At 33.7% G+C, this 144,179-nt stretch overlaps 14 protein-coding genes across 14 annotated transcripts; 10 read left to right on the forward strand and 4 right to left on the reverse strand.

Moving 5' to 3' along the window:
* The first annotated feature begins 14,329 nt into the window (after positions 1–14,329).
* LOC103498345 (beta-galactosidase 15-like) lies at positions 14,330–16,804 on the forward strand. Its single transcript, XM_008460919.1, has one exon. The coding sequence runs from the start codon at positions 14,330–14,332 to the stop codon at positions 16,802–16,804; it is 2,475 nt and encodes an 824-aa protein (XP_008459141.1).
* A 2,899-nt stretch (positions 16,805–19,703) lies between these two features.
* On the forward strand, positions 19,704–22,178 carry LOC127144164 (beta-galactosidase 15-like). Its single transcript, XM_051079733.1, has one exon. The coding sequence runs from the start codon at positions 19,704–19,706 to the stop codon at positions 22,176–22,178; it is 2,475 nt and encodes an 824-aa protein (XP_050935690.1).
* Positions 22,179–25,076: 2,898 nt separating this feature from the next.
* On the forward strand, positions 25,077–27,551 carry LOC127144165 (beta-galactosidase 15-like). The gene has a single exon (XM_051079734.1). The coding sequence runs from the start codon at positions 25,077–25,079 to the stop codon at positions 27,549–27,551; it is 2,475 nt and encodes an 824-aa protein (XP_050935691.1).
* Positions 27,552–30,451: 2,900 nt separating this feature from the next.
* LOC127144166 (beta-galactosidase 15-like) lies at positions 30,452–32,926 on the forward strand. The gene has a single exon (XM_051079735.1). It carries the CDS (start codon positions 30,452–30,454, stop codon positions 32,924–32,926), a length of 2,475 nt encoding a protein of 824 aa, XP_050935692.1.
* A 2,897-nt stretch (positions 32,927–35,823) lies between these two features.
* Positions 35,824–38,298, forward strand: LOC127144167 (beta-galactosidase 15-like). The gene has a single exon (XM_051079736.1). The coding sequence runs from the start codon at positions 35,824–35,826 to the stop codon at positions 38,296–38,298; it is 2,475 nt and encodes an 824-aa protein (XP_050935693.1).
* Positions 38,299–41,196: 2,898 nt separating this feature from the next.
* LOC127144168 (beta-galactosidase 15-like) lies at positions 41,197–43,671 on the forward strand. Its single transcript, XM_051079737.1, has one exon. The coding sequence runs from the start codon at positions 41,197–41,199 to the stop codon at positions 43,669–43,671; it is 2,475 nt and encodes an 824-aa protein (XP_050935694.1).
* A 2,899-nt stretch (positions 43,672–46,570) lies between these two features.
* LOC127144169 (beta-galactosidase 15-like) lies at positions 46,571–49,045 on the forward strand. Its single transcript, XM_051079738.1, is given in 1 exon segment — positions 46,571–49,045. A coding segment is annotated over 1 exon segment (2,475 nt).
* Positions 49,046–51,944: 2,899 nt separating this feature from the next.
* LOC127144170 (beta-galactosidase 15-like) lies at positions 51,945–54,419 on the forward strand. Its single transcript, XM_051079739.1, has one exon. It carries the CDS (start codon positions 51,945–51,947, stop codon positions 54,417–54,419), a length of 2,475 nt encoding a protein of 824 aa, XP_050935696.1.
* Positions 54,420–57,318: 2,899 nt separating this feature from the next.
* On the forward strand, positions 57,319–59,793 carry LOC127144171 (beta-galactosidase 15-like). The gene is given in 1 exon segment (XM_051079740.1): positions 57,319–59,793. A coding segment is annotated over 1 exon segment (2,475 nt).
* A 3,257-nt stretch (positions 59,794–63,050) lies between these two features.
* LOC103498323 (pentatricopeptide repeat-containing protein At1g30610, chloroplastic) lies at positions 63,051–73,649 on the reverse strand. The gene is made up of 9 exons (XM_008460900.3): positions 72,010–73,649; positions 71,016–71,207; positions 69,028–69,109; positions 68,710–68,901; positions 67,710–67,823; positions 65,294–65,384; positions 65,065–65,222; positions 64,054–64,485; positions 63,051–63,489 (listed from the first exon to the last, which is right to left on the reverse strand). Exons 1-9 carry the CDS (start codon positions 73,110–73,112, stop codon positions 63,112–63,114), a joined length of 2,742 nt encoding a protein of 913 aa, XP_008459122.1. The 5' UTR covers positions 73,113–73,649; the 3' UTR covers positions 63,051–63,111.
* A 7,122-nt stretch (positions 73,650–80,771) lies between these two features.
* LOC127144172 (uncharacterized) lies at positions 80,772–83,437 on the forward strand. The gene is made up of 3 exons (XM_051079741.1): positions 80,772–81,708; positions 81,936–82,717; positions 82,886–83,437. Exons 1-3 carry the CDS (start codon positions 80,772–80,774, stop codon positions 83,309–83,311), a joined length of 2,145 nt encoding a protein of 714 aa, XP_050935698.1. The 3' UTR covers positions 83,312–83,437.
* A 2,137-nt stretch (positions 83,438–85,574) lies between these two features.
* On the reverse strand, positions 85,575–86,845 carry LOC103498324 (protein LIGHT-DEPENDENT SHORT HYPOCOTYLS 4-like). The gene has a single exon (XM_008460901.3). It carries the CDS (start codon positions 86,461–86,463, stop codon positions 85,942–85,944), a length of 522 nt encoding a protein of 173 aa, XP_008459123.1. The 5' UTR covers positions 86,464–86,845; the 3' UTR covers positions 85,575–85,941.
* Positions 86,846–100,843: 13,998 nt separating this feature from the next.
* LOC103498325 (pentatricopeptide repeat-containing protein At4g21300) lies at positions 100,844–103,668 on the reverse strand. Its single transcript, XM_008460902.3, has one exon. The coding sequence runs from the start codon at positions 103,572–103,574 to the stop codon at positions 101,034–101,036; it is 2,541 nt and encodes an 846-aa protein (XP_008459124.1). The 5' UTR covers positions 103,575–103,668; the 3' UTR covers positions 100,844–101,033.
* A 36,316-nt stretch (positions 103,669–139,984) lies between these two features.
* LOC103503297 (probable WRKY transcription factor 14) lies at positions 139,985–143,599 on the reverse strand. The gene is made up of 3 exons (XM_008467435.3): positions 142,897–143,599; positions 141,801–141,944; positions 139,985–140,660 (listed from the first exon to the last, which is right to left on the reverse strand). The coding sequence occupies exons 1-3, from the start codon at positions 143,418–143,420 to the stop codon at positions 140,087–140,089; spliced, it is 1,242 nt and encodes a 413-aa protein (XP_008465657.1). The 5' UTR covers positions 143,421–143,599; the 3' UTR covers positions 139,985–140,086.
* Between the last annotated feature and the right edge of the window lie 580 nt (positions 143,600–144,179).

Raw genomic sequence — 144,179 nt, forward strand, 5'->3', positions numbered from 1 at the left:
ACGTCAATTGTTAATGAAAAATCGGGACAACGAGACTCACATGACTTTTACATATGAACAACTAGAACAACATATTGATATCGTGTGTTTGTCATAGATAATTAAATGCTTGAGTTAGTTTTGAGCATGATGGTTAAAAAAAAACAATTTAGGGAAGAAGATGAACTTTCATTTTAGTATAGTTAGGGAGGGATAAGGATATCTAAACCATGGATTCACTTGGTTCTTAGTATATACGAATGCTAGTTGAACTAAGCTCTTGTTGGTATAAGATGAAATTACATGACAACGAAATCTGATGTTTTATATATAGTAAGGCTAAAATAGGGTTTCCTTCATCCTTCAAGAGAAAAATTCAAAGTTTCTTAATCTTCCTCAAGGATTGGATCAAACCACACATAGGAGCACCAAGCGGGAGCCTACGGAGAATAAAGTCTAAAGAACGGGACAAGTTGGCCTCGACCTTGATCGAGGCGACCCAATTGCTTTGCCTTCTCTCCTTTGGAATTGTCCAAAGAAAAAGAGCAAGTTGGTATCGACTTCTCATGTCGGGTAGGCTAATTGCACTATAAGGAATTAGAGTTTTCCCGACACTGTCATAAGTCGGCATAGATCCATAAAAGGCGTCGGCCAAAGCTCTTTCGACGCACATCCACATCGTCGCGAATTCCTTTCTCCCAACGCTTATATGTCGACGAACGAGAGAAGTTGGTACAACCTTACACCTCGATGTCCCATGTAGACGTCGGGAGAAACCTTCTCCCGACGTTGCATCGAGAAAACATTTTTCTGACGTGTTGAACATCACGTTCGGGAAAGACATTATTTTCGACTCGTTTTGTACATTGAAAGATATTTTAAAATATATATTTCTTTTAGTTTATTGAATTTTTCTTTTTTCAATCGTGCAATATTCTTTTTGGTTCTAGTTTGATTTAAATTGACTAAAATTGTAAAAGAATAAGCAACAAATTATTAAATAATTATATGAAATACCAATCAAAATTAAATATATTATAAATTAAATGTTACATTGTTTAATAAGTTCGAATATTCTAAAGAAACTACCTATAAAAGAAAAAAGCACATTGATCTCCTAATGGCCACGGACACCATATTCCCACAAGTCTACACCTATAATGACACAAAAGTAAATTTAGATATATATGTACTGCAAGTGCTCACGGTCTTCTCTATGCCTGACTCATTTCTTCAATCATCTTCTTCAATCATCTTCTTCATTTGTTCCATCTGTTGAGCATTTTCTTCCATTTGTTGTGCATGCAGCTTCGACGTCCTTCTCTTCTCTTCAATCCTACGTTTAGCTTTTTGATGCTCGATTCTTTGTTGCTCAATCAGGACTTTAGCTTCTTCGACCTTCCTAGATTGTGAACATGAGGTCAAAGAACTGCTAGCACTACTCTTGCGGGACTTGGGCTTGGGTCCCCAACCAAGACCTTTTGAGTAACTCGATCGTCTACCCAAAATGGTCTTGTATATCTCATCCCCAGATAGTAGTTGAGAACCCTTTGGGGTGGGCTGAGACTGGAGTTCTAGTATTTGATTATGCAACAAAATTTGGAATTAAGTTATGAAGTCATAATAAAAGTATAAAATAAAACAAACATAACACATATACCTACATGCACATTTACGGTCGCCTGCGAAACGGATTGGCCACTCTGAGCGTGTGTTTTTCTAAATAATTTCACATGGCTGCTGGCTGGGGCCTTGTCTTCAACGAGCTCGTGTTATCGTTATAGAAATGACCTGGATTTGGTACTATGGTTGTAAGGCTACTTTTGTCTAGCAGTCTTGTTCATCCTTGATTGCTCCTACATGGAAACATTTTTTAAAGTTATATATGCATAAAAAAAAAATTAAATGTGAAGTAATGTAACATCAATATGTAAATCTCACCTGAAATGCGCAACTCAAATAGTGATCACACAAGAAGTGCCAATCTTCCAGATGTCTTGCCAATCTATATGGTGGGTTGGTATGTGTCTGTTTAGGGTCACTGTACTTTTTGAAATGTCTATGACAGTCTCCCCTGAACTTCTAGAAAGATGTGAGCATTTGATGCTCAACAAATCTAGTAAGTGCTTGATCATTGAAATCAAACACAAAATAGCGCTACGAAACAACCCACACCTTAGCTTGGTATATACTTTTGTACGTTTAAAATAAAAACGGATTAATTATATTGAAGTTACGTGTAGAGTGCCCTTGACCACCTCAATGTATTCTGGTGGAACATCTGCCCACGCGTAAGGCAATAGACTGGAAATGTATCTCTCATATACATACCAATGGTGTTACTGAACCAGACAACATGTGGAGATATTGACTTCTCCACTCTTGGGGTTATAGTAATCGAAATCTTACCATGGTTATGAACATACCTCTACATCTACAAGTTTTGGGACTGTTGACGTTTCCTATGAGTCAGAGAGGGTTGAGACCCATCTGTTGAAGAAAATAAAATACTATCAGAAACATAACTACTCTATGTCTATGAATTATCATTAAAGTACCAAGACTAACTTGAAGTGTCGTCGACTGAGGACGATCCTTCTGCATTATTGAACTCGTCACCAAACTCAAAAAACATAGCATCTATCTCCTCAAAACCGCTCGAGAATGATGACATAGTACTTGTGGAAATAAAAACCAAAATTAATTAAACAAATATGAGTACCTCAAACTCAATATATAGAATAATGAAATATGTGGATACTTGATTCGTTTTCGTTTAATCCATTGTGATCTGATAATTGTTCATCATCATCGTCTATAAAGTCGTCAACGACATGTGCAAAACATGTCTTTCAACCACATCAGGATCAACGTCAGGTTTGTACAGAGTGTCATCCTCAATGTGTTTATCCACACGATGTCCGACAATGATTTCCAGTACATTCAGTTGTTCATTCTCAACATCCTCCACTTCGGGCACGTCCCATGTACGTTTATTTTGAACCCCTTGAACAACTTTCCAATTGGTACCATTTTTTGGATCCTTTAGGTAAAATACTTGATGTGCTTGCGTTGCGAGAATGATTGGTTCCTTGACAAACCAAAACTCAATTGTGTTGATTGATTTGTATACCCTAATTTCACGTCCATCCTATGACTTTTATTGCAATCGGTGTCAAACCACCTACACTTAAAATAGCCAAACACATCACCCCATCGGATATTAAATGTCCAACACTTCATCTAAAATACCACAAAAGTTGTTGTCGCCACTTTTGCTGATTACCATGACTCTACAGTTTTGTGTTGTGCGTCATCACACTCTACCGTGTGAAATCTCAACCCACCAACAATACATCTACTGTATAATTAAACGTCAAGTGAATGTCCCATCGCAAGTGAGAAGAAATCATGAGATAGATTTTCTCTTTCACGCATTTTTATAACTTAAAATCCATGTGTAAATGATTATATACAAAATTTTTGAAATAAGTTAATGATTGATCGTTATCAAATTCATATACGCTATATACCTGATTTCTGAACCATTTAGGAAATGCTCGCTGATGTCTTTTGTACAATTCAAAAGCATTTTAAACTTGCCAACATATCAACCTCAAGGGTCTCTTTAAATTGATAATTATGAATTTGTGTAAAAACAATATATAACAAATACTTAAAATAGCCAGTGAAGTCGAAGGTTAGAAATGCGTACTTGTGATACTTCAATATTTCATTTATATTGTTGATGATGTAATAATGAAAGAGGTGTTTCTCTTTCTGTGATAGGGTTCATACGCTTGATGCCCCTAATGATCGTACTTTTTATAGGAAGACTTCAAACTCACCAATCACCTCGTCATCTAGAACGCTATCATCATTTCGTTCATTTCTAGTGAATCGAGTCACAATCCAACTTAGGTACCTTGAACAAAAAGTTCCTGATTCATTCATTAAATATGCTTCTGCAATAGACTCATCAGGATGTGGTTTACTTCAAACAAATTGTTTTAATGTGCGTAAACTTCTTTCAATGGGATACATCCAACTGTAAGAATCCGAACCTACAACCTTGGTTTCATATGGTAAGTGAATGACAAGGTGAACCATTACATCGAAGAAGGCAAGTGGAGATATTCTTTCCAATTTACAAAGTATGATTATGATATCTGCTTGCAATCTGTCCAAATCACTTACTCTTATCATTCTTGCGAACAAGTCACAGAAAAAACTACACAATTTAGTAACAGCAGTGTATACATTTTCGGTAAGTATGCTCAAACATCAATAGAAAGAGGTCGATGTAGCAAAACATGACAGTCATGTATTTTGAGACCTGATATTTTCCCGTCTCTGTCATTCATACATTGTGAAATATTAGGAATGAATCCATCGGGAAACTTAACTGATTTCAGGTACTTGCAAAATGCAACTCACTCGCTGCTAGTCACGTGTAACTCACATACGGCTTTACCAATCTATTACCATCTTCTATCAGGTGTAAGTCCTTTCTTATTTTCAATTCTTGTAGGTCTAACCGAGCATTGTGGTATTCTTGTTTTTTTCTTCAATATTCAACAACGTACCAACCAAGTTATCAAAAACATTCTTTTCAATATGCATTACATCAAGTTTGTGACGTAGTAGTAATCTCAACCAGTAAGGAAGTTCGAAGAAAATACTTCTCTTAGTCCAATTAAGAGCTCTCTTTATTTTCTTATCTTTTAATGAAGAATGTTTACTCATCATTGGAAACTTCAACAAATCTAGTTGTTCTAAGATTTCATGTCCATTCATTACCATTGGATGAGCCCTACGCTCTACCTTTCCATCGTGTAACTTACTTCTACGCCAAACGTGATTCTCTGAAAGATAACATCAATGTCCCATAATAGATATTTTTCCTCTTATCCCGAATGACGATCTATCTCCCATGCATATGGGACATGCCTGATACCCTTTCGTACTCCACCTAGATGAGTCATCATACACTAGAAAGTCATTAATTGTCCACAATAAGACTGCATACAACTGCAAGAATTGACCGATAAGAGAACCATACATACACACATCAAAATTTCATAACTCTTTCAATTCCTCATACAATAGTTGGACGTAAACATCAATTTCCTACCAGGAGATCTTGGACCACATATGGGCAATGACATGAAGAAGTTTGGTTTTTTCATGCATTTCTAAGGTGGTAAATTGTAATTAACACCATAAACCATATACTGTATGAGGTACTCATATGGCCAAACAAATTAAACTCATCTGAAGCTAACCCCAAACGAACATTCGGTGAATTTGAAGTGAAATCAGAAAATTCCCAATCAAAATGCTTTCATCCCTCTAGATCAGCTGGATGTCTTAACAAATCCTCTGCTTCAACTCGTTTATTCTGATACACTCATTTTATATAGGAGAGGGATATTCCAATTGTTAATAGATGTCGCTCCACACCCTCTAATGAATCCCAATTTGAGTTCATACATCTCTTGTATGAACACCTTATTCGTCTGTAATCATTGATGTAAAACTTGACAACCTCTAAAAATTGGGCCACTCCCTCTCTATACTCACAATCAAGAACTTATTCCTAAGTTTCATCCAACCCTTGTCCATCGTTAAGACCCAAAACATAAATAGGTTTGATTAGTCATATATTCATTCTCTCAAATCCTAAACTTACTCCTATAAATAAGCTATGCCCAATCTGTCAAAATTTTCACTAAAACTAAGTTTAAACTACAGAAGCTACCATAACTGTAGGATAGCCAAAACAAACTAACCACAAATAACTTCAATCTTTTCAACCTACCTACCCCTTCCAACATACTTTATAAGCTACCTAATACTTTGAACCCCTAAAACTACTAACAAATTCAAAACTAAGTTTGGATTTAAAGAGGCTACAATAATTGTAGGATAGCTAAGAAATCAACCACACATTACTTCAATCTATACAAGCTACCTAATAGTTCCAACAAACAAAACTACTAAGAAATAAACAATAACTAAGTTTGAACTAAAGGCTAATATAACGGTAGGATAGCTAAAACAAATATAACCACAAATTACAAAAATTTTAAAACAATTACAGCCCCCACCCCTCAAATATTGAAATCACTACACCTACTTCCTCAAATTCAATTCAACCTCTCCTCCTTCCCCAGTTAATTTTCAATACAACCCCCTTCTCAAATATTTTTAATAGAACCCCTGGAAATTTAATTAATATAACAAATTCAAATTCAATAACAATCTCAATTTCAATCTAAAATTAATTCTTAAATCCTAAAAACAATCAAAATTCAAATTCAATATTAAAACCTAAAACTAATACAAAAACTAAGGCTGAAAACTAATTTAAAATTAAATCCAAAAACTAATTCTATTTCTAAATCTAAATCTAAATCCTAAAACTAAAACTAAAACTAACTAACTCAAAACTAAAACTAACCAAAACTTACCAGAATTAGGAGCGGCAACGACAAACAACAAACAGTGGAGAGCGACGGTGAACACAGTGGACTTCTATTCTCTTCTTCTCGATCTTTCTTAATCTCTATTTTCTTTTTTCTCTTTTGATTCTGTGATTTGCAAGTTGAAAGGGCATTTTTATAGGGGAACTCCCGATGCATCACAAAAATGTCAGGAACACCCCTTATGTCCAACACCATTAGTAATCTATTGGGAGTAAATCTATCTTATTCCCAACGAATTACTATGACGTTAGAATTACTTGTTCATGTTTCCGATGCCATTCAACAAGTGTCGAAGAAAACAAGATATATTATTTAATTGTTTTCTTTCTCTCAACGCTGTGGGTGATCATGTCAGGACTAATTTCCCTTTCGTCGATGTTCTCGTGCTGGGCATCGGGAACATTGAAGTAATATAATAATAATTTTATTTTTCTCGATGCCATATAGATCAACAACGACATTATTGAAGCTAGTCTTAACGTTTTTTTTATAGTGTGTTGGAAAAAATGTAACTATTATTTAAATGTTCCACCTTCCTTGACATGTAAGTGTTAGGTGTCGGAGATGGTTGAGCATTTTCTGACATCATTAACAATACGTTGGAAATGATTTATGTTCTCAACGTATCCCTATCGGCGTCGGGTGAGGCCTTTTCTCCTAATGTTTTTTTCTCCGACGATTTTTTATACGTCAGGAGAGCAATTATTTTTTGTAATGTTGGGCAAAGTGGCACGTATCTATTCATCCAATTTTCTTTAACATTTATCAAAATGAAAAGTGAGTTGGTTTGACAATCATGGCATGCCAATTGGGCATGTTTCCTACCTATCTTGAGTCTTTTTAGGATGATTCTAATTTTACCCTCGTATATGATTATACATATATAACTACCCATAGCTATATGTAAATATTTGTCCTAGGTTTAAATTATTAGTCGTACCAATAACTATATAAAATTATTCATACACATATATGACAATTTTTGAAGTGTAGAAATAAAGGGTTAGTTTGATAATATTCCTGTTTCTTGTTTTCTGTTTTTGTTTCTCAATTTTTAAGAAATAGACGTGCTTGATAACGTTTCCATTTCTCGTTCTTAAATTTTAAGGAATGTTTCTCAAAATTGGACAAAAATTGAGAAACTATGGAAAATAGTTTCTCCTAGTTTTGTTTTCATTATATTTGATTCCATTCCTATTATTTCTAAAATTTTAAGTTGGCTCATTGGTTTATCTAGTCATATGGTTTTTGGATGTAAATTTGTGTATTTATTGCCATAAAGTATATCACTTTCTATCAAAAAACTTTGTTCTTAGGCTTGATCATGAGCAAGTTAAACTTGGTTTTAATTTTCTTAATTTTGAAGTAGAAAAGTAGGACACTCTTGTTCACACAAACAATTTAGTACAGTTGGGGTTGAGGATATTTAAACCATGGACCCTCTTGGTTCTTAGTATATAAAAATGCTAGTTGAACTAAGTTCTTGTTGGTAAAAGATGAAATTACATGATAAGAAAATATGATGTTTTATATATAGTAAGACTAAAATATGGTTTCTTTCATCATTCTAGAGAAAAATTCAAATTTTCTTAATCTTTCAAAAATATCTCTCAAGGATTGGATGAAGTCATATAGGACCACAAAGTGGGAGCCTATCGAGAATAAACTACAAAGAACGGGACAAGTTGGCCTCGACTATGATGCCCCACCCCTCACACACTCTTAATCTCACTATGCGGTACAAGACGTGTCTTGAGCAGCCCTGACACTTCAAGTGAAACGCCATAGGAAGCTCATTTATGTCCTTAGTACAAGAGTTGAACAAGCTCTCATAGTACAAGGCTTTTATATACAAACTAATTTCTTATCTACATGGATTACAAAGTAGAAGAACTTAGGTAACTTACTCCGCTTCTACATGTAACAACCTGTCTCATCCATCCTTACTTGGCCTTAACGCCTGATCACCTGGGAAGGGAAAACATAAAACGTAAGTCAAAGACTTAGTGAGTGATGTTCTAAGAAAACCTTTTTGGACAAACAAGTATATGAAGTAATTTTCATAAAAATGGCCTTCGTTGCCTTATTTCGTAAAACAGAAATACTCATTAGCCTTACATATTCATTTCTTCCAAGAGATGAACCGATTCTACGTATGGACTACTGTGATGTCCTTTTAATCAATAGCATCCCTTGGAGAACTTGGTTCATTTTACGCATTTTCTAGCTTCACTCCACCATGTAGTCCTTTTTTACGTTGCTGCCTTTACTCCTCATTTGCATATAATAGTTAGCTTCATTGATGGGAATAGGACTAATGATTTACAAACAAGCGTCGCATACATTCAACACATAGAAAACTTTATTTTAAACATAACACGAAAGCTTTCTTTAGAAAATCTTTTCATTCTTTCAATAACATAATCATATAGAAACAATATTAAAAAACCAACATGAAACTTAGAAGAAAGTTTTGAAAGTCTTTAAACAATTTGGAAAGTCATTCACGAATCCTAAGTTTTCTTTAGCTCTGAATGCCTAGTCTTAAAGCTTCTTCTCGCCTAACTTCTTCTTTTTCCAACAGAGTGTCACTATTGATTTTTGCATAATCCCCCTTCTATTGTCCTTTCTCCTTTATTTATACCAATATCCAATAGATTAGTCATCCTTAAGTCCTTATTAACTTGCTAACTTCTACTTAGAACTTTACACGTGTAAGTTCTATGTTCATCTTAACCATGCTTTAGCTTGAACTCCTACACGTGGCCATTAAGCATACTTAGGAAATTTTCTAGAAAATTCCTAATTCTTCATCACAAAGTTTCAAATCGCCTAAAATAGATTGGCTCACCATCTCTTCACCTCGTGTTGTCGAAATCTCAAACCAAGCATTCAAAAACATATCCTCCTTCTTCAAATTGTCTAGCTTTACACGATTTAACAAAACACTTAGTTTTTCAAGCACTTTCTTTCCAATGTTGTCTTAAAAAATTATTACTAACATACTTATTTTCCAAAATCGACCATTTTATTTAGGCACGAGTCTTACATCTAAGTCTTTCATGTCAAAATTTGCACACATAATTGATTTTACATCATATTTATGATGTGCACATTTGATCCAAAGATTAATATGTCATCTACATATAAGCATATGATAGTGTATAAGTCAATCTCAAACTTATAGTAGATGCATTTATCACTTCCATTTGCTTTGAATCCCTTATACATGATTAGATTATCAAACTTTTCATGCCATTACATAGGAGTTTGTTTTAGGCCGTAGAGTGATTTGTCTACCTTACAAACTTTAGACTCTTGACCATGAACTATGAAACCTTCAGGTTGTTCCATATAGATTTCTTCTTCTATGTCACCATTTAGGAAAGTAGTCTTAACGTCCATCTGATTTACTAAGAGATTGCTTAGGACAGTTATAGAAATCAACACTCTAATTGAGGTGATTCTATATACTGGGGAGAATGTGTAAAAAAAGTATACATTTTCCCCTGTTTAAAGTCTTTTGCTACCAGTCTAGCTTTATACTTGTCTACTGATCCATCAGGTTTGAGTTTCTTCCTGAGAACCCATTTATAGTCTATTGCTTTGCAGTGAGGGGGTAAGTCAATTAGGTGCCAAGTCCTATTTGTTTCAAGAGAATTCATTGAATCATTAATAGCTTCTTTCCATAAATTGGCATCTACCTAGGATAAGGCTTCTTCTAGATCTTTAGGATCTTCTTCTATATTGTACATTTCAAAGTCTTCTCCTAAGTTTTTAGTGGTTTTCATTCTCTTACTTCTTCTAGGTTTAGGATCTACTTTCTTTTCTTGGTTTTGGATCCTAATTGATGGTAAACTACTAGAACTTGAGTCCTCACTAGCCTTACTATTAAAGCCCTTACTATTTTTATATTTTAAAGAAAATCTATTTTCAAAAAAATTAGCATCGTTTGATTATATGATTATCTTATTTTTTAAGTCAAAGAACCTATAGGCTTTACTATTTTTAGCATATCCTATAATGACACACTCATATATATGCTCGATTGACTAGTTTTCTTCTCTTAAGACCAGGAATTGATCTAACATAGGCTAGACAACCCCAAGTTCTGAGATAAGACAAGTTTGATGTTTTATTCATAAGGACTTTGTAAGGTGAAGTTGTATTATTTGTTTTAAGAATCCTATTAAGGACATAAATGACTGTCTTAATTATTTTCCCACCAAGATGGCGTTGCTCCTAAATTTAGTAAAATAACAACTACTAACTCAGTTAGATTTTTTTTTCAACTTTTCCATTAATTTCAGGAGAGTAAGGTGCAATTTTTCATGTATTATTTCTTTGGAGTTATAAAACTCAGTAAAGGCAACACAAGCATATTTTGTTCCTCTATCACTATGAAATATCTTAATCCTCTTTTTAAACTGATTTTCTACTTCAACTACAAACACTTTAAACATGTCGAATGCATTACTTTTAATCTTAAGAAGGTAAATAAAGGTGAAGTTAGAATAATCATCTATAAAGGTTATAAAATACCTCTTATTATTCATAGTTATCATGCCATCAAATTCATATAAATCATAATGGATAAATTCTAGAGGCTTAGTTGCCCTCGTTACAGGTTATGGGAAGTCTTAGTTATCTTAGCTTTACTACAACATGCACATTTATCAAATTCATGTACGATAATTTAGGAATCATGTTTAACCCACTCATGTTGCTAATTGACCTTTTATTTACATGACAAAGTCTAGTATGCCAAATATTAAAAGAAGAAAACATGTAAGCAGAAGATAAATTCTTATTTATTTCTAAATTCAGTTTAAACATGTCATTGGTTGCATAACACTTCCCCACAAGTACATTATTTTTATTTAAGGTAAAGAGATCTAATCCTATGGTTTAAGTAAGACCCGATTTGTTGAGGAGAAAGCCCGAGACTTGTTTTTTTTTTTTTTTTTTTAATTTCAGGAGTGTGCAAGACTTCCTTCAAGATGAGTATCTTGCTAGAGGTGAATTTTAACTCCACTTCCCCAATGCTAACTACTTTGGTTGTGTGATGATCCCCTAAAATAACATTCTTATCCTTAGTTTCATCATATTTTCTAAAAGCACCAAGGTCATGACAAACATGACGTGAAGCATCAGTGTCTAGCCACTAACCTTCAGACCCCCGATCGTATTTATCTTTATGATCATAGCTACTAAATCTTCTTCTATCAGGTTTTCTTGTGTAAGCAAGACGATTCATGATTCTACAATTTCTAGTTAAATTTCTAGGTTTATTTTAATTAAAACACAAAAATTGTATCGTACTTCTAAACTGGGGTTTCTAAGAATTCTTCTGGTTGTTGGGACCACGATTCTAAGCCTTCATTTTCTTTCCTTTCGATTTCAGGTTTGGTTTTAGAACAACAGTGGAATTCTTTCTGGAGACAACGTTTAGCTCATCCTTTTGGTCATGCTTATGGGTTTCCTCCTCAATTTTCAGCTGGGTGATCAGATTCTTCAGGGAGAACTCCTTCGTCTTATGCCTTAGGGTATTCTTAAAATCATTCCACAATAAAGGTAACTTATCAATAATAACAACTTGAAATTGACCATTAATTGTAATACCTTAACTGATTATTTCACGAGCAATCTTCAGCAACTCGTGCAATTGTGCCTTTACTGATATATTGTCTATCATTTGGTACCATAAATTGTAAGCTCTTTTTCTCTACTTATTCTAATATCTCTTAAATTGTGTAAATCAAACTTGAAGCACATTTTACACTCTTTAGAGATTTAATTACTTTAATAAGAAAGTTTGGAACAAATTTAGTTTGGTATAAGACTTGAAATTTTTTGAAGTGTTGAAAAGAAGGAAACTAAGGGAAAAAAATAAGCTTAATTTGAACTGAGGGACAATATGATCATTTTCTATATATTATTAGTATTATTTCTTTTATTAAATTAGAAAAAAGGGAAATGTAGAGTCTTCCTCTTCTCCTCTTTCCCAATGCATTCCCCTCTTCACGAAATCTCCTAAACATTATACATCTCTTCCCCAAACAACCACCGACTGTCTATTAAAGCTTCAATTACACGAATCCTCTTTATTTCACGTTCCACCAACCTACATTAATTAACTTGTCAATGTCAACAAAATGTGCACCGTACCATTAAACCCATGTCGTTCAGTTGCAACAAATCTATGACCATCAAGCCAAGAAGTATTGTGTGATAAGAAAAGAGACTACGCAAGAAGCCCTTGTTGCGATACAAGATTACTTAACTGAGAAGTAATGATGTCATTGCTCACATAAGGAAGTCAACGATTAATTTTAACTTCGCGTCCAAATCGAATTCGAGATAAAGATGTGGAAGAGACTTGTGTCGTTCTAATATTGGACAAATTCCAATATAACGATTGGCTATATTCTGTGTACAAATGGAAATTAGTCCATGGATGATGACAAAATTTAATATAATATCTAACAGAAGTCTATAAAAACGGAGCTTAATTTGTAAAATTAGAAAGATGTATAATAATAATAATATAGCGACGTGGTTTTGACACTCGTCGTGATCATTCTTGGAATAATGTTGTTGTGGTCATGAAGATGACTCATTTTTAATTTCCTCTAGGTCTTTGTAGGTAGCCTGGGTGGAGCATCCAGTTTGCAGGGTTTGAGTATATTTGAGCTATTAATACATGTAAGTCTTCATCTTGGAGCAGGCGGCCTATCCTAAGCGTTCGAGATAGATCGAGGCCTTTGGTTCGATACTCTAATAGTGTTGGGCGGTGTTGTTTCGTTTGATTCGGTAGTTGACTTGGAAGAGACTATATCCTCCAACAATTGAGTACTGTATAATTTTGGATGTAGGTAATTCTCTAAAGACTAAGGTGGATGCTTTTCTATGTTGTGATAGGACTTGTGATTGGTCTTTCCTCGCATGTGCATTTGATTGCGGTTAACATTAGCTAGAAGGATAGTGTAACCCGACTGCCTTGTTGAGTCGCTGTGTGTTTTTGAAGTCACCATTGGGAGTTCTTAACGTCTAAGGTATCATGTGGTGCCTTGAAGTACTCTCCTTTTGTTTGGAGATAAAATTCCCAAACATTTGTTTATCACACAGCTTGTTACAAATCGTTTACGTCAAGATATTGTATTTGTAGATGGTGCTCTAACATATCGAGTGACTACATTCTGTGTCCAGGTGGAATTTAATCTATGGATGATGACAAATTTAATATAATATCTAAGTACATATTCTACATTTCTCAAACAATTGATTATCACACGGCTTGTTCCAAATCGTTTACGTCACGATATCGTACTTGTAGGTGGTGCTCTAATATATCGACTGGCGATGTTCTGTGTACAAGTGGAAATTAGTCCATGGATGATGACAAAATTTAAGATAATATCTAACAGACTCTACATTTCTCAAACATCTTAATGCGAACGACCATACATACATACATACATACATATATATATACAATAAAAGAAACTAAGATGATGATTGGTTTATAAATTCAATTTGAAAATGACGAATGGATAAGCAAAAGTACCCTAGGAAAAAGAAAAGTTTGTTAATGACGTAGATAAATCCCATTGGCCAAAAAACTTATTGTTACTATAATTTCAATGAATATATATATATATATCAAACTTGGCAAAGAAACTCATCATGAAGTTGTGCCAGTGAAAATTCATTAGCATATTATCCATTTTTATAATAAAAAAAACAAACAATTGTACAAATATAGACTAGAAAGAACATCAACTTTATACGTATGCATTCCTATATAAACACATCGATTGAAACAAATGATTAAACCAAACATATAGTTGGTAGATTCAAAGATGTTTAATCTTCATTGGTCTGTTCTTCTTCTTATTGCTGCTTTAGCTTGCTCGTCCTTTTGTACAGGAGAGAATGTTACCTATGACTCAAATGCTATAATTATCAATGGCGAACGACGCATTATCTTATCAGGTTCAATCCACTATCCACGCAGCACTGAAAATATGTGGCCCGATCTTATTCAAAAGGCCAAAGATGGGGGATTGGATGCAATTGAGACATACATTTTTTGGGATCGCCACGAGCCACAACAACGAAAATATGATTTCTCTGGAAATCTTGATTTTATCAAATTCTTTCGACTTATCCAAAATGCAGGACTTTATGTTGTCATGAGAATTGGTCCTTACGTTTGCGCCGAGTGGAACTACGGAGGCTTTCCACTATGGTTGCACAATATGCCAGGAGTTCAACTACGAACCGACAACCAAGTGTATAAGAATGAAATGCAAACCTTTACGACAAAAATAGTTAATATGTGTAAACAAGCCAACCTCTTTGCCTCACAAGGAGGGCCAATAATCTTAGCTCAAATCGAGAACGAGTATGGAAATGTGATGACGCCTTACGGAAATGCAGGAAAAACGTATATCAATTGGTGCGCTCAAATGGCTGAATCCCTTAATGTTGGTGTTCCGTGGATCATGTGCCAACAGAAAGATGCCCCACAACCGATCATTGATACATGCAATGGATACTATTGCGATAACTTTACTCCTAACAATCCTAATAGCCCAAAAATGTTTACTGAAAATTGGGTAGGATGGTTCAAGAAATGGGGCGATAAAGACCCTCACAGAACCGCAGAAGATGTGGCATTTTCTGTGGCTAGATTTTTTCAATCTGGTGGCGTATTTAACAATTATTACATGTACCACGGAGGCACCAACTTTGGAAGAACATCGGGCGGTCCATTCATCACTACGTCTTATGATTACGACGCACCACTTGATGAATATGGAAGCTTGAATCAACCTAAGTGGGGGCATCTCAAACAACTCCATGCATCAATAAAATTGGGAGAGAAGATTCTCACAAATGGCACCCGCTCAAACCAAGACTATGGTGGCTCCGTCACTTTAACGAAATTCTCTAACCCATCAACAGGAGAGAGGTTTTGCTTCTTAAGTAACACAAATGGTAGCAATGATGCAACCATAGATTTGCAGACAGATGGGAAATACTTTGTGCCAGCTTGGTCGGTAACCATTCTTGATGGCTGCAACAAGGAGGTTTACAATACTGCGAAGGTCAATTCTCAAACATCTAAGTTTGTGAAGGAACAAAATGAAAAGAACAATGCAAAACTCTTATGGACGTGGACTCCGGAGCCCATGAAAGACACACTACAAGGAAAGGGTAAGTTTAAGGCGAATCGTCTTTTAGAACAAAAAGGAACTACTGTTGATGCTAGTGACTACTTGTGGTACATGACTCACATTGAAACCAATGCAACATTTTCTCTTCGAAATGTATCTCTTCAAGTAAGTACGAAAGGTCACGTGCTTCATGCTTTTGTTAATAAGAGGTATATCGGGTCACAGTGGAAGAGCGATGGGCAAAGTTTTGTGTTTGAGAAACCTATTCTACTAAAACCGAGAAAGAACATAATAACCCTTTTGAGTGCCACAGTTGGGTTGAATAATTATGGTGCATTTTATGACACGGTTCCGACGGGAATTGATGGAGGTCCTATTTATTTAATTGGAGGTGGAAATGTCACAGTTGATTTATCATCAAATTTATGGTCTTATAAGGTTGGATTAAATGGAGAAATGAAGAAACTATACGACCCGACATTCTCACAGAAGAAAAAATGGAGGGCATTAAATAAAAAGTCTATTGGAAGGCGAATGACATGGTACAAAACTAACTTTAAGACTCCTTCAGGAACTAACCCAGTAGCATTGGACATGCAAGGAATGGGAAAAGGCCAAGCTTGGGTAAATGGGGTAAGCATAGGTCGATTTTGGCCTTCTTTTATTTCTGGCAATGATAGCTGCAGTGCAAACTGTGACTATAGAGGTGGATATAATCCTAAAAAATGTGCTGATAATTGTGGGAATCCTTCTCAAAGATGGTATCACGTTCCAAGATCGTTTCTTTCAAATGACACGAACACATTGATTTTATTTGAAGAAATCGGAGGAAATCCTCAACAAGTGTCAATTCAAACTATTGCTCTAGGAACTATTTGTGGAAATGCTTACGAAGGAAGCACCTTGGAGTTGTCATGTCAAGAGGGACGTATCATCTCTGAAATTCAATTTGCTAGCTACGGGAATCCAGATGGAAAATGCGGTTCCTTTAAGAAAGGCTCATGGGATGTGACAAATAGCACAGTTTTGGTGGAAAAGACTTGCGTTGGTGTGGAAAATTGTACAATTGATGTATCCGCAAGGTTTTTTGGAGTAGAAAATGCTACTAACTTATCCGCAAGACTAGCAGTCCAAGCACTTTGCTCAAATAATTGAGTCATGTAAATAAATATGTCAGAATCTCAAGCTAAAAAAAACCATTATTTCTTTAATTAATGAAGTGTATATATAAAGATATTTGTCATCACTTTAACTGTTAGCTATAGTATCAGTTGTGGATTTGCCTGTTTGATTTTTTGTTTTTTTTCATTAATTTATTTACTCATGAAGTTGCATAATTTCTATTGATCGTTAAAGTCTTTTTGATAAGGTAATGAACTATTTTCAAATATAGCACAATGAACCAAAATACTTACAAATATAGTAAAATGTTGTTGCCTACTAGTCATAAATAGCGATAGAGATGTCCATCTGTGTATGTCACTGTCTACTGCTAATAGACATTAACTTTTTGTCATATTTGTAGGTATTTTCAGTAGTTTTAGAATAGACAACAATTACCCAAAGATAATTATTTTCGGTAGTTTTTCCTTTGATGTTAGATAAGAAAAAGGGCGCAAATGTACAATGTCGCACGTGCTCGTAAAAAATGTATCTTTAGTGTTGGTTTTCGACCGATATATGCCTACCTTTTCTTTATCTGACATCAAAGGTCTAATTTTTCGTAGTGGGAGTATTATTGTGAGAGTCTAATTGCGAACTACCTTTACGCGATGAGGCTCTATGTGGCAGAAGCCTATGCGATAAGAAGTACTGTGCGATAAGAAAAGAGACTACGCAATAAGCCCTTGTTGCGATACAAGCCTACTTCACCGAGAAGTAATGATGTCATTGCTCACGTAAGGAAGTCGACGATTAATTTGACCTTGCCGCCCAAACCGAATCCGAGATAAGGATATGGAAGAGACTTGTGGCGATCTAACATTGGACCAATTCTCACCGCCTGCAGAAGTAATCATTCCAGCATGGGAGACTTCACCGGAAAAGTCTATAAATAGATGAATTATATTCCTTATGAAGCTGCTTTTACCCTGACCATGCTTCAGAGAAATTAGGGAAAACTTCCAAGGACTCTCAGAGATTCTAATCAGGCCTGAACTCGGCAAGAAAGTGCAAAGGAGCTCGTGGGTAGCAACTCCCTATTGTGACTGTGGGTGGTTCTTCTTATAAAATGTTTTCCAAAATAAAAAGAATTTCTAAAATGTGTTTAAATCCTTACTATGTTTCTACTAAAACTATGAACGACATGATTTCTATTATGATTTCCAAGTCTTGAAATGCGTATGATCTATTGATGAATTGGACTTACATATGAACTAGAATGATACAATAAGATGATGTATAGTTAGAGAAATGCATAAGATTTGATATAAACTTGTAATGATGAATTGAGATGATCTTTTGTACCCTATGCGATGAGAATGCCCTATTCATGTTATGTGATCTTGATTAGGATGCCTCATACTTGTTGTGTGATCTAGTATGGGATGTCTTATCCTTGCTGTGTGATATGGGATAAGATGCCCTATTCATGAGTTTTCAGAGAGGAGTTGTTGTCATGAGAGAGGAAAAATGAGGTCTCAAAAGAAGTAGAAATTAGATTCAAATTTGGCCATTGGAGAAAGTTTAACAAAATAAAAGCGGAGCTTAATTTGTAAAATTAGAAAGATGTATAATAATAATAATATAGCGACGTGGTTTTGACACTCGTCGTGATCATTCTTGGAATAATGTTGTTGTGGTCATGAAGATGACTCATTTTTAATTTCCTCTAGGTCTTTGTAGGTAGCCTGGGTGGAGCATCCAGTTTGCAGGGTTTGAGTATATTTGAGCTATTAATACATGTAAGTCTTCATCTTGGAGCAGGCGGCCTATCCTAAGCGTTCGAGATAGATCGAGGCCTTTGGTTCGATACTCTAATAGTGTTGGGCGGTGTTGTTTCGTTTGATTCGGTAGTTGACTTGGAAGAGACTATATCCTCCAACAATTGAGTACTGTATAATTTTGGATGTAGGTAATTCTCTAAAGACTAAGGTGGATGCTTTTCTATGTTGTGATAGGACTTGTGATTGGTCTTTCCTCGCATGTGCATTTGATTGCGGTTAACATTAGCTAGAAGGATAGTGTAACCCGACTGCCTTGTTGAGTCGCTGTGTGTTTTTGAAGTCACCATTGGGAGTTCTTAACGTCTAAGGTATCATGTGGTGCCTTGAACTAGTCTCCTTTTGTTTGGAGATAAAATTCCCAAACATTTGTTTATCACACAGCTTGTTACAAATCGTTTACGTCAAGATATTGTATTTGTAGATGGTGCTCTAACATATCGAGTGACTACATTCTGTGTCCAGGTGGAATTTAATCTATGGATGATGACAAATTTAATATAATATCTAAGTACATATTCTACATTTCTCAAACAATTGATTATCACACGGCTTGTTCCAAATCGTTTACGTCACGATATCGTACTTGTAGGTGGTGCTCTAATATATCGACTGGCGATGTTCTGTGTACAAGTGGAAATTAGTCCATGGATGATGACAAAATTTAAGATAATATCTAACAGACTCTACATTTCTCAAACATCTTAATGCGAACGACCATACATACATACATACATATATATATACAATAAAAGAAACTAAGATGATGATTGGTTTATAAATTCAATTTGAAAATGACGAATGGATAAGCAAAAGTACCCTAGGAAAAAGAAAAGTTTGTTAATGACGTAGATAAATCCCATTGGCCAAAAAACTTATTGTTACTATAATTTCAATGAATATATATATATCAAACTTGGCAAAGAAACTCATCATGAAGTTGTGCTAGTGAAAATTCATTAGCATATTATCCATTTTTATAATAAAAAAAAAACAAACAATTGTACAAATATAGACTAGAAAGAACATCAACTTTATACGTATGCATTCCTATATAAACACATCGATTGAAACAAATGATTAAACCAAACATATAGTTGATAGATTCAAAGATGTTTAATCTTCATTGGTCTGTTCTTCTTCTTATTGCTGCTTTAGCTTGCTCGTCCTTTTGTACAGGAGAGAATGTTACCTATGACTCAAATGCTATAATTATCAATGGCGAACGACGCATTATCTTATCAGGTTCAATCCACTATCCACGCAGCACTGAAAATATGTGGCCCGATCTTATTCAAAAGGCCAAAGATGGGGGATTGGATGCAATTGAGACATACATTTTTTGGGATCGCCACGAGCCACAACAACGAAAATATGATTTCTCTGGAAATCTTGATTTTATCAAATTCTTTCGACTTATCCAAAATGCAGGACTTTATGTTGTCATGAGAATTGGTCCTTACGTTTGCGCCGAGTGGAACTACGGAGGCTTTCCACTATGGTTGCACAATATGCCAGGAGTTCAACTACGAACCGACAACCAAGTGTATAAGAATGAAATGCAAACCTTTACGACAAAAATAGTTAATATGTGTAAACAAGCCAACCTCTTTGCCTCACAAGGAGGGCCAATAATCTTAGCTCAAATCGAGAACGAGTATGGAAATGTGATGACGCCTTACGGAAATGCAGGAAAAACGTATATCAATTGGTGCGCTCAAATGGCTGAATCCCTTAATGTTGGTGTTCCGTGGATCATGTGCCAACAGAAAGATGCCCCACAACCGATCATTGATACATGCAATGGATACTATTGCGATAACTTTACTCCTAACAATCCTAATAGCCCAAAAATGTTTACTGAAAATTGGGTAGGATGGTTCAAGAAATGGGGCGATAAAGACCCTCACAGAACCGCAGAAGATGTGGCATTTTCTGTGGCTAGATTTTTTCAATCTGGTGGCGTATTTAACAATTATTACATGTACCACGGAGGCACCAACTTTGGAAGAACATCGGGCGGTCCATTCATCACTACGTCTTATGATTACGACGCACCACTTGATGAATATGGAAGCTTGAATCAACCTAAGTGGGGGCATCTCAAACAACTCCATGCATCAATAAAATTGGGAGAGAAGATTCTCACAAATGGCACCCGCTCAAACCAAGACTATGGTGGCTCCGTCACTTTAACGAAATTCTCTAACCCATCAACAGGAGAGAGGTTTTGCTTCTTAAGTAACACAAATGGTAGCAATGATGCAACCATAGATTTGCAGACAGATGGGAAATACTTTGTGCCAGCTTGGTCGGTAACCATTCTTGATGGCTGCAACAAGGAGGTTTACAATACTGCGAAGGTCAATTCTCAAACATCTAAGTTTGTGAAGGAACAAAATGAAAAGAACAATGCAAAACTCTTATGGACGTGGACTCCGGAGCCCATGAAAGACACACTACAAGGAAAGGGTAAGTTTAAGGCGAATCGTCTTTTAGAACAAAAAGGAACTACTGTTGATGCTAGTGACTACTTGTGGTACATGACTCACATTGAAACCAATGCAACATTTTCTCTTCGAAATGTATCTCTTCAAGTAAGTACGAAAGGTCACGTGCTTCATGCTTTTGTTAATAAGAGGTATATCGGGTCACAGTGGAAGAGCGATGGGCAAAGTTTTGTGTTTGAGAAACCTATTCTACTAAAACCGAGAAAGAACATAATAACCCTTTTGAGTGCCACAGTTGGGTTGAATAATTATGGTGCATTTTATGACACGGTTCCGACGGGAATTGATGGAGGTCCTATTTATTTAATTGGAGGTGGAAATGTCACAGTTGATTTATCATCAAATTTATGGTCTTATAAGGTTGGATTAAATGGAGAAATGAAGAAACTATACGACCCGACATTCTCACAGAAGAAAAAATGGAGGGCATTAAATAAAAAGTCTATTGGAAGGCGAATGACATGGTACAAAACTAACTTTAAGACTCCTTCAGGAACTAACCCAGTAGCATTGGACATGCAAGGAATGGGAAAAGGCCAAGCTTGGGTAAATGGGGTAAGCATAGGTCGATTTTGGCCTTCTTTTATTTCTGGCAATGATAGCTGCAGTGCAAACTGTGACTATAGAGGTGGATATAATCCTAAAAAATGTGCTGATAATTGTGGGAATCCTTCTCAAAGATGGTATCACGTTCCAAGATCGTTTCATTCAAATGACACGAACACATTGATTTTATTTGAAGAAATCGGAGGAAATCCTCAACAAGTGTCAATTCAAACTATTGCTCTAGGAACTATTTGTGGAAATGCTTACGAAGGAAGCACCTTGGAGTTGTCATGTCAAGAGGGACGTATCATCTCTGAAATTCAATTTGCTAGCTACGGGAATCCAGATGGAAAATGCGGTTCCTTTAAGAAAGGCTCATGGGATGTGACAAATAGCACAGTTTTGGTGGAAAAGACTTGCGATGGTGTGGAAAATTGTACAATTGATGTATCCGCAAGGTTTTTTGGAGTAGAAAATGCTACTAACTTATCCGCAAGACTAGCAGTCCAAGCACTTTGCTCAAATAATTGAGTCATGTAAATAAATATGTCAGAATCTCAAGCTAAAAAAAACCATTATTTCTTTAATTAATGAAGTGTATATATAAAGATATTTGTCATCACTTTAACTGTTAGCTATAGTATCAGTTGTGGATTTGCCTGTTTGATTTTTTGTTTTTTTTCATTAATTTATTTACTCATGAAGTTGCATAATTTCTATTGATCGTTAAAATCTTTTTGATAAGGTAATGAACTATTTTCAAATATAGCACAATGAACCAAAATACTTACAAATATAGTAAAATGTTGTTGCCTACTAGTCATAAATAGCGATAGAGATGTCCATCTGTGTATGTCACTGTCTACTGCTAATAGACATTAACTTTTTGTCATATTTGTAGGTATTTTCAGTAGTTTTAGAATAGACAACAATTACCCAAAGATAATTATTTTCGGTAGTTTTTCCTTTGATGTTAGATAAGAAAAAGGGCGCAAATGTACAATGTCGCACGTGCTCGTAAAAAATGTATCTTTAGTGTTGGTTTTCGACCGATATATGCCTACCTTTTCTTTATCTGACATCAAAGGTCTAATTTTTCGTAGTGGGAGTATTATTGTGAGAGTCTAATCGCGAACTACCTTTACGCGATGAGGCTCTATGTGGCAGAAGCCTATGCGATAAGAAGTACTGTGCGATAAGAAAAGAGACTACGCAATAAGCCCTTGTTGCGATACAAGCCTACTTCACCGAGAAGTAATGATGTCATTGCTCACGTAAGGAAGTCGACGATTAATTTGACCTTGCCGCCCAAACCGAATCCGAGATAAGGATATGGAAGAGACTTGTGGCGATCTAACATTGGACCAATTCTCACCGCCTGCAGAAGTAATCATTCCAGCATGGGAGACTTCACCGGAAAAGTCTATAAATAGATGAATTATATTCCTTATGAAGCTGCTTTTACCCTGACCATGCTTCAGAGAAATTAGGGAAAACTTCCAAGGACTCTCAGAGATTCTAATCAGGCCTGAACTCGGCAAGAAAGTGCAAAGGAGCTCGTGGGTAGCAACTCCCTATTGTGACTGTGGGTGGTTCTTCTTATAAAATGTTTTCCAAAATAAAAAGAATTTCTAAAATGTGTTTAAATCCTTACTATGTTTCTACTAAAACTATGAACGACATGATTTCTATTATGATTTCCAAGTCTTGAAATGCGTATGATCTATTGATGAATTGGACTTACATATGAACTAGAATGATACAATAAGATGATGTATAGTTAGAGAAATGCATAAGATTTGATATAAACTTGTAATGATGAATTGAGATGATCTTTTGTACCCTATGCGATGAGAATGCCCTATTCATGTTATGTGATCTTGATTAGGATGCCTCATACTTGTTGTGTGATCTAGTATGGGATGTCTTATCCTTGCTGTGTGATATGGGATAAGATGCCCTATTCATGAGTTTTCAGAGAGGAGTTGTTGTCATGAGAGAGGAAAAATGAGGTCTCAAAAGAAGTAGAAATTAGATTCAAATTTGGCCATTGGAGAAAGTTTAACAAAATAAAAGCGGAGCTTAATTTGTAAAATTAGAAAGATGTATAATAATAATAATATAGCGACGTGGTTTTGACACTCGTCGTGATCATTCTTGGAATAATGTTGTTGTGGTCATGAAGATGACTCATTTTTAATTTCCTCTAGGTCTTTGTAGGTAGCCTGGGTGGAGCATCCAGTTTGCAGGGTTTGAGTATATTTGAGCTATTAATACATGTAAGTCTTCATCTTGGAGCAGGCGGCCTATCCTAAGCGTTCGAGATAGATCGAGGCCTTTGGTTCGATACTCTAATAGTGTTGGGCGGTGTTGTTTCGTTTGATTCGGTAGTTGACTTGGAAGAGACTATATCCTCCAACAATTGAGTACTGTATAATTTTGGATGTAGGTAATTCTCTAAAGACTAAGGTGGATGCTTTTCTATGTTGTGATAGGACTTGTGATTGGTCTTTCCTCGCATGTGCATTTGATTGCGGTTAACATTAGCTAGAAGGATAGTGTAACCCGACTGCCTTGTTGAGTCGCTGTGTGTTTTTGAAGTCACCATTGGGAGTTCTTAACGTCTAAGGTATCATGTGGTGCCTTGAACTAGTCTCCTTTTGTTTGGAGATAAAATTCCCAAACATTTGTTTATCACACAGCTTGTTACAAATCGTTTACGTCAAGATATTGTATTTGTAGATGGTGCTCTAACATATCGAGTGACTACATTCTGTGTCCAGGTGGAATTTAATCTATGGATGATGACAAATTTAATATAATATCTAAGTACATATTCTACATTTCTCAAACAATTGATTATCACACGGCTTGTTCCAAATCGTTTACGTCACGATATCGTACTTGTAGGTGGTGCTCTAATATATCGACTGGCGATGTTCTGTGTACAAGTGGAAATTAGTCCATGGATGATGACAAAATTTAAGATAATATCTAACAGACTCTACATTTCTCAAACATCTTAATGCGAACGACCATACATACATACATACATATATATATACAATAAAAGAAACTAAGATGATGATTGGTTTATAAATTCAATTTGAAAATGACGAATGGATAAGCAAAAGTACCCTAGGAAAAAGAAAAGTTTGTTAATGACGTAGATAAATCCCATTGGCCAAAAAACTTATTGTTACTATAATTTCAATGAATATATATATATCAAACTTGGCAAAGAAACTCATCATGAAGTTGTGCCAGTGAAAATTCATTAGCATATTATCCATTTTTATAATAAAAAAAAACAAACAATTGTACAAATATAGACTAGAAAGAACATCAACTTTATACGTATGCATTCCTATATAAACACATCGATTGAAACAAATGATTAGACCAAACATATAGTTGGTAGATTCAAAGATGTTTAATCTTCATTGGTCTGTTCTTCTTCTTATTGCTGCTTTAGCTTGCTCGTCCTTTTGTACAGGAGAGAATGTTACCTATGACTCAAATGCTATAATTATCAATGGCGAACGACGCATTATCTTATCAGGTTCAATCCACTATCCACGCAGCACTGAATATATGTGGCCCGATCTTATTCAAAAGGCCAAAGATGGGGGATTGGATGCAATTGAGACATACATTTTTTGGGATCGCCACGAGCCACAACAACGAAAATATGATTTCTCTGGAAATCTTGATTTTATCAAATTCTTTCGACTTATCCAAAATGCAGGACTTTATGTTGTCATGAGAATTGGTCCTTACGTTTGCGCCGAGTGGAACTACGGAGGCTTTCCACTATGGTTGCACAATATGCCAGGAGTTCAACTACGAACCGACAACCAAGTGTATAAGAATGAAATGCAAACCTTTACGACAAAAATAGTTAATATGTGTAAACAAGCCAACCTCTTTGCCTCACAAGGAGGGCCAATAATCTTAGCTCAAATCGAGAACGAGTATGGAAATGTGATGACGCCTTACGGAAATGCAGGAAAAACGTATATCAATTGGTGCGCTCAAATGGCTGAATCCCTTAATGTTGGTGTTCCGTGGATCATGTGCCAACAGAAAGATGCCCCACAACCGATCATTGATACATGCAATGGATACTATTGCGATAACTTTACTCCTAACAATCCTAATAGCCCAAAAATGTTTACTGAAAATTGGGTAGGATGGTTCAAGAAATGGGGCGATAAAGACCCTCACAGAACCGCAGAAGATGTGGCATTTTCTGTGGCTAGATTTTTTCAATCTGGTGGCGTATTTAACAATTATTACATGTACCACGGAGGCACCAACTTTGGAAGAACATCGGGCGGTCCATTCATCACTACGTCTTATGATTACGACGCACCACTTGATGAATATGGAAGCTTGAATCAACCTAAGTGGGGGCATCTCAAACAACTCCATGCATCAATAAAATTGGGAGAGAAGATTCTCACAAATGGCACCCGCTCAAACCAAGACTATGGTGGCTCCGTCACTTTAACGAAATTCTCTAACCCATCAACAGGAGAGAGGTTTTGCTTCTTAAGTAACACAAATGGTAGCAATGATGCAACCATAGATTTGCAGACAGATGGGAAATACTTTGTGCCAGCTTGGTCGGTAACCATTCTTGATGGCTGCAACAAGGAGGTTTACAATACTGCGAAGGTCAATTCTCAAACATCTAAGTTTGTGAAGGAACAAAATGAAAAGAACAATGCAAAACTCTTATGGACGTGGACTCCGGAGCCCATGAAAGACACACTACAAGGAAAGGGTAAGTTTAAGGCGAATCGTCTTTTAGAACAAAAAGGAACTACTGTTGATGCTAGTGACTACTTGTGGTACATGACTCACATTGAAACCAATGCAACATTTTCTCTTCGAAATGTATCTCTTCAAGTAAGTACGAAAGGTCACGTGCTTCATGCTTTTGTTAATAAGAGGTATATCGGGTCACAGTGGAAGAGCGATGGGCAAAGTTTTGTGTTTGAGAAACCTATTCTACTAAAACCGAGAAAGAACATAATAACCCTTTTGAGTGCCACAGTTGGGTTGAATAATTATGGTGCATTTTATGACACGGTTCCGACGGGAATTGATGGAGGTCCTATTTATTTAATTGGAGGTGGAAATGTCACAGTTGATTTATCATCAAATTTATGGTCTTATAAGGTTGGATTAAATGGAGAAATGAAGAAACTATACGACCCGACATTCTCACAGAAGAAAAAATGGAGGGCATTAAATAAAAAGTCTATTGGAAGGCGAATGACATGGTACAAAACTAACTTTAAGACTCCTTCAGGAACTAACCCAGTAGCATTGGACATGCAAGGAATGGGAAAAGGCCAAGCTTGGGTAAATGGGGTAAGCATAGGTCGATTTTGGCCTTCTTTTATTTCTGGCAATGATAGCTGCAGTGCAAACTGTGACTATAGAGGTGGATATAATCCTAAAAAATGTGCTGATAATTGTGGGAATCCTTCTCAAAGATGGTATCACGTTCCAAGATCGTTTCTTTCAAATGACACGAACACATTGATTTTATTTGAAGAAATCGGAGGAAATCCTCAACAAGTGTCAATTCAAACTATTGCTCTAGGAACTATTTGTGGAAATGCTTACGAAGGAAGCACCTTGGAGTTGTCATGTCAAGAGGGACGTATCATCTCTGAAATTCAATTTGCTAGCTACGGGAATCCAGATGGAAAATGCGGTTCCTTTAAGAAAGGCTCATGGGATGTGACAAATAGCACAGTTTTGGTGGAAAAGACTTGCGTTGGTGTGGAAAATTGTACAATTGATGTATCCGCAAGGTTTTTTGGAGTAGAAAATGCTACTAACTTATCCGCAAGACTAGCAGTCCAAGCACTTTGCTCAAATAATTGAGTCATGTAAATAAATATGTCAGAATCTCAAGCTAAAAAAAACCATTATTTCTTTAATTAATGAAGTGTATATATAAAGATATTTGTCATCACTTTAACTGTTAGCTATAGTATCAGTTGTGGATTTGCCTGTTTGATTTTTTGTTTTTTTTCATTAATTTATTTACTCATGAAGTTGCATAATTTCTATTGATCGTTAAAATCTTTTTGATAAGGTAATGAACTATTTTCAAATATAGCACAATGAACCAAAATACTTACAAATATAGTAAAATGTTGTTGCCTACTAGTCATAAATAGCGATAGAGATGTCCATCTGTGTATGTCACTGTCTACTGCTAATAGACATTAACTTTTTGTCATATTTGTAGGTATTTTCAGTAGTTTTAGAATAGACAAAAATTACCCAAAGATAATTATTTTCGGTAGTTTTTCCTTTGATGTTAGATAAGAAAAAGGGCGCAAATGTACAATGTCGCACGTGCTCGTAAAAAATGTATCTTTAGTGTTGGTTTTCGACCGATATATGCCTACCTTTTCTTTATCTGACATCAAAGGTCTAATTTTTCGTAGTGGGAGTATTATTGTGAGAGTCTAATCGCGAACTACCTTTACGCGATGAGGCTCTATGTGGCAGAAGCCTATGCGATAAGAAGTACTGTGCGATAAGAAAAGAGACTACGCAATAAGCCCTTGTTGCGATACAAGCCTACTTCACCGAGAAGTAATGATGTCATTGCTCACGTAAGGAAGTCGACGATTAATTTGACCTTGCCGCCCAAACCGAATCCGAGATAAGGATATGGAAGAGACTTGTGGCGATCTAACATTGGACCAATTCTCACCGCCTGCAGAAGTAATCATTCCAGCATGGGAGACTTCACCGGAAAAGTCTATAAATAGATGAATTATATTCCTTATGAAGCTGCTTTTACCCTGACCATGCTTCAGAGAAATTAGGGAAAACTTCCAAGGACTCTCAGAGATTCTAATCAGGCCTGAACTCGGCAAGAAAGTGCAAAGGAGCTCGTGGGTAGCAACTCCCTATTGTGACTGTGGGTGGTTCTTCTTATAAAATGTTTTCCAAAATAAAAAGAATTTCTAAAATGTGTTTAAATCCTTACTATGTTTCTACTAAAACTATGAACGACATGATTTCTATTATGATTTCCAAGTCTTGAAATGCGTATGATCTATTGATGAATTGGACTTACATATGAACTAGAATGATACAATAAGATGATGTATAGTTAGAGAAATGCATAAGATTTGATATAAACTTGTAATGATGAATTGAGATGATCTTTTGTACCCTATGCGATGAGAATGCCCTATTCATGTTATGTGATCTTGATTAGGATGCCTCATACTTGTTGTGTGATCTAGTATGGGATGTCTTATCCTTGCTGTGTGATATGGGATAAGATGCCCTATTCATGAGTTTTCAGAGAGGAGTTGTTGTCATGAGAGAGGAAAAATGAGGTCTCAAAAGAAGTAGAAATTAGATTCAAATTTGGCCATTGGAGAAAGTTTAACAAAATAAAAGCGGAGCTTAATTTGTAAAATTAGAAAGATGTATAATAATAATAATATAGCGACGTGGTTTTGACACTCGTCGTGATCATTCTTGGAATAATGTTGTTGTGGTCATGAAGATGACTCATTTTTAATTTCCTCTAGGTCTTTGTAGGTAGCCTGGGTGGAGCATCCAGTTTGCAGGGTTTGAGTATATTTGAGCTATTAATACATGTAAGTCTTCATCTTGGAGCAGGCGGCCTATCCTAAGCGTTCGAGATAGATCGAGGCCTTTGGTTCGATACTCTAATAGTGTTGGGCGGTGTTGTTTCGTTTGATTCGGTAGTTGACTTGGAAGAGACTATATCCTCCAACAATTGAGTACTGTATAATTTTGGATGTAGGTAATTCTCTAAAGACTAAGGTGGATGCTTTTCTATGTTGTGATAGGACTTGTGATTGGTCTTTCCTCGCATGTGCATTTGATTGCGGTTAACATTAGCTAGAAGGATAGTGTAACCCGACTGCCTTGTTGAGTCGCTGTGTGTTTTTGAAGTCACCATTGGGAGTTCTTAACGTCTAAGGTATCATGTGGTGCCTTGAACTACTCTCCTTTTGTTTGGAGATAAAATTCCCAAACATTTGTTTATCACACAGCTTGTTACAAATCGTTTACGTCAAGATATTGTATTTGTAGATGGTGCTCTAACATATCGAGTGACTACATTCTGTGTCCAGGTGGAATTTAATCTATGGATGATGACAAATTTAATATAATATCTAAGTACATATTCTACATTTCTCAAACAATTGATTATCACACGGCTTGTTCCAAATCGTTTACGTCACGATATCGTACTTGTAGGTGGTGCTCTAATATATCGACTGGCGATGTTCTGTGTACAAGTGGAAATTAGTCCATGGATGATGACAAAATTTAAGATAATATCTAACAGACTATACATTTCTCAAACATCTTAATGCGAACGACCATACATACATACATACATATATATATACAATAAAAGAAACTAAGATGATGATTGGTTTATAAATTCAATTTGAAAATGACGAATGGATAAGCAAAAGTACCCTAGGAAAAAGAAAAGTTTGTTAATGACGTAGATAAATCCCATTGGCCAAAAAACTTATTGTTACTATAATTTCAATGAATATATATATATATCAAACTTGGCAAAGAAACTCATCATGAAGTTGTGCCAGTGAAAATTCATTAGCATATTATCCATTTTTATAATAAAAAAAAACAAACAATTGTACAAATATAGACTAGAAAGAACATCAACTTTATACGTATGCATTCCTATATAAACACATCGATTGAAACAAATGATTAAACCAAACATATAGTTGGTAGATTCAAAGATGTTTAATCTTCATTGGTCTGTTCTTCTTCTTATTGCTGCTTTAGCTTGCTCGTCCTTTTGTACAGGAGAGAATGTTACCTATGACTCAAATGCTATAATTATCAATGGCGAACGACGCATTATCTTATCAGGTTCAATCCACTATCCACGCAGCACTGAAAATATGTGGCCCGATCTTATTCAAAAGGCCAAAGATGGGGGATTGGATGCAATTGAGACATACATTTTTTGGGATCGCCACGAGCCACAACAACGAAAATATGATTTCTCTGGAAATCTTGATTTTATCAAATTCTTTCGACTTATCCAAAATGCAGGACTTTATGTTGTCATGAGAATTGGTCCTTACGTTTGCGCCGAGTGGAACTACGGAGGCTTTCCACTATGGTTGCACAATATGCCAGGAGTTCAACTACGAACCGACAACCAAGTGTATAAGAATGAAATGCAAACCTTTACGACAAAAATAGTTAATATGTGTAAACAAGCCAACCTCTTTGCCTCACAAGGAGGGCCAATAATCTTAGCTCAAATCGAGAACGAGTATGGAAATGTGATGACGCCTTACGGAAATGCAGGAAAAACGTATATCAATTGGTGCGCTCAAATGGCTGAATCCCTTAATGTTGGTGTTCCGTGGATCATGTGCCAACAGAAAGATGCCCCACAACCGATCATTGATACATGCAATGGATACTATTGCGATAACTTTACTCCTAACAATCCTAATAGCCCAAAAATGTTTACTGAAAATTGGGTAGGATGGTTCAAGAAATGGGGCGATAAAGACCCTCACAGAACCGCAGAAGATGTGGCATTTTCTGTGGCTAGATTTTTTCAATCTGGTGGCGTATTTAACAATTATTACATGTACCACGGAGGCACTAACTTTGGAAGAACATCGGGCGGTCCATTCATCACTACGTCTTATGATTACGACGCACCACTTGATGAATATGGAAGCTTGAATCAACCTAAGTGGGGGCATCTCAAACAACTCCATGCATCAATAAAATTGGGAGAGAAGATTCTCACAAATGGCACCCGCTCAAACCAAGACTATGGTGGCTCCGTCACTTTAACGAAATTCTCTAACCCATCAACAGGTGAGAGGTTTTGCTTCTTAAGTAACACAAATGGTAGCAATGATGCAACCATAGATTTGCAGACAGATGGGAAATACTTTGTGCCAGCTTGGTCGGTAACCATTCTTGATGGCTGCAACAAGGAGGTTTACAATACTGCGAAGGTCAATTCTCAAACATCTAAGTTTGTGAAGGAACAAAATGAAAAGAACAATGCAAAACTCTTATGGACGTGGACTCCGGAGCCCATGAAAGACACACTACAAGGAAAGGGTAAGTTTAAGGCGAATCGTCTTTTAGAACAAAAAGGAACTACTGTTGATGCTAGTGACTACTTGTGGTACATGACTCACATTGAAACCAATGCAACATTTTCTCTTCGAAATGTATCTCTTCAAGTAAGTACGAAAGGTCACGTGCTTCATGCTTTTGTTAATAAGAGGTATATCGGGTCACAGTGGAAGAGCGATGGGCAAAGTTTTGTGTTTGAGAAACCTATTCTACTAAAACCGAGAAAGAACATAATAACCCTTTTGAGTGCCACAGTTGGGTTGAATAATTATGGTGCATTTTATGACACGGTTCCGACGGGAATTGATGGAGGTCCTATTTATTTAATTGGAGGTGGAAATGTCACAGTTGATTTATCATCAAATTTATGGTCTTATAAGGTTGGATTAAATGGAGAAATGAAGAAACTATACGACCCGACATTCTCACAGAAGAAAAAATGGAGGGCATTAAATAAAAAGTCTATTGGAAGGCGAATGACATGGTACAAAACTAACTTTAAGACTCCTTCAGGAACTAACCCAGTAGCATTGGACATGCAAGGAATGGGAAAAGGCCAAGCTTGGGTAAATGGGGTAAGCATAGGTCGATTTTGGCCTTCTTTTATTTCTGGCAATGATAGCTGCAGTGCAAACTGTGACTATAGAGGTGGATATAATCCTAAAAAATGTGCTGATAATTGTGGGAATCCTTCTCAAAGATGGTATCACGTTCCAAGATCGTTTCTTTCAAATGACACGAACACATTGATTTTATTTGAAGAAATCGGAGGAAATCCTCAACAAGTGTCAATTCAAACTATTGCTCTAGGAACTATTTGTGGAAATGCTTACGAAGGAAGCACCTTGGAGTTGTCATGTCAAGAGGGACGTATCATCTCTGAAATTCAATTTGCTAGCTACGGGAATCCAGATGGAAAATGCGGTTCCTTTAAGAAAGGCTCATGGGATGTGACAAATAGCACAGTTTTGGTGGAAAAGACTTGCGTTGGTGTGGAAAATTGTACAATTGATGTATCCGCAAGGTTTTTTGGAGTAGAAAATGCTACTAACTTATCCGCAAGACTAGCAGTCCAAGCACTTTGCTCAAATAATTGAGTCATGTAAATAAATATGTCAGAATCTCAAGCTAAAAAAAACCATTATTTCTTTAATTAATGAAGTGTATATATAAAGATATTTGTCATCACTTTAACTGTTAGCTATAGTATCAGTTGTGGATTTGCCTGTTTGATTTTTTGTTTTTTTTCATTAATTTATTTACTCATGAAGTTGCATAATTTCTATTGATCGTTAAAATCTTTTTGATAAGGTAATGAACTATTTTCAAATATAGCACAATGAACCAAAATACTTACAAATATAGTAAAATGTTGTTGCCTACTAGTCATAAATAGCGATAGAGATGTCCATCTGTGTATGTCACTGTCTACTGCTAATAGACATTAACTTTTTGTCATATTTGTAGGTATTTTCAGTAGTTTTAGAATAGACAACAATTACCCAAAGATAATTATTTTCGGTAGTTTTTCCTTTGATGTTAGATAAGAAAAAGGGCGCAAATGTACAATGTCGCACGTGCTCGTAAAAAATGTATCTTTAGTGTTGGTTTTCGACCGATATATGCCTACCTTTTCTTTATCTGACATCAAAGGTCTAATTTTTCGTAGTGGGAGTATTATTGTGAGAGTCTAATCGCGAACTACCTTTACGCGATGAGGCTCTATGTGGCAGAAGCCTATGCGATAAGAAGTACTGTGCGATAAGAAAAGAGACTACGCAATAAGCCCTTGTTGCGATACAAGCCTACTTCACCGAGAAGTAATGATGTCATTGCCCACGTAAGGAAGTCGACGATTAATTTGACCTTGCCGCCCAAACCGAATCCGAGATAAGGATATGGAAGAGACTTGTGGCGATCTAACATTGGACCAATTCTCACCGCCTGCAGAAGTAATCATTCCAGCATGGGAGACTTCACCGGAAAAGTCTATAAATAGATGAATTATATTCCTTATGAAGCTGCTTTTACCCTGACCATGCTTCAGAGAAATTAGGTTAAACTTCCAAGGACTCTCAGAGATTCTAATCAGGCCTGAACTCGGCAAGAAAGTGCAAAGGAGCTCGTGGGTAGCAACTCCCTATTGTGACTGTGGGTGGTTCTTCTTATAAAATGTTTTCCAAAATAAAAAGAATTTCTAAAATGTGTTTAAATCCTTACTATGTTTCTACTAAAACTATGAACGACATGATTTCTATTATGATTTCCAAGTCTTGAAATGCGTATGATCTATTGATGAATTGGACTTACATATGAACTAGAATGATACAATAAGATGATGTATAGTTAGAGAAATGCATAAGATTTGATATAAACTTGTAATGATGAATTGAGATGATCTTTTGTACCCTATGCGATGAGAATGCCCTATTCATGTTATGTGATCTTGATTAGGATGCCTCATACTTGTTGTGTGATCTAGTATGGGATGTCTTATCCTTGCTGTGTGATATGGGATAAGATGCCCTATTCATGAGTTTTCAGAGAGGAGTTGTTGTCATGAGAGAGGAAAAATGAGGTCTCAAAAGAAGTAGAAATTAGATTCAAATTTGGCCATTGGAGAAAGTTTAACAAAATAAAAGCGGAGCTTAATTTGTAAAATTAGAAAGATGTATAATAATAATAATATAGCGACGTGGTTTTGACACTCGTCGTGATCATTCTTGGAATAATGTTGTTGTGGTCATGAAGATGACTCATTTTAATTTCCTCTAGGTCTTTGTAGGTAGCCTGGGTGGAGCATCCAGTTTGCAGGGTTTGAGTATATTTGAGCTATTAATACATGTAAGTCTTCATCTTGGAGCAGGCGGCCTATCCTAAGCGTTCGAGATAGATCGAGGCCTTTGGTTCGATACTCTAATAGTGTTGGGCGGTGTTGTTTCGTTTGATTCGGTAGTTGACTTGGAAGAGACTATATCCTCCAACAATTGAGTACTGTATAATTTTGGATGTAGGTAATTCTCTAAAGACTAAGGTGGATGCTTTTCTATGTTGTGATAGGACTTGTGATTGGTCTTTCCTCGCATGTGCATTTGATTGCGGTTAACATTAGCTAGAAGGATAGTGTAACCCGACTGCCTTGTTGAGTCGCTGTGTGTTTTTGAAGTCACCATTGGGAGTTCTTAACGTCTAAGGTATCATGTGGTGCCTTGAACTACTCTCCTTTTGTTTGGAGATAAAATTCCCAAACATTTGTTTATCACACAGCTTGTTACAAATCGTTTACGTCAAGATATTGTATTTGTAGATGGTGCTCTAACATATCGAGTGACTACATTCTGTGTCCAGGTGGAATTTAATCTATGGATGATGACAAATTTAATATAATATCTAAGTACATATTCTACATTTCTCAAACAATTGATTATCACACGGCTTGTTCCAAATCGTTTACGTCACGATATCGTACTTGTAGGTGGTGCTCTAATATATCGACTGGCGATGTTCTGTGTACAAGTGGAAATTAGTCCATGGATGATGACAAAATTTAAGATAATATCTAACAGACTCTACATTTCTCAAACATCTTAATGCGAACGACCATACATACATACATACATATATATATACAATAAAAGAAACTAAGATGATGATTGGTTTATAAATTCAATTTGAAAATGACGAATGGATAAGCAAAAGTACCCTAGGAAAAAGAAAAGTTTGTTAATGACGTAGATAAATCCCATTGGCCAAAAAACTTATTGTTACTATAATTTCAATGAATATATATATATCAAACTTGGCAAAGAAACTCATCATGAAGTTGTGCCAGTGAAAATTCATTAGCATATTATCCATTTTTATAATAAAAAAAAACAAACAATTGTACAAATATAGACTAGAAAGAACATCAACTTTATACGTATGCATTCCTATATAAACACATCGATTGAAACAAATGATTAAACCAAACATATAGTTGGTAGATTCAAAGATGTTTAATCTTCATTGGTCTGTTCTTCTTCTTATTGCTGCTTTAGCTTGCTCGTCCTTTTGTACAGGAGAGAATGTTACCTATGACTCAAATGCTATAATTATCAATGGCGAACGACGCATTATCTTATCAGGTTCAATCCACTATCCACGCAGCACTGAAAATATGTGGCCCGATCTTATTCAAAAGGCCAAAGATGGGGGATTGGATGCAATTGAGACATACATTTTTTGGGATCGCCACGAGCCACAACAACGAAAATATGATTTCTCTGGAAATCTTGATTTTATCAAATTCTTTCGACTTATCCAAAATGCAGGACTTTATGTTGTCATGAGAATTGGTCCTTACGTTTGCGCCGAGTGGAACTACGGAGGCTTTCCACTATGGTTGCACAATATGCCAGGAGTTCAACTACGAACCGACAACCAAGTGTATAAGAATGAAATGCAAACCTTTACGACAAAAATAGTTAATATGTGTAAACAAGCCAACCTCTTTGCCTCACAAGGAGGGCCAATAATCTTAGCTCAAATCGAGAACGAGTATGGAAATGTGATGACGCCTTACGGAAATGCAGGAAAAACGTATATCAATTGGTGCGCTCAAATGGCTGAATCCCTTAATGTTGGTGTTCCGTGGATCATGTGCCAACAGAAAGATGCCCCACAACCGATCATTGATACATGCAATGGATACTATTGCGATAACTTTACTCCTAACAATCCTAATAGCCCAAAAATGTTTACTGAAAATTGGGTAGGATGGTTCAAGAAATGGGGCGATAAAGACCCTCACAGAACCGCAGAAGATGTGGCATTTTCTGTGGCTAGATTTTTTCAATCTGGTGGCGTATTTAACAATTATTACATGTACCACGGAGGCACCAACTTTGGAAGAACATCGGGCGGTCCATTCATCACTACGTCTTATGATTACGACGCACCACTTGATGAATATGGAAGCTTGAATCAACCTAAGTGGGGGCATCTCAAACAACTCCATGCATCAATAAAATTGGGAGAGAAGATTCTCACAAATGGCACCCGCTCAAACCAAGACTATGGTGGCTCCGTCACTTTAACGAAATTCTCTAACCCATCAACAGGAGAGAGGTTTTGCTTCTTAAGTAACACAAATGGTAGCAATGATGCAACCATAGATTTGCAGACAGATGGGAAATACTTTGTGCCAGCTTGGTCGGTAACCATTCTTGATGGCTGCAACAAGGAGGTTTACAATACTGCGAAGGTCAATTCTCAAACATCTAAGTTTGTGAAGGAACAAAATGAAAAGAACAATGCAAAACTCTTATGGACGTGGACTCCGGAGCCCATGAAAGACACACTACAAGGAAAGGGTAAGTTTAAGGCGAATCGTCTTTTAGAACAAAAAGGAACTACTGTTGATGCTAGTGACTACTTGTGGTACATGACTCACATTGAAACCAATGCAACATTTTCTCTTCGAAATGTATCTCTTCAAGTAAGTACGAAAGGTCACGTGCTTCATGCTTTTGTTAATAAGAGGTATATCGGGTCACAGTGGAAGAGCGATGGGCAAAGTTTTGTGTTTGAGAAACCTATTCTACTAAAACCGAGAAAGAACATAATAACCCTTTTGAGTGCCACAGTTGGGTTGAATAATTATGGTGCATTTTATGACACGGTTCCGACGGGAATTGATGGAGGTCCTATTTATTTAATTGGAGGTGGAAATGTCACAGTTGATTTATCATCAAATTTATGGTCTTATAAGGTTGGATTAAATGGAGAAATGAAGAAACTATACGACCCGACATTCTCACAGAAGAAAAAATGGAGGGCATTAAATAAAAAGTCTATTGGAAGGCGAATGACATGGTACAAAACTAACTTTAAGACTCCTTCAGGAACTAACCCAGTAGCATTGGACATGCAAGGAATGGGAAAAGGCCAAGCTTGGGTAAATGGGGTAAGCATAGGTCGATTTTGGCCTTCTTTTATTTCTGGCAATGATAGCTGCAGTGCAAACTGTGACTATAGAGGTGGATATAATCCTAAAAAATGTGCTGATAATTGTGGGAATCCTTCTCAAAGATGGTATCACGTTCCAAGATCGTTTCTTTCAAATGACACGAACACATTGATTTTATTTGAAGAAATCGGAGGAAATCCTCAACAAGTGTCAATTCAAACTATTGCTCTAGGAACTATTTGTGGAAATGCTTACGAAGGAAGCACCTTGGAGTTGTCATGTCAAGAGGGACGTATCATCTCTGAAATTCAATTTGCTAGCTACGGGAATCCAGATGGAAAATGCGGTTCCTTTAAGAAAGGCTCATGGGATGTGACAAATAGCACAGTTTTGGTGGAAAAGACTTGCGTTGGTGTGGAAAATTGTACAATTGATGTATCCGCAAGGTTTTTTGGAGTAGAAAATGCTACTAACTTATCCGCAAGACTAGCAGTCCAAGCACTTTGCTCAAATAATTGAGTCATGTAAATAAATATGTCAGAATCTCAAGCTAAAAAAAACCATTATTTCTTTAATTAATGAAGTGTATATATAAAGATATTTGTCATCACTTTAACTGTTAGCTATAGTATCAGTTGTGGATTTGCCTGTTTGATTTTTTGTTTTTTTTCATTAATTTATTTACTCATGAAGTTGCATAATTTCTATTGATCGTTAAAGTCTTTTTGATAAGGTAATGAACTATTTTCAAATATAGCACAATGAACCAAAATACTTACAAATATAGTAAAATGTTGTTGCCTACTAGTCATAAATAGCGATAGAGATGTCCATCTGTGTATGTCACTGTCTACTGCTAATAGACATTAACTTTTTGTCATATTTGTAGGTATTTTCAGTAGTTTTAGAATAGACAACAATTACCCAAAGATAATTATTTTCGGTAGTTTTTCCTTTGATGTTAGATAAGAAAAAGGGCGCAAATGTACAATGTCGCACGTGCTCGTAAAAAATGTATCTTTAGTGTTGGTTTTCGACCGATATATGCCTACCTTTTCTTTATCTGACATCAAAGGTCTAATTTTTCGTAGTGGGAGTATTATTGTGAGAGTCTAATTGCGAACTACCTTTACGCGATGAGGCTCTATGTGGCAGAAGCCTATGCGATAAGAAGTACTGTGCGATAAGAAAAGAGACTACGCAATAAGCCCTTGTTGCGATACAAGCCTACTTCACCGAGAAGTAATGATGTCATTGCTCACGTAAGGAAGTCGACGATTAATTTGACCTTGCCGCCCAAACCGAATCCGAGATAAGGATATGGAAGAGACTTGTGGCGATCTAACATTGGACCAATTCTCACCGCCTGCAGAAGTAATCATTCCAGCATGGGAGACTTCACCGGAAAAGTCTATAAATAGATGAATTATATTCCTTATGAAGCTGCTTTTACCCTGACCATGCTTCAGAGAAATTAGGGAAAACTTCCAAGGACTCTCAGAGATTCTAATCAGGCCTGAACTCGGCAAGAAAGTGCAAAGGAGCTCGTGGGTAGCAACTCCCTATTGTGACTGTGGGTGGTTCTTCTTATAAAATGTTTTCCAAAATAAAAAGAATTTCTAAAATGTGTTTAAATCCTTACTATGTTTCTACTAAAACTATGAACGACATGATTTCTATTATGATTTCCAAGTCTTGAAATGCGTATGATCTATTGATGAATTGGACTTACATATGAACTAGAATGATACAATAAGATGATGTATAGTTAGAGAAATGCATAAGATTTGATATAAACTTGTAATGATGAATTGAGATGATCTTTTGTACCCTATGCGATGAGAATGCCCTATTCATGTTATGTGATCTTGATTAGGATGCCTCATACTTGTTGTGTGATCTAGTATGGGATGTCTTATCCTTGCTGTGTGATATGGGATAAGATGCCCTATTCATGAGTTTTCAGAGAGGAGTTGTTGTCATGAGAGAGGAAAAATGAGGTCTCAAAAGAAGTAGAAATTAGATTCAAATTTGGCCATTGGAGAAAGTTTAACAAAATAAAAGCGGAGCTTAATTTGTAAAATTAGAAAGATGTATAATAATAATAATATAGCGACGTGGTTTTGACACTCGTCGTGATCATTCTTGGAATAATGTTGTTGTGGTCATGAAGATGACTCATTTTTAATTTCCTCTAGGTCTTTGTAGGTAGCCTGGGTGGAGCATCCAGTTTGCAGGGTTTGAGTATATTTGAGCTATTAATACATGTAAGTCTTCATCTTGGAGCAGGCGGCCTATCCTAAGCGTTCGAGATAGATCGAGGCCTTTGGTTCGATACTCTAATAGTGTTGGGCGGTGTTGTTTCGTTTGATTCGGTAGTTGACTTGGAAGAGACTATATCCTCCAACAATTGAGTACTGTATAATTTTGGATGTAGGTAATTCTCTAAAGACTAAGGTGGATGCTTTTCTATGTTGTGATAGGACTTGTGATTGGTCTTTCCTCGCATGTGCATTTGATTGCGGTTAACATTAGCTAGAAGGATAGTGTAACCCGACTGCCTTGTTGAGTCGCTGTGTGTTTTTGAAGTCACCATTGGGAGTTCTTAACGTCTAAGGTATCATGTGGTGCCTTGAACTACTCTCCTTTTGTTTGGAGATAAAATTCCCAAACATTTGTTTATCACACAGCTTGTTACAAATCGTTTACGTCAAGATATTGTATTTGTAGATGGTGCTCTAACATATCGAGTGACTACATTCTGTGTCCAGGTGGAATTTAATCTATGGATGATGACAAATTTAATATAATATCTAAGTACATATTCTACATTTCTCAAACAATTGATTATCACACGGCTTGTTCCAAATCGTTTACGTCACGATATCGTACTTGTAGGTGGTGCTCTAATATATCGACTGGCGATGTTCTGTGTACAAGTGGAAATTAGTCCATGGATGATGACAAAATTTAAGATAATATCTAACAGACTCTACATTTCTCAAACATCTTAATGCGAACGACCATACATACATACATACATATATATATACAATAAAAGAAACTAAGATGATGATTGGTTTATAAATTCAATTTGAAAATGACGAATGGATAAGCAAAAGTACCCTAGGAAAAAGAAAAGTTTGTTAATGACGTAGATAAATCCCATTGGCCAAAAAACTTATTGTTACTATAATTTCAATGAATATATATATATCAAACTTGGCAAAGAAACTCATCATGAAGTTGTGCCAGTGAAAATTCATTAGCATATTATCCATTTTTATAATAAAAAAAAACAAACAATTGTACAAATATAGACTAGAAAGAACATCAACTTTATACGTATGCATTCCTATATAAACACATCGATTGAAACAAATGATTAAACCAAACATATAGTTGGTAGATTCAAAGATGTTTAATCTTCATTGGTCTGTTCTTCTTCTTATTGCTGCTTTAGCTTGCTCGTCCTTTTGTACAGGAGAGAATGTTACCTATGACTCAAATGCTATAATTATCAATGGCGAACGACGCATTATCTTATCAGGTTCAATCCACTATCCACGCAGCACTGAAAATATGTGGCCCGATCTTATTCAAAAGGCCAAAGATGGGGGATTGGATGCAATTGAGACATACATTTTTTGGGATCGCCACGAGCCACAACAACGAAAATATGATTTCTCTGGAAATCTTGATTTTATCAAATTCTTTCGACTTATCCAAAATGCAGGACTTTATGTTGTCATGAGAATTGGTCCTTACGTTTGCGCCGAGTGGAACTACGGAGGCTTTCCACTATGGTTGCACAATATGCCAGGAGTTCAACTACGAACCGACAACCAAGTGTATAAGAATGAAATGCAAACCTTTACGACAAAAATAGTTAATATGTGTAAACAAGCCAACCTCTTTGCCTCACAAGGAGGGCCAATAATCTTAGCTCAAATCGAGAACGAGTATGGAAATGTGATGACGCCTTACGGAAATGCAGGAAAAACGTATATCAATTGGTGCGCTCAAATGGCTGAATCCCTTAATGTTGGTGTTCCGTGGATCATGTGCCAACAGAAAGATGCCCCACAACCGATCATTGATACATGCAATGGATACTATTGCGATAACTTTACTCCTAACAATCCTAATAGCCCAAAAATGTTTACTGAAAATTGGGTAGGATGGTTCAAGAAATGGGGCGATAAAGACCCTCACAGAACCGCAGAAGATGTGGCATTTTCTGTGGCTAGATTTTTTCAATCTGGTGGCGTATTTAACAATTATTACATGTACCACGGAGGCACCAACTTTGGAAGAACATCGGGCGGTCCATTCATCACTACGTCTTATGATTACGACGCACCACTTGATGAATATGGAAGCTTGAATCAACCTAAGTGGGGGCATCTCAAACAACTCCATGCATCAATAAAATTGGGAGAGAAGATTCTCACAAATGGCACCCGCTCAAACCAAGACTATGGTGGCTCCGTCACTTTAACGAAATTCTCTAACCCATCAACAGGAGAGAGGTTTTGCTTCTTAAGTAACACAAATGGTAGCAATGATGCAACCATAGATTTGCAGACAGATGGGAAATACTTTGTGCCAGCTTGGTCGGTAACCATTCTTGATGGCTGCAACAAGGAGGTTTACAATACTGCGAAGGTCAATTCTCAAACATCTAAGTTTGTGAAGGAACAAAATGAAAAGAACAATGCAAAACTCTTATGGACGTGGACTCCGGAGCCCATGAAAGACACACTACAAGGAAAGGGTAAGTTTAAGGCGAATCGTCTTTTAGAACAAAAAGGAACTACTGTTGATGCTAGTGACTACTTGTGGTACATGACTCACATTGAAACCAATGCAACATTTTCTCTTCGAAATGTATCTCTTCAAGTAAGTACGAAAGGTCACGTGCTTCATGCTTTTGTTAATAAGAGGTATATCGGGTCACAGTGGAAGAGCGATGGGCAAAGTTTTGTGTTTGAGAAACCTATTCTACTAAAACCGAGAAAGAACATAATAACCCTTTTGAGTGCCACAGTTGGGTTGAATAATTATGGTGCACTTTATGACACGGTTCCGACGGGAATTGATGGAGGTCCTATTTATTTAATTGGAGGTGGAAATGTCACAGTTGATTTATCATCAAATTTATGGTCTTATAAGGTTGGATTAAATGGAGAAATGAAGAAACTATACGACCCGACATTCTCACAGAAGAAAAAATGGAGGGCATTAAATAAAAAGTCTATTGGAAGGCGAATGACATGGTACAAAACTAACTTTAAGACTCCTTCAGGAACTAACCCAGTAGCATTGGACATGCAAGGAATGGGAAAAGGCCAAGCTTGGGTAAATGGGGTAAGCATAGGTCGATTTTGGCCTTCTTTTATTTCTGGCAATGATAGCTGCAGTGCAAACTGTGACTATAGAGGTGGATATAATCCTAAAAAATGTGCTGATAATTGTGGGAATCCTTCTCAAAGATGGTATCACGTTCCAAGATCGTTTCTTTCAAATGACACGAACACATTGATTTTATTTGAAGAAATCGGAGGAAATCCTCAACAAGTGTCAATTCAAACTATTGCTCTAGGAACTATTTGTGGAAATGCTTACGAAGGAAGCACCTTGGAGTTGTCATGTCAAGAGGGACGTATCATCTCTGAAATTCAATTTGCTAGCTACGGGAATCCAGATGGAAAATGCGGTTCCTTTAAGAAAGGCTCATGGGATGTGACAAATAGCACAGTTTTGGTGGAAAAGACTTGCGTTGGTGTGGAAAATTGTACAATTGATGTATCCGCAAGGTTTTTTGGAGTAGAAAATGCTACTAACTTATCCGCAAGACTAGCAGTCCAAGCACTTTGCTCAAATAATTGAGTCATGTAAATAAATATGTCAGAATCTCAAGCTAAAAAAAACCATTATTTCTTTAATTAATGAAGTGTATATATAAAGATATTTGTCATCACTTTAACTGTTAGCTATAGTATCAGTTGTGGATTTGCCTGTTTGATTTTTTTGTTTTTATTCATTAATTTATTTACTCATGAAGTTGCATAATTTCTATTGATCGTTAAAATCTTTTTGATAAGGTAATGAACTATTTTCAAATATAGCACAATGAACCAAAATACTTACAAATATAGTAAAATGTTGTTGCCTACTAGTCATAAATAGCGATAGAGATGTCCATCTGTGTATGTCACTGTCTACTGCTAATAGACATTAACTTTTTGTCATATTTGTAGGTATTTTCAGTAGTTTTAGAATAGACAACAATTACCCAAAGATAATTATTTTCGGTAGTTTTTCCTTTGATGTTAGATAAGAAAAAGGGCGCAAATGTACAATGTCGCACGTGCTCGTAAAAAATGTATCTTTAGTGTTGGTTTTCGACCGATATATGCCTACCTTTTCTTTATCTGACATCAAAGGTCTAATTTTTCGTAGTGGGAGTATTATTGTGAGAGTCTAATCGCGAACTACCTTTACGCGATGAGGCTCTATGTGGCAGAAGCCTATGCGATAAGAAGTACTGTGCGATAAGAAAAGAGACTACGCAATAAGCCCTTGTTGCGATACAAGCCTACTTCACCGAGAAGTAATGATGTCATTGCTCACGTAAGGAAGTCGACGATTAATTTGACCTTGCCGCCCAAACCGAATCCGAGATAAGGATATGGAAGAGACTTGTGGCGATCTAACATTGGACCAATTCTCACCGCCTGCAGAAGTAATCATTCCAGCATGGGAGACTTCACCGGAAAAGTCTATAAATAGATGAATTATATTCCTTATGAAGCTGCTTTTACCCTGACCATGCTTCAGAGAAATTAGGGAAAACTTCCAAGGACTCTCAGAGATTCTAATCAGGCCTGAACTCGGCAAGAAAGTGCAAAGGAGCTCGTGGGTAGCAACTCCCTATTGTGACTGTGGGTGGTTCTTCTTATAAAATGTTTTCCAAAATAAAAAGAATTTCTAAAATGTGTTTAAATCCTTACTATGTTTCTACTAAAACTATGAACGACATGATTTCTATTATGATTTCCAAGTCTTGAAATGCGTATGATCTATTGATGAATTGGACTTACATATGAACTAGAATGATACAATAAGATGATGTATAGTTAGAGAAATGCATAAGATTTGATATAAACTTGTAATGATGAATTGAGATGATCTTTTGTACCCTATGCGATGAGAATGCCCTATTCATTTTATGTGATCTTGATTAGGATGCCTCATACTTGTTGTGTGATCTAGTATGGGATGTCTTATCCTTGCTGTGTGATATGGGATAAGATGCCCTATTCATGAGTTTTCAGAGAGGAGTTGTTGTCATGAGAGAGGAAAAATGAGGTCTCAAAAGAAGTAGAAATTAGATTCAAATTTGGCCATTGGAGAAAGTTTAACAAAATAAAAACGGAGCTTAATTTGTAAAATTAGAAAGATGTATAATAATAATAATATAGCGACGTGGTTTTGACACTCGTCGTGATCATTCTTGGAATAATGTTGTTGTGGTCATGAAGATGACTCATTTTTAATTTCCTCTAGGTCTTTGTAGGTAGCCTGGGTGGAGCATCCAGTTTGCAGGGTTTGAGTATATTTGAGCTATTAATACATGTAAGTCTTCATCTTGGAGCAGGCGGCCTATCCTAAGCGTTCGAGATAGATCGAGGCCTTTGGTTCGATACTCTAATAGTGTTGGGCGGTGTTGTTTCGTTTGATTCGGTAGTTGACTTGGAAGAGACTATATCCTCCAACAATTGAGTACTGTATAATTTTGGATGTAGGTAATTCTCTAAAGACTAAGGTGGATGCTTTTCTATGTTGTGATAGGACTTGTGATTGGTCTTTCCTCGCATGTGCATTTGATTGCGGTTAACATTAGCTAGAAGGATAGTGTAACCCGACTGCCTTGTTGAGTCGCTGTGTGTTTTTGAAGTCGCCATTGGGAGTTCTTAACGTCTAAGGTATCATGTGGTGCCTTGAACTAGTCTCCTTTTGTTTGGAGATAAAATTCCCAAACATTTGTTTATCACACAGCTTGTTACAAATCGTTTACGTCAAGATATTGTATTTGTAGATGGTGCTCTAACATATCGAGTGACTACATTCTGTGTCCAGGTGGAATTTAATCTATGGATGATGACAAATTTAATATAATATCTAAGTACAAATTCTACATTTCTCAAACAAGTGATTATCACACGGCTTGTTCCAAATCGTTTACGTCACGATATCGTACTTGTAGGTGGTGCTCTAATATATCGACTTGCGATGTTCTGTGTACAAGTGGAAATTAGTCCATGGATGATGACAAAATTTAAGATAATATCTAACAGACTCTACATTTCTCAAACATCTTAATGCGAACGACCATACATACATACATACATATATATATACAATAAAAGAAACTAAGATGATGATTGGTTTATAAATTCAATTTGAAAATGACGAATGGATAAGCAAAAGTACCCTAGGAAAAAGAAAAGTTTGTTAATGACGTAGATAAATCCCATTGGCCAAAAAACTTATTGTTACTTTAATTTCAATGAATATATATATATCAAACTTGGCAAAGAAACTCATCATGAAGTTGTGCCAGTGAAAATTCATTAGCATATTATCCATTTTTATAATAAAAAAAAACAAACAATTGTACAAATATAGACTAGAAAGAACAACAACTTTATACGTATGCATTCCTATATAAACACATCGATTGAAACAAATGATTAAACCAAACATATAGTTGGTAGATTCAAAGATGTTTAATCTTCATTGGTCTGTTCTTCTTCTTATTGCTGCTTTAGCTTGCTCGTCCTTTTGTACAGGAGAGAATGTTACCTATGACTCAAATGCTATAATTATCAATGGCGAACGACGCATTATCTTATCAGGTTCAATCCACTATCCACGCAGCACTGAAAATATGTGGCCCGATCTTATTCAAAAGGCCAAAGATGGGGGATTGGATGCAATTGAGACATACATTTTTTGGGATCGCCACGAGCCACAACAACGAAAATATGATTTCTCTGGAAATCTTGATTTTATCAAATTCTTTCGACTTATCCAAAATGCAGGACTTTATGTTGTCATGAGAATTGGTCCTTACGTTTGCGCCGAGTGGAACTACGGAGGCTTTCCACTATGGTTGCACAATATGCCAGGAGTTCAACTACGAACCGACAACCAAGTGTATAAGAATGAAATGCAAACCTTTACGACAAAAATAGTTAATATGTGTAAACAAGCCAACCTCTTTGCCTCACAAGGAGGGCCAATAATCTTAGCTCAAATCGAGAACGAGTATGGAAATGTGATGACGCCTTACGGAAATGCAGGAAAAACGTATATCAATTGGTGCGCTCAAATGGCTGAATCCCTTAATGTTGGTGTTCCGTGGATCATGTGCCAACAGAAAGATGCCCCACAACCGATCATTGATACATGCAATGGATACTATTGCGATAACTTTACTCCTAACAATCCTAATAGCCCAAAAATGTTTACTGAAAATTGGGTAGGATGGTTCAAGAAATGGGGCGATAAAGACCCTTACAGAACCGCAGAAGATGTGGCATTTTCTGTGGCTAGATTTTTTCAATCTGGTGGCGTATTTAACAATTATTACATGTACCACGGAGGCACCAACTTTGGAAGAACATCGGGCGGTCCATTCATCACTACGTCTTATGATTACGACGCACCACTTGATGAATATGGAAGCTTGAATCAACCTAAGTGGGGGCATCTCAAACAACTCCATGCATCAATAAAATTGGGAGAGAAGATTCTCACAAATGGCACCCGCTCAAACCAAGACTATGGTGGCTCCGTCACTTTAACGAAATTCTCTAACCCATCAACAGGAGAGAGGTTTTGCTTCTTAAGTAACACAAATGGTAGCAATGATGCAACCATAGATTTGCAGACAGATGGGAAATACTTTGTGCCAGCTTGGTCGGTAACCATTCTTGATGGCTGCAACAAGGAGGTTTACAATACTGCGAAGGTCAATTCTCAAACATCTAAGTTTGTGAAGGAATAAAATGAAAAGAACAATGCAAAACTCTTATGGACGTGGACTCCGGAGCCCATGAAAGACACACTACAAGGAAAGGGTAAGTTTAAGGCGAATCGTCTTTTAGAACAAAAAGGAACTACTGTTGATGCTAGTGACTACTTGTGGTACATGACTCACATTGAAACCAATGCAACATTTTCTCTTCGAAATGTATCTCTTCAAGTAAGTACGAAAGGTCACGTGCTTCATGCTTTTGTTAATAAGAGGTATATCGGGTCACAGTGGAAGAGCGATGGGCAAAGTTTTGTGTTTGAGAAACCTATTCTACTAAAACCGAGAAAGAACATAATAACCCTTTTGAGTGCCACAGTTGGGTTGAATAATTATGGTGCATTTTATGACACGGTTCCGACGGGAATTGATGGAGGTCCTATTTATTTAATTGGAGGTGGAAATGTCACAGTTGATTTATCATCAAATTTATGGTCTTATAAGGTTGGATTAAATGGAGAAATGAAGAAACTATACGACCCGACATTCTCACAGAAGAAAAAATGGAGGGCATTAAATAAAAAGTCTATTGGAAGGCGAATGACATGGTACAAAACTAACTTTAAGACTCCTTCAGGAACTAACCCAGTAGCATTGGACATGCAAGGAATGGGAAAAGGCCAAGCTTGGGTAAATGGGGTAAGCATAGGTCGATTTTGGCCTTCTTTTATTTCTGGCAATGATAGCTGCAGTGCAAACTGTGACTATAGAGGTGGATATAATCCTAAAAAATGTGCTGATAATTGTGGGAATCCTTCTCAAAGATGGTATCACGTTCCAAGATCGTTTCTTTCAAATGACACGAACACATTGATTTTATTTGAAGAAATCGGAGGAAATCCTCAACAAGTGTCAATTCAAACTATTGCTCTAGGAACTATTTGTGGAAATGCTTACGAAGGAAGCACCTTGGAGTTGTCATGTCAAGAGGGACGTATCATCTCTGAAATTCAATTTGCTAGCTACGGGAATCCAGATGGAAAATGCGGTTACTTTAAGAAAGGCTCATGGGATGTGACAAATAGCACAGTTTTGGTGGAAAAGACTTGCGTTGGTGTGGAAAATTGTACAATTGATGTATCCGCAAGGTTTTTTGGAGTAGAAAATGCTACTAACTTATCCGCAAGACTAGCAGTCCAAGCACTTTGCTCAAATAATTGAGTCATGTAAATAAATATGTCAGAATCTCAAGCTAAAAAAAACCATTATTTCTTTAATTAATGAAGTGTATATATAAAGATATTTGTCATCACTTTAACTGTTAGCTATAGTATCAGTTGTGGATTTGCCTGTTTGATTTTTTGTTTTTTTTCATTAATTTATTTACTCATGAAGTTGCATAATTTCTATTGATCGTTAAAATCTTTTTGATAAGGTAATGAACTATTTTCAAATATAGCACAATGAACCAAAATACTTACAAATATAGTAAAATGTTGTTGCCTACTAGTCATAAATAGCGATAGAGATGTCCATCTGTGTATGTCACTGTCTACTGCTAATAGACATTAACTTTTTGTCATATTTGTAGGTATTTTCAGTAGTTTTAGAATAGACAACAATTACCCAAAGATAATTATTTTCGGTAGTTTTTCCTTTGATGTTAGATAAGAAAAAGGGCGCAAATGTACAATGTCGCACGTGCTCGTAAAAAATGTATCTTTAGTGTTGGTTTTCGACCGATATATGCCTACCTTTTCTTTATCTGACATCAAAGGTCTAATTTTTCGTAGTGGGAGTATTATTGTGAGAGTCTAATCGCGAACTACCTTTACGCGATGAGGCTCTATGTGGCAGAAGCCTATGCGATAAGAAGTACTGTGCGATAAGAAAAGAGACTACGCAATAAGCCCTTGTTGCGATACAAGCCTACTTCACCGAGAAGTAATGATGTCATTGCTCACGTAAGGAAGTCGACGATTAATTTGACCTTGCCGCCCAAACCGAATCCGAGATAAGGATATGGAAGAGACTTGTGGCGATCTAACATTGGACCAATTCTCACCGCCTGCAGAAGTAATCATTCCAGCATGGGAGACTTCACCGGAAAAGTCTATAAATAGATGAATTATATTCCTTATGAAGCTGCTTTTACCCTGACCATGCTTCAGAGAAATTAGGGAAAACTTCCAAGGACTCTCAGAGATTCTAATCAGGCCTGAACTCGGCAAGAAAGTGCAAAGGAGCTCGTGGGTAGCAACTCCCTATTGTGACTGTGGGTGGTTCTTCTTATAAAATGTTTTCCAAAATAAAAAGAATTTCTAAAATGTGTTTAAATCCTTACTATGTTTCTACTAAAACTATGAACGACATGATTTCTATTATGATTTCCAAGTCTTGAAATGCGTATGATCTATTGATGAATTGGACTTACATATGAACTAGAATGATACAATAAGATGATGTATAGTTAGAGAAATGCATAAGATTTGATATAAACTTGTAATGATGAATTGAGATGATCTTTTGTACCCTATGCGATGAGAATGCCCTATTCATTTTATGTGATCTTGATTAGGATGCCTCATACTTGTTGTGTGATCTAGTATGGGATGTCTTATCCTTGCTGTGTGATATGGGATAAGATGCCCTATTCATGAGTTTTCAGAGAGGAGTTGTTGTCATGAGAGAGGAAAAATGAGGTCTCAAAAGAAGTAGAAATTAGATTCAAATTTGGCCATTGGAGAAAGTTTAACAAAATAAAAACGGAGCTTAATTTGTAAAATTAGAAAGATGTATAATAATAATAATATAGCGACGTGGTTTTGACACTCGTCGTGATCATTCTTGGAATAATGTTGTTGTGGTCATGAAGATGACTCATTTTTAATTTCCTCTAGGTCTTTGTAGGTAGCCTGGGTGGAGCATCCAGTTTGCAGGGTTTGAGTATATTTGAGCTATTAATACATGTAAGTCTACATCTTGGAGCAGGCGGCCTATCCTAAGCGTTCGAGATAGATCGAGGCCTTTGGTTCGATACTCTAATAGTGTTGGGCGGTGTTGTTTCGTTTGATTCGGTAGTTGACTTGGAAGAGACTATATCCTCCAACAATTGAGTACTGTATAATTTTGGATGTAGGTAATTCTCTAAAGACTAAGGTGGATGCTTTTCTATGTTGTGATAGGACTTGTGATTGGTCTTTCCTCGCATGTGCATTTGATTGCGGTTAACATTAGCTAGAAGGATAGTGTAACCCGACTGCCTTGTTGAGTCGCTGTGTGTTTTTGAAGTCGCCATTGGGAGTTCTTAACGTCTAAGGTATCATGTGGTGCCTTGAACTAGTCTCCTTTTGTTTGGAGATAAAATTCCCAAACATTTGTTTATCACACAGCTTGTTACAAATCGTTTACGTCAAGATATTGTATTTGTAGATGGTGCTCTAACATATCGAGTGACTACATTCTGTGTCCAGGTGGAATTTAATCTATGGATGATGACAAATTTAATATAATATCTAAGTACATATTTTACATTTCTCAAACAATTGATTATCACACGGCTTGTTCCAAATCGTTTACGTCACGATATCGTACTTGTAGGTGGTGCTCTAATATATCGACTTGCGATGTTCTGTGTACAAGTGGAAATTAGTCCATGGATGATGACAAAATTTAAGATAATATCTAACAGACTCTACATTTCTCAAACATCTTAATGCGAACGACCATACATACATACATACATATATATATACAATAAAAGAAACTAAGATGATGATTGGTTTATAAATTCAATTTGAAAATGACGAATGGATAAGCAAAAGTACCCTAGGAAAAAGAAAAGTTTGTTAATGACGTAGATAAATCCCATTGGCCAAAAAACTTATTGTTACTATAATTTCAATGAATATATATATATCAAACTTGGCAAAGAAACTCATCATGAAGTTGTGCCAGTGAAAATTCATTAGCATATTATCCATTTTTATAATTAAAAAAAAACAAACAATTGTACAAATATAGACTAGAAAGAACATCAACTTTATACGTATGCATTCCTATATAAACACATCGATTGAAACAAATGATTAAACCAAACATATAGTTGGTAGATTCAAAGATGTTTAATCTTCATTGGTCTGTTCTTCTTCTTATTGCTGCTTTAGCTTGCTCGTCCTTTTGTACAGGAGAGAATGTTACCTATGACTCAAATGCTATAATTATCAATGGCGAACGACGCATTATCTTATCAGGTTCAATCCACTATCCACGCAGCACTGAAAATATGTGGCCCGATCTTATTCAAAAGGCCAAAGATGGGGGATTGGATGCAATTGAGACATACATTTTTTGGGATCGCCACGAGCCACAACAACGAAAATATGATTTCTCTGGAAATCTTGATTTTATCAAATTCTTTCGACTTATCCAAAATGCAGGACTTTATGTTGTCATGAGAATTGGTCCTTACGTTTGCGCCGAGTGGAACTACGGAGGCTTTCCACTATGGTTGCACAATATGCCAGGAGTTCAACTACGAACCGACAACCAAGTGTATAAGAATGAAATGCAAACCTTTACGACAAAAATAGTTAATATGTGTAAACAAGCCAACCTCTTTGCCTCACAAGGAGGGCCAATAATCTTAGCTCAAATCGAGAACGAGTATGGAAATGTGATGACGCCTTACGGAAATGCAGGAAAAACGTATATCAATTGGTGCGCTCAAATGGCTGAATCCCTTAATGTTGGTGTTCCGTGGATCATGTGCCAACAGAAAGATGCCCCACAACCGATCATTGATACATGCAATGGATACTATTGCGATAACTTTACTCCTAACAATCCTAATAGCCCAAAAATGTTTACTGAAAATTGGGTAGGATGGTTCAAGAAATGGGGCGATAAAGACCCTCACAGAACCGCAGAAGATGTGGCATTTTCTGTGGCTAGATTTTTTCAATCTGGTGGCGTATTTAACAATTATTACATGTACCACGGAGGCACCAACTTTGGAAGAACATCGGGCGGTCCATTCATCACTACGTCTTATGATTACGACGCACCACTTGATGAATATGGAAGCTTGAATCAACCTAAGTGGGGGCATCTCAAACAACTCCATGCATCAATAAAATTGGGAGAGAAGATTCTCACAAATGGCACCCGCTCAAACCAAGACTATGGTGGCTCCGTCACTTTAACGAAATTCTCTAACCCATCAACAGGAGAGAGGTTTTGCTTCTTAAGTAACACAAATGGTAGCAATGATGCAACCATAGATTTGCAGACAGATGGGAAATACTTTGTGCCAGCTTGGTCGGTAACCATTCTTGATGGCTGCAACAAGGAGGTTTACAATACTGCGAAGGTCAATTCTCAAACATCTAAGTTTGTGAAGGAACAAAATGAAAAGAACAATGCAAAACTCTTATGGACGTGGACTCCGGAGCCCATGAAAGACACACTACAAGGAAAGGGTAAGTTTAAGGCGAATCGTCTTTTAGAACAAAAAGGAACTACTGTTGATGCTAGTGACTACTTGTGGTACATGACTCACATTGAAACCAATGCAACATTTTCTCTTCGAAATGTATCTCTTCAAGTAAGTACGAAAGGTCACGTGCTTCATGCTTTTGTTAATAAGAGGTATATCGGGTCACAGTGGAAGAGCGATGGGCAAAGTTTTGTGTTTGAGAAACCTATTCTACTAAAACCGAGAAAGAACATAATAACCCTTTTGAGTGCCACAGTTGGGTTGAATAATTATGGTGCATTTTATGACACGGTTCCGACGGGAATTGATGGAGGTCCTATTTATTTAATTGGAGGTGGAAATGTCACAGTTGATTTATCATCAAATTTATGGTCTTATAAGGTTGGATTAAATGGAGAAATGAAGAAACTATACGACCCGACATTCTCACAGAAGAAAAAATGGAGGGCATTAAATAAAAAGTCTATTGGAAGGCGAATGACATGGTACAAAACTAACTTTAAGACTCCTTCAGGAACTAACCCAGTAGCATTGGACATGCAAGGAATGGGAAAAGGCCAAGCTTGGGTAAATGGGGTAAGCATAGGTCGATTTTGGCCTTCTTTTATTTCTGGCAATGATAGCTGCAGTGCAAACTGTGACTATAGAGGTGGATATAATCCTAAAAAATGTGCTGATAATTGTGGGAATCCTTCTCAAAGATGGTATCACGTTCCAAGATCGTTTCTTTCAAATGACACGAACACATTGATTTTATTTGAAGAAATCGGAGGAAATCCTCAACAAGTGTCAATTCAAACTATTGCTCTAGGAACTATTTGTGGAAATGCTTACGAAGGAAGCACCTTGGAGTTGTCATGTCAAGAGGGACGTATCATCTCTGAAATTCAATTTGCTAGCTACGGGAATCCAGATGGAAAATGCGGTTCCTTTAAGAAAGGCTCATGGGATGTGACAAATAGCACAGTTTTGGTGGAAAAGACTTGCGTTGGTGTGGAAAATTGTACAATTGATGTATCCGCAAGGTTTTTTGGAGTAGAAAATGCTACTAACTTATCCGCAAGACTAGCAGTCCAAGCACTTTGCTCAAATAATTGAGTCATGTAAATAAATATGTCAGAATCTCAAGCTAAAAAAAACCATTATTTCTTTAATTAATGAAGTGTATATATAAAGATATTTGTCATCACTTTAACTGTTAGCTATAGTATCAGTTGTGGATTTGCCTGTTTGATTTTTTGTTTTTTTTCATTAATTTATTTACTCATGAAGTTGCATAATTTCTATTGATCGTTAAAATCTTTTTGATAAGGTAATGAACTATTTTCAAATATAGCACAATGAACCAAAATACTTACAAATATAGTAAAATGTTGTTGCCTACTAGTCATAAATAGCGATAGAGATGTCCATCTGTGTATGTCACTGTCTACTGCTAATAGACATTAACTTTTTGTCATATTTGTAGGTATTTTCAGTAGTTTTAGAATAGACAACAATTACCCAAAGATAATTATTTTCGGTAGTTTTTCCTTTGATGTTAGATAAGAAAAAGGGCGCAAATGTACAATGTCGCACGTGCTCGTAAAAAATGTATCTTTAGTGTTGGTTTTCGACCGATATATGCCTACCTTTTCTTTATCTGACATCAAAGGTCTAATTTTTCGTAGTGGGAGTATTATTGTGAGAGTCTAATCGCGAACTACCTTTACGCGATGAGGCTCTATGTGGCAGAAGCCTATGCGATAAGAAGTACTGTGCGATAAGAAAAGAGACTACGCAATAAGCCCTTGTTGCGATACAAGCCTACTTCACCGAGAAGTAATGATGTCATTGCTCACGTAAGGAAGTCGACGATTAATTTGACCTTGCCGCCCAAACCGAATCCGAGATAAGGATATGGAAGAGACTTGTGGCGATCTAACATTGGACCAATTCTCACCGCCTGCAGAAGTAATCATTCCAGCATGGGAGACTTCACCGGAAAAGTCTATAAATAGATGAATTATATTCCTTATGAAGCTGCTTTTACCCTGACCATGCTTCAGAGAAATTAGGGAAAACTTCCAAGGACTCTCAGAGATTCTAATCAGGCCTGAACTCGGCAAGAAAGTGCAAAGGAGCTCGTGGGTAGCAACTCCCTATTGTGACTGTGGGTGGTTCTTCTTATAAAATGTTTTCCAAAATAAAAAGAATTTCTAAAATGTGTTTAAATCCTTACTATGTTTCTACTAAAACTATGAACGACATGATTTCTATTATGATTTCCAAGTCTTGAAATGCGTATGATCTATTGATGAATTGGACTTACATATGAACTAGAATGATACAATAAGATGATGTATAGTTAGAGAAATGCATAAGATTTGATATAAACTTGTAATGATGAATTGAGATGATCTTTTGTACCCTATGCGATGAGAATGCCCTATTCATTTTATGTGATCTTGATTAGGATGCCTCATACTTGTTGTGTGATCTAGTATGGGATGTCTTATCCTTGCTGTGTGATATGGGATAAGATGCCCTATTCATGAGTTTTCAGAGAGGAGTTGTTGTCATGAGAGAGGAAAAATGAGGTCTCAAAAGAAGTAGAAATTAGATTCAAATTTGGCCATTGGAGAAAGTTTAACAAAATAAAAACGGAGCTTAATTTGTAAAATTAGAAAGATGTATAATAATAATAATATAGCGACGTGGTTTTGACACTCGTCGTGATCATTCTTGGAATAATGTTGTTGTGGTCATGAAGATGACTCATTTTTAATTTCCTCTAGGTCTTTGTAGGTAGCCTGGGTGGAGCATCCAGTTTGCAGGGTTTGAGTATATTTGAGCTATTAATACATGTAAGTCTTCATCTTGGAGCAGGCGGCCTATCCTAAGCGTTCGAGATAGATCGAGGCCTTTGGTTCGATACTCTAATAGTGTTGGGCGGTGTTGTTTCGTTTGATTCGGTAGTTGACTTGGAAGAGACTATATCCTCCAACAATTGAGTACTGTATAATTTTGGATGTAGGTAATTCTCTAAAGACTAAGGTGGATGCTTTTCTATGTTGTGATAGGACTTGTGATTGGTCTTTCCTCGCATGTGCATTTGATTGCGGTTAACATTAGCTAGAAGGATAGTGTAACCCGACTGCCTTGTTGAGTCGCTGTGTGTTTTTGAAGTCGCCATTGGGAGTTCTTAACGTCTAAGGTATCATGTGGTGCCTTGAACTAGTCTCCTTTTGTTTGGAGATAAAATTCCCAAACATTTGTTTATCACACAGCTTGTTACAAATCGTTTACGTCAAGATATTGTATTTGTAGATGGTGCTCTAACATATCGAGTGACTACATTCTGTGTCCAGGTGGAATTTAATCTATGGATGATGACAAATTTAATATAATATCTAAGTACATATTCTACATTTCTCAAACAATTGATTATCACACGGCTTGTTCCAAATCGTTTACGTCACGATATCGTACTTGTAGGTGGTGCTCTAATATATCGACTTGCGATGTTCTGTGTACAAGTGGAAATTAGTCCATGGATGATGACAAAATTTAAGATAATATCTAACAGACTCTACATTTCTCAAACATCTTAATGCGAACGACCATACATACATACATACATATATATATACAATAAAAGAAACTAAGATGATGATTGGTTTATAAATTCAATTTGAAAATGACGAATGGATAAGCAAAAGTACCCTAGGAAAAAGAAAAGTTTGTTAATGACGTAGATAAATCCCATTGGCCAAAAAACTTATTGTTACTATAATTTCAATGAATATATATATATCAAACTTGGCAAAGAAACTCATCATGAAGTTGTGCCAGTGAAAATTCATTAGCATATTATCCATTTTTATAATAAAAAAAAAACAAACAATTGTACAAATATAGACTAGAAAGAACATCAACTTTATACGTATGCATTCCTATATAAACACATCGATTGAAACAAATGATTAAACCAAACATATAGTTGGTAGATTCAAAGATGTTTAATCTTCATTGGTCTGTTCTTCTTCTTATTGCTGCTTTAGCTTGCTCGTCCTTTTGTACAGGAGAGAATGTTACCTATGACTCAAATGCTATAATTATCAATGGCGAACGACGCATTATCTTATCAGGTTCAATCCACTATCCACGCAGCACTGAAAATATGTGGCCCGATCTTATTCAAAAGGCCAAAGATGGGGGATTGGATGCAATTGAGACATACATTTTTTGGGATCGCCACGAGCCACAACAACGAAAATATGATTTCTCTGGAAATCTTGATTTTATCAAATTCTTTCGACTTATCCAAAATGCAGGACTTTATGTTGTCATGAGAATTGGTCCTTACGTTTGCGCCGAGTGGAACTACGGAGGCTTTCCACTATGGTTGCACAATATGCCAGGAGTTCAACTACGAACCGACAACCAAGTGTATAAGAATGAAATGCAAACCTTTACGACAAAAATAGTTAATATGTGTAAACAAGCCAACCTCTTTGCCTCACAAGGAGGGCCAATAATCTTAGCTCAAATCGAGAACGAGTATGGAAATGTGATGACGCCTTACGGAAATGCAGGAAAAACGTATATCAATTGGTGCGCTCAAATGGCTGAATCCCTTAATGTTGGTGTTCCGTGGATCATGTGCCAACAGAAAGATGCCCCACAACCGATCATTGATACATGCAATGGATACTATTGCGATAACTTTACTCCTAACAATCCTAATAGCCCAAAAATGTTTACTGAAAATTGGGTAGGATGGTTCAAGAAATGGGGCGATAAAGACCCTCACAGAACCGCAGAAGATGTGGCATTTTCTGTGGCTAGATTTTTTCAATCTGGTGGCGTATTTAACAATTATTACATGTACCACGGAGGCACCAACTTTGGAAGAACATCGGGCGGTCCATTCATCACTACGTCTTATGATTACGACGCACCACTTGATGAATATGGAAGCTTGAATCAACCTAAGTGGGGGCATCTCAAACAACTCCATGCATCAATAAAATTGGGAGAGAAGATTCTCACAAATGGCACCCGCTCAAACCAAGACTATGGTGGCTCCGTCACTTTAACGAAATTCTCTAACCCATCAACAGGAGAGAGGTTTTGCTTCTTAAGTAACACAAATGGTAGCAATGATGCAACCATAGATTTGCAGACAGATGGGAAATACTTTGTGCCAGCTTGGTCGGTAACCATTCTTGATGGCTGCAACAAGGAGGTTTACAATACTGCGAAGGTCAATTCTCAAACATCTAAGTTTGTGAAGGAATAAAATGAAAAGAACAATGCAAAACTCTTATGGACGTGGACTCCGGAGCCCATGAAAGACACACTACAAGGAAAGGGTAAGTTTAAGGCGAATCGTCTTTTAGAACAAAAAGGAACTACTGTTGATGCTAGTGACTACTTGTGGTACATGACTCACATTGAAACCAATGCAACATTTTCTCTTCGAAATGTATCTCTTCAAGTAAGTACGAAAGGTCACGTGCTTCATGCTTTTGTTAATAAGAGGTATATCGGGTCACAGTGGAAGAGCGATGGGCAAAGTTTTGTGTTTGAGAAACCTATTCTACTAAAACCGAGAAAGAACATAATAACCCTTTTGAGTGCCACAGTTGGGTTGAATAATTATGGTGCATTTTATGACACGGTTCCGACGGGAATTGATGGAGGTCCTATTTATTTAATTGGAGGTGGAAATGTCACAGTTGATTTATCATCAAATTTATGGTCTTATAAGGTTGGATTAAATGGAGAAATGAAGAAACTATACGACCCGACATTCTCACAGAAGAAAAAATGGAGGGCATTAAATAAAAAGTCTATTGGAAGGCGAATGACATGGTACAAAACTAACTTTAAGACTCCTTCAGGAACTAACCCAGTAGCATTGGACATGCAAGGAATGGGAAAAGGCCAAGCTTGGGTAAATGGGGTAAGCATAGGTCGATTTTGGCCTTCTTTTATTTCTGGCAATGATAGCTGCAGTGCAAACTGTGACTATAGAGGTGGATATAATCCTAAAAAATGTGCTGATAATTGTGGGAATCCTTCTCAAAGATGGTATCACGTTCCAAGATCGTTTCTTTCAAATGACACGAACACATTGATTTTATTTGAAGAAATCGGAGGAAATCCTCAACAAGTGTCAATTCAAACTATTGCTCTAGGAACTATTTGTGGAAATGCTTACGAAGGAAGCACCTTGGAGTTGTCATGTCAAGAGGGACGTATCATCTCTGAAATTCAATTTGCTAGCTACGGGAATCCAGATGGAAAATGCGGTTCCTTTAAGAAAGGCTCATGGGATGTGACAAATAGCACAGTTTTGGTGGAAAAGACTTGCGTTGGTGTGGAAAATTGTACAATTGATGTATCCGCAAGGTTTTTTGGAGTAGAAAATGCTACTAACTTATCCGCAAGACTAGCAGTCCAAGCACTTTGCTCAAATAATTGAGTCATGTAAATAAATATGTCAGAATCTCAAGCTAAAAAAACCATTATTTCTTTAATTAATGAAGTGTATATATAAAGATATTTGTCATCACTTTAACTGTTAGCTATAGTATCAGTTGTGGATTTGCCTGTTTGATTTTTTGTTTTTTTTCATTAATTTATTTACTCATGAAGTTGCATAATTTCTATTGATCGTTAAAATCTTTTTGATAAGGTAATGAACTATTTTCAAATATAGCACAATGAACCAAAATACTTACAAATATAGTAAAATGTTGTTGCTTACTAGTCATAAATAGCGATAGAGATGTCCATCTGTGTATGTCACTGTCTACTGCTAATAGACATTAACTTTTTGTCATATTTGTAGGTATTTTCAGTAGTTTTAGAATAGACAACAATTACCCAAAGATAATTATTTTCGGTAGTTTTTCCTTTGATGTTAGATAAGAAAAATGGCGCAAAATTACTTTATATTTTTTATGTTACATCTAAGCTATTCGCTATTCAAAATAATAAAAGTTTAATAAAAAAAATTCAGTTTTGTTAACATCAAAAAATTAATTAAGTTGAGATTAAGAGTCAAAAAGTCAAAAATCGGATTCTAAGTTTACAACGAGTAAATCCCTTGTTCAAGAAAATTTTAATGGCAATACCTCTATAATGATTATATTAACTAATAGGACAGTTTAACATTCACAAATCATGAGGTTTAGGACGTAAAAGCCAACAGATCCAAATTAACTTGTCCGTAACTTTTAGTTGACTATATAAACTACCTTTTTATTTGGTATTATCCATCGATCTGCATGGGTGAGAGGGTCCAAACTTCACCGCCTCAAAAAGTCTTTCATTTCAAGGGTAAGATCAAGTATAGATAGCTCAGAACATAGGGTGCAAGACAAAATTCGCTCCTACTCATTTCCAAAGATATAGTAGAAGAGGTTATTCCTTTATAATTAAGTGCTAACTCAAGATTCAAACAAGGCAATTAGACTCAGAGTTAAGACTAATAGACAATGTCTATTTTGACGAGACAACTTCAATGTCAACGCAAGATATTGCATTAGTAAAATATATTTATACAGTTGAAATGCGTTTTCGTTGGCATGTACTTCTCCCGACGTGGATACGACAATGATTTTACCAACGCAAAAAAAAATGTTGGCATAACTTATCTCGACGTTTTTAAGACTTTGGCCAACGTTTATTTTCGTGGGTAAATGTGAAAATTCTTGTAGTGTTTATTGTCTATTGTTGATAAACATCTATCAGTCACTGTCAATAATAAATGATAATAGTTTATCAACGTATCAAGAATGACATTTTATTATATTTATAAATATTTTAGTTTATTTTACTATATAATAAAAAATTATTAATATTATTCAAAAATGGTTGTCACCCAACATGGCAAAGAATTGGAGAAAGAGAAATTGAAAAACAAAAAAGTCAAATTTAAAGAGATAAAAATATTTGATTTGAATAGGGTGGGCATACTCTTACTGAATTTAGAAAATTGACAACTATGTTTTTTAAAAAGAAACCTTGGAGACAAAAATATGTATTTGATAGATCCAATTCTATGAAAATGAAATATGGAAAAATATAAATTAGTTTTTTTTCTTATTATTATTTGAAATAAATAAATAGAAAAAGAAAAGAAAAGAAGAGGATTTTCATTTAAAAAAAAAAACCAAAAATTAAAAGAAAAAACCTCACCAACCAAACAAACAGTTGTGTCTGTCTGTTTAAGGATTAAAATGACATATGAGAATATGCGATTTGGCAAGTTGTTTTCATTTTCATATACATTCTGCCTCTTCTTCTTACGCTGTCCTACTTTTGGTCTTATTCTTATTTGGACCATTACATTTCATTTCTATTTCTCTCTCTCTCTCTCTCTCTCTCTCTCTCTCTCTCTCTCTCTCTCTCTCTCTCACTCTCATTTTAAAATCATAAAATTAACTTTTCGCTTTTAAGTGATTCTTTTAATTTAAAAACTATGCCAACACATTTGCTCCCATCTTTGTCCAATACGAAGGTCTTTTGTTCACATGATGGGAAGGTTATGCAAAAAGGAAATAACATCATTTGTCAACCAATGAACAGCTGAAAAGTTGGTGGAGAGAGATTGGGAAAATAAAATTAAAAGTTTTCTACCCATCTTTCTTTAGCTTATGAATTAAGTCTGTGAGTCACAAAATTTTGAATTTATATTTTGTTTACTATTGTTTCAAATTGACCTCATTGCCTCCCTGAACTCATATTATACTTAAATCACTCCGATCTTCGAATCAATACGAGTATAGTTTCGTAAATAAAACATCAATTATCATTCTAAAAGTTGATGATTCAATCTCCTATATTTACAACCGTTGTTGAACTATAAAAATGTTATCTTTTCAACCAAAACATCAATGAGTCAAACTTTCACTTATGCATCGTGTTTTGTTCAACTGAAAAAGAAAAAGACACTTCTTTGTATAGTTAGAACATCACTCTACTTAAACTATCACCAAACTCTTTTAACTTAACTGATTAATTACAAACATTACATTAAGACCTTCCAACTTTAGTTCCCATTTTCACTCACAAGAACCCTCATCGCATCCTTATCAGCATTCTATGTGTTGAATTTATAACACTCCCACAGCTTCAAATATTTGACTGACTTATTCACTTATGAAAAAGAAAAAGGAAATAGAAATATACTCAACTAAAAATACTACACCCACCCATGCCTCAATTATTTATCTTAAACACTATTTTTATTATTTTCTTTGATACACATCCATCTTATTTTGAATTTGAACGTGATTTCTTAAATTTTCATAATATTAAACTTTTAATCTTGAGTTTATTGAGTTTTTAGTTTTCATTTAAATCTTGAACTTTTGAACTTTAATCACCCCAACCTTACCTTAATACTAACTTTTTATCTTTATCTTTGGCACTGATTTTTTGTTTATTAATTTTTTTAAAATATATATGATATAAAAAAAATTAGTTAATTTTAATACTTACAGAAAATTAGTGAAAAGAGAACTAATTTAATACTTTATATTGCTTAAACTAAATTAGAGCCCTTTTAACCAACACAGCAATACACTGATGTTGATCAACCTTTTTGAAACTCTACTCCTCAAATCAACAATAACTTCATACAAATATTACGATTTTCCTTTTCTAGTTCCTTTATGCAATACATAAACTGAGGACCAAAGAATGAATAAAACAAAATAATTTCCTCTCAAATTATGCTAAATATATATGTATAGATTGATAGATGGATAGATATATGTGTGATAGCAGCAGATTATATTTCATTTGTATGAACAGTTTCTTCAAGTCTATGGTCAGCTACACTAATTCTAGTTCTGCAAAATTCTTTACAACTCAATAGCAGATTCTTAAACACTGGATTTGGTGATTCATTTGTAGCAAAAACCATGCCAACCTTATGAATAAGCTCAATAACAGTATCTTTAGGAAACCTTTTCTCTTTCAGTAAATTTAGCCAAGCCGACTCAGAGAAATGATGTGCATCACCACTATTGTGATTCGAAATGCAACGGAGCGCTTCGGTGTAATCACCTCTAGCCACCTTCATGCAAAACCTTTCTTTGAGAAGCGGTGGTGGTGGAGTACGGTCAGCCTGAGCAAGGTGCTTCCATGTTGTTTCCAGTAGCTCATCCTGTTTAACAGAAGTCGATGATTAATGGAAAGCAAAACCATAATGAGTTTAAGCGACCAACTTATCTTAGTTTACTCCTTTAGTAGAGCAGGAAATTAACACCAAATCATTCACAGATCATAAAGAAATATAGTTTCCATTCTTAGTATAAGCAGAACTCGACTTCTAGGAATGAATGTGAAGTTGTAAACCCCTTGATAGCCAACAAACAATTAATCTTGAATTTCATGACAAATTAGAAAATAAATTGATTTAGCATTGTGTCATCTCAATACTTCAACAAATGATCAATGTCATGCTCCTAAAAAATGAAACGTCACAGGAAAATGGTCAAATTCTGCCTCCAATAGTTTCATGATATTATCTATTATTATCATTACATCTCTTTAGCATGTGCATATTTAAAACTATTGTCAATTATAAGCATTAAGCAACATTCCTAGAGCCAACTTAAACTATACATGTTTGAAACAGGCTAGTGGTGCGATATAAAAGAATATAGAAACGTAGAAAGGAAGGAGGAGAAACAAGGAAAGAATAAGAAGTTCAATTTAAAAGGTCCACCTTTCCAACCCTAGCAGCCTCCAATATCATCCTCAGATGACGTTTTGGATTGAAATGATACCCATAAAGAAACATCTGGTTATAGAAATAGCTAAAGTCATCCCATCTTTTTTCTGCAAAAGATGCATCTAGCATGGTATTGAACATGTAGATATCCGGTAATACTCGATCCCTGTAGTCAGATACAGTGCTGATATTTTGTCTTTGCTCTGACAAATTCTGAAGCAGCTCTCTAGCCTCTTCAAACATTCCATGTTCCAAGTAACCTTTCAACAATATATTATAAGTAACAAGATTGGGTGAGCAAAAGGCCTTCATTTGGTTGAAAACATAGACTGCACTTTGCAAGTCTTTTGAGTCCAAACAAGCTTGAATCAAACCGGTGTACGTTACTACAAGAGGCTTATTAGCAACTTTACATATCTTCTCCATCTGTAAACAATAACAAGGCCATCGTGAGGTCTATTCGTTAATCATCATTCATGTAAACATACTGCAATCAGGATGTGCAACCAGACAGTTTGAACTATGAAGTAAATTTGACCTCCCAAAGGAGAGGCCAAGAATATTAAGGAGCCAGCAATTCACTCAGAAAGAGATGCCTGAGGCCAAAACATTACAATGGGGCAATAAACCTAATCATGAAACTGTAGGCAATATTAAGGAAGACTCAAAGGTTTTGAGAATTTTTAAGATATGGTGATTAATTAACCTCGAATTCAATATTTCTTAAACAAAAAAGAGCGAGTGATAAAGAGAAAAACCAAATCCTATGTTGTTTGGCTTAGCATATTGAGTCAGGTTGACTAATTTCTTCTTAAATAATAAACAACTTCTACTTCTCCCATCTTAGGAAATAGAGCTCAAACTCAGGGGATAACATTTTGAACCAACTCATGAAAATAATCAATAGTAATATATAAAATATCCAAAAAATAGAATATAAGTGGAAGAGAAAAGGAAGAAAAAATAAAAGGCTGAAAGAAACGACAAAAATTTACTATGACATACCTGCATCAGGGCCTCTTTGCACCTACCAGCACTGCAAAGACAACGAGCAAAGTCGTAATAAAGAGCTGCAGACCCTACTACCCCTCGCATTTCCATGTTCTCAATGGCCAGCACAGCCTCATCTGTTTTTCCTTCTTTCCAAAGTGTATTGACAAGAACTGGAAGTTTGACAAGCTAAAGCATTAAGCAAATAAGAAACAAATAAACACACTGTGGTTACCTAGTCTACCTTTATATGTTAAAGCATTAGGAATGGAAGATTTCTGCACTTTTCTGAAGAATTCATGAACTAAGTTGTACTTGCCACATTCAAGCATCACCTATCATTCATTGAAAAGTGTTTCGTTCAGTAAATAGAATATTTCAACTGTTTCATTCAGTAAATAGAATACTTCAATAGGCTTACTTGCATATGAAAATGTAACTTCAGCACAATCAAATAAACTAAGTCATGGAAGCATGACTTTCACCTAAATTGAAAATCTAGGGGCAGTTTAAGAGTTGACTTAAAAGAGCAAACGTTTTCTGAACCATTATGGATTGGCCTAGTGGTGAAAACTAGTGGTGAAAAGAGAGACATAGTCTCAATATCTAGCTAAGAGGTCATGGTTTCAATCCATGGTGGCCACCTACCTAGGAATTAATTCCCTACGAGTTTCCTTGACACCTAAATGTTGTAGGTTCAGACGAGTTGTCCCGTGAGATTAATCAAGGTACGCATAAGCTGACCCAGACACTTACGGATATAAAAGATAGACAGAACGAACTTCTTTTGCTCTACTAGGAAAAGAGAAACTTGGGAAAATAATTAAATAAGAGGTTTTAGAAATTGGTTTACCTTAATTCATTCTCAACAGCACATGAACTAAAATTTCTTTTAAAAAATTATGAACTTGTGAACAACAATTTTAAGTGCACATGAATAACCGTCAATCAAGTGACTTATATTTTATGAAGGATAGCCGCAAGTAATCCTTCAAAAGCTGCTTGTGATAAGTGATTACATAATCTAACCACAAAATGTATCCTTGACCAAGTCCAAGCACGCACTTACTCATTTAAGACTGATTGAGAAAAGATAAGGCAAACTACACGAAAGATTGGTATTTTCATACCTATTGAACAATATCTTGAACAGATGGTCTAGATCTTCTTTCTTTCTAGGCTTACCATTCACTGCTAAGACTGTTTATTTATAAGAAACAGATATATATTCATCAAAAGAGCTACCAGAACAGCCTAGAGGCAGGGGTAGAGAACCTCTCCACAAAACTAGAGAGAAGAACCCTCCATTGCTCATAAAATCATGAGAAGGCTATAATTAAAAAAGAATTTGGTGTAACTTATTTTTTCTTTTTTTTAATAGCAACGAAGAAAATGAAAGAATACAAGGGCATACAAGAAAAAAAAGCCCAACAAAAGAAAGCCCCACCTAAATCCAACTAAGATCAATGTTTCCTAGTGAATAGTTACAAAAACGCTTCAGAAAAGAAAAATTGGTGTAACTTGAACATCACCAAGAAGTTGCATGTTGAACAAAAGCCCAAAAAAATCAAAAGAAACGAACTTATCATCAAACAACGTATTATTCTCCTTTTTTCTTTTTTTCCAAAGAAACCACAAAAGCAGTCGAGTAGCACTTCTCCGAATGATTTTCCCTTTTCTGCAGAAACTTCCATCATTCAATCATCCATTTTTTTAGAAAGGCAACTAAGCACAGCAAAAGTACTAAAGAGAATTTGCCAACCTCTAAAAGCAAACTCAGAATGCAAGAACAAGTGACTATAGTTTCCATCTCCCTAAGAAAAAGACAGCAAATGGAGGAGGAGAGGGACCAATTAGGGAACATTCTCTGAAGCTTCTTGTGAATATCTAGACTTCTATAAGCAAGTGACCAAAGGAAACACTTTACTTTCTTGGAAAGTTTAAGCTTCCAGTTCCACATAAGGTTGACTATAGGGAAATTATTTTTTGCAACTCCCTAAGTCAAGTTTAGGAACATGGTGTTAGACCCCCAATCAAGTTAGTTTACCAAAGAAGAAATAAAAAATAAATAAATAATAAAAAGTAACAGAATTAGTTAGAAAAGGGGGTTAGCAAGTTAGTTAGCAAGCACGTGTTAAATGTCCTAAGTCGGCAAACAGCTGTGTATAAATAGATAGTTGGGGGTGGGAAGAAGATAGAAAAAATTGAGTGTGTAAATCTGTACTTGAATCTTGAGAAGCAAGATCAAGAGATTGTAACAGAATTGATATCTCATCAATTCTGAGAGTGAAATATTATCGAAATAAAGAAGAAGGAATATTCTTGGAAGGAGTCCTATCACATGGACTTGGTAGAGAATCTACCTTTTACGAATACGACTAATTCTCTTCAAAGATTCAGAACCCAATATGTCCACTCTGTGTCCAAGCAATACCCAAAACCATTTACTTTCTACTAATCAAAAAGTAAGAATAGTATTTAACACATTACTGGGTGGATTCAACGCAACTTAATGAGTGTTCATTCCTTCTTGGGTGCACAAAATGAAGCATTTTTCATTCACAGCATCTCAAGCAATGACCATTACAAAAATCATTCTGAATTTCAAAATAGACTTGCAAATTACATGAACAATAGAAAGAAATGAAAGGACCACCTACCTCCATGACCAATCCATATGTTGAGGTTGAAGGCTGTAGACCTTGTTTCTTCAATTCCTGCAAGACCCAAAATGCCCCTTCCAAATTTTTTCGTTTAACACAAGCATTTAAAACCTGAAAGAAAGAAATGAAAAGGCACCTGCAAGTGAACAACTCGAAAGTAACCCATGCAAGATATATTTCCATAAAGAATTTGGAAACGTAGTTTCTATTAGCATCTCATAGTAATAATGAATAAATATGAGAAAACTTTTGAAGAGAGATTGAAAAAATATAACTTTTAAAAGAAAAACATACCCTTGCAACAAATGGAGGAAGCAATGATAGAGACTTGCCTTAATGACTACGTAATTTAAAATTTTATGGAAAAAATAGATAGGGAAATAGCAAGAGTATGTTTGATAGAAAGTGAAAACGTGAAGGAAATCAACAATGCTTTGAAGAATCAACTCTGTAATTTCATACCATCTAAAAAAATGTTAACATTTCCTACCAGAATAAAATAATAATAATATTAATTAATTAAATTTAAAAAAATTTGTCACGAACTCTCACCTTCTGTGACCTTTTTAGGTTGTTTTTGCAACTTGTTTGGGGGTTTTTCTCCTTTTTCTGATGAATTAGTGTTCCTAATATGTGTCTCTCGTTTTTGGTTGCCCAATTTTGTTGTAGAGCCTAGTTTTTTCCTATGACCTCTTTTTATATTCCTTTCGTTTGTCATATTAAAAAGTGGTGCCTTTTAAATCCAACCATGTGTACAAAATCTAAATCTTTACTCAATCATGGAACAATGATAACAAAACATTCACTAAAATCTAGATGATTGTCATATTTGAATTTCCAGATCTAAGAATAAATATATTACGAGCAAAACAGCGGAAAATATTCATAACAAGATTATTTTGCTCTTTTAACATTTTTTTCCACAAAATTGCTCAGTATATTACATTAACCAAATATTGCCTGTAACATATAAAATAATCTACCAATTATGACTCACCGCATTATAGATGACGATATCAGGTTGCAGCCGTGGGTCCCACTTCTCAAGGGCCCCTGTTTTAAACTTCTTTTTTGGAGGAGATCGCATGCTATCAATCACATCAAAGAGTTCCCTCATATATCCTGCTTGTCCAAGAGTGACAGCAATACTATGATATGCTACCAAGTCAGGATATGAGGAAAAGTGTTCCTGAAGGGAAACCGATATGGAACAACCAGAGTTAGTAAAAATTCAGTCAATTTCAGCATCCACTTGCATAAACGTGCGCAGACCAAGACAGCAAATCCTAATGAAGGTTCTTGGTTAACTGCCTACCTGCATTGCATGGAACACATTGAGTGCCTCCACAGGTCTCCTCGCTTTTCCAAGTACATCAAGGGCAGTGGTGTATATAAATCTGGTTAGTCAGAGAACATACTTGGTCACAGGCCAATGCAAGAAAGTGAATATCTTTTCCATTTTAAGATTTCTGATGTTTTTATTATATTTGAGTTATTTTTCAGCATTATCGTTGCTTTCCTATTCAATTGATTAATGAGGAGCATACAAATTATTAGATTAAGATTCAATTCTCTCTAATTAAATTTTTTTAGTGGGTGTAAGATTATTTAGAAAATGTTAGGAACTTAGGATGAAAATCTTTTGTAAAATTACCAACCGACTCAAAAAGCTTAAGTTGATGGGTTTAAATAAATTTAATTATGTTAATACTTTAACACTCACCATCACTTGTGGGCTTAAACATTTGGCCCACCAAGTAGAAAATATTTATAATTGAAGAAAAAATGTTAGTTTAGGGGTTTGAACATTGGGACTCCGGCTCTAATACCATGTTAAATCACCAATCTACCTAACCGTATGGTGTTCTTTTTTTCTTTTTAATTGGGGGGAGATGAAAATGACGACTTTTGTGTTTAGAGGACTGAAAGAGGAACCTAGCAATACTTGTGCCCTGATTCTGTTACATGTTTCCCTTTGGGCTTTGACTTCAATCTAAAAGGCTTAAGTTGATGAGTTAAATTTAATTTATCATTCAATACTTTAGCACTTTCTTTATATTTACAAGAGAGATAAATTTAAAATCTGATGGACATATCCCCCCTCTCTCTCCTCTTTATCTTTCCTTTTTATCCTCCCCAATGTTTTAAAATGCCCAAGGCGCAATGGCTCTCTGGAACCTAGGCATTATAAATTTACATGTTTATTCACACAACCAAACACCTAGATGGATAGAAATGGGACTTAAAGAAGATTATACAAAAAAAAGATAGATATTTAGTTAGAAGAATTGAAGAGGGGGGACCAAGAGGTCAAGAAGAATGTTGGTATTCCTTTCGGAGAAGAATCAAGTGCCAGATAATTTTGATGGTCTTTTCAATCTTTGATATCGACTGTAAATGATGATTAATCAAGATCAGAGAAGAAGAAGAGGAAGATGGAGATTCAGTGAAGAACAAAGAAGGTGAAGAGAAAGAAGGAGAGGAAAAAAACTTTCTATATTTTTGAAGAAGTCGTGGCTATAATGATGCCTCAACTTTAAAAGGCAAGGTGCCACCGTTGCACCTTGCGCTTAGGTGTGCACCCGAATGCGCCGTTCATAACACTGATCCTCCCTCATCCTTGTTGAACTTCCTTCAGATGCTCTACATCTGAATGAAATCAGAACAAGTTCTTTTTTCCCTCGCATCACATTTTAACTCCTAGATGCTGCCGAATAAAGTCATATCGCAACCAATGAGCAACGTTTATGGTTATTATATGAAAATAGAATTTCTTTTGAACAAGGTACACAACTTTTCAATCAAAGAAATGAAAACAGAATTTCCAGCGTGCACATTTGGGGTAAATGTATTAAAGAAAATAAGTGAGTGTTAACTTATCTCCACCATGCTACCACCAAGGATTAAGAAATAATACAAGCAAAAATTGAAAAGTAGTTAATCCTATTAGAGAAAACTACAATGATGTCAAGAATTGTTAATGAATTTTTAAAAATCTATATTGCATTTCAACCATTATGGGTTGGCCTAGTGATAAAAGAGAAACATAGTCTCAATAACTAACTCAGAGGCCATGGGTTCAATATATAGTGGCCACCTACCTAGTATTTAATTTCCTATGAGTTTTCTTGACACCAAAATGTTGTAGGATCAAGAAGATTCTCTCGGGAGATTAGTCAAAAAGCGCGTAAGCTAGCCTAGACACTCACGGATATAAAAAGGAAAATCTAAATTGCACTTCAAGACAGTGGATAGAACTTTCACTACATTAATCAAGTATTAAGGTGAGAAATAGGGAAAAACCTCGGCTTATGTGACTTGAACCGTTCACGCATTTGAAGCCATTCGATGACTTGTAGCACTCGCCTCCAATTTCCTAGCTTACCTAACACTTGAATAACCCTTAATATTGAATGATCTGAATATCTAATCTTTGCACCCCTCATCATTTGGGAGAACATCCACTCAGGCATATCAATGTCTGCACCATTCAATCTGTTGACAAGGAAGTCCTTCAAACAAATCAATATGGAGAGACTAATTAATAACCCTCAAAGTTCAAATAATTGAAATTTGATTAGTGTTCTTGGAATCCCCTCATAGCACAGTTGAGTGCAGCTTAGTAATTGAATTTCAAATCATAAAAACATGTTGGAGACGATTATGAAAGAAGTCTCCATACAATGAATAGCTTAAGAGCCTGCAATACATGTGTAAGTGATAAATAGAAAACATAAAACAACAGGCTAGCAACAGTTCATGACCATAATTTTAACCCATTGACATATATTATCTCAATGGAATTGAGTTATAACCAAATCCAAGTAGATTTCTACCTTTCACTTTTAGCTTAGTAGACTTCTAAGCTCTTAGATTGAACTCTATTGTCTAAAATTGAATAAGTGGTGCAGCTTAAGTTAATACTCTTCAAACTAAATTAAAAATTTCCTAGAAAGAAATTACTTGAAGATTTGAAGCTCAATAAACATAACACTAGAAATCAAGCCCCAGAAATACTTAAACTCAACACTGGAGAAAAGCACCACTTAACAATAAAATATCCTGGGCGAGCAAGGCTAGTACACAACCTCGTCCACTCATACTAATCCTAGTAGAAATGTTTTTAAGAAATTCAAAAGTAACTAATTAAGAATATTAATTTTGCAATATTAATTTCGCAGACCCCCACCCAAACAAAGAAGACATATTGAATAAAGTATTAGTTTTAATCTCAAACTTGTACCAAGTCAAATTTAAACTTTCAGCAAGACAGACCAGTGAGCAAGGGACACCAAACCTCTTAGAAAGCATTTGGATTCTCTCTTCCATTTCCATCTTTGAAACTCTTGGTTTGTCCATTATGTCTAATGCATCAAAATTGTTGAAGGCTGCATGTTCTACCTCCAAGCTATTCTCTTCAGTAAATTCAAGAAACCGCTTACCACTTGTGGATGTCCCTCTGTAGGACTGCTCAGTTTTCTTTCTACCAACCTTATCACCAGGACTGTAGCTTCTTTCGAGCTGAATGCCATATTTCCCAGCCTTAAGAACATCCTTAGCTGGTTTAGCGTCATCTTCACCCCAAGCCCAAATCTTTTCCGATGTTTTCATGGAATTTCCATAAGAGACACGGCTGCCTTCTTTTTTGAACTCCAATGCGTTAGCCTTAAAATGAATTGGTTTCTCACAGTTCGATCTTGTTACTTTAGGCTCAATGTAACTTGACCAGTTTCCGTTCTTTTTCTCTTCATGTTGTTTATCATTAACCAGTGAGCCAAATGGGGTCATCTTGCCTTTAACCTTATCATTTGATCTTGTGACTCCCTTACTTCTATCAAATTTATTTCCTGACAAATGCTTTTCACGAGCAATTCTCTCTGTATTATTGAACAAGTCTTTTTTATCGACCCGTTTAAACATGTTCTTTACTTCCACATTATGTTGAACATCAGTTACTTTGTTTTTTCCATTATCTATCTTAGAAATGGAAGTGCTCTCAGCACTCTTTGCACTACAATTTTCCTTCATTGTCAGTTTATTAGGATAATCCAACTGCCTCTTATACCTTCTAGTTCTAACAGTCTCCATGACCTTCACATATTCATCGAACGATGGCTTAAATTGAAAATCATGTTCGAGGAGATTCCCATTTGGCAATGAAATATCAGATTCTCCATTCGACAAAGCCTTAATTGATCCACATTTATGTATCCTATGTCTCAAAACTCTATTCTTCGCGTCACTAAAATTTAAGTCAGTTCCACCTCCAGAAACTGAACTAGGAAAGAATGAAACCCAAAAAGAAGTATGGGAATTATGGGTACAATGCAGTGTCGGAAATCCATATCTTTCACAATTAGGGATGCTCAAATTTACGTTCGCCATTATAACTCCCACCATTTCAAAATAACTCCTATTTCATGAATAAATCCAATACACTCCAAAAGAACTCTCAGACACGAAGTAGAAACACAGAGTAAATATCTCAACACAAAAGTAAAAGAAAGAAAGAAGAAAAACAAACTAACTGGTCTGTGTAGGTCACCAGTTGAAGTATTTTTCAAAATGACGGCGGAGCAACCTGGCCCTGAATATCGCAATAGGATTAAATCATTGGTCGCGGCTGTGCCTATTCTATTTGCGGCTCAGATCGCATTTTAGCAGCAAGTTGAACCGACCAAGTTCTCCGCCGAAAGCTAAGATAATAATTAACCTGTCCAATTCCGTGCTGTGATTACATATAGAACCGTTCACACCTTCTCGGGCAAAGGGCGGTGGTGGGTAGAGAGAGCATTTCTAAGTTGAAAGGATCCGTGGAAAAAGTATGTTGATAACAATTGGAGCTTGTACAGCTTCAGCGGGTAACGACGTAGAGGGGAAAGAGAATTTGTTGTTTAGAATTGTGCAAGAGAAAAGAGGATTTGGATAAATAGTATCGAGGAGAGAGATGATAAGAAGAAAACCCTTCCAACTTTTATGATGCCGTTGAGATCGAATCTAATGAGATAGCAATTGTTATAATAATTATTAACTATGTAGCAGCATTTTAAACAAATTGCAAATATAGCAAAATCTATCGGTGATAGACTTCTATCGTTTCCTATGGTTTATGAGTGATAGACCAACATTTGCTACATAGTCTATCGGTGATAGACTCCTATCATTGATAGATTTTGACAAATTTTGCTATATTTGCAAATTTTTTTAAATGTTGCTATATCCTTAATTATTTTGAATATAATTGCTACATTTGCAACTACCCTAATGACTTATATTAGCTTTGCAAACACACAATAAACTATATGCATTTTCATTTTATGTGAAATAAAATCCAATAGGAGAAAAGTGGAAATTTCATATGTATTATCGTATACAGTTTTTACGTATTAACTTAAATTTTTAGATTTGTTTAACCACCGAGTGTAGGAAATGTTATTGATATACGGTTAAATTTTCTCGATCTTATTTAAGATCATTAATGAAATGAAATGGTGCTGTAAGCCAAAAATTAAATTTCATTCTTTGTAAAGGCCCGGTTATTAACTACCAAGGCCCATGTGAATGGCTCATGCGCAGTGAAAAATAGAAGAAGAAAGAAAACTCTCTTTTTTTTCTTGTTTAATATGAAAAATTGGTTAAAATACCGTCATTCTTGTTTTGGCCAAATTATGAATTTCGACCATTTGACTCGTCAACTTCTTAAAGATGGTTTAAACTAAGTAATTATAATATACACTAATTTTAGTAATAATAATTAAGAATACAACAATATTTTAAAAATTTGTAAATATATAGCAAAATCTATCATTGATAAGTTTCTATCAGAGATAGACTTTTCTAGTCTATAAATGATAAACCAATATTTTCAACATTGTCTATACAGTGATAAACTTGTATAATTTATAAGCTTTGACAAGTTTTGTTATATTTACAATTTTTTAAAATATTGTTATATGTACAAATATTTTGAATCTAACAGTTATATTTAAAACTATTCTTTTTAAAACAACCTTGAGTTCATTTGACTAAAAGGACCGAAGCCTAATATTTGTAAATATTTGGGGGTTGAAATTTAAGAAACAAATAAATTAGAATTTGTAACATATTTGGTAGATATTTAGTTGAAAGTTACTTCTGAAGCCTAGCTAATTTGTGGAATCCAATTTTTATATGTAGTCTATATTGAAAATGTGATTTATAGACTAATAGAATTTGAATAGTTAGAGATTTTCTTTTCTTTTTAAGTCCAACTAGGAAATATGTTGTGTTTACCTTATTTATCAAACTATGAGTATGGCCTATGACTTTGTTCTCTTACTAAACTTATTAGATTCAAATTTTTAGACCCTATCTCTCAAGGTGGGCTACTTTTCCAAACAACAAATCTACAGTAATAATAGTAATAATAATAAGAGGTCTTTTCAAAAATATAAGAAAGCGACAAAATATCTATATTATATAGAACAATTCAAAAATTGGAAAAAGCCCATAAGCCTACTATGAAAAATACAAAAAATGTCTCGTCAACCACGTCGTCAACAACGAGCGTAATATATTTGGTACGAAATCGTTTAGATTTGGCTATTATTTGGTACACGATCGTTTAGATTTGGTTCTTTAGATTTGGATAGCAAAATCTAAACGATTTTTTTTTCAAGATTTGGTACATGATCGTTTAGATTGGCTAAATGATTTTTAAAAAAATTCTTTTCGTACACGATCGTTTAGATTTATTTACATGTAACACCTCAAATTAAAGTAATTTTAATCTTAATTATCTTAAGTTTAATTTTGGCTAATGTTGAAATTTTTGGGTGTTATGTGATATAATTGTTGAAATTGTTTGTTTTTAAGTGATTTGTAATTGAGGAAATTTTGAATAATTATGTATTATTATATAATTAATTGAATTTGAAGTGAAAATAATTATATTATGAAGATATATTGTTTTGGGAAGATAATATAATTATTTAAGGATATATTGTTTTAGGAAGATAAAAAGAATATTTGATGGAAGGAGTTATTGAAGAGAGAGAAGATTTGAAGTTTAAAAAGAAGATTTTATGGGTTTTAAATGAAGAAAGAGAAGATTTATTTGATTTAGTTGTAAAAGAGCAAGAAAAGAAGGAAAAACCGTAAAAGTAAAAATAATAATAATTATATTATTATTTTGTTTAAATAGGCTTCGTAGTGCGTGCGTTCACTATTCATCATCTTCTTTATTGGAAACCCTAACTCATCGTTTTCTTCCTCACAATACCCTAACAACCAATTCTGTCGCCGCTGTCACTACCCCCACCTCTCTCCACCGCTGCACGCCTCCGTTTAGCCTTGCCATCGCAAGTCGTACATCTTCTCTAGCGTCTGTTGTTTGAGCCATCTCATTTTCGTCCGTCTTCCGTTGCGTCGTCCCCGTCCAGCACGCCGTCGATGAACCTTCAGCGGTTGCCATCGACAAACGACAGACCCAATCGATCTTTCCTTCGATGCGTGTCGTTCTTCCCTCTTCGTCGTCAGCCGTTACGATCTTCGATTCACATCCGCCATGTCCAACCGTCAAAGCCTCCGTCGCAGATCGTCGTTCGTCTCCGTCGTTTACCGTGTCGTCGATCGTCGGCCAAGTTGAAACAACTCGAGTTGCCCTCTTCTCTTCAGTCGCACACTAGTCCCACGCCTGTCGCACGCCTGTAGCATCTGAGTCGCTTCCAACCTCAGCTCGAGCCGATTTCTGTCTTCTAAGCCGAACCGCCTAGTCAATTCCCCTCTAGCCAAGCCATTTTGAGCCGCCAAGCTTATTTTGGTCTTTTTTTACCTATTTTTGGTAAGTTTGTTTGGGTTTTGGTTAATATCCAACACCAACACACATTAATTTTGGACTCTAACTAATTTAATTTTGGATTAATTTGGTTAGATTTTAATTAGAAGGTTGAGTTGTGGAACTTTTCCTAACCAAGGTTGAATTGGAATTCAACATCAACCTTAGGTAAATTGAACTCAATGATTTTGAGTCTTTAGGCAAATGTTAATTAAGTTATGAGCTTAGTATTTTACCCTTACTGTTTAGGAATTTACTTGGGAAGCTTGACCTTGCTGTTAGGAATATCTTTGGATTAAACTAATCTACAGGTAAGAGATTCTCCTACTAGACTTTCAAACTGAAGTAAGAGCTTGCATGTAATTTTCCATTATGCATTGATGTAACTAAGATGCATAATGAACTTATGTTTACAATGAGTAATAGTCATGACAGAGTTTATGTATAAGATGACTGATAGTTATGAAGGTGAGATATGTTGATGATGATATTTGATGATGTTGATGTTTATTCATGAAATATTAATCTCATGATTTAGAATGCTATGATTAATATTCATGTCATGCTTGATGTTATGTTATGCTACATGCTATGGTTAATGACTGCGTAGTCCATCGGGATCACCACCTTTTTATGAGTGTCCATCGGGATCACCACCTTTTTATGACTGCATAGTCCGACGGGATCACCAGTCCAGTATGGGATGCTATGTATATGAATGGTTCGACGGGATCACTTACAGCCTGATTGTCTTAGTGTTTCTTTCGAGTTTACTAAAGACTAGTTTTGTCCTAAGTGTTCCTTGTGTTCACCGAAGACCAGTTTTCACTACAAGAAATCAGGGCTTTCCCGACGCCAAAAAGGATGTCGGCACAAAAAACATCGGAAATAAGGATATTTTCGACACCAAATAGACGAGAAGTGAAAGCCGCGTCGGAGAAAACCCTATTCCCGATGCCACGCACAATGCGTCGGGAGTGGCATCGGGAAAAAGGGTATTCCCGATGAGTCAAGCACGCGTCGGCCAAACAACGTCAGGAATAAGGCCAAATTAAATTTAAAATACGCCTTATTTCCGACGTCATGCACAGTGCGTCGGGAACGGCATCGGGAATAAGGGGTTTTCCCGATGCACTATTGCGCGTAAAAAAAACCATTTAGTAAGCGTCAAGAATACCCTTATTCCCGACGCCGTAAAAGGGATCTCCCGACACTTTCGTGCGACTTCGGGAAATTCCCTTTATAAACGTTTCAATTATGTTTTACACAGAACTGAAAACGAAAGGGAAAGGGAGAAGAGAGAAACGAAGATTCGCCGCCTTCTGTTTCGTCATCGTTGTCAGCCGTCGCCGTTCCACCGTCGTCTGGCACCTTAGGTAAGTTTAAATATAAAGTTTGTTTAGTTTAAATATAAGTTTTAGGGTTTTTTTTAAGAAAATTGTTTTAGGATTTTGTTTTGGAATAGATTTTTATTTGTTAAATGTATTTTTGTATAGAATGTGTGTAATTTGTGGTTGAATTAAAATTTGAAGGGTTTAGGGTTTAGGATTTATAGTTAAATTGAAAATTGAATTGGAGGGTGAGTGTTATAGTTAAATTGAAATTTGAATGGGGGTTATAGTTGAATTGAAATTTGGAGGGGGGTTTAATGAATTTGAAATTTGAAGAGGGGTTTAATTAATTTGAAATTTGAAGGGGGTTATACTTAAATTGAAATTTGGAGGGGGGTTTACTAGCTAAATTGAAATTTGAAAGGGGGTTACTACCTAAATTGAAATTTTTGTAGGGGGTTATGGTTGAATTCAAATTTGAATGGGGGGTTATGGTTGCATTCAAATTTGAAGGGGGTTTATGTTTTGAATTGAAAATGTAATATGTGTGTTACGATTTGTTTTGACTATCTTGCAGTTATGGTAGCTTGTTTATGTTGAATAGCTTATTGAATGTTTGTTTTCTGTGTCCATAACCATTATGTCATTGTCATACCCACGTAATAATTTTACGGAGATGGAAGCTATGTTCCGCGGTACGTATATATGTCTCCCTTATTCTTAAGTTTTTGCAATGATAGTATACAGTGAGCATATAATATGTATTAAACTTAGTTACTTTTATATCATTGTAGAACTGAAAGTGTAGAATGACGCATACGTGCCTCGTTTGGAGACTTTTTGTTATGTTTGCGTTTTTTTGTATTATGAGAACTACAGTTTTTGTATTAAACTTACTAATATTTTTTGAACTTATTCGTATTATTAATTTTAATTTTTTTTTAATTTGTGTTTGTATTTCTTAATTTATATTGAATTTGTTTTAATTTAATCCAAAACATCGGAAAAAATATTTGAGCAATCCGAATGTCGTTGTGAATGTTTGAGCAAAATATTTTAGGGAAAAAAATTAGAAATTACATATCTAAAAAAAATATATAAAAAGAAATTCCTGACGCCGCGTCATGCATCGACATAAGGTCCGTCGGGAGAGGAACTCCCGACGCCACTTTGGCCGACGCATGTCACGACGTCAGGAGAGGCATTCCCGACGCCGTGTTGGTACGCCATCGGGAATGCCTCTCCCGACTCATTTCTCTCGACGTTATTCCCAACGTCGTGAAAAACGTCGACATATCCTTTTTCGACGTTTTTTTCACTTTTTCCTACGTTTTTGTGTGTCGGGAGTATCCCCGTCTCTTGTAGTGTTTGTCCTAGGTGTTCCTTTTGATTCACCGAAGACCAGAGATATTCCTACGAAATCACAGATTGTGCATGTTTGGGAACGTGCCAATTTAGAGGTACCACTTTACAGGACACTAATAGGAAGTTAATAGACGCCTAGTGGGACTAGTAATAGATCCCTTACTGAATATATTTTTATACTCATTCTTTTATATTTAATTTTTCTGGCAGAGGTAGAGGTAAGGGCCGAGGAAAGGTGATGAATGACAAAAAGTGACTGTGGTGTGTCATAAGGAAACACTTTTGCTTCCGCCTTATGTTATTAGTTTTTTATTTCAGTATTTATGCACTTTTATTTTTTACTCTTTTAAAACTAGATAGGACCCGAGCTAGGAATTTATTTTTAAATTTATTTCTACTTACCTTTGTTTACCCATGATTTTAATGAGTATTTGAGATTTTGATTATGAGCATTTGTTTTATTTTCCATTTTGATTGAAGAAGTTTAATTTTCATAACAAGTAGTAATGATCTCAACTTAGTATAAAAAGTTGGGTCGTTACATTACATTTGTACACTTTAGATGTTTTTAGAATTCTTTGTACAAGATCATTTAGATTTGACTACCCAAATCGTCGTTTTTTTTCGGTCTTTTATATTTAGTACATGAATTTGAACAACCAAATAAAAAAGTTTGAAAAAAATAGATCTTTTATATTTGATACACGATGAATCAAATAACACTCTAAAAAAAAGACAATGAAACAGATAAGGATGGAAGAAAGGAAAAAAAAAAAAAAGAAGAAGAAAGACGATGAAATAGGCGAAAGAGGAGAAGAAAGACGAAAAGATAAATTTGAAATATTTAAAAAAGAGTTTTTGTAATGTATAACAGATTTGGTATAAAATATTAAGGATATGGCAATTTATGAAACAATTTGCAAATATAGCAAATTGATGATTTTTTTAAAATATATTCCAATATTACCCTTGTTTTAAAAACAATCCTGGCGCGAATTTCTCCTCCTCCATTCGTCTGCGTGATTTTCTCCCTCTCCAATATATTCTCCACGATTTTCTCACTTCTTCCGCCTTACCATTCTCAAGAACGCCTTCTTCCGCACGACGCCTTGTTCCGCCTCCATTCGCCTCCAACGACGCCTTCTTCCGCCTCCAACCAGTCGTCATCTTCGGTCTCCAACCAGTCGTCATCTTCAGTCTCCAACCACAACTTCTTCCGCCTCCAACCATCTGGTATGTAGTCTTTCATTTTAGTTTCGTTAAATCATCTGGTATGTAGTCTTTCATTTTAGTTTCGTTAAATCTTTAGATTCTTTCTTTTTAGTATTTTAGTTTTTCTGTTTGTAATCTTGGATATGAATTCATCTTCTTGCAGAATTACATGTCTATCATTTTCATTTATTAATGATAGTGATAGACTTGTATCCTAGTGTATCACTGATAGAAGTCTATCACTAATACGCTATGATACAAGTCTATCATTGATAGACACTTTGTCTTCTAGCACTAATACACTATTTTTTGCACATTCTGCAGTAATTTGGAATTATGATTAAACTTTCCATAGTAGTGTTTCACAGTGGACAGTGGGATGATACAAATAGTTACTTGAATTACAAGACTACAGGTGTATTGGTTGATGAGATGATGTCTTTTGAAAATTTTGTGAGTTTGATATTAAGAGAAGTTCTATTTGATGCATCTCCTTCTTCAATACAACTGTCAATTTTATTGGATTATGGTATCACTAATATTCAAACTGTGGTTCAAATTCAAGAAGATAAAGATGTTACTTGGTTTCTAAGTTTAGTTAAAGGGCAAATTACAAGACATCCATTAGTTGCCCATGCTATTGCTCATGTCCCTGATATGGATTTAGAATGGTCTAGTGTTGTTGACAGTGGGATGGATAATTTGTGTTCTTTGCTGCCTTCTTCTTCCATTGATGACGATTTTCAAATTCTTACGGATATTCATGTTAGTAGCTTGTCTTCTACATTTGATTTGAAAGAAAAGGATATGTTTGCTAGCAAGGAATTACTATCAAAGTCATTTTACTACATTGCTATAAAGAACAACTTTGAGTTCAAGACTGTGAGATCAAATTCTAAATCTATTGAGTTTAAGTGCTCCCAAGATAATTGTCCATGGTATGTTCGTGCATCTCGTTACAAGGGTGGGGAATTATGGCGGCTAAGGAAGTATATTGCTAATCACAATTGCTCCATAAATGTTATTCAAACTACTCATAAACAAGCATCTTCATCACTGATTAGTGATTGTATTGGAAAAGACTTTAGTTCTTTTGATCGTTCAACTCCAAATGATATTATGATTCACATGCGTACTAAACTTGGTGTAAATGTTAGCTATTATAAAGCGTGGAGGGCAAAGGAACTTGCTATGAATTCTTTGAATGGTGAAGCAAAAGAATCTTATGCCTTGATTCCAAACTTTTTCATGAAACTAAAAGAAATTAACCCAGGTATGTTTTTATTCTTACAATTTATATATCATCAATCAAGCTTTTAATGATATGGTCTATCACTGACAAGTTCTATCAGTGATAGGCCTTATAGTAAATGAGCATATCATCATACGACTGGTGTTATGGTGGTTTACTATAGGGTCTATCAGTGATAAACCATATCAGTGACAGACCTATAGTAAAACTGATACAGAGGGACATTTTAATAATATTTTTTATTTCAGGTTCATTCACTGCTTATGAAACTGATACAGAGGGACATTTTAAGTACTGTTTTATGGCTATTGGAGCATGCATTGAAGGATGGAAATATTGTAGGCCCAATATATCAGTTGACGGTACATTTTTGAAATCTAAATATGGTGGAACTCTTTTGACAGCCTCAACAATTGATGGTAATAATCAAATTTTCCCATTGGCCTTTAGTATTGTAGATTCTGAAAATGATGCATCCTGTAGATGGTTTTTTGAGAATATAAAGAATAGTTTAGGGGATCGGGAAGATTTAGTTGTAATATCTGATCGACATTTAAGTATCCCAAAAAGTGTTCATAATGTTTTTCCAAATGCTGAATATTGCGTTTGTTTGCAACACCTTCTAAAAAGTTTGAAGTTGATATATAAGGACCCTATAATTGATAAGCTCTTCTTTAGATGTGGAAAAGCATATACAGTTGTTGATTTTGAGACTAATATGAGATGGATGGAGTCTATGTATCCTAGTATACGAGACTATCTTAGTAAGGTTAGTTTTGAAAAGTGGGCTCGAGCATATTGTACAAGGAAAAGATATCAAATGATGACTACAAACATTTCAGAAAGCTTAAATGCAGTTCTAAAAGAATCTAGAGATTTGCCCGTTGCAGCATTACTCGATTCTATCAGACAAATACTTCAAAATTGGTTTTATGATCGAAGAAAAGTTGCATGTTGTATGAGAACTGTTTTAACTAGTTGGGCTGAGGGAGAATTACGAATTCAACATCAAAACTCAAGAAGCTTCACAGTAAGTTTTTGTGTTTCAATGTTTATTTATTTAGTTAAAGGGTAATGTAACAAGACCTATCAATGATAGACTCTATCGCTGATAGATTCTTATCAGTGATTGTTTATATCAGCGATAGATTCTATCAGGGATAAACCATATACGTTGACTAAGTTTTTTTTTCTTCAGGTTAATGCTATTAATGATGTTGAATTTCAAGTGATTGATGGAAGAAAACAATTTATTGTACGGTTAGATTGCAAATCATGTACCTGTCGCGTTTGGGATCTTGATGAAATTCCATGTGCCCACGCTCTTGCTGTTCTTCGTGGGCGTAATATGAATACTTACTCTTTTGTTTCCAAGTATTTTTTGTCAAGTACTTTGATTTCAACTTATACTGGATCAGTTCGTCCGGTTGGGAACCATGCCAATTGGAAATCTATTGGGATTGAGAATAACATACTACCTCCAACTTTCAAGCGTCGAGCAGGACGACCGCGAAAACAAAGAATATTATCAATTGGCGAGAAGAAAAGTCACTCAAGATGCAGCCATTGTCATCGTGCTGGTCACAATCGTAGAAATTGCAAATTTCCACCATTTTTACAGTGACGTGATATTATGTTTTCTATAATAAACTTTTAGCTTTAGCATATAGAGCATTTATTTTGTGTGTGTAGTAAATACTTTCTATTTGTTTGATTCAAACCGTTCAATAATAATCTACCTTTTTCTCAAGACTATACGTATAAATGTGGTATTCTTTTCTCCCCACCATTTATTTGGGAAGAAAAGGAAGGAATTGAAATGTGGAAGTTATTGTATATGAGGTGTTAAATATCTATAATGTGGCCTACAACTTTATGTGGCTACAAAATTAACTTTGACAATTTTCAACCCTATAATTAATATTTAAACTAAAATTTTGGTTTTAATTAGTTGTTATCATTATTATATTATTTATTAACAATTAACAACGAGTACTTTTATAATTTTTAATTCCTCTTTTGGATATATACAAAACTTTGAAATTTGTTGTGAAATTCTTTATGTGTACTATAGGGTACTCTCTTGATTTTGCTTGGACATGTGGGGGAAAGAAAGATACCATAACCAAATTAACAATTCCAAAGGACAGAGAAAAAAGAGGAGAGAGAGACAGTGTGAACAAAATAATAATAAATATAAATATCATCAATATAAATTGACTAAAACAATAACCATAGTTTTCATGCAACCCAAATATCATATTTTTCTTTCGTTTCCAAAAATTTAGGATGAAAATTAAATGCTAATAAATAACCACAATAATAAGTAAATAAATAAATAATGCAGGGACTGAATTTAAGATTTCTTAACAACACATTAAACTCAAATAGTTCACCAAATATTATCTTTTTTTACTAATAAGAAAATAGATCTTTAAATACACTTTAAAATTGAGTAACTAAAATAATAATTTAATCAAATTTAGGATATTGTTTTTTATGTTGTGAATGTGCATATAATTATTATTATTATTATTATTTTTTAATTTTAAAAAGTTAACTTGTTCTTAATCTGAATTAATTATTAATTTAACTTAATTTCTTTTTGGCATAACTTGGAGGACAAGTTTTATGACGTAATCTAAAAAGTTATCTATATACAAATTTAAAATTAGAAAAATCAATATGAGAATCAAACATTTTAAAAGTATTACAAACAAAGGATATATTTAGAACCTAAAACATATATTATATATATAAATAGGATTTTGATATATATATACAAATATTATAACCATATATCATTTGTTAAACTAATCAAAGACAAAAGCTTAGATTCTTGTGTTATGTGTATTATTCTTATCACACTTATCTTTCTTAAAAAATAATCAATCAATCCACTATTAGATTCTTATGATAATATTTTGTAAGACATTCACAAGAAAAAAGATATATGAAAGTCAAAACTAATTAAATTCTCTCCTTGGGTAATGTTCGTCATCTAATCTCTTAATTTATATATTTAAAAAAAAATACTACAAACAAACTTGATTCTCAAATTGTTTTCTTACCACAATCTTAATCCCATTTAAAACGAATGGTTGAGGTTTAATTTTTCCTGACCAATACAATATATTAACCGTAAGCAGTCCTTTGATTTTGATTTGAATGGCATCTATCGTCATAATTAATGATTGGTTGTTTATCCTTTTATGAATACGGACCTACTTTAATAAATACGACACACCCGTTTATATATATATATATTTGTTATTAGATTGTGATGAGAAGTCGTAACATGAGAATAGAACTTTGTCGCACAAACGTAAAACAATGAATAATTGCATTATTTGTTAACACTTTTAAGACTATTAATTAAGCATATAGTAATATTTTCTACTAGCGATATAATTTATCTCTTTTATATGATATGAGATATGTGTAAAGTTTTTTACATTGTTATATATCTACAAATATTTTGAACATAATGGCAACATAGACAACTGTGTAAAAAAAAAAAATGGATATGTGGTTGGATGTAAGAAGAAATTAGAAGTGTAAAAATTAGTTTATACAGGGTTAGTTTAACTTTTTCTCATTGGATGAAAGTTGAATAAAAACAGCATGAGATAAGTTATCAATTACTATCTTTAGAATAGAGAAAAGAGAAAAAAAAAAAAAAAAAAAAAAAAAAAGAAGAGAGAATTGTATATTGGGTAGAAAGTATTCTGGAATCCACCATCAAATTATTTTACCATTTTTCTTATCTTCCTTTTTCATAATCAAAGGAATTCTCTTTCTTTTATCCCCAACTTCAATTCACATCATGACCTAAAAAAAATCCTCTTTTAGTCCTTACACAAATTTAGAACAAAACAAAACCCATCTCATAAAATTTTAACTTCCACTTTAATTCACTCATTTTATTTTAATACAAACAAAGAAATCAACAAACCCATTTTCTCTTTCTCTAAATATTCTCAACCCCAACAGTCCATTTCCCCTTTCAACTAAAAGTTCTTTTAATTTGTACAAAAAAAATAAAACCCAAAATTAAGCATTTTTATCAGTCAAATTCTTCTTGGGAGTGTCATCTAATCCTTTTAATCCAAATATATCTAAAACTCCTTCACAGTCATCAAACTTATCATGTCAGTTCGGTCGATGATTGATCAGAATCCGCCATAGCCACCGAGCTCGGCGTCGAATATAGCAGAACAAATTCAATTTTCATTCTTAATCCCTTCCCTTCTCTTACCGATCAATTCCTCGGGATCTTTCTTGAGAATCCTTAACATCGTTGAGATAAACTTTGACGTCGACAGTGTTAAATGGGTTCGTCACTGGATTTCCGCCGTTTTCCTCAAACGCGACACGGAGTCGGCCGATGAGAGCGACGAGAGTAGTCCACGGCTGTTGAGTTGGGCAATCGCAGTAAGGATCCACCGGGTAACGTTGGCCGAAATTAGGACAGGTGGCGCCATGAATTTTACTCTGCCCTAGTTCGTCGAGATAACAGAGAAACTCGACGACATTCGCTCCACTGCAACAGGCGAGGCTCAATGTCGGACAGCGGCTTCTCAGGTACTGGCGGAATCTATTCCAGTCACGGCGTTTGAGGCACTCGTAGCGGCTGAGCAATGGCGGTGGTCGGACAGAGACGGAAGCCGAGGGGTAGTAGTGGGAGTAGAAAGAATCGGAGGAGGAAGGGGTGGAAGTGGAGGAGGTGCGACGGCCGAGGGCAGCGGCGGCTGCGGCAGCGACGGCGGCTGACATGAGAAGCAAAATTAAAAAAAAAAGAGGAAGAGAGGAGGAGAAGAAGGGGGAAGAAAATAAAGTGAGGGGAAGAGGGAGAGAAGTAGAAGAGAATATAAAGGGGAGGGAGAGGAAGAGGAAGGAGGGGCAAAATGGGTAAAAAAGAAAAAGTGGTGTGGGGCCGATTTCGGGAGACAAAAGATGGGGACCACAGCATTGACAGCCACGTCATGGCATTGAGGACCATTTTCAAGTATCTTTCACGTCATATGATATTGTTCTTCTGCTTCCTTCTTTCCCCCTTGGATAACTAGCCTTGCTTTTACGTATTCTTATTTCTAACCTTCCATTTATCTATTCCACTTCTTCTTTTCTTTTATTTCTCTCTCTCTCTCTCTCTTTCTCTCTCTACATACACATACATATGGACTTCAATTTAAATAATAATTCAAGTAAAGTTATAGCTTATAGTTATAGTTATAGTTATAGGTGTTGTTAATTAATATGATTCATTATGAATGACAGAAATTAATATTACTTCGATCTATATTTTTAATAATTGAATCCACCTGTGTATAGGTAGTAAATTGGTAAATGACAACTGTAGTGTTCAATTTCCTTCAAAACTATATTTCAATTTTGACATTAATCGTACCCGAAAATAAAAATTAAAAAATCAAAAATTACCATATATGTAAGATCCGTAATTTTGTCATACAAAGCTCAATTACTTTATACTCAAATTCAATTTTGTATTTAATAACTTCTTTAATGTCTAATCTAATTTTTTGTCTATGATTAATTTAAATTTATAAATATTTTTTAATTTTAAAATTGTACTACTCTAGACTTTTTTATTATTAAAGGGATTATTAAAAGAACATTTTGAAAATTAATACACGTTATAAATGAACATGTTCAAATAAAAAAGCGTAAGGATATGTTTGGATCGTTATCTAAAAATTATTTTGAAAAAGGATTTAATTAAAAGCTAAAAAATTCTTTATTTTCACCGTATTCGAAAACACAACACGTTTTGATTTGATTTAAAAATTTTAAACTTTGATTCAAAAATTTAAAATATATGTTTAGTTGTGAATTTGAAAATGTGTATCTCATATTTACAAGTTTTGAAAACAAGATCTAAAAACAAAGAAAAATACTATTTATTATTTTCGAAAATGAACAATTTTGATTGTTTTTTTTAATGTTAATGTTTAATAATTAATTTTAAAATTAATTAAAAAGAAACCTAAATAATAAACTTTCACTAAATATTTTTTGGTCACATATAAAATTAAAATGAACTTTATACTAATTTTAATTAGATTAATAGACATTAAGTTAAGTTAAGTGTTTTATAAATAAATAATAATAATAAAAAAAGGAAGTATAATATATTGAAAACAGAAAAGAAAAGAGGAAGAATAAATTTAAAATCGGTTTATAAATATGAAGATAAAAAGTAAAATGAAAAAAGTGGTAAAAAAGAAAAAAGAAATGGAGTGATGTAAGAAAAAGAATAGACATTTGGTGTTCCCATGTTTGGTGTGGTAGCGCCTTGTACGATTCTGCCCTCATAATGCCCGAATATAAATGCTGACGTGACTTTGTTTTTTTCCCACATTTTTTTATTTTTTATTTTCCCACTTATAACATTATCTTTTTAAATTGGATTAGTTAGGACACTGTCATTCCTTTTTAATTTCTTTATTATTATTATTATCATTATTATTATTGAGTTTTTTTTTTTTAATTTAAATTCGAAAATACCCTCTCTTATTAGATTACTTCAATTATTAAAAATTAAATTCTATTCCTCACGCTCTCAATTATTTAATTCCCACATATCTGAATATGCCTTATGCTCAATAATTACTTCTCTTTTCAATTTAACTTCCTTTAATCATATCATATCCATTCTTATTTTTATAGCCATCTCTAAAATCAAATCATATCCACTTTCAATTCTTTTTTTTTTTTTTCTACTTTTGTATCTGAATTTCAAAAACTTTTTTTTAATGATAATTAAATGCAACTGTAGTGCAATTAAAAATATTTCCTTCTTTTTTTTTTAGTGAGAGGTTTGAATTGCTGTCTACGAAATAATAGGAAATTAAAGAAAGAAAGATGAAGAAAATTTAATATCTATCAAATAAAGTAATATATTGCGATGGTAAATGATTATAACGTTGTTACGACTTTTGCTAATTAAAATACTTCAAATAATAATTTTGAAGATTTAGAGACAAAAGTACTGATATTTGGGTTCAATTATGATTTTAGTTTTTGAAGTTCTAAAAATCTATAGACTTATTTGTGATAAATAGTAGGCCTATTTAGTTTTTTTTTTTTTTTTTTTTTAATTAGAGATTTGAATTTTTAAATAGGTGTACGTATAATTGGTCTCTAATTCTTTAATTTTTTTCCCCTTCAAATCCAGTAAGTCCTAATTTTTAATGGATGAATCTGTTCAAAAGTCATAAACTTTATTAGACTTAAAACTTAATTTTAAGTCTAATAAAGTTTATGGAAAAAAGGGAATTAATTCTGTAGTGTAGTCAAATATTATTTTGAAGCAAATTGTTTTATCATCCTTCAAAGTTCAACCTACATCACACAATACGAATAAAAAAAAGGAAAAAAAAAAGAAAAAAAAAAAAAGAAAGAAACATCATCTTTATTATTTGTTTAATACTTTAATGTCCAACTCTAATTAGTATTTATTAAAATTAATTGGAGTAAACATGATTACTAAAATTTAAATCAAATACCTGCTCTATTGTTACTCTGAAGTTAACTTCTTTTTATTAAAATTTGAAAAGTAATAATTACAATTTTGGTAAAATTATTTTAAACATGATTCAAATAATTTTAGTACTGAAATTGTAAAATATTAGTTTATTGTATGTAGTAGCAGCAACAGAAGTAAACAGGTTTTAGTTTTTTTTTTTTTTTTTTTTTCTTTTCTTTCTTTTGTGTGTCTCAATGAATGATTTTCTTTTATTTTATTTTTCTCTTTCTCCTTTGATGAGAACAAATAATACACACTATGCTTAGTTGGAGAAAAGGAATACACAAAAGTGTGGGCAAACACTAAAGATAACATCAATCCAATTTAAAAAGTGTACCTAAATTTACTATTTATTTTGAATATCAAATAATACTTTTTCACACTTTTTTATTTTTTATTTTTTAAAAAAATCAATATATTCTTTCTTTTTCTTCTTTATTAATCTCCAAATGTAGTATTTGGTTATTTACCCCCTAAACAATCTTCACATACATCTCCTCCAATAATATTCCTCTTGGGGCAGGGCAGATGCTAAATTCATTCTATTTTAACTTTTGTTCTTTTAATTACTTCTTTCATTTATTTATTTATTTACAACAACATAAAGTTTAATAATCAAATTTGTTTTAGGTTGTTGATCAAAAATACATTTATAATTATTATATTATATTTTGAGAGAAAAAAAATCGTAAACATGAATGTGTTTGGTTAGTGATATGAAAATAGATCGTAAAAAGACAAAAGACTTAGTTAGAAACTACATTTATGTAATTTTTACTCTTTTTGAAAGACTTCCAAATATAACATTAAATTTAAAATTCTGGTATTAACAATATTTTAAGCACATGAATGTCATATTTACGACCATTATGAAAAGAAAATGATCAAATAGATAGCAATTTGGGAGTGTAAGAATCTAATGAAACTATGTAATTAATACAAATATCCTAAAGAATCTAAAAATATTAAAGCTAGAGAATTTGGGCAATTTCAACTTTCGTCCAAAACTAAGTCTCCAAGTAAGATTCTTTTGATGGAACAAACATGAACCTTTGAGATAACTCTAATTTAATTACAAAAATCAAATTATTATTGTTACTTTACTAAAAAAAAATATAGCTTTTTTATTTTTTTTAAAAAATGAAGTTTTGAAATGGACAAGACAAATAGATATTGTAGTGGTGGAAATTGATTTATGAATTAATAATGAGGAGAAGAGTGTATTTTTTTTTTTTTTTTTGTAATATTGAAAAAGACAGATTTTGAATTGAAGTTGTTTAAAAAATGGTACCACACACACCATTATTATATATGTATACATTATATATGAATATTAATGGAGTTTGAAGTTGTGAAGAGATGGAAGACTGTGGTTTTGATTGGGATATTTGGGAGGGGAAAAAGCTGAGGGTCATTGGTGGCCACAATTCCAACCCCACTTAGGTATCATTATGAGGATAATATTTCATGTGAAAGTGATACCCTCATTTGTTCTTTACTACTTTTATATATATATATATATATCAATTTATCTCATTTTATTGCTTGTTTTTAGAAGCTTATATCATTTTTAAAGATTTCGAATGAATGATAGATTTTGAGAGTTAAGTTTTAAATTTTTCTATATTTACAAATTAATTTATATTGTACTCTATTTATTAATATTTTGGATCTGATTTCTATATTTGTTAATACTCCTGGTTTTTATATCTTATATGTAACTTCATTTGAGAAAACAAATATAATGTGTAGCTTCATTTGAAAAATAGATGAGTTCTATTTGATGTCAATATTTAGACAAGAGAAAAAAAAAATACATGTCCTTGATATGACAATAATGGTAAATTTATAATTTGGAGAAAAATGTGATATGCAGGATGAAAACATATGCACACCAATGCGGTGCTTGCTTCGTATTGCTCCGACACTTACGTAGCAAGTAGAGAGTTTGAGTATTAGAATGGATTCCCTTCCACACTAAGGTCATAATAATGTATTCATAGAGGAGACCTAACCTAGGGCATCATTGTATGAGTCTTCGAGTCATTATTAGGTTATCTCTCTAGCTAAATGGATTAGGGCATGCTTTTAGCATGTTCCACTTATAAATTTTTTTGAAGCTTTTGGCTTCAACCTCTGCTTGGTCAAGGTCGAGGAGGTTTGGCTTGACTTTTAATTTGACCCAACGATCCTCCTTTGAAATCCAAATGGGTTTGTAGTACGTTCTATTGATCACCAAACGGAAAATGTCAGCTTCAACCTCATCTTTGATCGAAACCGAAGCCGATTGAGCTAATTTGGCTCAAAGGCCAATTAGATCTTTTCCTTAAGCCCATTTCATTCTCTCGCCCTAATTGTTTGTCTATTTACTTTCATTTTCTTGGCCTAGTAGCTTGATCTTATTCTTCACTATGTCGCTTCTACGTATCCTTTAGCCCGAAAATCCAATAACAGATATCACTTTGTGTTTAATCAATCAATTTAATTTTGAATTGATTAGTTATAAAATCTTTACGATTGCGATCTTTTTATATATAGGTATTGAGCCCATGCCACCACTAGAATATCTTTCATCTATATATATATATATAAAACAAGAGATTATTTATCTTTGCCAATAATGGCCATCTCTCCTTTCTAATAGGTAAGAAGGAAAGATAGATTTGTAACTAGTTAAATATTCTAGGAATGTACCTATAAATTTTAGAAGGCTAAATTATAAAAAATATCCTAAACTTTGTATTTTATGTCAAAGATACCCTTAAACTTTCAAAAGTTTCAAAAATATCCTCAAACTTTCAAAAAAGGGTTAAAAAAAACCCTTATTGTTAGTTTTGGATGGAAATCGTTAAAATTTTGTTTTAAAAATATCCATAAACCTTTGAACTTAAGAAACAGTTAAACAACTATTCTCACAATTAGTATATGAATTGAAACTATTAATATGTTGTTGCAAAAATAACTCTAAGCAATTGACAATATATTTATCGTTAGTATAATTAAGGATGAATCTATTTGAACATGTTGATATCTCATTGATAAATTTAGGCTCCCCTAAGCTTAGAGAATAATATCCATTCTCAATAAATCAAAATGCACAATTGTAAAGTTGAAGTATGTCTCCAATACATGTAACGTTCCCTTTCTTCTAACACAAGTCGAAACAATAACTACGACAAGATAAAACTAATGTTGCTCTTAATTAAGACAAACCGCGAATGACCAAAACTCTAACCAGAGGACTAAGTGCCCTTTAAATAAGCACATCAAAATCACAAACGAGCAACCCTAACGTCTATAAAAATCGCACACTTAATAAAAGACGATGTCCACAAGAAAAACAGAAAAGGCAACCATTGATAAAAGAAAGTATCTTGCAAAATCAACATTTTGGTAGACCATTCCTTTTTCAAAACAACAACGATAATGCTATGACATTTTTGATATCTGAAGCCATAAAACAAATATTGTAAATCTCATAAAACCTAACAATTTTAAATAAATTTATTATTGTACTAGCGGTAGAGATGTTTATTATTTAGAGTTGTTTTCTCAATTAGACATGAATAATTTTAGTTCATAAATTTTTTATTCAAGTTATATTTTTGAAACTTTTCAATAATTCATGGACATTTTTGAAACAAAACTTTAATGACTTTGAAAGTTTTTTTTTTTTTTTTGTTATTTTTGAAACTTTTGAAAGTTAAAATGTTTTTTTTTAACCCAAAATGCAAAGTTGAGGAACAATTTATATAATTTAGCAAATACATAAATTAATACATATAAAGATGATTTTTTTTTTTTTTTAAAAAGAAAGAGAATAAAAGGAAATACATAAATAGGGGCCATGACCCTACCCTCCTAAAAGTTCCTCGGCTTGAATACTAAATAATTAATATAATGCTCAAAGTACATAAAAGAAAGAATAGATATGTGTAATGTCACATAAATTTGTCATTTTAAGTATATGTTAGATCAAGTATTAATTTGATGCCTAACATATAGTATAGATTAGCTTGAAATTAGTTACACACATTTCATTTATTTTCAACATAGGATGACCTTTTCAAGTTTGGTATAAAGTAACATCACATCCCAAATTTAAAACTTTTAGCTGGATGAATTAAAATAAATTCAATACAAAATTATTTTAGATGATAATTTTTCTATAGAAATTACAACAAACTATTACAATCTATATCTATTTGTGATTAGATCAAGATAGACTAATATCTATGTCATTATAATACAAAATAGAAACAAATAGCAGTCTATTTTGGTATATTACAGTCTATCGTAAATAAATTGAAATATTTATTATATTTTATAAATATTTTAATTTATTTTATTATATTTAAATAAAAGAATATTTAACTTTTACTAATATTACGGGGAGAGTGTCTATTATTATTTGTTAAAATTGTTATTATCTCCATCTAATCTTGAGAAGGGAATCCAACATACTCTAATCTTTTTTTTTTTTTTTTACAATTTTCCTAAAAACAAATTAAAAAAGCAAAATTGTCTCGAGCTTTTTTTAATAGTTTTTTTTTAATTATTTTTGAAAAGATCTCAAATGGCAATGTTAACCCAACAAACTCAAATTTTATATATTTTTCCCAGGCATATATATATATGTATCATCAACTTTCTATTTTCAGTTTAAATTTGATATTATATTATTTTTAATCCATTTTTTACTCCGATTCAATATTCATGACAATGTTAGACATCATCCTCAACATACAACATTTCTTAATCATAATTACTAATAAAATGACCGATATAAATTTATCGACCTTTCAATAGTATCAAACAACAAAACTGTCAATCTTTGAGATTTTTTTTTCTTTCATGTCATCATTCAAGAAGAAAGTGCACGAAACAACAATAACAACACATCAAGAAACGTCCACAAGGTGGCATGGGCATTGTCGATCGAGTTTTCTTGGCTAAGAAGAATAGTTTTCCAAAGACAACCAACATGGGATAATAATTTAGTGATAAACAGTAAACTTTGAGCCAAAAACAGTCCATGTTAAGAGCTCCTAAAATGCTACGCTTACAAATTAAAGGCAAAAACAATAGTACAAGTAGCCATATGCTCTCTTTACTTTTTAATATTGTCTTGCATTCAACAAAAATCCATGAAATGTATCCACACAATAAGGAGAAGAAGAAGAAATCTCTAAACTATTAAATAGAAGAGATTTAATAATAATCTCCCTCTTAATTAATTAAAATGTTCATGAACCAAAGAAGATGATTGAATTTAGTTGAACAATAATTATCAATATATATATATATGTTAAATTTATTTACTTTTTATTTAAAAACATATCTTTTCTATTGTGTTAATTCATATCTTATGCTTTTTATTTATTTATTTTTATTTTGTGTATAATACTCTAAGATTTTGTCTTTTAGAAATTTAAAACTAATCTTTATTAGTTTCATAATTTTTAAAAATAATAAAACTAAATTGTAAGATTTTGTACGTTTTCAAAAGTATTTGGATAAATAGAATATTGTTTAGTGACAAAATTTAAGAACAAATATAAATTTATATTCATAAACTTTAAATTTTCGTAACACAATGATTCAATTTAGTCACAATTTCCAATAATGCTATAATACAAATTTGGGTGTGTGAGAAGTAATCTTGAAATATTCTCTTAATCCATTGTTTCAAATAACTTGTGTTAAATTACACCACTAAATCTAAAAGCCATACATTCAAATATCTTTAATTCAATGCCAATAAATTGTAGGCAACAATCATATCACAAGAGGACTTATATATATTGTAGAGAATGATCAAAGAGGACCCCTAAAGGAAGGAATATGGTGTTAGGTCTGCCACATGACCAACTGAAAAGCCATGGACTATGTCATCTAGCAGTGCTCCAAATGGTACAAATTACAACTAAATGAAAGTGAAATCAACTTACTTTGATTTGATGATATATATGGAGAGAGAGAGGATGATGTGACTAAAAAGTCTTAACGTTCTATTTACGAAATGTCTTGTTTTTTTTTTTTTTTTTTTTTTTTTTTTTTTTTTTTTTTATTTTCTTAGTTCAATAATACGTGGGATGGAGAAGTTCAACTTATATGTTTCTTGATTAACTGAGAGTATATATATATATATATATATATATATATATATATGGTTTTAAACTAGTTAGTCTAAGTTGGCAGAATATTAAAATGGGGTTGGAATAAGAACATAATTTAAACTAATTATAGGGAGTCAAAATCAGAATAAGGATCACTTCTTATATATATGTTGCCCTATGAACTGTTACCATTTAAAACTAATTTTATACACATATATAATTTAGACAATGCTAATAGATTGGAACAAATTTGTACCGTTTTCAGATAAAATATCACATATATATTTTACCTCACTAACACATTATACTAATTGTAGAAACCAAGAATAAAAATATTGCTTCCTCCTCAAGGCTTTCTTAATACTTCCCTACATCTCCTACATCTCCCTTGTCATATAGTTCTCTCCAAAAAAATAACATGAAGAGAGTCCGTTCAACATGATTTGTCCTCATTATCATACATCTTTAAAAAAATTTCAGGAGGGTCATCCAACATAAAATTGCTCCGAAGAACTAAGCATGTTTAATTATGAAGTTCATAGGGTTGAGCCACAAAAAACAAAAGTATCCATGGTTGGTATAGATAATAACCTTAATTTCTTTTAAACATGTCTTAACCATACTTTCGTGTCCTCTTCTGAATATATTATTCTCATTCAGATATAGTAATGGTTCATTCATGTTTCTCTCCTAAAATCGAAGTGTTACGTTATCAACCTTAGAAACATGGTCACGACTTTCTCTTTATGTGATATTTTGATGGACATTATTTTTCATGCTCGTGTTTTTTTTCTTCATGTTTTCGAAGAAGAGTGGACAAATCAACTCATATTTTTGCAATTTTGAAACTCTGCGAGGGCTTCTCTCCTCGCTTTATGGAAAAATTTTCATTTTCTAGATAATATTCTTCTATATTTTTTTGACGAGAATTAATTTGTAATTTCTCGATCAATCAACGAAGGCCTAAAAAAATCTAGAAAAAAAGAAGAAGAAGATTTTTTAAAATATCTTTATTGAACAAAAGAGAATATATATACCGACTCATTCATATAACTTTTTGTCTGATGCTTCACTAAAAAAAACTTGATGTGCTTTAAAATAGGATAATTACATTATAGGAAAAGTTTTTTTATGGGAAAGAAATTAAGATTTCTTTTTCCTTTGAAAAGAAAGGGCATATATTTCTATCTCTTCTTCCCTCCAATATTCTCTATCCTCCTACTTTTATTAATAATTCATAATAACATATATTACAAAACCACTCCAAATCATACAAACTTATCACTCAATTTTTTATTTTAAATGTTTAAGAGTATAATTGCAACTAACACAATACATACTTTAACAAAAAAAAAAAAAGCGTTACTTTTTAACCGTACCATAATTCTCGAAAGGAGAAGTAAGACACAAACATAATAACCATATTTCCATATAAATTGTACAATATTATATATATAATGTTTTGAATCGTGATAGCCTATAATTATTTTTTATGGAAGTTTCCAAACCAAATCCTATGACTTTCATTTTTTAAGTATAACTTTTTCAATCCTTTCATATCATAATTGATGCTTTTTTATATTTATTTTAGACCATCCAAATTTTCAACTTGCAATATATAGGCCAACTCTATAACAGTCATTAAAAGGAAAAATAGAAATGTCCTAACAGCTTCCTTGATGTCAAATTCTTCGCTTTTTCTTTTTTTACTTTACTTTACAAAAAGAAATTTCAATTATATATTAAGATTAAATAATTAAAAAAAGAAGTGCAATTGTTAATGATAGGTAGAGATAGTTATCGATAAACTCAATATTATTCATAGACAATAATAAAAATTTATAAATGGGATGAATATTTATGGTTATTTTATAAATATATATATGTAGTTTTAATAATTAAAATGTTTTAAAGAGTAATTAGATAGGAAATATGAGAATGAAAAAGTCAAACATGTTTAAGCGAACTTTATTTGTTTCTTCTCATCCTTAATCTTATCATGACACGTAGGAATCGATCTTCTATCATATCCTTAACATCATTTCTGATTAAACTTATACCCAATCAAAAAAACACAACCAAATTTAAAATAACCATAATTAAAATTTAAATACCATTTTGTCCCTCTTTTTTCAATTTCCTTTTTCTCAATTTTGTGTTCTATTAGCTTTTCTAATTTTAGTTTCCATAATTTGGATATATAAATCTTAATTTAGTTCCCTTGTTGATTTTTCTTTTTCTTTTTTTTTTTCAGAAAAATGGTTATCTATTAGCAGTTTTACTATAGATTTTAAAAATCTTTCATCTTTTCTTTCCTATTTCTTTCGTTCATCTTTCTTCTTTTTCTTTTTTTTTAAACTATTATTTGGTTCATGCAAATATAAAAGATTTATTTTTTAACTTTTATATGGTTGTTCAAAACCGTGTACACTTGAAAAAAAGTAATTTAGATTATTTAAGTGGCAAAATATAAATGATTGTGTACAAAAAATAATAGCGATCATGTATAAAGAATCTTGAAAAAATAAACGATCATGTAAACAAATCAAAACGATTGTGTATCAAAAGAATCTTAAAAAAATTCGTTTACCCAAATCTAAACGATCGTACCTAAATTTAAATGATCATGTAACCATATTAAACATAGAATTGAAAAAATAAATGTTTAAACGTGATGAGACATTTTTGGTAATTTTTATTGTGGGTATGTGTATTTTTTCAGTTTTTAAAATTATTATAATATTTTACGGCTTTGTAATATTTTTGAAAAGAGTCCTTTGAAAACATACTCACATATTTGTATTAAATTTTGTTGCATGGAAATTATTATTACTATTATTTTAACCAAATTTGATGAAGATTAATTTAAAGAAGTAGATCAAGAATTTAATTAAGATAGCAAAGACTAAAATTAGATAATTAAACTTCAAAATGAAAATAAGGTGTTGTGGTTGAAGGAAAGTTTTAAATGATAAAATGGTATTTTTTAATCATACTAAATAAAAATATAAATTGTAAGATTAATTTTAAGTATATAAGAATGAAAGTGATAATTCAACCTAAAAAACAACAGAATGCATGAACATTTTATTGATGATTAAAGAATATGAAGAAGGTTGATTAATAATACAATAGTTGGCATGAGGAATTAGGTTTGATTGATTTTGTTCGGTATTGAAATATAAAGGTGACAGCTGGTGTATGTTTGGTTGAAGATGCCAGCTGCCTAATCAATTGTCTCTCTCACACACACCATTATACATTTCATTTTGTAATCATCCATTATTATGATTTTAATTAGGAGAACAGAGATTTGGTTGTATGGTCTGAGCTGCCAATTTAACATTGTTCTCTTCTTAACAAACAAACATCATCAATGGGTTTCTTTTTTCCTTTTCTTTTCTTTTCTTTTCTTTTTCTTTTTCTTTTTAAAATTAGCATCAACAATTCTTTCTAAGGAAATTTGAACACTTTTCCTCCAATTTCATATCTTTTTTTCTTTTTGGATACACTATTTGATCTCCTTTTACATTACTATTATTATTTTAATTGTTTTCAAACTTGGTACCCAAAGTCTTTGTTCATATGCTTATCAAGGCAAAATTTGAATATTTATTTGGTTCCATTGGTCATATATATATATATATATATATATATATATATATGTATATATATATGTATAACAAAAGGAATGTATACTACTACGTATACTTTTACGTGGATTATAATTGACAATAAAACACCAATTTCATGTTCGATTGGTTAAGATATATACCATCAATGACACTTTTAAGATTAATGATTAAGTCTAAGTTTTGTTCCAAGTTCATATTGTTTTTCACACTGTGCTATAGTTGTGGACTGAAAACAACTTTTTTCTAACTTTAGGTTGAGAATGTGAGAAAGGAACCAATAGAATTTGGTTTGTAATTATTGGTTAAAGAGAGCCAAGAAAGCAATCGTAGGGTCAAATTTGTCATCAATTTACAAACCATTCACATTTACAATAGCTGGTTGTAGCTAAGCAAGCAATGCCTTGTCCCACAAGGCATAATCATATTAACAGTTTATTTATTAATATTTTCTTCTTACGGCTTCAACCAAGAAATTACGACAATTTAGTTTGTTTAGTGCGTTTGCGTCCAACACTGCTATAGCTGCTCAACTGAACATATATTAAACATTTGTGGACACCATAGATATTGTCACACACATTAGTTGTACAAAGAAATCATTAAGAAAAACTTTCATTATTGACTATGGACATTGGATATACTGATGAAAAAGATCTTCTTTTTAACCGCTCTCTAACCACTAAACGCATAGACTTAAAAGAATTATAGATCTATTGAGTAAATATTTATGATACATGCCTTCATTTTCAAATCTGTCATCCCTTGCCTTGATCTACTTATCAATAGAAAATAAATTTCTTGATTTTTTAGAAAATTTTGAATTGTATTCTACAACACTACTTCACCATTTGCTTGATAAGTTTCGTACACTTCGTAAGTAAAAATTGACACATAATACCGTGTGACAAAATATATTAAATTCACTCTTTCATGCATATAAATGCATAAAGTTATTCATTTTGAATTTTCTTTTGGTACGGAAATGATAAATATTTTAAAAATATATATTTTAATAAACGTATACACATATACTTTCTGAAAATTGATGTATTATTATATGACATATATGTGTCTCATATTCATATACAAGCTTCATAGGACAAAAATATGATCCAAACCTTAACTCCTACCACTTAACTTTGAAGTTTGCTAAGAACCACTGAATCTAATTGAGGTGTTCACTAAAACCGAACTGAAAATTTGCATCTTTTTATTTATTTATTTATTTATTATTATTATTGAAATGTAGGTTTAATTTGATTTAAAACTATAAACTAAAGACTCAACCAAATCTTTATCTATAACAATTTAGTTTGGAAAATTTCTAATATCAAACCAAACCATAAAGACTCCAATAATGTAAAAACCTTTTCTTAAAGATCAAACTTAAAAAGGAGAAAAAAAAAGGACAATGGAATACGGAAAGGGTCATAGGTGGGAGAAAGAGATGAGGAGACTGGACAGAGCTTAACATCATATCATTAATGAGTTTAAGGCAGAGGGTCTTATCATTATTTGGTGTCCACAAAATTTATATTTTAAATAAATCTCAGTATCCCTATCAAGTTATAAAATGTCAGAGCAGCATTGGGATCTATCATCTCTGTGGGTCTCCCCATATTTCATCTGTTCAATAATTGTTCACCCACTTTTGTCTTCATCTCCCTCTAAAATTTCTTTGTTCAAATCCTTTTCTCTTTGAGCAATGTGTGAACTAAGCTAATAATTCAGTCTAATTTTATCTTATCTGATTACAGAAATACGGAAAAGTTTTCTCTCAGCTCTTATATGAATGTGTTTCAGAGGGAGAAAATGAAATGTTATGAAGAGAAATGAGATTTCCCCTATCAACAGAATAAGAAAACATCATAACATTATTCTCTTGAAAAATATTGTGAATTAAACAGATTAGGAAAATGTGACATCTACAAGAAACAATTGGATACAATGAAAAAATCTGGTTACTTTATCTAGTCCTATTGCAAGTAAGACTATCAACCATAGCTAGTCTAACACAAACATTTCAATTTCTAACTGTGCTTCTCAATTGTCAATCGATTTACTCAGAAGTTGTGGGTGCATTGGAAGGTAAAGTTGTGGAACATACCCTTCTTTTTTCAGTTCCAAAAGAAGACTATCCAGCATGGAATAGATCTGAGCAGTAAGCGGATGGCTTCCATCTGCTGCAACGAACATGTGGGTGGCATTATTGACCACGATCCAGCTATAACCAGGAACCTTTCGAACTCCTCGTTCTTTCATTTTGCTTCGTACTTTAAGCACCTTCCTCCATTTTCCAGCCCCAGCCTGCACATTAGCAAGCAAAACATAGTACCCAGAGTTCAAAGGGTCTAACTCAAATAGATATTTTGATGCCACTTCCGCGAGCTCAACATTTCCATGAACGTGGCAGGCCCCGAGTAGTGTTCCCCATACACCAGCATCTGGAGGGAATGGCATACTATTTATGGTTTCAAATGCTTCATCCAGACGACCTGCACGGCCAAACAAATCGGCCATGCAGGCATAGTGGTGCATTCGAGCTGGGATCCCGTATTCCTCTGTCATGAGGTGGTAATATCTAATTCCTTCATCAACTTGGCCAGCATGGCCACAAGCAGATATGATACTAAGAAAGGTGACATGATCTGGCTGGATGCCGTTTCTCAACATTTCATGGAATAGAGCAAGACACTCCTTTAAATCGCCATGGTTGCCATAGGCACAAATGATGCTATTCCATGAGACTTCATTTTTTTCTTGCATCCTGTCGAAAACTCTCCGGGAGAAGTTCAAGTTTCCACACTTAGCATACATGTCTATCAGTGAACTCTCAGCATAAAGGTCAGATCTTAAAGGGCCTTTGATCATTAAGCCATGGATCTGTTTTCCATAATGGAGAGCAGGTAAATTAGCACACGCAGATAGAGCACCAGATATGCTCACACAGTCATACCGATTTCCCTCCATTCCCATCTGGCGGAAAAGGTTGATGGCCTCTCCTGGCCTGCCGTTCTGGGAACAACTCGTAATCATGGAGTTCCAGCAAATAGCATCTTTTTCAGTCATTCTGTTAAAAACACGACAAGCAAGATCCAATCTTCCACATTTTGCATACATGTCCAGAACAGCACTGCCTACATGACATTTTTCATCGAGCTTAGTCTTTATGATACTACCATGCAATTCCTTTCCTAAGTTTAAAGCGGCCAAGCCAGCAAAAGCCGGAAAGATACTAGAAAAAGTCACTGAAGTAGGCTTCAATCTCTCTTGAAGCAACCATCTAAATGCCTCCAATGCTTCCTTGTTCATCCCATTAAGCACGTACCCTGAAATCATGGTTGTGCACACTACGGTATCAAATGAACTACTCTGGCACAAAATTTTTTGTGCCATTTTCATATTCCTGCACTTGCAGTATATATCAATTAGAGCACTTTTTAAGAACACATCCAAAACTACAGCATGTCTTACGATGTAACCATGAATTTCCTTACAATGTTTGAGACTCAGCAACTCACTAACACATGGTAAAAAACTTGCAAAAGTGATCGAGTCGGGCTTTATTCCTGCAGATATCATCCCTCGAAACAAATTTTCAGCCTCACTCATCAAACCATTCTGTACATATCCAGAAATTATACCATTCCAACTCACCAAGTCACTTTGCGGCATCCTATCAAACAGTTTACGTGCAGCTTGTAAGCATTGGCATTTCGAGTACATAGCCAATAATGTATTAGCTACTGGAGAATCCAACTCCAGTCCACAACTAACAGCAATCCCGTGAAGTTGAGTACCTAAGTCAAGCATTGCCTCTGAGGCACAAACAGATAAAATACAAGCAAATGTTACCGAATTAGGCTTAATCTCACTATGTCTCATTTCCAAAAAGATTTCAATGGCATTACCCGAATCTCCATTTTTCACATAACCATTAAGCATAACATTCCACAGAACACTATCCTTCTGAGGAATATTATCAAATAGATACTGAGCATCGCTCAAATGACCATTCTCTGCGTACAACTTAATTAAAGAAGAACCCACAAAGACGTCCTCCATAAGACCCATCAAATTAACAGTCTCATGAACAATCTTACCCATCTTCACACTTTTCAAACCACAACAGGCTTTAACCACATAAGGAAATGTATACTTATCAGGAGAAACTCCAGCACCCAGCATCTTCAAATAAAACAGCAGAGCATAATTAAACTGACCCATCATTGTAAACCCCCTAATCATCCAATTCCAAGCTGAAGTACATCCCAATTGAAGAGTATAAAACAAGTTCTTGGCATCCTTGAGACTGCCAGCACGCACATACATACCCAAAACTCGAGGACCCAAATATCCATTTTGAGCAAGTCCACGAACAATGGTCTGAGCATGAGATTGTTTAGCTTGAGGAAGAAGAGTATGGTCGTTACAAGCATGAAAGATTGATGCCAGTACCGATTCTGCATTTGACGAAAACAAAGTGGTTGGGGTTTTGAAGTTGGATTGAGTAGAAAAGAGAAACCGAGGTGGAGAGAAATGAGAAAGGAATGTGCAAGAAGAGGAACAGAATTTGTAGAACATGCTTCGTTGATCAAATCATGTTCATTTAGGCGGAGTCCTAGCCCTCCCTCCAACTTCGGATTAAGCATAAAAATAGGGTTTGTGAAAATAGTTGCAAAAAATAAACAGGTAGATTCAAAATTATTTAAAAGAGAGGTATTTTTAAATAAATATAACAAATCTCCGCGATAGTTGTGAAATCGGAAAAAGCCTATAACCTCACAATGTAAAATACAAAAAATGTACGGTTAACGTGCGCTTAATATTATATTTGGTATACATCGTTTAGATAATCAAATCCAAATGATTTTTTTTTTTCAACATTTTTTATTTAGATTTGGGTAAACGATTTTTTTCAAGATACTTTTGTACACGATCGTTTAAATTTGGCTATATGATTTTTTCAAGATTTTTTTGTTACATGATCATTTTAATCGTTTTTTAAAGATTATTTGCTACATGATCGCTTAGATTTGGTTATTTTTAGTACACGGTCGTTTGTTTCAAGACTTTTTATATTTAGTTTGAACAACCAAATAAAATTTGAAAAAAAAATAGATCTTTTATATTTGATATACGATCTTGAACCAAATAACAATTTAAAAAAAAAGAAGAAGAGAAGAAAAACGATAAAAAGAAAAAAAATCACAGATAAAAAGGAGAAGAAAGACGATAAAAGGGAAGAATGAACTTGGAATATTTTAAAAAAATGGCCAACTTCGTGCGCTTTTTCATTTTGTTACACGGGTCGTAAATATTTTACTTGTTTGTTATATTTATGAAAATTTACTTAAAAAAAATAATTGTTTTTGTCCTTATCCGCTTCAGAAACTTCTTATACACTCCACGTGCCCAGCTTTCAACCCACTAAGAGTCATTTGGGGGAAGGAGCGAGTTATAATAATATATGGTTATAATATTATGGAAATTTATAGTCTGTGTTATTATAATTTTCGTTTGGGGTGCAGACTATTATAGTCTATATTTGAGATGCAAACTATTATAACCTATGTTATTATAAAATCAATTGAGGAAAAATGTGTATTTTCACTACTTTTTTTTTTTGCATGCATACATATAGTGTACATGAAATGCACATTTTTTTAATTGATTTTTATTAAATCTGGTTAATTAGTCTGTTCATTTAGTAAATTTAGCTTGAAACTGAGTTTTTCATTACTCTTTGTTGTCATACATATTTACTGTACATGAAATATACATTTTTCCTCAATTGATTTTATTAAATCTGGTTAATTAAGATGTTCACTTAAAAAAATTAAAACTTCAAACTGGGTTTTTTACTCCTCTTTTTTGCCATACATATATATGGTACATGAATACACATAAATCTTAAATTGATTTTATTAAATCTTGTTAATTAGGATGTTCATTTGATAAATTTTTGGTTAATCTCCACAAAGTAATTTTCTCATATATTTAGGTCATTGTGTTTGAAATTAGTTTACAAATACATCCCTACAATTTGGTTACAGAGTTACTTAGGTAAAAAAACAAGGTAAAAAAATATTTTCAATACATTCTTAGCCAAACATAAATTCATTAAGGCAGATAAGATTCGTAAAAAAGTGGATACAATACAATAAGAGATCAAAAAGGTTCATCAAGTTCAACAACCACCTAGACAAGAAAGAAACAAAAGTAATCGACAACTAGTCAAATGTTATCTTCTAATAGAACGATGCAATACTCCAACTTTAGCTCCATGGGTATCGACAGGAATCCCTCTATGTCATCCACACTACGGAATATGATTCACATAAGCTAATTCACCCTCTCTCAATTACTTACACTACTGCAAAAACAGACTCTCTTGACGTTTTTAAACTGTAAAGAATTATTATTCTTGACGGTTTTAAAACCATCATTGAAGTCAACATCAAGAAAGTCGAAGTTCTTGACAGTTATTAAAACGTCAAGAATAGTGATTGTTGACGTTTTATAAGCGTTAAGTATACAAATTTTTATGACAGTTAAAAACTGTCAAGAGTATGAGTGTTCATGACAGTTTAAAACCGTCAGGAATATGAGTGTTTATGACATTTAAAAACCATCAAGAGTATAAGTGTTCATGACATTTAATAACCGTCAAGAAATTGATTGTTTATGACATTGAAAAACCGTCAAGAATGCACTTGTTTATGACATTTTAAAACCATCAAGAATGTGCTTTTTTATGACATTTAAAAATCGTCAAGCATGTTTCAAAATCTTTTTTAAAAAATTATATTTCAATTATATTTTTGTTCCTGTATTGTGCTCCCATAGTCCTGTATAGTGATCCAGCAACAGTTTCATAAATATATATGAACAAAGATATTCTTCAAATATAGTTTCAAAACTCGAACATTCACCATATACATATAATTATGAAGCGTTTGTAAAAATAGCAAAAAATTTTATGATTATAGTGTTCATGTCACTAGATTTTCTAAATTGCAAAAGTAGCATATATAAAAGCAGATAGCCTTTTGATAGCCATATGATATATCTAATTACTTGTCATATTTGTCATATTTGTAATATGCAAAAAAAGAGGTGCTTTGGGCTGTTTTTTTTCTAAATTTTTTTGTCATCAGATGCAATTTTCCTATAATTATTTCCAAAATTTTACATACATACATACATACATATTTTAGATCATTTACAAAACTCAACATCCTAATTTACTAACTTATCCCAAAACTATCTAGCTATAATAAATCTAATCTCAAAAGTATACCAATCAACAATATAGTAGTGTTCTTAAATGTACCAATCAACTCCACCGCCTCCCCCAGACGAACAATTCCAAAAATTCACCTATATTATCTATACAAAAAGTTTTAGAATGGTAGCCACAACAAAAAGTTTCCTACTTCAGAATCACAAATAAGTCACAATCATATGTACGAAATCAGAAAGTCAGTTAACTCAACTCACACCTCATCTAACTCAGCTTGTGAGTATGATCTTCGTGTATCAATCTATAAACATGCAAAATAAATGAATTAACTCACGATCCAAATAAACCAATTAACTTAACTCTAAACAAATTAGATGCTCTCACAAAACAAAGGTATTGTTCCCTAAGTTTGATGCACCGAAGAACTTTTTTAGAAAATGCACAAGAATTAATTTGGGTTCAATATGCAAATACAAAGCAATATATTGCAGTTTATGTCATATTGCACTAATTCAGCAATCCTGAAAGAGGTCTAATCCAGTTTTTTAAAGAAAACCTATTATATAGACCTATTAAAGCCTTGATCTATATAAATATTACTCGGGACCTTTCCAAACTCAATATCAAGACCTTCAAATGCAGATCTAATTATTCTAATAAAAAAGAAATTAACAAAACTCATATAATACCGCAAGAGAAATATTAACATTGGATATTAGGCAAAGACAGTAAAAGTAATAAAAGAACCAATTTCTTTCCCAGATTTTCTACCTTCCATGCATGCATATATCACTTATTCTTCACCATATATTCTCAATGACTACAGATCTCTCAACCCAAAAACTATCATAGACGTTGAATTTCCTTAATCCATTACCTAAATTCAAGTTTCTCATCAAACTCATATTAACAAAAGAAATCAAAGTATTCACGAGTAGTTGAACCTAACAACGAAAGAAGAATCTGTGAGAGACCCAGAAATTGTCTTATCATCTACTTTACCCGGTAAAACCCTTTATTTGTTTTGTTTATTCCACTAAGGCGGAGAAATTTGAAGCTTTGATATTTTTTGGTCAAGGACATATATAATCGTTAAATATTTCTTTACAAAGTAACACTCATGTTAAACAATTAGATATATAATAAATAAGATATGGTTTTCTGATCTGGGAAGGATTAAACATAAAATATGAATCAGGAGCCATGTACTACTGTACACTGATTATAGTATTCAACAGTGAGTATACTGTTCAGCTTGGACATTCAAAGTTAATTAACACCTCAAGAAGATATTTGAGAATCCTATAATTGATATTTCTATTTACAGTTATCAGAAAATTCTATTTTCCGTTTTCACCCCCAAAAAAACTTATATGTACTTTTTGGTAAATTAACCTAGTTGAATCAATGGTAAAACTAAAGCAACTTATAAAAGAATCTCCTAAACCAAAATCGATTAAGGTTGAGAAATTAGCTCTGATATTCACAAACCTTTCGAAGGAGGGAAGACAACTATACTACGTTTAATGTCGAGTCACAACATTCTGTTGTTTGCTTCAATCATTGATTCGATAATCTATGGTCGCCGATTCCTAGATATTAATCAACTATTACAAAAACTGACTCTCTTGAAGGTTTTAAACTGTCAAGAATGATTATTCTTGACGGTTTTAAAACCGTCATTGAATCCAGTGTCAAGAAAGAAAAAGTTCTTGACAGTTGTTAAAAACGTCAAGAATGGTGAACGTTGATATTTTTAACCGTCAAGTATTCAATTTTTCATGACAGTTTAGAACCGTCAAGAGTATAAGTGTTATGATAGTTTAGAACCGTCAAGAATGTGAGTATGAATTATAGAAACTGTCAAGAATACGAATATTTATGACATTTTAAAACCGTCAAGAGTGCATTTTTTCATGACATTTATTAACCGTCAAGAAAGTAATTGTTTATGACATTTTGTAATCGTCAAGAGTATGCTTTTTCATGACATTTAGAAACTGTCAAGAATGTTTTTGTTTATGACATTTGCAAACTGTCAAGAAAGTTATTGTTCATGACATTTCAGAACCGTCAAGCAATTTTCTATTTTTTTAATTGTAATTTATTTATATTATTATTCCTATATTATGCTCCCATTGAAGGTCCAAGAATGCAACTACATATAAACGAAAAATATTCATCAAATGGCAACTCAACATCATCTATTCATATCATTTCCAAAACTTTGCATCATATTCATATATCATTTACAAAACCAATATATAAACAATTTCAGCAGATTTCCAAGAATTTAACTAAACATCATCTAATTAACTAACTTAGCCCAAAAGTATATCATCCCCAATACATAAAGTTTCATAATGGCAACCCCTACATATGAACAATTCACCTAAACCCTAAACCACAACAAAGTCTCAAAAGTATATCAATCAATCCCCCCTCCATATGAAAATTTCAAAAAATCAGCCACAAAAAATAAAGTTTCCTGCTTCAGAATGACAAATAAGTCCTAAATCATATGTACGAACCCAAAAACTCAACCAACTCAACACGCACCTCATCTAACTCGGCCTGTGAGTATGGTTTTCATGTATCAATCTGTAAACATGCAAAATAAATGAATTGGTATTCATGAAAATTATTATACCCACAAAAGAAATAGTTTGATATATAACATAGCACCACATCTAACTCGTTGAGGATTTTGTTCACGTAGTAGATAAGGTGGATCACTTTGTCCTTCTTTTGAACCAACATAGCCCCTACTGCCACTTCACTAGCATCACACATAAGTCCAAATGGTTGTAACCAATCTGGAGTGATGATGATAGGCACTGAGGTCAACACGTCTTTTATAGTCTAGAACGCTTGGTTACATTTTTCATCAAAGTCATATGGTTGATTGGTGCATAGTAGGTTATTAAGAGGCTTAACGATCTGGAAAAATCCTTGAATGAATCTTCTATAAAATCCCGCATGACTCAGAAAGCTCCTCAATGGTTTCACATCTGAAGGCGGTAGAAACTTATTTACCACATCAAACTTCGTTAGGTCCACTTCCAATCCTGCGTGGGAGATCTTGTGCCCAATCAAAATTCCCTCTCTAACCATGGAATGACACTTATCCCGGTTTATAACGAGTTGTGTCTCTTCACACTTCTCCAAAACTTCTCTTAAGCTGTTTAGACATTTCTTGAAAGAATCCCTTAATACTGAAAAGTAGTTCATGAATATCTCAATTGATCTCTCCAAATACTGGAAACTTCTTTGGTTTATGCAATGCACGTTTGAAATGTCCCCGGTGCATTGCATAAACCAAAAGGCATTTTGCAAAATGCAAATGTGCTATAGGGACATGTAAACGTTGTCTTGTATTGATCTTCTGGCGCAATTGTAATCTAGTTATATCTAGAATAACTATCGAGAAAGCAATAAAACTCCTTTTCAGCAAGCTTGTTTAACATTTGGTCAATGAAAGGTAGGGAGAAGTCCTTTTTCGTCATCACATTTAACTTGCGGTAGTCCATACAAATCTTCCACCCCTTGACTGTTCGTGTTGGAATCAATTCATTTTGCTCGTTCTTCATAACAGTTATCCTACCTTTCTTAGAAACACATTAGACTGGGCTAACCCATTCACTATTTGCGATTGGATAGATAACTCTCATGTCAAGCCATTTGATGATTTCCTTTTTAACAACTTCTTTCATTATGGGGTTTAGTTGGCTTTGAAACTGAATGGTTCCTGTTTGACCTTTCAACCTGATTTTATGCATGCTATAGGATGGGCTTATGCCTTGGATGTCTGCTAGGATCCATCCTATTGCCTTCTTACGGTGTTTTAACATATTCAATCATGCCTTCTCTTCTGCGACATCCAAGTATGCGGAGATGATGACGGATAGAGTGTTATTCTCCCCAAATACGCATACTTCAGATGGTTGGGCAAAGGCTTGAGCTTTAATTTAGGTGGTTCTTCAATTGATGGCTTTGTCTTCTTTTTGCCTTTGGTTTGCAGATTTAAAAACTTGAACTTCATTTCGTCAGACACAGTGTTCACTTCTTCCAATATATAATATGGTTCATTTTCTTCAAGGAATTCTTTAGTGCGAAACAGCTCATAGTAGGCTTCTTCCTCACAATAGTCTCATTAAGGGACTCTATCGCGCTGTAGTTTTCAAAATCGGGGGAACTTCATTGCGTTGACAACATTGAACTTAATTCTTCATCATTAAAACACATTGTCAACTCCCCCTGGTGGACGTCTATGAGGTCGCGCCCAGTTGACAGGAATGACCGCCTCAAAATAATTGGAACCTCTCGATCAGCTTCATAATCCAAAATAAAAATTTGTTGACCTTTACCAAAACATCTTCTTTCTTACTCTCTAGCTTAGCAATGGACCTATTATCAAATTTGAGTCTCATATAAGCTGGTTGGACCTTCCCTATCTCTAATTTCTTCAAGATAGAAAGAGGTATCAAGTTAATGCTCTCCCTAAGGTCGTATAAAGCATGACCCAAATCCATTCTGCCTATTGTGCAGGGGACCGTGAAGCTACCACGGTCTGTCATCTTCTCTGGCACCTATTCTTGATAATGTCGCTTATTGCTTGCGTTAGAGCCACAGTTTAAAATCATTAATCATCCTCCTCTTTGCCAAGATGTCTTTCAGGAACTTGATGTAGGAAGGAATTTGCTTTAACACATCAACAAATGGGATGTTGATGTGTAATTGCTTCAAAATGTCCAAAAACTTGAAAAATTGTTGATCCTCGTCCTTTTTCTTCAGGCAACCAGGAAATGGAGGAGGTGACAAAGGATTGGAGCTTGTCGTCTGATGAGACGCTTCATCGCATTGCTCTTCTTGCCTTGTGTTCTCTACTTCCTTGTTTGGTACGTTTTTATTCTGCAAGGAAGAAGCATTGTTAACTAAAGAGATATTTAAAGGACTTATCATTACTTGAGCTGCCAATCTTAGCAGTAGAGGTAGAAGTGAAATTTCTACGTTCGGATTCTAGTTCGCAGATGGTCAAGTTTCTTTCGCTTCTGAGTGTTACCGCTTGACACTTTTCTTTAGTAGATCTTCTCGTCTAATTAGGCATTTCAGTGTTGCTCGGGAGGGTTCTCTTGGGTCTTCTAGAGATATTGCTGGCGAGTTGCCCTAGATTCTTTATGGATGAGGCTTGGCTCTACAGAAGGACATCATTCCTTTGCATATATTCACAAAGGACCTCCATTGATGGTGAAGAAGAAGATGAAGAATAATTAGGGTTGTTGTACTGCTTTTGGCGATAACCATGTGCTTTGCCCTTATAATTTCCTAAAATGTGGATGGTCTCTCCACCCCACGTTGTACGTATTGGAGTAGGGGTCATTCTTAACATAAGTGATAGTCTTAATATTCAATGGGCATGCATCAGTGCTGTGGAGGGCTCTGTACCCTATGCATCCCATTTCATCACCTGCTGCACTATCTGAATTGAGCTACCCGTGACATTAACTTCCGATAATGCCATACATTGAAGGAGTTGTTCATTTCAGTGACTTGACCTTGTAACGCCACCATTGCATTCCTATCTATTCCATCTTATATTCTTCCTCTGTTTCCTTTGGCTCCCCAGTCGTCATTTCGTGATTCAAAACCATTGTCTCTCCATTCCCAACTATTACTGGCCATAGTGTCCAACGTACTCTTGATCTGGTTGTAGGAAGATCTCAACATCCCACCTGTAAACATAGCGTTAGCAGATTACTGTGTGTTTCTGGTCAGCCCACAATAAAACTGCTATATCAAAACACATCTAAGGATGCAGTGGTGTGGCCATCTCTTGATCATCCTCTTAAATCACCTCCACATATCGATTAAATTCTCACTATCTCGCTGCTCGAAGGTCTGGGTCATGCCTTTTTCCCGCTTTTCAATGGGTGAGAAGAACTTTTTCATGAAAATTTCAATCACATTATACCACATTTTAACTTCCCCTTCCTCTAGGGAGTACGCCCATTGCTTTGCTTCATCGCTTAGTGTTAGCGGAAATAATGCGAAATGCAGCTCGTCTCACGATATTCTCGACATGTTGGACGAAGCGTAGATAAAATGGAAATTTTTTACATGCTCATGAGGATCTTTGCATGGTTGTCCCCCAAATTGTCCAACATTTTAGATCATTTGGAGTACTACTGGTTTAATCTTGAAATTTGTGTTTTTTCCAAATGTCGAGTATACGATACATGGATTGAAATTATAAAGGTTCGATGAGGCATAGGGTCTGATAGGGCGGTCCAGATCATGGGCCAAATATGCGGGGTTTTTCCTTGGGACATTCTGATTGACAGGGTTGTTATTGTTGTTCTTATTTTCCATGTTCGCATGATTTTACCTATGCCTTTATCTGCGGTTCCTCTGAAAGGTTGCTCAATCTCATGGTAAAGTTGGAATGTTCACCTTCATTCATAAACCCGTTCACAAACTTTTCGACTAAAGAACATGATTCAGCTGACATTGAACTTCTGCACAATTTAGCGCACAATTGAGTTAAATAGGAAAAACTTGAAATTTTCCGACAGCGGTGCCAAAAACTTGCTTGCTTTGATTATGTGCTATATTTTTACAAGTCTTATGTTCGTAAAGTTATCATGAGGGGCTCTAATTGAGCGACTAAATAGGGTTATGCGATAAAAGGTGCACTCCTATTCACGAGTTGCTAAATTGCTAAAGATATATGTTATCGTGCAAGTTTTCCTTTCTATCACCCAAGTATAAGTGAAGAGAGGTTTCTTGGTAAGTCTAGGGTCGAACATAGAGAATTTAAGCTCCTAATTTATCCTATCGCACAACTAAAACATGTGATATAAGCTATAAAGTATAATTATGAACAATATATTAATTATCCTAACTGTTTACACTACTGTACTTGGAGGTGCAAGGTGAGCATGGCGAGATGGAAAAATGAGTTATGAACTCATTATAAACTTGGTGAGGAAGGAAAAGTTTAATTGTCTAAATACAATAAATTTTGCCTTAATACTTCAAGGCGATACAAAGCATATATTTACTTCGAATTAAGGCGAGCAACCTCTCAACGCTTTTGCCATAGTTGCTCGCCTTTCGAGATGGAAATGCTCAAAGTTAAGCTATGATTTGTGTCTGATCATCTTGAATGTGCTATTAGTAACTTATCCTTAATTAAGGCGGGCAACTGCTAGTTGCCATCACCACACACACCATCCTCTCGATGATGTATGCAAAGGATGAGGTTTGCGATAAGATTGTATCACTACAATCTTCTCGGCACTTGCTTAGCTAAATTGGTTCTCACTTGTCAGGCGATGACAATCTATATCATTGTTCTTCTCTCGGATGTACAATGTTAAGACATCTGCGTTTAACTCAGCAAAATCCTTAGTACATCCATTCTAATTCTCTAAGTATTAGAAACACATTTCATTGCTAGCTAGCTATATAAATAAACAGATTGAACATAGGAAAAATAAGAAATATAGGAAAATGGAAGAAGATACGCATAGCTTTAATAAAAATAACTTTAGGCCTCTCGGCTATGGTGTAAATCTTACAAAGCAATACAATAAAAATGAAAACTGAAATACAAGAGAAGATGTTATACTGTCGAGTCTGATTTCTCATACTCTTTGGCTCTGATTTTTGCCTGTTGATGAGGGAAAAAATGAAGGGGATAACTCTCTCTCTCTTGTTTTAAGCTCTCACCTAAAACTCAAGGGAAGGGAGGAGATGAACGATGTAGAAACTTGCTCTTCGGCCAAAATGTGCATACTTTGTTCTGAAGTGAGATGCTCTATTTAAATCAAGATTTGATGTTGACATGATGCCACATGCCATTAAGGTTTTTGAAAAGCTATAACAGTGTGGCACAAACGTCCTTTTGTCCTTTCTCTGAATTTTCCGCGAACCAATGTTTTTTTGCTAGTGTCTTGAACGCTTAGCTTGTACTGCTTTTTGTTGCATAGGTTGAACGTGTCTTCTTGCGTAAACATGATATCATCAAGCTTCACTTCTTTTTGCTTAAAATCTAGTGAATAGAGCAATAAAACATAGTAAAACAGGTATAAGGTTCTTTTGCATCATGCATTTCACAGATTAATCAAATCGCTTACTTTTTCCTCCATTTTCTTCTGTTTTCATATGAAAAGACTTCATTATTTTACCTAAAAGGCTATAATAACTTATATTTCTACAAGTTATCAACAGTCTGCTTCACAACATCTCTAACTCCCATTAACATAGTCTTGCCGCATAACCCGCTTTTGTCACATGTGGTCGTATGTATATGTAGATCGCGTTCGAGGCCTCACATTTACCCCATTTTTGAAATTTCTTTTCATATTACCCTATTTTTGTCATTATTAAAAAAAACATTATTTCTGAAAATACTCCAAGAAGATGCAATTTGCTTTAATTAGTTATTCATTTAAATTGCAATTTTGAATCTAATTTTTTTGCAAATATTTTTACAAACCACCATATTTATGCTTAATCCAGGTCGAGTGTCCCTAAAAATCAACCAATCACTTACCTGAACCGGTTCGGAACCGTCATTTATTCTTAATCCCTTGAAGTTGGTTTACTGTATTTATCAGCAAGCATCTCCTTCCAATCAGGTTTGTTTTTGTTTGCAATACGCCATTCATTGCTCCTGGACCTTCTAAAATATAATAAGCACAAGTAAATAACTTAGGTTGGACAACCTAATTGAACAATGCGTAACACAGTAGCTACAGGACATCCGAAATTGAGCTAACCAATAAAATTTTAATAAAAAGAAGCGTACTAAACCAGAACATTCTTCCAATCTAGCCAAAAAGCAAACTACCTAAGTGCTGAATTTCATATTGATTCCTCCCAATATATATATTTATACTTTCCATTATCATAAAATTTCCAGTCTTCACTCCTCCTTCCAGTATATATAGATTTTCACTACTCTGTTTTCCATAAAAACCAGCAAATTGTCCTTTGTTTGTTTTCTTTTTCCTTTCAAGGAACAGTCCACTTTAAAAGTTTCAAATTCAAATACTATTTCGAACTTTCCAAATCCAAATATACTTCAAACTAATCCCTTTGATCACTTGTACAAATAAAAAGTGGCTATTTGCTAGGAGAGTGTATAACTAGTTTATAAGCGAAACTCAAAGATGGATTATCAGTCAGCTGAAAAAGCAAGTAGTTCAGCAAATACTTAAAACTAAACAATTCTTCAAATTCTACGAAACTTATCTATGAATTTTGAACAAGAATAAAAAAAAAAAAAAAAAAATCCCCAAAGCTAGCTACCTAATTCTTAAAACCTTATAGAGGGAAATTGTCCAAGACGACACGTTTTGAGTTTGTTATTTCAAAAGTAGCACACTTTTTCAAAAGTCGTATTTTTATTTTTCTATGGCGATCTCAGCTAAAATTGTCCCCGAGATATCTTGTGAAATTTGTGTGCTAGAGATTCGTCCAGAGTTTAAGTGAATATAGTGAAATGTATTCAGGAATTACTTTTTTGGTTGTGACGAAAATGTCCTCGTTTATGAAATTATCATTACTATATTAATTAAATGGTTTGTTCAAGAAGTTTCACCCCCAACAACTCTTAATAAACTTTTTACAAGTGTTTGGTTCTTTCTCTCATTTCCTTCCTCATTCACTTCCACATTTCATATTTTTCCAAACCATTAAGGAAAACAAGGTGAATATGTTAGCTGCTGAAGCTGAAGCATTATTATTAGTGTCACACCCCTTCCAAACTACCTGCTAGCTTAGCTCGAAAGATGTGTGAAATCGACTGACATTACTCTCATCTACAATACCTGTCGACTCTGCTGAACTCTTGAACCTGATAAACATGTTAGTCTTAACCTACTTTACATGCAATACAAGACAACGGAAGCTAGACAACCCATAGACATACATGAAGTGCAGCCTTGAAATAAACCACTTAGGAATTAAACTTGATGGAGACATCACAACCAAAAAGATATCCAACAAAATTTACACAACCACAACACTTAGAGCTTACACAACCTGTAGAATATCTAAATCTTAGAAAGACATATACAACATAACAAAATAGACTCGATGTTAAACTCCACCCACATACTGGTAATCGGGAAGTTTTCAACAGACTAAGGCAGCCATTAGACACTGGGAGCTTGATCTCTACCTAGAAAGTGGAAAAAAACATTTTGAAAGCGTAAGCTATAAAGTCCAGTGAGTGACTAAATTTAAAACTATAAATCTAGAGATTAGAGCATCTGAAAACTTTACACATATAAATCTGTTTAATCAAAATCTTAAATATAAACATGTAATAATAATAGCTTTCGCAAATACTCAGCAAGTTTGTCATTTAAATCTAGCAAGACATATCAATATATTAAATAATTTAACTAACATGATAAATCTATGTTGTGTAGGGCACACCCAGTATAACCAACGTTTGCTAGCTCTACGATGTAGCGGGACCCGTCCAACACTCACGACTACATCGTTGTTATAGAGTACACTCAACGTCAACAACGGAATCTAACCTATGTGCACATCTCAGTCATGTAGTTAATAGAAATCTCAGAAAGTCATATGGAAACATTAAAACATGCTTGCTTATCTTTATCTTTCGTAAAACTTAAATTTACTCAACTTGTTTGTGAAAATCTGAAAATCTATAAACAATACTTGCTTAAAATGATATTGTTTCAACTACGTTTCAGAATGTCAATAACAATGTGTTCATGTATGAATTTCATTTTAAAATCTAAGCTTGAAACTTATGCTTGAAATCATGTATTATCCATAAAATCATATTCAAATATCGAAACAATCATAAATAACAATTTAGAAATCAATTTTGAAGTCTGTTGGTCATTCATAGCATTAGACTTGTTCCCTGGTAGACTCGCCCTATTTTCTCTAAGCTTGTCAAACAAACCAAAATTGAGCGTCAGAACCTTATATAGTCTTGTATTTTTATACTAAACTTAAGATACATACAAAAGATGACATTCATCGACCGAACTTAGACATAAAAGAACATTTTACAAATTTTCCCAGATTTTTTCAGATTCAACAACCTAACTTCCAACGATCATAACTTTCCCAATAATTCACCAAAATTAATGTACTTTATATCAAACTCTTTATTTTGAACTCCTTTACAATGTACTTGAAGGAAAGAAAACAAGATTTCCAATGAATTGCTATAGAAATCGCTCGAAATAGAGATAATCCAAATTTGGGTCTTCTGCTAACCTCGGACTTGTTCTTGAAATTAAACTTAATTCTAGTCATTTTTGGCTCACGATTTCATCATGAAAGTTGTGGGAAGTTTAATAAGATTTTCAACCATACCTAATGAAGCTTCTAACTCACTCTATACAATCCAAAAAACTAAAAAAAAACAGAGGCTTTACGAATTCGTACACCAAACTGTGACCTGATTTCCTCTTTGAAAATCATTAATCTAACATCAAAATTTGCCCAAGCTTCCTTCACAAAACTTGTTAGAAATTGAATAAAATTTCAAATAAAATAAACCTCATCTTTTAATTCCTTCTGAGAAGTTCAAACCATAAAAAATACCAGAGAATATATATGTGAATTCAATCTGTCAAGAAAAAGGACTTGAGCTTGTAGTTTCTTTATCTTCTTCAACCTCCAAAACTGCAAAATCTCTGCTTCCAATATTCTCAGATCCTTCCTCAGCACAACTCTGAATTTGATGATCAAAGAGATAAAAATGGAAGAAGAAAAGTCGGGCGGTGGAGAAGACTATTGAAAAAAAAAAGCACCGATCGAATGCCTTTTTCATCTCCTTCTCTCCTTTTTTCTTTTTTTAATAATTTTTCTCTTTTTTTAAAAAAATAATTTCTCTTCTTTTTTTTTTTTTAAATAAATTTTCTCTTCTTCTTTTCTCTTTTTTTTTTTTCTTTAAATTCCAAAATGATTAACAAAATTTGAACCAAAAGTTTGCCATTTCTTCAAGATCTTAAATTCAACTTCCTATAATACATGACAATAGCAAAGAATCCAAGAAAAATCTCGAGTTTACAATTGAAATTTCAAGTGTGTGTTGGAATGAATTTAATAGGCTGACAATTATCAAATTTTTGCAAAATGATTACTTGAGTAACTCTACTGTTGGGGCTATTATGGCGAAAATTAAGAAGTTCATCCATCGAATCATAATACCCATGTTGTCCAAAGTCTTCAAACGGGTGTGGCTCATTGCATTGCTGAGTGGGCTTGGACATTGGTAGTGGCAGGTGAATGAAGGTCGTTCCAACCTGACTTTAATTTGGGCAGGTTTTGGAGAGTGAAGTTCTTGACGTAACCCATGTAGGTTTATTATATTTAGTTTATTTTGTTTGTTTGGAAGAAGAAAAAGCAAATCAGAGTTAAGTTACCTACAAATCCTACAAGTGTTGGCACTATCACAAAATAAAATAAAGTAAAACTCAAACAACTTAATTACTTGGTGGGGTTTCCTATAGGTTGGATGAGCTTGTGCAAAGACATAGTAAACTAAACATTCTTCATTTTACAATGCAACTCAATTCATCCATGTTTAACGATAATAACAACATAGACCACTAGTACCCTAAAAAAAGTAAATAAAAGTTCAAATCAAATTTAATAATTATATATAAAACCTTAGGTTCCTTTTAAAAATACTTAATTATTTTTATTTAAACTCTTTTCATAACAACAGTTTAAAACATATTTTTAAAAGCAATTTTGAGTGATTGTCAAATACTTTCATTTTTCTTTTCAAAATAATTTATTTTTTAAAATTAATATTCCAAACACACATTTAATTTTGCAATTAGATCCAATTAAACAAACACAGTTTTCATATTATGATTTAATTTCAATAATTATGTAAGTTTTAAGGAGGCAATCACTCTATTTGTGTTAAATATGTTGAGATGGTAACAGAATCGATGATTCATGAATGAATTTTGGCACATTTTTGTATAATATTGATGCCAAAGTCAAATTGTAATGATATAAGATTGGTGACAGAATTAGAATATAGCTAAAATGAAAAAGAAAGGCATTTAATTTATTAGTGTCTCCAGTGCCAAAAGCCTCAAATCATTGCTTTTTAGGATTATTTTAAATATTACAAAATAAATAAGAATATTTTTAAATATATTAATATTTTAGAATTTATCAAATATATGGATAGACTTTTATATGTATTTATGGAAATTTGGGGTTATTTTGAATATACTTCTACATGTGACTATCAATATTTATCACTAATAGATTTTGAATTTTTGCTTTATTTGTAAAAAATTTAAGTAGTTTAGTCATTTAAAATAATTTTGCTTACTTTTATTTATTTATAAATTTAGTTTTTTTAGTACAATAATTGCAAGATGGGGATTCAAATCTTCGATCTTGAAATGAAGAATGTCATGTCAACTATTATCACCGAGCTAGGCTTACTGTCGAACTAAAATGGAAGCTCATGTCAACAATTTTTCACAATTTACAATTATAAAATAAAAATAAATTTAGAGAACGTGTGAAAGTGATCTTAGATCAATGTTAATTAAACATGAATTTATTTGTAAAGGTTTGTTCAATTATCCATCAATGAAGTTATTGTACTTAAAAGAAAAAGGGAAAAACTAATTACAAGCAAGTTGTAAAAGTTTTGCGAAAAGGTGAAAAACAACAAAAGCAAGAATGAAATAAAAACAAACTATCTCTAAAAATCTAAATCTCGTTTGACAGCAATATTTAGACCTCATTTAATAGCAGGTTTAATTTTATTTTTTAGTTTTTAAAATTTATGCGAGTTATTTTCTAAAATAAATATTTAAAAAATTAGTCAAATTATAAATATAAATAAAAATTTCAAATTGACATTTTTAAGGTCATGTTAGGCAGTTATTTTGTTTTTGGTTAAAATTAGTACATAGACCCTGCTATCACCTCTAATATTTTTTATTTATTATCTATTTTTATATTAATATTTTAAGAGGCCAAGCCAAAATTTGAAAACTAATTAAAAATGTAGATTTTAAAATCTTGATTTTTTTTTTAGAATTTAGCCAGAAATTCAACTATTTTATTTAAGAAAGATGTGAAATATTGTTAAAAACGAAGAGAAAATAAGTTTAAGTTTAAAAGATTAAAAGTAAACAATTTACCTACGTAGCTTAGTTTTCAAAAATTGGCTTGATATTTTTAAAGACTATTTAGTAGAAAATGAATAGCTAATTAAGATACGTTGTTTTAACCATTTCAGTTGTTTTCTTTTTGTTTTTTCCATTCTCTAAATCATGTTTTTAAATTCCTATTATTAAAAATAAAAATCATATATATTTGGTAACTGATTTAAAACCAAAAGCCTTCTGTTTTTCATTTTAATTTTTTCTTCATAATTTAAAAAACAAATTCCTCATTTTAAAAACAAAAAAGTGAATTAGTTACCAAGCACATTCATTTTTTTAAAAATAAAAAATAAAAAACCAAATATAGAAAATGAATGAATTACTAAACGAGTCCTAAACAAATTTACGAATGTGATCAATGATTATAAGTTTCAATTAAAAAAGAAAACTAAGAACCAAATATTTATTAAATATTTCCTTAGTTTTTTATTTTTAAAAATTAAATTTATAAACATTCAATTTCTATTTTGTTATCTACCTTCTATTAATATTTTAAAAATAAAAAGTTAAAAATTATTTTTCAATTTTAAAAATAATTATGAAGATAAGACTTAAAATAAAATGATAAAATTTTAATAATAATATGTCAAGAAAAGTCTGCATCTCTTTTCTTCTCAAAATTCCAAAATCCTATCATTTAGAATGCACTAATGTCATGTCAAAAAGCCTAAGGCTCATCCTACTCCAAAACCCAAAAGCTAACCTTTTCGAATGACATGATTAAACAATTACATTGGCTCCATTGATAAAGTTGAAAGAACGGTGTCTAGAATTAGAATATTTGATGTTGAATAACAACCATCTTTAAAGATATGATTTGGTTTAACCATTTGTAGAGACAGTTTGGTTTAAGGTTTTATAAATGTTTAAAGATAAAAGATGTATGAAGATAAAAGATGTTTGAAAGTCAAATATATTTGTGTCTAATTATGTGATATGAACTAAGATGCCCTTTTGTTACCTTTTGTTAGCTAAAGAACTGCAATTGGATGCACAAATAGTGATCTTTGGACAAGAAAATATGGGAAGACTGGGACTTTAAAATATTAAATAAGAGTGACATAAGATGCAAAAACTTGTTCGTTGGCTGTTGGTGGTAGCGTGCCCACATAAACACGCCGTTTTCATTTTTTCCAACTGACATCGAAGCCCATATTTCTAGTGCCTATAACCATAAGAAGTTATGTGAGAAATATCAATATATATATATACTTTATCATAATAGTGCAACAATGAAACTGTAAGTGGTAAAACTTCACTTTTCATTCCCTCACTAAAACCGCCTTCAAAATCATTAGGTTTGGAACTAAATTAAACAAAATTAAGGGAGGAAAAATAGTACAGACAAAGTGTGCTAAATAACGGGCAGAATCAATATCTAACATCATCATCAATTAATAAACCACTGCTCATTGCTGTGAAATAAATGCATCAATCCTAAAAGTAAATGTAAAGAGAAGACATACTCTCCCAAAAGAAAATATTCTTAAAAGTTAAAACTAAATGCAAAGATAATATGAATAATCTCAAGTCTCAGTTATGTTATGTATCATGTCCAATCCTTTTACCTTAAACTAGGTTGTTATGAGCTTAAGCTTTAGCATTAGGTTCCCTACTCGAAGAACCAGACTCATTAACAGGTCCTGCAAAAGTTGTTCGATCAACTTTTTGTAATATACTTTTCACGAATGTACAAAAATATCAAAAAAGAAATTTGAAAATTTAAAAAACAAAAGGTAGCATAACTTGAAGTTAATTTAAAAATAAAATACAACATGCACCAAGTCTCAAGTTAAAACACCTTTGAGAAGCACAATCATTTCCAGAACTTGAAGCCACACCTTTCCACTCTTCCTACCGCCAGCTGAAGCAGTATTTCCTAACATGCCCTTGGATTTTTTTAGGCCCTTTCTTTTCCATCAAGGGATTTCCCTTCATATTCAACATTGATTAGGAGTCTACAAAAGAAAAGAAAAAAAAAAAAGAACAATTATATCAAGGACTAACTTAATCCTTCTATTTCGGTCTAATGATTTTGTGGGTATTTAAGAAGGAATGGTCAGGTAAAGAGCAAATGATATTATGATGAAACCATGGAGAAAAAAAGATTCATTGATTTGAATATAAATAAAATCCACTAGCCTATAATATAAAAGGGTGATTACCATAATGATATATAGCTGGATAAGGTACTGGAGTCCCATAAGGTAACATCAAAGGATGCTAAAAAATGTAACATAAAACTAAGAAAATAGGAACATTATTATCTTGTCCTCTCTGGAAAATATCAAACTCCATAAAATTTCATAGGGACAATAGAAAATTATAATTACCTGACCTCCCCAGATGTAAGGGTGGGGAGTTGGAGAAGCAATAGTAGATGCAAAGAACGGAGGTGGAGTAGCACCAGCACTATAATAAGCCTATAGTTACAGAAGAGGCTAAACTTTAAGCCAGTAGTATTCATCGACATCTTCGTTACTATCCTAAGTGTTTGAATTATACTATTCTAGGTGTTTATGAATCCAAACAACAATTAGTATGAAATAAAAAAACCATATAGATAGACCTGCACTGAGCTTGACCAATCAGGATATGAAGGTGTTGTTGCTATTTCTTATGCGTAACAAGTAAAAAAATATCAATGTATCAACAACTTGGGAATGAAAATAGGCAAAAGGAAGGAAGGAAGGTTAATTATATCACCTGGGATGAAGAGGGAGGTTTCAGAGTTTTAGAAGGTGTGCCCTCTTCCCTTGTCCATATCAACCAAAGTTGAAATCAAACCACTATAATCCTCGCTAATCATAGAAATTAATATCATTCTATCTTAAGGTTCAATTCATCCAAATTCCTAATCGTAAGTTTTAGGAAAAATACTAAAAAATAACGTGATCGATCATATTTCTACATATGTAATTACATCCCAAATCGGAAATCTAACATATAATACCTACACCTACCTATTAGAACACAGCTTCCAATCTACTACAATCCGAAAACATATAGGTAAAATCACTCGAGCAAAACAAAAAATTACCGTTGAATGAACGTTGCTAGATCGAAGAACTAGTGGACTTACGAACATTATAGAACTCAATGAATGAACATTATAGAACTCAATCAAGGAACAGTACAGAACTCTTATTACGGATATGGTCTAATACTAATAGATTCCAAGAAGGGCTAGCTAGATCTAAATTTTGTTATAATTGCAAATTCTTTTGCATTGAGTTGATTACTTTATTTGTAACTATCCCTACATCAAAATAGATTCATCCAACCAATTGCAATCCAATAAAATAGCAAACAAACTTAACTTGAACAAGATAGTAAAAATTTCACTTTATTACTGTTGGGTAAAAAAGTTTCTAGTAGCAAGATCAATGGAAGCTCCACTTAATTATAGATCTAAAATAAAACTTGTTCACCTGCTACAATGGATCCACCATCACCCTTTAATTGCAAGCTATAACCTGCAGAAGTGAAATTTTAATTTCCATACATATATACTAAATCACAAAGGAAAATATACACTAAACCGCCATTTTACGCAACAAATCTCTATACAATTAGTAGCCACACAAAGGAAAATAAAAGATAGTTAAAAAAAATTGTATAATCCAAACTTGGTGTCTAAACACATTAGGTTATTCAATTCCATGCATTTATATCCCTTAAATTGATAGCAAAATGAAAAGACATCAGCTACCATCTTACTCAATATGCCATGAAGGAAAACATTAACTTACCAAACAAATCACTATCCTGATATTCTATTCCATTTATATCCCTTTAAATTGTCTGCTAATATTAAACACATTAGGTAATTTTTTCCAACATTGAACACAGAACCTTGGGAAGGACATAGGGAACATTCTCCTCAAGGACAACATCCCACCGTTTCCTAGCAATAGCAGTATTTAGAACACTAAATGAGCTTTCAGAATAGGCTCCAGCAATATAAAGAGAAAGAAAATACAAGTGGACCTTTTTTTTTCAAGAAGAAGAGAGATAATATACTATCAACTTAAGAACATGGAGAATTTACTACTATTCTGCTAATTTTACCAAGTTTCTAAAATATGAATAACTGGATCATTAGTAATGGTAAGCTAAATATGGAAGTCAAAACAAAGTAATTAAGAAAAATTTTCAATCATATAATTTCAAAATAGAGGATATCACAAAAGTTGAATCAATTACTCAACACTAACATAAATCATGCCAAATTCTTCAAAACAGTAACAAAAGTAGAAAAACACCATCAAAAAACTTAATTCTCAAAAAATAATATGCGTATAAAAAGCAAACACTGTGGAGATAAATCTGAATAGCAATTAGAAAGCCACACATACCAAACACCGAATTCAGATATGATTACGCGCATCTGTAAGCCGTGTAAGAGAGAGCAACATAGGCTCCTCGTTTGGTCATGGAGGATCCTCTAGAGAGCTTCTCATCGCCTCTGATCAATCGGTCTTTCTCTTCAGTGCTGCGAGGAGGATCCGACACCGGCAGCATCAAATCCTTCTCGAAATTTGATGGCTTCAATGATATATTTGAGCTTGCCTTGGCTGTGAAGAGTAGAAATGAATTGGGATTTGGTAAAAGAACACGGTGATGTAGAGCGCGAAAATCATTTGGGAGACATAAAATACTCAAAATCAAATGTCATTACATTGTAAGGACCTAAGGAGGAAGAAAATATTGAGAATAAGCAAAACCCAGAGTCAGAAATTTCTTTACAACTTATAGGCATTTCTTCTCAGGACAAAGATGAAAAAAATTTCCTGAAACTCATGGCCTCAGATTCCATATATAAAACCCACAACCTCCATTATAAATTCCCCATTCCTGCTTTCTTCTTAAATCTCTTCATTTATGTTATTCCTTTCTACCATCTTTCCAATCTCTTATTTGCTGAGAACAAAATTGAAAACCATAAAAAAAGGTTAGGTCGAAACAAAAAGGGGAAAAAGAATGAAAATATAGAGGATAGAATATAAAAAGAAAAATGGCCAGATTCAACGCTGTGGTCAAATTGAGCGCAGTTGGGAGACACGGCGACCGGCGAACGGATGTTCGATGGCAAGGAGAAGTGTCGGCGCTGGGTCTTCCTTCGGCTGAAGAAGATGAAGGAAAGGGGAAGGGAAAGGGAAATGAAAAGGGTAAGAGAAATGGAAAGCGGCAGGAGAGATGGTGATTTGGGGTTTGAAAGCCTAAATATATCTTTTACGATGTATATGAAACTCCAAAAAACTTAAAATTATTATGTTTAATATATGAGATGGTGATTTGGGGTTTGAAAGCCTAAATATATCTTTTACGATGTATATGAAACTCCAAAAAACTTAAAATTATTATGTTTAATATATCTATAATGTCGGTTTGAAAAAAAAACAGATCTTTAATGTCGGTTTAAAACCGATATTAATCCTTCATCTTTGATGTCGGTTTAACCGACATTAAACATCTGCATTTTAAAAAGCGACATTAAAGATCCGTTTTCATTTTTTACAACCGACATTAAAGGTCATATTTCTTCTAGTGGGGGTTAAAACTGCAAGAGATCAATTAAGAATACAAAACCACGACAAATTTCTTAAGAATGAAACATGAAAGGGATTAGTGGCATAGAGAATAGGAATAAATAGAAATTGGAGATTAAGGCAAGGAGAAAAATATTGAAGAACAAATGTGGAAGGATTTTTTAAGCCAAAACATCAAAATAACCCACTGTTTAAAGGTAAAAGACTAGAGGTAGGCAAAAATTTGAGATGGAAACAACACAAACAAAACAACTCACCATGTTGTTGTCAAGAAGAACCGTGAAGACTTGTGAATAGAATGGACTAGATGATGTTGACTAGTTGGCAGATGAAACTGCATAGGTGGACAAACAGAAGTATGTAGTTGAAATATCAATATTAAAAAATTAAACAGATAAAACTAAAATTTCATAATGTACCAACAAGTAATAAAGAGAAAGTCAACCTAACAAAGTGTTCCTATACGAAGACATGGGGAGTTATCATCAAACATGCAAATACCAATATTCAAGAACTACACACATATCTCATGATCTTCATCATTTGTACGATTACTTAAAAGAAATATGTATCTTTAAAGATGGGCTTTTTCATATTTTATGTTTGTGTACTTCATTGTCTTAAGCTTGTATAACTATTTAGAGATTGACCATGGACAAATCTATTAGAATTTTAATGAAGCTATTAGTAGGTTCTTCTTTGGCGTTCACACTCCCCCACCAACTCAGGCGAAAGTCAAGACTAGAAGACATTTGTAGAACTCCTTCTGAACTCTTTATTTACTCTAAGCTACCGCATTTACTTCAACATATCGTAAATACATATCGTTTCATGCTCATTCCTAACATGCGTGAGAAATCATATGCAGTAAAGAAATAATGGCTCCAGTAAAATGTTTAGTCGCTCACTTGAACTCTTGCTAATTCTTCAAAAGTTGTGGTCGACTCTTGTACGCTCTGCTTTGCTTGCTAAGAATCAATTATACAAGTTTGAGAGGAATGCTGAGTTTATTTTCAAAATGTGAATATTAGTTTTCTACTAAATGTTTACAATTAGGTTAGTATTTACTTTTTATTTTTCTTATTGATAGTTCATTATATTTTCATGTTTCCAATGCTATCCTAAAGAGGTACATTTGCTCTTTTGTTGGGATATTAGGTGGTGTTTCCAGGAGAAGAAAAAGAAAGAATGAAGACGTATATAGCATCTCAATCATAAAAAATGTTATAAAAATTACACTTATTCCTTTCTAATCAATGGCTTAAGAGGCACTAGGTTGGCAGCAATTGCATATTTCTTATACACCTTCATTATTCTAAAAACTTTGGAGTTTTAGTAGTGATTTATTAACAGCGGTAACAAAAATGTAGTCACCTAGCTTTATGGTATGCTTAAGATAATAGACCTTTTCCCTACTGCAACAAAAAATTACATGATTCTCTGATTGACCCGTTCAACAATGAAGTTATAGAAATAAACAATTTTTAAGGTGAAATTACTTAACAATAATCAGTTTGAGCTCTTGACTTCCTTCAATTACATCATGTAAATTCAACATGTAAACTAAAAGGCATCAAGCATGTAGCTTTTGGTAAAGAAAAAATATGGTCATTAAGATTAAGAATATAGTACACCATAGATTTTGTTAGGGGTTTCTACTGTTTGTAGATGCAAAAATGCAGCAAAAATACCTAAACTAAATTTCGAGGATGCAATGCAATGTCATCAAAGCTTTTATCAACTTTGAACCAATCTACTGCTATGAGCTTGAAAAGAGGACCTCTTAAAATCGACCACATGAACCAATCTACAGCAAAAAAGTAACATAAAGTATAATGCAGCGAAAATACCTAAACTAAAATATTAGGAAACAATTGTTATAACTTCAGAAAAGTCCTGGGAAGAAGGAAATTTTCTAATAGTCAAGACAAAGAAAGATGAGTGAAAGAAAACAAACAAAATAATGAATACTTACATGAGAGCAAGCTGGGGGATTTTGGCCAAAGACAAGGGAAAAGGCTCGAACAAGCTATTATTGTTCAGCCTGCTACTCATTACAAGACAAAGTAAGAAAGAGCAAGTTATTTTTATAAATAACAGAAAAGGAGCAAACAGACAAGCAGAAACTTATGCATCAAGTACATGACCTCTACGAAAAATTGAGAATAAAGAGCATTAAATAATATCAAAAAATCCAACTCTAGAAATCGAAACTTCATTGGAGTCATACATGTAAAATGATGAAATCTCTAGAAAAAGTGAAACTTTTGAGGTGTTTTTTACATCTTCTATATTGCAGAAACCCAAACAGAAAAAATGACTGGCAAAAATTTTCAAACACTTACAGATAGTGTAGACCGTTTAGCTGAGCAAAAGATGTTGGTATTGGACTAGAGAACAGGTTGTTTGAGAGATCTAATGTTTGAAGCAATGGGACAGTTCCAAGTTCAATGGGAATTGGACCGAAAATGTTGTTGTTCTGCAGCAACCTTCAAAATTGGATAAGAAATAAAACAGTAAGAAAAACTAAACGAAACGTAGTAAATCCATGGTGCGCTATGTTTTTTAAGAAACTATCATATACCAGGATATTATTGTCGAGAAAACATAGTAGATGGGAGAACACACAAGAAGGCATAACTCTTAATTACGATCTTCGACTAAACATAGCAAAGAAAACCACACTTCCAACCAAAACAAATTTGAAACTAAAAAAATATTTCATATCACTTGCTTCAATTTTTAAACTATGTTTAACTATCTTCTACTTTTAATATGTTGAAACTCTAATAAACCTACATTTCCATTCCAATGATTCGAAACTTCAACAAATTTGAAAATGAAACCACTTCATGGAGTTTAATTTCAACTTCCTTAAAAAGCCTTGAACATCGTTACTAATTTCTATGTTTAATTTACCTTTGAGTTCTGATTATCACCCGTAGGCATAATCGACTCTACAGCCTTAAGTTCCTAGCCATCAAAATTGTCCACCTCCTCACCTTCATCCTCAATGCTATCACCGACGTTTGCCAACTCAGAATGAGCATCACTCCATTAGCTTCAAAATTTAAAGCATTGCCATCAAAATTAGTCTGGTTCCAATAAAAATGAACACCATTGATATATTGGAGTCAATAAATTTCAAATTCAATTAATTATTGAAGTTCATTTTTATTAATTCTACATTTCAGCATTAAATTTTGAGCATTTAACTATAGAAAAATGGTAGTCCCTTATTCATACCTGCAAGTTTACGAGGAATATACCTAAGACCTGCCCAATTATGCATGCTCCCTAAAAAAGACATGTCCATTACTGAAGATTCAAACATTTCTTTCAAGATGAGGATCACTCTCACCAAACCTCGGGAGATTATACGTCAATAAGCGAACCTCAAACTCTTCCAACAATGAAGACTTAAGCCCAGGCATTCCTAAAGATAAGAATCATAGGAAAATAAGTTCAGAAAAGGTTGTTCAAACTTAAAATAAAATTTCCCAGTTCATTATAACTCATGTAGGAAAATCTTTCAAATCCTGAAAATACATTCGATCTTCATCATTATTTCAAGCTTAATATCGAACACTATCAAGCAACATGGCATATACAAGACAAAGATTTATATATTCAATCAGGGCAAAACTAAACGCAAGTATAAACAATTATTTTCAAGTTCAAGTTAGACTTGGATCCCTTGTTGCAGGCAGTAGTAATCCCAACACTCTCTCACTTACTCCAATTCCTTAAGAAAATCAATGTTATCTACAAATACCTTCTAAGAAGGAGAGACGGTCGGAGACTTAGAAGGAGAGACGATTGAATGCTGGCGACAATGTGAGATGAGCGAGGCCGAATCTCCTAAACGACGATCGAAGACTTCTAAGAAGGATTGACGATTGGAGATTGAGAGATTTTGGAGAAGAAGAGAGGCTGTAGATTGAGAAGGGAGATCGATTGAACGCCGGCAACTAGTAAGATGAGAGGTCGAGACGAGGGCTTGAGTAAGAGAGTTGGTAGAGGCGGCGTGAGCTTAACCCTAGGTATGAAATTAAAAACTCTAACCTAACTATTTTCCACTTAATATTTATAATAATAATCAATAATATACCTTTAATGTCGTTTTTAAACTAAGATGCCTTTAATGTCAGTTTAAAACCGACATTATACCTTCATCTTTGATGTCGGTTTAAAACCGACATTAAAGATCCGCATTTTAAAAACCAACATTAAAGATCCATGTTCATTTTTTCCAACTGACATTAAAGGTCATATTTCTTGTAGTGCTTGTGCACCAAATTTTGACCTATTAAAAGAAAAGGAGCAATGTACTTGAGAATAGTATCAGAAAAAACATAATGGAAAGAACCGAATGTTGTAACTTGAAGTTAGTAAGCAAGAGAAGAACTTGTTTAAGAAAGAAACACCCACAACTGACAAACTATTAACCCTTTGACCTAGACTTGAGTAATACATAATTGTCTGGACAATTTCTACAAATCATGTGGTAGTAACAGTTTCAACATGGATCCAAAATTATATTGTCTAATTTACAGATACGACTCAACAAAGGATAACATTTTCCAAGTGCCACAGTTAACAAGTCAAATATCATCTGCTACAAATCTAACCATTGAAAATGATGAAAAAAATTGCAATGCAGAAATTAGAGAATTGCTAGTTAATCCTCACTTGTGAGCATCAATCACAAATCTATTTTTAAATCAATAATCGATCTTCACCAACTCAAGATAGTGTGTGCTTCAGTCAAATACCTTAAAGTCATCACTGCTTGATACAAGCATAGAAGGTTTAGAACGTGAAAAATCAACACTTCAAGCTTGTTTTTCATGTTCTTCGTACTCCATAACACTATAAAATTACTTAACAAGCACCTTTTGTTGAATGAATTAAATACATCCTCACCTCTAGCCAACAACATCATGTCTCGATCCATTATTTGTAACAATAAATCTAAAAGAAATTCAAAAAATTATGTTAGGTTCAAGAAAAGTACAACAATACAAATTACATACCAACTATGAAGCCAACAAAACAAGATTGAAAAGCATTCTCAAAGAGGAAGTGTACGAATCATGTATTGTAACTAGCTAAAAGATGCCAATAATTATGGATGTTCACTTGATACTTTTATACCTTGAAGGGAATTAACAAAGATAATAAAAAGAAAAAATAGTGTGGGAGAATAATACATAGATAAGTGTACACAGATGAAAACAAATTCATGGTTAAGTATAATGTAACTATCATCTCATGGTGTTTTATTATAATTAGAGGATGTGATTCTAGCCTCTGCTAAAATGGCTTAAAAGCAATCCAAGATATGTTCATACAAATCGTGAATCGACTATGTAAGGTATAAGAAGTAACTTTTGAAGACCTGTAACGAAAGAACTTTTTTGAACTGCCTACTTTACCATAAAGCTACAAAATCAAATCACAAAGTCTAGGCTACAACAACATTCATTGAATCATCGAGCTTGAAAGATCCATCAACAACTAATGAGAAGTGAACTTAAAGGGGCAAAAAAGAAATTATGGTGGCCATCATGCTGGTTCCTTCTTTCACTCATCTCAATCTTATATAGAAGCATATCTTCTTGCTTATATGCTTTTTTGTTTGGTGTTTGATGGATTTCTTAACTGTGCATTATCATAGATATGATAATTGAAATGTCTTCAGAAACATATACTTACGCTAGCACTGTAAACACAAGGATCCCCACCAACATGTTGTTTTGGAGAATCTATATGTTTAAATTTTCCACTCCTAAAATGGTTCAATAATTGTAAAGGCCAAACAAACATATAATCAAATATTTACAAAAAAGAACAAACCCATCCCATCATACAGACCTTATACTTTTGATATTGGAGCTAAGCACTGGATTTTCACCTGCAAACATGACAAAGTAAACTTTTTAAAGGAAGAAATCCCATATAAAATTCATGATCAAGAACTCAAGTCTTCAGATATTAGTTCTAAAACTATTACATTTGACTACAAATTAAACCAAAGAATGAACTTTGTAAAATTTAAATACAGGTATTGGTTTCAGAAGTTAATAAACATACATCTAAACCAGTTTCAGAAGATAAAGACTCAGTCCACTGGCTACTTCCAGTACAAACTGATGCTTTGCTTGACAATTGTCTTCCCAGTTTGCTCAGAAATTACAGATACAAATTACGATTTCAGTCAACATGATTAACTTGAAATTTGACATAAGGAGCAAAAACCTTCAATTCCCAAGTTGGATCATTGGATGGCATAAAATAATTGAACAAGCTAAACCAATATGGAGGAATTTGAAATGAGAAATAGAAATTGTAACAAATAGGTATAAATGGACGGTTATATTGAAGTAGCAAAAATTAAACAAAGACCAAATAGAAGGTTAGAAGAACAAGAAACCCTAAATATAATCTATTTCAGAATCAAATTCAATAAAACAAAACATACAACCTTTACTTTACAAATCACGAGAGAATCCAAGCATTTTATTCCACCTAAGTACAATTCAATAAACATAAAAAAGAAAAACTAATTATAAACAACTTAAACTAATAAAAGAAATATCACACATATCAGTTATAGATTACGTACTCGATAAACTTACCAAAAAATTACATAAAAACAATTCTTAATCTAATTGTGAAAGGCATAAATACCGTTGTAGATTTTAAAAAAGAATTCATAATCCACCCGTCCATGTTTCATTGTGCTTGAACCAAGTATGCTCTGATCTTCAAGTGGTGGTGGTTGAATCAACGTCCTAGTAAGTTACATAAAAAATTTGTAGGGGCATTCATTAAACATATCTCTCCTTCATCTCCCGATCATGAATAATATATTTACACATGTAAGTTTATGTTAATCTATCATCTTCAAAATCATTAAATCGGTGATTAGAAAGAAAAAGAAAACAGACATATGATAAATATAGAGGCAGTGTCTAACCCACCAACCACCTCACAGTAAAATAAAATTTAAAAAAAAAATACTAATTTTTTTTTTAAAAAATACTTACTATTTTGTCCTAATTCAAGATGAACATATAAGTTCTATAACTTTTTCTTAAACTAAAACAAAATTTCTAACTTATAAATAACTTGGAGGACCACCCACTACAAGAAAGAATAATGGAAAGACTTTATGTAGCCTTCATTCATATCTTCAAAACATAACAAATGAAAAAGAAAGCTTACCAGTTCTCCATTGCTTGTAACAATTTATACTCATTCGTAATCAAATAAAAAATGACAGCTACTATTGCCTAGAATGCTATTTCAGCAAATATCACATACAATAGAGTCCCAAATTTTCTTGAATGCCAAACATTGATGAATATATGCTTTTGAATCCAATGTGTTTACATTATTAATCATCCATCATTTCTTAACATAATCTAAATCATTTGAAGAATGCATACAACGATTTTACAAGGAGTGTCGAGAGATGATGTTACTTACTACAGAGTTTTCAAGATCTTTCTAGTACCATCCATTGATAAAAGCTGCAAAAATTTCTTAAGCTGCCATTACGAACACCAACATTGCATTCATTCCAATCCATTCTAGAAATTAGAATGGATTTGGAAACCCCAAACGTCAACATGTGTAGGTGAAGGAAGAGACAACAATGAAACAAATAAAGAATTGTACTAAAAGGCTAGAGATTCAAAGATGAAAAAAATAGGTTTGAAAGAGATTTGGATTCCATTTTAGAATGTAGAAACATGAGAAAACTATCCTAGCTGCAACTAAACAAAGGAATGAAGCAAAATTCTTTTGATGGTGAGCTATGCAATCCCTTAAGCTGAAAAGTAAATTGGAAGAGAAAATATGTATTACTTCTTGAAAAACATTTTTTGCACTAAGTTTGGAATAACGTTTTTCTGCACTAAGTTTGCATATGAACAGTTACTCCAAAAAAAAAAAAAAAAAAAGAAAAATGTTAGCTTTATTTCAAATTTTGAGAAACTTTTACAAGGATACAAAGAAAACACAAGGTTACAACGTTATTCCAAGAAAAAACTTAGTTTACAAGAAACTACTTTGCTGAAACACCAACGACAACAGTAGAGTTAAGACAAAACCACAGAATCCCACTTAAAAGAAAAGGATAAATTAGGGCAAAAAAAACATAAATCGTTGTCCAGATGACGCTCACTTAGTCGTTCTGTAGGAAGTTATTCTTTCTCTTTTCTTTAATCAATAATGGGCATATAAAATTTTCTGTATTACTTTCTTCTAATTTTTTTTTCCATTATCTGTTTTCCAAATTTTAGTGGAAGACATATAGGTGAAGGTGCTTGTTAACAGTGTAAACCAAAAGTAATGAAAATAACACTCAAGAAATAAAAATACACAACCCAATCCAAGGTCATCTTTAAATTACGAATTGCATATATGCAACAAGGAAATGCAACATAGATTCAGAAAAAATCTTACAATATCAGAATCGTGAAGATAAATGATTAGGCAAAAACAACTTACCAAAGGATAGAAAGTCAAAATACACATACCTCTTCACCTAAGGCCGAGCCACTTTAAAAATGGGTTGAGAGAAGAGAACAATTTGGGTCAACACCTCCAATACCCAACTCCAACACCATCAAATTCGAAAACCCTACAAAATTGCAGAAAAATGAAAAAATAAATAGAAAGAAACCAGTGAAGTAGCAACCCATATAAACGATTTTTAAAAGAACAAATAACATTTAATTAACACAAAGAAAGATTGAATAGGAGTATCGACCTATAGCAGTTGAAAATCGGAGAGGAGAAATTGTTTGCGGATATAGAACATAGAGTGTAAAGAAGGAGGAGAATGGGAGAGAGTGGAGAGCGGGTAAATAATTAATTAATCTTTTTCATAACAAAGACGATGACAAGGTTGGACACGTGGTGGTTCGACGACAACAAGGTTGGGCACAACAGATGATGATATTGGATTCAACGACGACTGGGCACGGGTTCGCTTGACAGATTTCTTGCGGTGGTTGTTTGGAGTAGAGTTAGGGATCGAAGGCATGAGATGAAGATTGAGAGGAGTAGGAAAGAAATTGAGAAAGTAAGAAGGATTGTAAAATTGTATGGCTTGGAGAGAAAAGAGTAAAGTAAGAGAGAGAAACCATTAACTTTTTACAAAATTAAAAAAATTAAAAATGAGCTTTAATGTCACTTTTAAAAAAGGAGAATGTTTAATGTCGGTTTTAAACCAACATTAAAGCTCCCTCTTTAATGTCGGTTTAAAACTGACATTAAACATCCGCCTTTCGAAAAGCGACATTAAAGCTCATTTTTCAATTTTTCCACCTGACATTAAAGCTCAAATTTCTTCTAGTGATTGGATTACCAAAGTTTATTGTGTTATTCTCTTCTGATGTCCCGCTAACTATTTCGATAATTATTAACCCGTGATTTAACTAAAGATTATTTGATTATCTCATATTGTTTTTTCATCGTGCATTGATAGCTTTACTTGTTGAGAAATGAACTTGAATTTTGTAATAGATACTATGGTATAATACTCAGGTGAATAAATGGCCAATTATTTCTTTAATTTTTTGTTTCAGTACAGTGCATTATTGGACTTTTGTTTGTCAAGTCCTTGTTAGGAATTTAACTAGTTTTTGTTTGTTTGTTTGGTTTTCTGTACGATCATAACTGAGTTTTATGTGGTTAATGATGATTGTTTGATATCCATGGGATTTCCGTTTCATGGTCTCTGTCTAGGACTCAAGTGATTACTTCATTAAACCTTGGATTTTAGAATCCATGCTTGACAAGCATCTCCTCAAATGGATGTGTTTGTTGGAGTTTAGTTGTTAAATTCTGTTTGTTTGTTCTAAGTGGGAAATTCTTACGACACCAATTCAACCAAATTTAGTACTCCATTAGCTTCTCGCTTTTATTTTTTTCCTCTCTTTTGCAATCCCACATATCACATGAGCATGCACATCCATTTTAAGGGTTTAGTTGATTAATTTTCAGATGTAGGGTCACTTTTTTAATGCTTGTCTAGAAAACTTCCATTTAAGGGTTTGGTTGATGAAAATTTTTAAGTTTCAAAATTCTGGTAGTTTATGTTGGTTTGCTTCATTCAGGAATGTGGAACTTCTAAGATATGGAAAATTTGGACCCCTATTTGTCTCTCTCTGTAATTAGATATCTTTGAAGAGGTATTGAATGTTTATCTGCAGGAGATGGACCTTTATTTTAATCATGATTTTATTTTTGTTCATTAGGTTCAATGATTTTGGTACTGAAGGAGGACCAGTGACCAAGTGTATCTAAAGCCAGAATTTGAAAGATCTTGCTCACATCAAAGCATCAAAATGTATGTTATCTTTGATCCTTGTGTTTGAGGACATTATTCATCATTAACTTTAGTTTTTATTGTTGTGTCATTTGATTAATTTATTTGAATTTATTATGGCCATTAAATAGATTTTGTATTAAATTTATTTCATATGTATGGTTCATTTATTTTTAAATGTTTTAATCAAATGGATATATTGCATGACAAGTGTGTGGTGAAGCTAGCGATTTTAGACAAACAAAAGCTAGGTGGGGACGAAATTGAAGATTTAGACTTCACTTAGTATTTAAAGCTAAAAAGAATTTTTAGATTTTGGGTATTTTGTTTATCTTTATATGTAATTTATGGAGATAGATGTAATCATGATATTACTTTTATTGGGGTGAAAGTTAACTTTTGTAATTGTTGAGAGTTAGGGTTATAAAAATATCGATCTACTTAGTCTCAATCACATGTTTGTCTTTATATGTAACTTATGGGATGTTTGAAAGGATTGATTCCTAAAATTCTTGGACCAACATTAAAAATTGATTTGATATTTTAAAATAGATTTTATTGTAGTATGGTAGAATACTAAAAAATCTCTCCATTTTTCTTTTAAAAATATCATTCCCAATTCTTATTGGTTTCCACAAGTCAAACCTTGATCTAAATTACTCCAAGGATAGAGATTTAGCGAGGTGTTGGTGTCATATATTTTTTAAGAAGAATATAGTACGTGATTTTCATCCCAAGATTTTAATCAAAGAGTAAGTTTTTGCGCTCTCTATATTTTATGTTACTAATCGCTTAGCATAGATTATTTTTACAGTAAATTAAATTATATATTATTACCCATGTATACATATTTCTTAAATTCCAATTAAATTGAGTTTTTATTCTCTATATGGTTTCTACTTCTTAAAGTCTTTTATACTTTCAAAATTCTCGATCTGTCACTATTCGTGTGCGACTAGTTTTACTTATTTTGAACATACTATATGATCTGTATATTACATCCATGAATTTAAACTTACATTTATATGGGCTAATTGTGCCGCTATATAAAATCTTTGTTCCGCCACGGTTTCGAAGGATACTTTTATTCAGGGTTAGTTTAATTAGGAGTTTCTCTTAATTAATGATCAATGACAATTATAGATTAAATTCATAGATGATAGTGAGTTTACTTAAGAATACCCTAATCCTTAGTGTCATGTGTGATAAGAAGCTAGCCGAATCAATAATTCCAATTCTCGAGTTTATTTTCTCTAATTGTATTTTACAAAACCATTTACTTAATTACATGTAATTTAGGGTTGAACACAGAAAAATCCCTCCATCATTACCAACGAATTCAATAGTCGTGGTTCCAAGAAAGTAGAAGATTTTATGAATGGAGATGATTGGTGTTTCCACTAGCATGCAAGTCGGTGAGAGTGAAATATTATTACTACTTGTTCTCGGTTCTGAAGGGCTCAACGAACAACTTTCTCCACATAAAACAGCATCGTGTTCACCCACCTCCCATAAAATCCAATCTTAAGAGTGACACTTCTCAAATACCCCCAGACCACTCTACCATATACATACCTCATATCTAACTCAATTGTCACACACATTTTCCACCTTCCCCTACTCCTACTCGAAATAGCATGGATACACTCTAAACCTATATGATAACACATTCAAAGAGAAAAGAAAAATAGAGAGATACTACCTTCCTGAAATTACATGATATCCAAGTAGAAATATACTTGAGCCTAGTTAACAATTATTACCTTAACAAAAATTTTATAGATAACATTATAAAGGTTAATCGACCTAATTAAACCAATCATCTCTTGAGCCTGATCTCGACATTGGAGATGAGCGCAATATGCTTTGGTTGATATCTTGCATATCAAGAGGAGCCATTTGTTGAGTCTAGAATATTTTCTTTAATTCATAACTAAAGCTCAATTAAATTTCTAACCGCATAATAAATTATATAAAATAATTGTTATAGAGAAGAAAAAAATAATGTATATACTTCTTGTATTTTCACATGACATATCAAAGTCAAACCTATATTAAAATTGTAAATTAAAAAAAAATTGTATTTAAATTTTGTCCTTATCATTAACAAAATATTATTAAAATACATGTACTAATCACACCAAACAAGTTTATATTATAAAATTACATGAAATATAATTTACAAAGTTTCCCAAAAGAAACATATATCATATAACCTACTTGTTACAATTACCAGTATGAGGCCACCACGAAGAGAGAGAAAGAGGGAGAGATCATTTTTAAAAGTTAGCAAAACCAAAAACTTCAAATAATTAATTCATTATAATATTCCATTTCAATCCATTATTTTATTTTTCAAATTTTCCTCTAATTACTTTCACATCGTGTTTCAATGAAATAGACTTATATTGTAGTCAATAAATCATTAAAAGATTGACAAGTTAACCAAGATATATATAGATCTATTTCTAAGTAAATTAGATATTAAAAAAATCCTACATTTTCATAAATTCAAAATTTCTTTTTTAAAAGCAAACATTCATTCATGTTCATAGATTTTTACCGTTTAATGAGCTTTAATAGGCAATCGACACACGCCAATAATAATACATTAAAAAAAAAAAAAACAAGAAAACCTTGAGGATTTTGTACACATAAATGAAGAAAAGAAACAAATTATCATGGCCAAGAGTAGGGTCTTGAATGATTTCCTCCACTTCCAAAAGATACAAGCCAAAGCCAAGTCCCATCTTTACATCAAATCTCTTTCACTACTATTATTATTACTATTATTATTTGTATAGTTATGGCCTCCATTGGATGTACTTGATTCAACTGTACAAATCTTCTGTTGCTCAGCTTTCTGTCCCATCCACACTCCATATTAATTCCCAAAAGGAATATGGGTCTCACTGCCTTGCTTCCAATCATCCAACAATCTAATTTATATATATATTTGTCCTTAAATTAACCCTACCCATTCCCCTTAATTAATTCAATTTCTAACTCCCAAGTTACCTTCTTCTGAAGTAAAATAAAAACTTGGTTTGATTAATTCTAAATTTACATATCTAACCTATATGTTTTAAAGATCATTGTTATTAAAGTTTAGCTCGTACATTATGCATGCACAACTTAATTTAACATGAAGAGATAAAATAGAGTAGAAAGAACTTTATTACAATTGTGTTAATAAAGCACTTCAAGATCAAACCAACAATTTGAATTTAGATTATCACCACCGTGACATGATCATTAATATTAAAGATTTATAGCTAGCATCTCATTGAGATATAGCCTATACCCATTCACTAAGATTAGTGATCTATTTGTAGACCCTATCAAAGTTGGCACATTAATGCATGTAATAATGATTTAAACATATTCCATGAACTACAAAGTGTACCCTCTAGTGTAAACCCTAAAGAAATATAGTGATCATAATCCAAAAAATATATTTCTTACAAAAAAAGAGTTAAAATTGAACCAATTTTTAAGGACTAAAATTTCACTCTTTTTTTTCCAAGTACAATTAAGCTCACCTAAAAAGCAACCCCCCCCCCCCCCCCCACCCCCCAAAAAAAAAAAAAAAAAAAGAAAAGAAGAACACTAACTTAAAGAAGAAAATAGGAAGCTAGCTAGCTGCATGTGTATATAATGTTTAAAATTTTATATATATAGTTTTGTTATTAATTTTTATATATAAAGCTCTCTTTAAACTGTGGTGTGATAATTACCCTCCATCAACCTCCCTTGGCTTCTTTGAACAAACTTCCACTTGAATTTTCTGCCCAGTCATAGAGCTCCAAAAATGGATCTTTACTGCCTTCTCCATTTCCTGTACTAAATCCATGGCTACCAAACATCAACATATTGTTGTTCAGAGGGTCTGCTGAAAGATGATGACTATGGTCGTGGTCGTTCTCGTGCTCAAGGTCGTTCATTTGATCTGCAAATTCAGTGAAAATTAAGTCAAAAGGGAAATCTTGATGATCACCCTCCTCCTGGTTATCATTTGTTGTTGTCGCTGCTTTATCTGTCGTTTGGTCTTCATCTATCTCTTCCTCCTTTATCATTGTCGTTGGCAGGATGTCATTAATGCGCTCTTGTTTCGGGCTGGTTTTATTAGTGGCGGTAGTGGTGGTGGTTCGAGAAGGATGGGAACGAGTAGAACCTGCAAGGGCATTGCGTTGAGTAGGCCATGGGTGGTTGTGCTCCGAAGTGTAGGTGATGACAAGCATGTTGGGGTTTGTACGACTTCGCTCAACCTGCTTTCGAGCGGAGCAACCCTTGGAACTACTACACCTATAATATCCCCTAAAAGAAAAGAGAGGAGAAAGAAAGGTATAAAATAACCATAAGGTATACTACTATGTATAATGAAGATGATCAATGATGTTGTGAAATGAGAATTAGGTATATGAAAGGTTTGAGGGTTTTCGAGAAAATGTAAATACTTCTACAACATAAAAAAAGGAATTTTTAAACAAGCTACTTCGTTTTTAAAAATCACATCCAAAGTAATTAAAAGGGAAAAAAAAAGAATAATTACCATTTATCTACTAATAACATTTGGAAAAGTCGACCATCATTAATAAGGGAAGAAAATACCAATTGAACACAAACAACACTTTTTTAATTAACACCATCAACTAAAGAAATAGTTTAGAACAAATAAAAGACCTACCTTCACAATTGAAATAAAGAAAATCTCAAAACTATATAATATTTCTATAAAGCAAAAATATATATGAGTATATAAGTTCAGAAAATATTATGATTTCTCTCTCCCAACTTTAAAGCCCACTTGAAGAAATGATAAGTAAATGATCATGAGTGAGATATAATGAAATTATTGGGAGTCAATTTCTTGTCAGCTAGAGAGAGAGAAAGAGGTACAAAAACTTGCAGCATTTGGCATTGATTTCTGGAAAACAATAACTTTCTCTCTCTCCCGTTTAAGTTGAAAATAAATTAAGTGAAAATTACTAAAGAAATTTAGAAAAAAAAAATTAATATTATATGGAATTAACATGTGAGGTCAAAAATCAAACTTTTAACTTTGAATTATGATCAATTTAGGTAGTTAATGTCATCTCAATCCAAATGGTTTGATATTGGTTCAGTGTTAGTATACGAACACTTTCAAAATTTCAATTTGAAGTGCCTATACTTACAAAGTAAAGAAATCTTAACTTACTTTTTTTTTTTTTTTTTTTTTTTGTTCATTTCATTGATCTTTTAAAACTTTTTATTATCTATTAGCACTTTTGTTATAAATTTTGTAATACAATCTCCTATTATATAATTATTTCATGAAAGTTGTTATTATTATGATATATTATTTAAACAGATTCATGGCTAAATTTAGGAATTATGGAAGGAAGAGAGGGAAGAAAATGATAATATATTTAACCTAAAAGTAATAATAAGATTAAACTTTCGAAGAAAGTTGACCTTGGATATGGGGATCCTTTGATTGGCTTTTGCCCGTACTTCCTCCATGCCCATAGATCAGAAGGAACCACTTCGCCGCTGCTTGATCGACTGTTCGCCGGTGCCGGTGCCGGAATACACACCACTTTCTTCACTTGGCTCTTCCTAACAACAACCAAACCACATTACTTAATTCATTCACGTACGAATTCATTTTAATAACCATTTTGTTTGAAGCAATAATTTTGTAGTTTGGAGTTCAATTCTCTTGTTTTTCTTTTCTTTATTTACTTTTTTTGATTAAAAAAAAAAAAAAAAAAGGAAAGTTAAATTGTTATGATATCAGATGAAGTTTTAGTTAACATTCACGTAGTAATGGTAATTAGAGCTACAAAATATTTAAAATTTTAAAGCTATTAATACTAATTTATCTACAATAATCTTAATATAGTTTATTAACTTAAACTCTACAAATGAGATGGAGTATATATGTATATAGATATATATATGGTCTGGATATAGCTAGTGACTGTTATTTTATATAGAACATAGTCTAAATTTAATTTTGCTTTCCTTTTAATTTTAATTTTTCATTAAAGTAGACATTGAAATGTGATCCAAGACTATGAGAGTCTATATTTTTCCAAGGTATATTTAAGAAAAAAAAAATTCTCCACCCTCTGAACCTTCTATAAATATAGTAAAGACAAAGTTAATTCAGTCAAAACATATAAGAGAATTATGTCTTAAAAGTCATAGTTTTATTCTCCTATTTTCCTTTGTTGGACTAAAAAGTTTGGGAGAAGAAAGCCTATACATATTTTTCTAAAACCCATAATTTTTTTTTTTTTTTTGAAGTACTCTAAAAAGTTTGGGAGAAGAAAGCCTATACATATTTTTCTAAAACCCATAATTTTTTTTTTTTTTTTGAAGTACTCCCAATTAATCAACTATCATGAAGCTTTTGAAACTCAAAGGTAAGACAAAATTTAAATTTCATTTGAACCCCAACAAATAATAACTCAGAATGATCAAAAGCACCTATTAACGTAATATCCTGAGTTATTATTATAATTTCAGAAGTTCAAGATTTGATTTTATTCTACTTTGATTTTACCTTCTTTTATTTGCGGAATTTCGTGGAGAAGAGATCTGAATCCCGGAATTCTCCATTAAACAAAGAGGGTTCGAGCCACCGGTCGGAACCACAACACCACCGCCACCACGAACTGAAGTCGAGCTCGGAGAATTCCCCACTGCTGAGGCGAGCGACTCACATGGAGGAGTACTAATTACACCATCACCAGAACTCGGAGAGATCTGCAACATATGCGAAAGTAAATTAGACGGCTGGTCCGCCGCCAAACCCTCACCGCCGCCATCAGAAGCAAAGTTGAAGGGAGAAAAATGGGGAAGAAGAAATGGATCTCGAGTCTGAAACGACAACGGATCTCCAAAATTCATGGAAGAATTGTCAGCAGGAAGGTGCGACCAGAGTCGTCCCTCACCGGAAAACGAGTCGAGAGAGAATTCGGAGGAGAAATGACCGGCGACGGGGGCGGAAGTCGGTCGAATCACATCAGTCAAATCACCAGCTTGCTGATAATTATTATTGTCCATCTCAAACAAACTACAGAACATGTTTTGAAGTTGAGTGTGTCAGGTGAAGAGCAATCGGAAAACATGCAGAATTTTTGTCGCCGGCGAGATTAGGGAGAAAGAAATTTGGGAATGGGATCTTTGTTTATTTATGAAAAAAATTAGAATTTGAGAGAGAAATATAGAGAGAGAAATTGGACGCTGACTTTCTCTCTCACAAAAACCACTTCTCTTCCATACGCAACATAACATAAGAAGAGAGAGAATAAATTAGAAGTGGAGGTGATGAAGTGAGATTCGTGAAGAGTCAAATTTAATTTAAGAAGCTTTTGGGGTTCATTCTCAACTTTAAGGGAAATTCAGGGGTTCATTTGGAATTTTGGAATTTTTATTATAATTTATTATATTTCATACTAATATCAATTTGTACCTCTAACCCTAAGTTTTTGTTGTATCAATTTATAATTATAAACTCTGAATTTTTATCAGAGTATTAAGGATACTCTAAATTAAGGAAAATTGTATCGGTAAGGTAAAATAACTGTAAATATGATATTATTTATAAGTGACACCCAGTCATTTTATGAATAACATAACGTAATTGATTATCACGAGAATAAAATCTATTTTATCATATTTACAGATTTTTTTAAAAAAAATAAGTTTGAATGAATATTAAAATATTTATAATTATTAGTTAAAATTACCATTAATTAATTTTAATAGTTAATTTTGTTTATTCAATATCGGAAGAGATTTAACGATCTCATAATTATTGATTTTTAAAGACAAACTAAAAAA

This window comes from Cucumis melo, chromosome 12 (assembly GCF_025177605.1).
Source record: "Cucumis melo cultivar AY chromosome 12, USDA_Cmelo_AY_1.0, whole genome shotgun sequence".
NCBI classification, from domain to species: domain Eukaryota; kingdom Viridiplantae; phylum Streptophyta; class Magnoliopsida; order Cucurbitales; family Cucurbitaceae; genus Cucumis; species Cucumis melo.

What these genes read in the sequence shown, in the direction of transcription:
- LOC127144168 (XM_051079737.1), top strand. Translation starts at nt 41,197, where the DNA reads ATGTTTAATCTTCATTGGTCTGTTCTTCTTCTTATTGCTGCTTTAGCT.
- LOC127144167 (XM_051079736.1), top strand. Translation starts at nt 35,824, where the DNA reads ATGTTTAATCTTCATTGGTCTGTTCTTCTTCTTATTGCTGCTTTAGCT.
- LOC127144165 (XM_051079734.1), top strand. Translation starts at nt 25,077, where the DNA reads ATGTTTAATCTTCATTGGTCTGTTCTTCTTCTTATTGCTGCTTTAGCT.
- LOC103503297 (XM_008467435.3), bottom strand. Translation starts at nt 143,420, where the DNA reads ATGTTCTGTAGTTTGTTTGAGATGGACAATAATAATTATCAGCAAGCT. An exon ending in AATTCCGCAAATAAAAGAAG is followed by an intron (nt 141,945 to 142,896) that starts GTAAAATCAAAG and finishes GGTTGTTGTTAG; the next exon opens with GAAGAGCCAAGTGAAGAAAG. An exon ending in AAAGGATCCCCATATCCAAG is followed by an intron (nt 140,661 to 141,800) that starts GTCAACTTTCTT and finishes CTTTTCTTTTAG; the next exon opens with GGGATATTATAGGTGTAGTA.
- LOC127144172 (XM_051079741.1), top strand. Translation starts at nt 80,772, where the DNA reads ATGATTAAACTTTCCATAGTAGTGTTTCACAGTGGACAGTGGGATGAT. An exon ending in ACTAAAAGAAATTAACCCAG is followed by an intron (nt 81,709 to 81,935) that starts GTATGTTTTTAT and finishes TTTTTATTTCAG; the next exon opens with GTTCATTCACTGCTTATGAA. An exon ending in AAAACTCAAGAAGCTTCACA is followed by an intron (nt 82,718 to 82,885) that starts GTAAGTTTTTGT and finishes TTTTTTCTTCAG; the next exon opens with GTTAATGCTATTAATGATGT.
- LOC103498345 (XM_008460919.1), top strand. Translation starts at nt 14,330, where the DNA reads ATGTTTAATCTTCATTGGTCTGTTCTTCTTCTTATTGCTGCTTTAGCT.
- LOC127144164 (XM_051079733.1), top strand. Translation starts at nt 19,704, where the DNA reads ATGTTTAATCTTCATTGGTCTGTTCTTCTTCTTATTGCTGCTTTAGCT.
- LOC127144166 (XM_051079735.1), top strand. Translation starts at nt 30,452, where the DNA reads ATGTTTAATCTTCATTGGTCTGTTCTTCTTCTTATTGCTGCTTTAGCT.
- LOC103498324 (XM_008460901.3), bottom strand. Translation starts at nt 86,463, where the DNA reads ATGTCAGCCGCCGTCGCTGCCGCAGCCGCCGCTGCCCTCGGCCGTCGC.
- LOC103498323 (XM_008460900.3), bottom strand. Translation starts at nt 73,112, where the DNA reads ATGGTGGGAGTTATAATGGCGAACGTAAATTTGAGCATCCCTAATTGT. An exon ending in ATCCAAATGCTTTCTAAGAG is followed by an intron (nt 71,208 to 72,009) that starts GTTTGGTGTCCC and finishes CCTTGTCAACAG; the next exon opens with ATTGAATGGTGCAGACATTG. An exon ending in ATATCGTCATCTATAATGCG is followed by an intron (nt 67,824 to 68,709) that starts GTGAGTCATAAT and finishes TCTTTCTTTCAG; the next exon opens with GTTTTAAATGCTTGTGTTAA.
- LOC127144170 (XM_051079739.1), top strand. Translation starts at nt 51,945, where the DNA reads ATGTTTAATCTTCATTGGTCTGTTCTTCTTCTTATTGCTGCTTTAGCT.
- LOC103498325 (XM_008460902.3), bottom strand. Translation starts at nt 103,574, where the DNA reads ATGTTCTACAAATTCTGTTCCTCTTCTTGCACATTCCTTTCTCATTTC.